Below are 113989 nucleotides of genomic sequence, written 5' to 3'. Positions count from 1 at the left end.
AGATAAATAGAGTTTACTATTAGAAAAAAGATATTTGTAACCTTTATGTTGAGGATTATATCCCAAAAATAAATATAGATGTGATTTATAATCAAACTTGTGTTTGTTATAAAGTCGTAAAAAAAGATAGCAAGTACACTCAAATACACTCATAGCATGGTATTTAGTTGTAGAAGCATTAGACAGGATCATAGCCATGGTTGTAACTTAATAACTCTGATACTATATCAAGAATATTTAAAAAGAATGAATATGATGAAGAACTAAGTAATAAAAGTTCTCAAGAGAAGCAGAAAATTAGGAACAGAAAGAAAAAAAAAAAGTTAATATTGACTCAGTATATGATTTGTATATGTTATTAAGTGTGTCACATAAAGAGAACAATGTAAAATAGCTAAAGTTTTGTGACAAAAAACTAAAATAAAAAAAATATTAGATAGTAATTAAATTTAAATAAATTAATTCTTATTTTTTGGTTACTGCGTTATTATTATTCTTTACCCAACAAATGTGGCATATATAAAACTAATATGCATATTGAAAAAATAAATATGTTTTTAAATATGTTTAAAATGTATGTTTATTTATCTATTTATATTATATTTATTGATTTGTGGATAACGGTAGGTGGTTGAGAATCAACAAAAAAAAAAATTTATTAATTTGTATAAACCATATTTATTAATATTATTATGTTTGTTATTTGTTTATAATCTATATTTACTTGTCTTTTTATAAAAAAAAGTGAGAAATAAAAAAAATAAAAAATTGTGAAGAAAGAAAGAGAGAAAAATAAATGAAGAATATAAAAGAGAAAAAAAAAAGAAGAATGAGATAAATAAAATTTAAAAGAAAGAAAAGAAGATGGTGGGACATCAAAAACACAAGTATTTATTATGTAAATATGATTTACAACCATAGTGTTTAATAAATGAATTTTGCTAGGGAGCCAATGGAGTATTTGTACAATGTGTATAATGGTTATTTATTTGGCCTAATATGAGTTAAAAAATGAATATTCAGGATAAAATACTACTAATTTCTCAAACACAATACACGCATACTATCCAGAATAACCATCCGGGTACCATCGAACATCCCTAAACCCCATTGTACACATTGTAAAGATACTCCATTGGCTCCCTATACTTTCTCTTAATAAAAATGTTGCATCCACACATCTACTATTTCACTTACAAGTAATTGTACCTCTGCTCTGAGATTCTTCACGTCTCGTTTCCAACACTGCAATCGAACACCACAAGGAGCCTTTTAAATGGTAGATTCTCGAAGTGGTCTTTCGAAAATGTGTAGTTGCCATTCTTGACAACAAAGGAATAGCTACAGTATAAATAGGTCGCTACTTGAATTGCGACCGTTCCGGTAGGAATATCCAGCTCACAGCACCCATTGTCAAAACAATGTTTGTCATTGATTTTCATAATCATGTTATGACATTTTGTTACGCACCCCATTATATAACTGCTTGTGTTACTGTAGATAATAAGATAGCCGTAAGTACTGCAACCAACACCTATAAACTGGTTGTCTTTGCTTGAAATAATGAAAGAAAGACTATTTGTGATTGTGCTGGAAGAGCTAAAACTAACGGAATTACCATAGCTACTATCATAACGAACTTTGATGGTAGAAGTCAATATATCTACTTGACTTCCGGAGACATTTATGACTATGACTGGCTTATTGTCCCATATTAAACTGAAAATAGTACTGTTGCAAGTAAGTTTAAAGGATTCTTCTAAGAAACAGGTAGCACTGGTATATTAATTTCCTATGCCAAATGGATATGAAATTTGAAGACTATAACATTCACTTTGGCATCCATCAAGGGATATTAATTTCATTTATAGCTACTATTTCTACTAGTACAAGGACTAATATAACAACAACAAATAACATGCCTATTCCTCTCATCGTAAGCGGTGAATGTGTGAGAGAAAGTGAGATCACAAGCAGAACAAGAGGAGAGAAAAAGTAAAAAAATAGTGTGAGCAAGAGAGAGAGTTTGAGAGAGTTCCAGGATGATTTGGTATAGCTCAGAGAGTTGTGAGTGTAATTTTGGTGTAGTTCAGAGTTGTAAATAAGAGAGAAAGTTTGAGTTGAAATGCTCCTAATAGGAGTATTTATATGTGTGTATGTGTGTGTGTGTATGTGTGTGTGTGTTCTCTCCACTGGAACAAAAGATTTCAATAGGCGGAGGCCACCAAAAGAACCATAAGTCTTTAGCTGAACTATGGTCATCAAGCTTATCTAAATAGTATTGACAAGAGAGAGTTGTTTGTACATTTCTAGTGCATGATCCGTGCAATGCACATAAAATGCTATATTAACCTACTTTTATAATTTAATATAATACAGGGCATATATACATTACAATAACACACACTATAAATGAGAACAACGAATTTCTTTATGGTTAACTTGAGACAAAACAATCACCTCATTTATGAATTACTCAACTTGGTCAGTATTAACTATTTTGGACTTTTTGATAGTAACAACTGTGTTATTCTCTAAAATTCCTTTGTAAACTGTGTCATAACCTCCCCTCCAATGATTAAGTTCTCGCCATAGTTGTGGTGACCTTCTTCAATTTTAAGGCAGAAAAAATTTGAATAATATGGAAGGATTCTTCTCTTGCAGAGAGTTATTGTAACAAAAGAAGACCACCGTTTTGCTTAAAAAACTTTTCTTGTAGTTTGATGAATTTTCTGTTTTAGTATGTTAAGTATAACAAAATAGCCCCCACAAAAATAGCTATAAATACTGCATTTGCACCTGCGTGTAATGTGTTGTACACAATTCTTCAATGATTTTTCTTTTCAAAATGTAATTATTAACCATCTTATATTATCATATCTTATCTTTAAGTGATTTTACATGTACACTAAAATTAGTGAATGACCTGTATAATGCACGAAAAATGCTCAACATGAGAATTAAAAAATGAATTATGAATAAATAACATAATTCTATAATCAAATTTAATATTATTTTAAATATTGTAACAAGTGATTGTGTGTACATTTTTAGTGCATGACCCGTGCAATGCAAAAAAAATACTAAATCAACTCACTTCTGAGTTAATATAATACAGATCACACATACATCACAATATCACACACTATTTTCCATATTTTTATTACAAATATAATACACATAATTGCAGACTTCATATTAAATCAACAAACTAAATAAACGGAGACCTCCACTTATAAATGAGAACAACAAATTTCTTTATAGTTAACTTGAGACAAAACCATCATTTCGTTTATGAATTGCTCAATTTGATCAGCATTAACTATTTTGGACTTCTTGATAGCAATAACTGTGTCATTTTCTAAAACTCCTTTGTAAACTGTGTCATATCCTCCCCCATCAATGATTATGTTCTCGTCATAGATGTGGTGGCCTTCTTCAATTTTTCGGCAACAAAAATTTGAGTAGTATGGAAGGATTTTTCTCTTGTAGAGAGTTGTTCTAGAAAATAAGACCACCGTTTTGCTTAAAAAAATTTTCTTGTAGTTTGATGAGTTTTCCGTTTTAGTATATTAAGTATAACAAAATAATCCCTACAAAAATAACTTTAAATCCTACATTTTCACCTGCACGTAATGTGTTGTACACAATTCTTTAATAATTTTTTTTTTAAAATACAATTATTAACCATCTTATATTATCATATCTTATCTTTAAGTGATGTTACATGTACACTAAAATTAGTGAATGACCCGTATTATGCACGAAAAATGCTCAGCACGAGAATTAAAAAATATATTATGAATAAATAACATAATACTATAATTAAACTAAATTTTATTTTAAATACTATAACAAATGATTGTGTATACATTTTTAGTGCATGACCCATGTAACGCAAGGAAAATGGTCGACTGCATAATGACCTATGGAAGTTGAATTTGCTCCACAAAATTAAGTTATTTATCTAGAAAGTTCTTCATGACCGACTTTCGGTACTTGCTCAGATTCACCACTGCATCCCATCTATATCGCCAATATGCCCTTGCTGTCATGAAACTACAGAAACAGTCACTCATTGTTTGATCGATTTCTTTAGAATTAAAGAAGTATGGTCTCAGAGTTATCTCCGTGATTGTCTTTCCCCTCAGAGTCCTAACGAATTTTGGATATGGTGGACTGCATCAACAGAGATGCTTAATCCGTTGAAGAATGCTGACCGTAATACTCAATTGCTTGCCATCATTTGCTGGAACTGTTAGAAAGCTCGCAACCAGTTAATTTTTGAAGGTTCTACATCAATGCCGTCTGCCATTCTAGCAAGCTCTGTCAAGTTGCTCCGTGAAATCCAAAGAACTCCCAGTTTAGATCGTCATTTTCATGAGACAAACTCTTAGTTTTATTCAATTTAATTTATCATTCTTTCTTCTTTAAGATTTTTTTTGTTTTTCAATCATGCACCATTGAATGAATACCTTCAATGTATTATTTTAAAAAATTCCCACCTTTTATTATACTGTCTTATTTTTGGATATTTTTTTATTTTATTTTTTAATAATTAATAAAATATATATAACCTCTATATTTAAAAAATATATATATTATAAACTAGGAATTTTCATAAAACTATGACAGGGTTGACCCTACATAGTGTATTTTCTTGTGATATATTGAAGTGAAAAATTATTTTGCTTAATATATTTTCCTGAATACTCTTTTAACTATTTAACACAGATATAATTATATTCTTCAAGGTTTTAAGACATTTCAAAATTTATGTTTTGCTCCATTTAGTATTTAGATGCTATATCATTAGTCTTCTTTTTTTTTTTGTGACTAGATGCTATATCGTTAGTCTAAAAATTGTTTTAAACACATACCACAAAATTTTAAATTTATAAATAGTTAAAATAACAAAAAATAAAATAAAAGGTAATAACAAGTGTGATACACTGCTTTATATATTAGGCCTAAACGGGTTCATCTATCGTACAGATGCATATTTGTACAGATTTATAGATTTTGATTTAAAAGCGTGTCACTAAAAGTGTTGCTTAAAGAGAAAGTGTTATCCTTAATCGTTAACTTAGCTCTGATACCAATTTTTAAAAGTAAAACGACTTTAAAAATTTTTCGAATAATTTGCCAATTCATAATCAAAAGTATTGACTATAATTCTGATTTTTATAGTTTTTCAATCTTGTTTTAGTTTATAATATTCTTTTTTGCATGGATTATTGTATATAAAATCTTTTATCTGTTTGTCTTTTTCTTTAATATTTTTTCTTAAATCCTCAAAAACTTCTTTTATTTCTACACTTTCTGTTGTTTCTAAATATCTTTTTAATTTTTCAACTTCATTCTCCATTTTTTCTTTTAATAGCTTTAATTCTTTTAAGTCATAATATGGTTTTTCACGCATTTATAAATTTTTTAGGTTTAACTCCAACTTGTTTATATTTATTCTTATTTCTATCCTTTTTATTATAAGGTCATCAATTTCGATCTGAAGATTATTTAATTTCCTTTTATACTCCTTTATTTTACTTTTTAATTTTTCCGCCCTTTTCCTTTTTATTTTATTTTCTGGTCTCTCAATCTTTGTATGCTTCATTATTTATCTTAGAATTTCTGCAAATTCTATCATCGATTCATCACTATTTTCTAGAGATTCTATTAATTTTTCTAGCTCTTCGACTTCTCTTTTTAACTTGTCATAGATTATTTTTAGAGCTTCAAATGCTCTTTGATTTATTTCAGAAAACTGTAAATAATTCAACCGATTTTCTCTTTCAAAGAGCTCTTGTTTCTTGTCTTGATAAGTTACATATATTTTTTCTTTATTTATTGTCATAATTTAATGTTTAGGGTTTCATTTAATTTTTCGACCTTTTTTGTTAATTCTTTTATTTCAGAATTTTCTTCTTTAATCTTTAACTTGGATAAACTTAAAGGGCTATTAATTTTAGATTCTCTTATTTGAAAATTCGATGAAACTAATTTTCCTGATGGTTCTTTTAATAATAGAACTGGATTTTCAATAGCTTTATATTTTGGTATTTCTGTTTTTACAATTTTCTGAAATAATTTATCAACATAAATTCTTTCTCTATTTTTAAATATTATACTATGATGGCTATTTGTTAAAGCATAATTTATTGCATATATAATTGAAAATGGTTCATCGTCTTGTTCCATTAGATTCTTTCTGTGAAATTTATAAGCCAAACTTATAGATCTTCCAAGATTTTCAGTTGATAAAGGTATAGCATATCCAAGATGGGCATTGAATTTAACATTTACGTTTGCCAAGTTTCCATGAACAATTCCAATTATTTGATCTATTGGGTCATCAGTAATTCTTTTATCACAGATTGCTAAACTTATTGGTGAATTAATTCCTTTCATATATGTAGATTTGATTAAGACTTGTATAGTACTAATATGAATCCATCCAATTTTAGATCTTTTTTGTTGATCCTTAATTTTCTCAATCTGTTTACTCAATTCTTCATCATTTATCAAAGCTATTTCAAGTTCTCCATTGGCGGATTTTATTTTTATAAGGGCTTCAAGTTGAATTTTTTCATAGTATATTATATTTTTTCTATTAAAAACTTCTTTTAAAAGATTTTGTTTATTAAAATTTTCATTTGATTTGAGATTTAATTCTGTTTTTAGAATAGCCTGTTTTTCATTATCTAATAAAGCAGATAATCTATAATAATCAGACTCTTCCGTTAATTCTAAACTTTCTAAATAATTCATAACTAAGAGATTAGGATAAAGGCGTACCTTTCTGGAGAAAAACTTCCTTTATTTAGAATATTTTACATAAGATGTTTTTATCTCCAGAAGGGAGATTGTAGATACTAACTCCAGAGGGGAGTTTAGAATTGGTTTTTCCTAAGGGAATTCTTCTTCAGACTATAGAATCGCCTCGACAGCTTCCTCCTTGCTCTCCTAGCATATGAGTACTCTTAGCCTTCTGCTTTCTATTGTCTGATGCCTTCTACAATTGCCTAAGCAATCTATTTATAATGGTTGGGTCTGATGGACAATTCCCATCCTTACCCTTCTTATGACGTCATTGCTTACGTCATTGTTTATTATCTTGCACCAGCTACATTGTTGGTGCTCTATGACCTAAGCGCTTACGTCATTATGCAATAATGTCGAGAGATGCTTCAGATGCGCTGTCCTCTTCTTTTATGTGGGTGGATGAGCTTTCCTCTTCTTTTATCATGTGGGTGGATCCCATTTCATTATTGCTTTCTTCAGATGTTTCTGAGACACTGACAAATGAATTTTTGCCGGTATAGAAATTATCAAGTGATCAATCGTAGTATAGTCTAAACCGACACAAAATCCATCATCAAACAATCTACAATCTATATCCGAGAGTATTAGTCTCCCGAGTCGTTCTCCCTTGGAATTGCCAAAGTGTGCATCTTATTGGTTTAGTAAACTTTGTTGAAATTCTTTGAAGGTTTTAGCAAAACAATGAGAAACAAACAATCAATTATCCAAAGACTTGGCTTAGGGTTGACATTAGAAATTCTATCCTTATAGTTCATTCAATGTTGACAACAATTAGGCCTTGCTTCATTTAGTTATCCCCTAAGTATAGAAGAAAGTCAAATGAAAACAATCAACTTGAGTCACAAGTCCTAGCTTCACCTTATGGGAATCTAGCTTTAGTGCACTCCAAGCCAACTAGCAATCCCTAATTCCAAATCAACCATTGATATAACTATTCAACTTCTTCCAATGACCAAACCCTATGCCAAGTGTAAAAATTCTACTCCATAGCTAGTGTTGACATTTTATCAAACATGTGATGAGCAAAAAGGAAAGCCATAGTAAAATGAAAAAAAAGTAGAATTAAAAGTATTGCAACACAAGGATCTAACAACAAATCTCAAAGAGTAACAATAGAAATCAAATTCTCAAAGTATGGATGAAATCCAAAATTACAAGTTGAATTCTAGATCTATGAGAATTGGTCAATTACAACTACTACTTGAAATTGAAGAGGAAAATCTATGACATGAACAAAGTAGAGTGAGAATTGTAATGGATCTCACCAAAGAGTCATTGAAAATCCAGAAATTGAATGAAGATGAATGATGAGCGGATAATTTATACGCTTTTTGGCATTGTTTTTAGTATGTTTTTAGTAGTTTTAGTTGAGTTCTTAGTAGATTTTTATTAGTTTTTAATTAAAATTCACTTTTCTGGACTTTACTATGAGTTTGTGTGTTTTTCTGTGATTTCAGGTATTTTCTGGCTGAAATTGAGGGATTTGAGCAAAAATCTGATTCAGAGACTGAAAAGGACTGCAGATGCTGTTGGATTCTGACCTCCCTGCACTCGAAGTGGATTTTTTGGAGCTACAGAAGCCCAATTGGCGCGCTCTCAACGGCGTTGGAAAGTAGACATCCTGGGCTTTCCAGCAATATATGATAGTCCATACTTTGCCCAAGATTTGATGGCCCAAACCGGCGTTCAAAGTCACCTCAAGAAATCCCAGCGTTAAACGCTGGAACTGGCACCAAAATGGGAGTTAAACGCCCAAACTGGCATAAAAGCTGGCGTTTAACTCCAAGAAGAGTCTCTACATGAAATTGCTTCATTGCTCAGCCCAAGCACACACCAAGTGGGCCCGGAAGTGGATTTTTATGTCATTTACTCATCTTTGTAAACCTTAGGCTACTAGTTTTCTATAAGTAGGACCTTTGACTATTGTATTTTCATCTTTTGATCATGTTTTGATGATTGAACCCTCATTGGGAGGCTGGCCTCACGGCCATGCCTAGACCTTGTTCTTATGTATTTTCAACGGTGGAGTTTCTACACACCATAGATTAAGGTGTGGAGCTCTGCTGTACCTCGAGTATTAATGCAATTACTATTGTTCTTCTATTCAATTCCGCTTGTTCTTTGTCCAAGATATCACTTGTTCTTCAACTTGATGAATGTGATGATCCGTGACACTCATCATCATTCTCACCTATGAACAAGGTGACTGACAACCACTTTTGTTCTACAAGCAACCAAGGCTCTAGTGAATATCTCTTGGATTCTTTAACCGGAATCTTCGTGGTATAGGCGAGAACTGATGGCGGCATTCAAGAGAATCCGGAAGGTCTAACCTTGTCTGTGGTATTCTGAGTAGGATTCAATGATTGAATGACTGTGACGTGCTTCAAACTCCTAGCAGGCGGGGCGTTAGTGACAGACGCAAAAGTATCAATGGATATTATTCCGGCCTGACCGAGAACCGACAGCTGAATTCCGCTATGCCGTGACAGGGCATATGCCAATCGCTTTCACTGAGAGGATGGGAGGTAGCCATTGACAACGGTGAAACCCTACACGAGCTTGCCATGGAAAGGAGTAAGAAGGATTGGATGAAGACAGTAGGGAAGCAGAGAGACGGAAGGGAAGGCATCTTCATGCGCTTATCTGAAGTTCCTACCAATGAATTACATAAGTACCTCTATCTTTATCTTTATGCTTTATTCGTATATCATTATACCCATTTGAGTCTGCCTGACTGAGATTTACAAGGTGACCATAGCTTGCTTCATACCAACAATCTCCGTGGGATCGACCCTTACTCACGTAAGGTATTACTTGGACGACCCAGTGCACTTGCTGGTTAGTTGTGCGAAGTTGTAGTGATCACAATTTCGTGCACCAATGAACCCTAGGGAAAAGCTTGGAATCTCTCTCTTCTCTTCTCCAAAAGTGTAACTAACTCCTCCCAAAATATCTAATTCTAAAAAAAAAATGAACTAAGTGTCCTTAACCCTTGCTCCCTTGGTCTTCTTAAGCCTTCTCCCGCCAAAGCATTTCCCCAAAAGTGGGATTCTTAACTACCTCCACGCCTAAGTCACGTGACTTCTAAAAAAATCATATTCGCGAATCGGCGCGCACGCGCAAGGTGCGCGCACGCGCCGTCGAGGCGTCTTGCGAAGTGCGCGGAGGCGTGATGTACGCGTGCACGTCCATGAAGGTCCTGGCTTGGCCGCTACTCAAGCCGGCTCGTGGCTTGGCTCTTAGTCTCGGCTTCACGTTGCTCTCATCCGCGCGGACGCGCCAGGTGCGCGCACGCGCCCATGCGGAAATTCCCAAGGCTCAATTCTCATGCTTCTTTCCTTTGCATCCGTCTTCCTTCTCTCTTCCGGTCCATTCCTATCTATATCCTGAAACCACTTAACACACAAGTCACGGCATCGAATGGCATCAAGAGAAGATTAGAAATGTATCTATTTTAGTACAAAATAAGCATGTTTTCATCCATGAGGCAAAACTAGGAAAGGAATGCAAAATCTTATACTTTCATATAGAAAGTGTGTGGAATCATTGATAAAACCCCTGAAATCAGCACAAGATAAACCCTCAAAATGGGGTTTGTCAGACACACAGCTGGCACTTGTGGTCTTCTCTATTTTTTATCAAATAGCAGAGATTCATTTTTATCCCTTCAGGAAGTTTTTCTAAGAGTCCAGATAGATTGTAGAATGCAGATTCAAACTCTACCAAGAGTCTCATCTCTCTCTCTTCAATTTCATTTCTTTTACTGGACACAAGCAGAGTATTTCTGCTTTTATAATTGATTCTTGTGTGAGATTTCCTTGTTATCTTTTGAGTTCTTTCGAAGACCCTTGCTAGTGTGCTGGCTAGTCTACCTTCATGACTGTAGATTGTTAAATCTTGAACTTGATTAATTGGTTGAAAATTTCCTGGGAAGACGGACATGAATATTACTTGATGTGCTGGAACCAAGCATTCTTCTTCTTCATTAAAAATAGGTTGACTCTTCGTAAATTTTAGGGATATATCCCTTGGATTTACATTGTCAATCATATTTTTAAATCTCTTTACTGCATCAACGAATCCTGCAGGAAACTCACTAATAATTTTTAGATCATTAAAAATTAAAATTGTATCAATTAATCCATACTGGAAAAACTGATATGTGTCCGATGGGGAAGCATCTGGAAATATAACCAGCTTTGTTAGCTGTTCTTTGGCAATAGGATAATATCCCAAAATTGCCCTTTTTTCTTCAGTCCAATTTAGGACTATGTTGAGGGTTTCTCTGAGATTTGATCTACAGACCCTTTTCTTTTCCTTGATTTCAGCTCTTGTAGAAATATTTCTCATTATTCCTGTTCTCTGGGCTTGAATCGGAGCTTTATCTGCTCTTTTTAGAGTTTGTTCTGGATGAAGAGCTTCATATTCCCTGAAGGATTCCTTTGCCTCTTCTAGTGTTGAAAATCCTCCTTTATGAATTATCCTTGACTGGTGTGTGAATGGTGCTGCTTTTTCCCAGGCATCATATACTCCTTTCATGGGGTCATTATAAATTACATAATATTTTTTTATCTTGGGTGGATTTTTTAATGATTTCAGCAATTGTTTTATTTTCCGAAATTTTTTCTTCACCTGATTTGTCCACCATGCTTAGCTAGCTGAACTCTGATGGTTTTGCTTGTTGTGTTGATTTCATTGCTTCAATGGCCTTCTTGAGAGATTGGATCTGTGTCCTTAGTTGCTGGCAATGCTTGCATTTTTCGAGTTCTTGCTCATATTTTTGAATTTCTTGATCTAATGCGTTGTAGACGAACTCCATTCTCTTGTTAATGTATCTGCAATAACATTTTTGTCACCCTTAATATATTCAATTTTTATTGGATATTGTAACAAAAATAATTGCCATCTTACCAATCGTCCATGATTATAATCAACTTTTAAATTATATCGTATGAAACCTGTTAGGTAACTTGAATCTGTCCTTAATGTAAACTCTCTGGGTAGTAAATCAATTTTCCATTTCTTAAGAGATTTAATTGCTGCTAGAGTTTCCTTTTCATGAGTGGTATATCTCTGTTCTGTTGGAGTAAAAGTCCCTGAAATATACCTGCAAAGTAATTCCTTTGGGGAATATTTAGAATCTAGTGATTCTTTTTCTTGTTCCAAACTTTTTATAGCTTTCTTAGCTTTTAGACATCCTGACCAGGTTATGTCTGAAGCATCTGTTTCTACTATTAAGTAGTAATTTTCTTCTGGAATATAAAGTTCTGGAAGTTTTTCACATAATTCTTTAATCCTTTGAATTTGCATACTGTCTTTTTCATCCCATTTCCATTCTTTTTTTGTACTTATTTTTGGAAATAAGATTTTAGTGTATTCTGTTATATTCTTTAAAAATCCTTGATCAGAAATATAATTTATACACCCTAAAAATCTTTGTAATTGTTTTCTATCTTCTATTTTATTAGGAAATAAATTTACCTTTTCTAGGACATTTGGCTGAAGTTTTAGCTTTCCTTAAGTGGATAGAATTAATCCAAGAAACTCTATTTCTTGTTTTGCTATTCTTGCTTTCTTTTTGCTAAGAACTAATCCTTTTTCTTTACATCTTTCTAAAACAATTAATAATTTTTTAAGATGATCTTCTTTATCCTGTTTTGTAAAAATTAGTATATCATCAATGTATACTAAAACATATTCATTTAACTCTTTTAGATTTTCTTCCATAAATCTTTGATAAATACCTGGGGCTTGTTTTAATCCGAATGGTAATACATTCCATTCATAGAGCAACACACTTGTTGATTCTTTTGCTGGGCAAGTAAAAGTAGTTAATTTCTTTGTTTCTTCGTCTAAACGAAGTTGCCAATATCCTGATTTTGCATCAAGAGATGAAAACCACGTTGCTCCTTTGATTTTTTCTAAAATAGAATCTTTTCTTGGAAGTTTATGAGCATCACCAATAGTTGCTTCATTCATTTTCTTATAGTTAATAACCATCCTTCGTTTTCCCCTTTTAATTTCATTATTGTTTTCGACGTAAAAGGCTGGAGCCGCATGAGGACTTTTACTTAATCTTATAATTCCTTTTTCCAAAAGATCTTTACATTCTAATGAAAACTCTTCTCTATCTCTTGCGGAATAAGGAATTTTATTTGGAACATTTATTTCTTTTGTAGGATCTTTTAATTTAATGCTTACTAATTCGTTATTTGTATTTTTAATATCTAAAGGATTTTCAGCACAAATTTTATCCAAAAGTTCTTCTATCTTTATTTCAAGATTATTTTTTGAAATATTTATCTGAAAGTATAAATTTAAATAACATGTCTCTAATATAGAAAATATTTTACATTTTAAGATCTTATCTATAGTAGTAGTCGGTATTTTTATACGTTTTGATTTTTGATTTATTGAAGAATCGTGTGGAGCTTTTAAAACTATATATGTTAATTCTTGAATGAATGGATGATATAGCTTTAAAAAGTTATTTCCTATAATAAAATCCATTCCAGAATCTAACATATATATAGATGGAACAATGAACCTATAATTTTGAATAAAAATTTCAGCGATCTCTGCTTTTTGGTCAATTTTATGTATTGATTTGTCAGCTATTCTAACTCTTAATGGTTTCTTTAACTTTTTCCAATCAAGTTTTATATTTGAACTAGCAAAGCATTGTGTTGCTCCAGAATCTATGAAAGCATTTATAAACTTTTCTGTTATTTATATAGTAATAAATGTAGCATTATTACTCAATCTCTGAGTCTGTTTCTGAGACATATTCAAAAATATAGTCTAAGTTATCATCAGATTCCTCTAATGGTTCCATGAAACAAGACTTAGCAATTTCTATTTGCTTAGTAAGATCTTTTTTATCCTTCTTTTTGGGACATTCATTCGCATAGTGTCCTTCTTCTTGGCAATACCAACACTTGCAATTTTCTTTTTTATTCGGGCAATAGTCATTTTTTTGTCTTTTGTTTTTATTGTTATCTCTTTTTCTAAAGTACCTCTTTTTTCTCCAATTTGGATAGTATTTTCTTTTTCTAAATTGATATTTTCTTTTTCTTTGAAAATTTTTATTAAGATCATATTTTTGGGGTATTTCTTCATTATCCTGACAGCAAATTCTAATTATATTTGTAAATCTTTTTTGAGTCGCTTCTTGTATACAACATTCTTTTATTTCCTCTCTTATTGCAGAGGTTGCTCCACCAAAATTATTTTCAATTGTCCCTCTATTTATTTCTCTTATAAATCTTCCCATTATAAATTCATTAGCAGGATATGGAAGTTTTGTTATATACATACTAAGATAATGATTTTTATCTTCTTCTTTTAATTTGTAATAATGTATTCTATATTCACATATATAAGACTCTACATTACATAGATCATATATCTGAATATTAGCTAGATGGTTTTTTGTTTCTTGGTATTCTTTATTAGAGACTTCTTGTCTATGATCTATAATATTTTTTCCAAAAAATTCTTTATATAGAATCATCATTATATATAATATTTTATCATAAGCTGTTGTTTTTGTTGCTAATTCTTCTATTATTTGATTCTCTATTGATGTCATATAATCTCTTATAGTTCCTTTAGTATGAAACCCTATGTAATTCCAAATATCTCTTTCAGACAATTCACTAAGTTTTGGATTAGTAAAGGCTTCTAATAGAAAGGAATTCAACCAATTTTCGAAAATTTTCTTTTCATTCTTTTTACAGTCTAAGTCAAGCATTCTTTCTCCTTCCATTTCCTGGATTTTAGGAACGTATTTTGATGGTATTTTTGTATATTTTGAATCTTTATTTATAAACCCTTTTTTGAAAGCATAATTATCAAAACCTGTTTCCCATTTAAATTGAGATTGATTATCCTTAGATGTTCCAGCTTCATTTTTTACTTGTATTGGAATTGTTGGTTTTTCGTCACTTGAATAATCTAGAATGTGTTCTTCATTTTCTATATTTTCAGAATTAACTAACTCTTCTTCTATTTGAAAACCATGTTCCATAATATTATTTTCTTGAGCCATTTTTAATTGTTTAAAAAGCATTGTAACTTCTTCTAATTTTTCTTCAATATTCATAATTTCAATGGTGGTTTTACTTTTAAATCTGTTATGTTGATTATATTTTGAAATTTTTCTTCTTTGGAATTCTCTTTTCCCTTATCCCTTTGAAATTTTATGGATACTAATATTTCTTCAAGCATATCTACTATAGAATTTAATTGTGGGTTGAAGGTATGATAAAGATGTGGGGAGTCATTTTCATGGTAACATTTTTTAAAAATTCCGTGTGAAAAATAAGTTTTTTCAGGTTTTTGAAGTCCTTCAATAAAACTTATAGTAAAATAAAGATTTTGAGAAAAATCATTTTGTATTGATTTTAAGAATTCGGTGTCATTACAATTAACATTAGTTAAAATCATTAATTTTTGATCTATTAATTTTAATAACTTAATTATTTCTTCTCTTAAATCTTCTTAAATCTTCTAATTTACTTTTTTCCATTAGGTGATGCTTTTCTTTGTGAAGAGTTACGGTTTTGAGTGAAAAGTGTAGCTTTAAGATGTGTGGTTTAGATTTTGCCACATCATTATATCTTTAAATCTGTACAGATTTAAATCTGTACCATATAATTTTCTTTAAACTTACGATACTCAGAAAAATCAAATATGTTTACAAAAATATTAAAAATAAATTATAAAATACTAAATATTATTTCTATACACTCTAACTATTTTTTGGTATACGTATCTCCTAAGCTATCTAAATATTAGACTTTAAAAAATAAAGACATTTTGAATAATTGATTAAAATAAAAGTAATTTCAAAGAATATGACTAGGTGTCCATTTAGATAATTTCAAAATTTTTTTTTAACTTTTAATTTATAAAAAATATTTTTTAAATTGAACTTTTAATTTATGAAAAATAATAATATTACTATCTGATATAATTTTTTTAAAAAATATTTAAGTATTTATGAAGAAGTTACAAAAAATGACTTCTCTCATAATAAATTTTTTTTATCATATTTCTTTAAAAATAAAAACTTGTAAAAATAAAAAAATCAAACACAAAATAACTTATTTATATTTAAAATAAATTTAATTAAAATATTTATCTAACCTAATTATTATACTATCATACCTTATCAAATATAAAAAATAAAATTATCAATTTCTCATTAATTTTTTTTCATTAATTGCTCAAATACTACAATATTTTATTCTCTTATATGTAATAAAAAACCAGAAATACATAACTAAAATATAAGTAAATATTAGCCACTAATTTGACAACTAAAAAAGAACAAACAACTAACAACAACAAAGATTTCTTCTGATATAGTTGTTGGATTTTGTTCTCTTCTATTTGTCAAATCCAAATACCAAGAAAATAGTGCTATGAACCATAAAGAACAACAGTTTGCTAAATAATAATTAAAAAAAAAAAGACCAAAGCACTGACATTGCACTAGACACAACACCATCCATTGCCATTAACAGTAGAAGAAGAAGAAGCATATACTAATCAAAATAAGTAAAAACAACTGACCCTTTTTAGCACTAGACACTACCCTTTTCAGCTCTAAACCATATTAAAAAAAAAAGTAAAAATAAAATGAAATGACTAAAGCGAAAAGCTAGCTCAATTTGCATCTGCACCTTCATTCTTGCCTTCATTTTCCAGTGCAGCATCATGTTTTATCCTTTTCCTGTCTTTGGTATATGTACACACTAAATTGTAGAAGATTGAAGACACCACCCTTCATTCATTCACCTAGAAAAACCTTAAAAAAGGGACTAATTAGTCTAGAAATTAAAAGGATTTTTTTTCACTAGAGGATATGATAAAGGGTGGCATCAAATGATGAAACATTGAAGACTTTCTTCAGCTCTCTACAATCATAGGGCCACTGTACATTTGTCCAACAACTTTGACATTATCAGGTTTGTCCTTCTCTTGAAGCCATTCATAGTTATTGCTTTCATCTTCTGGTATGGATAATCCATCAACTGAAATTTCAAAAATGTTCAATAAAAAGATGTTAGGTTAAAGATATGAGCTACAAAAGCATGCACATGCAAATAACACTTAAATATATGTCAACACAGAATAGGAAGACGCCTAAAAGGACAATCTGGTGCAATATTGAGGTCACACGGAGACAATTCAACCGATGATCCAAGACTCGGTGCAATAATATCTCTTCTCTTTCATGTAATATGACACTTTGTGGAAATTATTAATGTTGTGTGATGACTAATGAGTACTAAGACTTTAATGGGAACATAATCAACATATTAACATACCTGAAAAGTTGGAAAAAGGGAAATCTAGATAGTATGTGCAGTGCCTGCCTTGAGGATCATTGTATGGAGGACCAAGAACATCAAGAACCGCGCAAGCCGTCACAGCCGTGAAGCAATGCATGTTGCCGCCGTCGGCAGGATAAAGGATGGCAGGGTTACAAGGAGCAGTAAAATCAGCATCAATCTTGACTTTGGCTAATCTCATCTCAGGAGTCTGGGCTGCCATAATTGGAACATGAAAATTATTGATCAGTATTCACTAGTAGCATCAATCTCTTGGTTCATTGTTACAAACATCAAACAGGAAAACAGTATACCCTTCAAATATGGATAAATGTTTTTTTTTTTTTAAATCTGATTAAAGGGTGTCTCTGTGCCAAAAAGAAAATTGCTATAAATAAATAATTTGTGAAAAGACTAAGTAGAAGATTAAGAAAAGACATAAATAGGAAAAGACTCACTACCTGAAGGCTTGAAAATGGTTGGCATATGAGGAGGCTTGTCAACGACCCAATCATAAGATTTGATGTGCATTGTACCAAAAAGAAGCTTACTGAAAACCGTCATTCCAGGATGATTATGAAGAGGAATCACCCCAGATGCTGGCAAGCAAAATATTCCCATCTGCAATACAAATCCATTTTTCTTTTTCAATAATAATAATAATAATAATAATGATGATGATGATAAAGTTACACCAACACATCAACGTAACAGTAATAAAAGAAGTTATATGCACCATTTTTTGTGTATATTTTTTTTCTTTTTACATTTTCTACTTTTGATATTAAAAGTGATTGATAAGAAAGAGAGAGAAAAAAAGATAAAAAGGTGGTGCAAAATATTCATTACCTAGGTCTTGGTATACATCTAAATAGTGTTCTAAAAATATTCATAGCCACGCACGTAATATTTTATATAAATTTTATTATTGTAAATTAAAATAAAAGGCTATAAATATTCCTGAAAGTCTGAAACATGGGATAAATTTACTCAGAAATAAGGCTAATTTTCTAACATTCGGGTGATTTTAAGGTAAAATACAAGAATATTTGATCGTTCTGATGTTTTACACTGTTCATTGGCATTTGGTAATAAAAATATTTTAATTATAAGAAAATTGACATTTTGTATTAAAAATATTTTTAATTATAAAAAGACAAATCGTCATTGATATTTGTAAAAAAAAATTATTATGAAAAGACAAATTGTGATTGACATTTTGTAAAGGCCCAGAACAGTGTATAACACATAATTTGGATCAGTTTAGGAAAATTCAATCCTAATAATCCAGTATTAGAAGAAAAATTTTTCCAGAAATAATGCAAGTATTTTTCGTATTTCTCTTAGCATGAAAAGAGTTCAAGGCTATAGCTTACTAACCGAGAATTTTTCACATTCATAAATGTGCAGGTATGTAATTGTTGGTGTTCCTTGAACACTGTTGACAGTGAAATATGGCATGTCAGGTTTCAATCCAACATCTTCTGGTGTTATTGCATCTGCCAAAAAGAAAATAAAATTATAACCAAATTTAACTGGTTTGAATGAGAGATAATAATATAAAAGAAAAGAAAAAACATATGAAAACGTAGAACAATTCTAGCCATTGCTGTACATGTAACCAATGTGGTCCAAGTTACTGTGTCTGATTGTGTACCTGTGAATTTGATTGCAAATAACTACAGAATAGTGAAATAACCAATAGCTATATCTAGGTTCAGATAAACATAAACATAAACATATATATATAGTGGATATTACAATGAAGATTTTATAATTATTTTCATGTAAAAATATTTTTTTTGATCCTTAAAAGATGAATTGTATGGTTAAATTTTGATATTTATAAAAGTGTTATTTTTTATTTAAAAAGTGGCTAAATAAATAAGTCACACTTTTAAACAAAACATTTTTATAAAAAGATTTTTTTGCCATTTTTATTTGACTAGTTGCCTATATATATATATATATATATATATCCAACAGTTATCATATTTTTATTTTGACATCCAAAATGTGCATGATTCATATACTTAAATGAAGTGTTTTTAAGGCCTTGGACTTCAAGTCAACGACCAATTTAATCCTTCACCTATTTAACAGTCACCATAAAAAATTTGAATTATATTATTATAAAAAAACATTCAACTTGCTATCATATTCATATCATGCCTATAATAGCGATTTTCAATTGTTACAAAAACAGCTAACATGACCCATTTTTACCACTAAAGGACAACCCTAATTTAGGGATATAATACATCCAAATTACACAACAATTATTTACCAAAGATGTCCAATGAAAATGAGACACCCGGTTGGTGGGAAATAAAAAAAGCACAGATATTTTACTTGATTACCCAAAATACATGATTGAAAAGAATTTAATGGATTAGATTTATGCTATAGCCTATATGCTTATATGCTAATGCTAATGGTCCCCTTCATAAACATACATGAGACTCAAGATTTCAACATCATATAGTAAGCTGGAAACAGCAATTTGTGAGTATATTTATAATATTGGGGAACATCAAGCTTTTTTAATTTATATTTATTTGATAACTCCAAAATAAAAAACCTTAATATAATAATAATAATAATAATAATAATAATAATAATAATAATAATAATAATAATAAATACCATGTATGCATGCAAATGGCACGTAAGACAGAAACAAAGGCACCATCATTAGCATGGAAAAGATCACAAAAACCCCACCACCCAAAAACATTAATAAAGTCCCATGAGGAAAAAAACAAGAGAGATTAAAATATCAAAGTTTGAATTATATCACACACTAGAACTAGAAGCATGCCCAAGTTGGGGAAAACGACTCAGAAAACAACACACAACCCAATAAATTAAAAAAACAGAAAGAAAAAACACACACACAAATTCACAAACACCTACAAGGCAGAAATAAAAAAAATTCACACGTGCAATACGATCAATACAACAAATTCCTTTCTTTGGCAGATACCTAAAACGGAACGAAGGTTCTCAATTTGGGATGGTGGAGGAACGATGCCAGGTCCGCCATTGGCGAAAACTTGGTAGCAAGTATCGAAGAGCTTCTCCCCCGGCGACAATGACATCATCATCTTCCTCGAACGTTGTCGTCGATTCTTCCTTGATTTGCTGTTCGTGATTGTCTCTCTCTGCACCTCACTCCCTTTAGATAAGTTCTTCCCAATCCCCATTCACAATTCCAAGTTCCAACCCAACCCAAACAACGTGTTTCAGAAATGCAAAACAGAAACAGAACAGAACAAGATTAAAAAAGTGAACTTTGGAACGGAAACGGACGTAATCCGAGGCGAATTGAATTGAACAATGTGGAGAATGTTATTATCGGAAATGGGTATGGAAGAAAATTGGGAAATGAAAAATGCAAAAAACAGAGACCCCTATGAAGGAAGGTAAACAATAATAATAATAAAAAAAACAGAGTAAAACAGGGGAAGCGAGAGAGGTAAAATAAAATAAAAAATAAAAAGGGGTAGATAGATATTAGATATTAAGTAAGAATCATGTTAGGACTTAGGAGGGTTTAGTAGAAGGGTGAAAAAAAGGATTAGGAAAAGTTTAACATTGGAGAGTGAGAAGAGAAGAGAGGAATAATGGGATAAGGGTAAATTGTTTGTTTGTGAAATGATGTTGTGTTGATATAAAAGAGAAGAGAAGAGAGAGAGAAATGGTAGTTTGGTGAATGTGGGAAGTGTTAAAGAGAAGAAAACCAGGGGCCATGGGTATTGTGGTATTCAGTGGGCTATTCATATTCAAACAGCGGATTACTATTATCATTATCAATTTATCATCTTCTAAATCTTCCATTCTATATACACTTTCGTATTTGCATTTTGTACCTTTTCCTCTTTTCTCGTTTGAACTTTTTTTCCCCATACTTCTTTTGCTTTTTTTCCCCAATTTGTGCATTTTTTGTAACAAGGACATCAAATAAAAAATAATTTAATTTTGATGCGTTTTTCGATATAAAATAATTTTATATGTGTGTAATCCAATATTAATAAAAGTAATTACTTTTTATATTAACTACTTGAATAATTATCTAAAAGAATAAATATAATTATATAATTACATAAAATATTTTACATTGTCAATATATTAAAATTAAGAAAAAAATTGACAGTTGAAGATTTTATAATTTTATATACCTCATTTTTAAATATTATTTATTAAATAAAAAGTATTGTATTTTTTATTAACTAAATAAATCTTGATTTTCTAATAATTTAAATTTAAAATTTAAGTTTTATAATTTAGTATTTAAAATTTAAGATTTAGAAATTTTTTTTAACTTTAACATATGAAATTATTATATTATTAATTAATTCAAATAATACTTGAAGTTAAACAAGGAAAAATATATTTCAGAATATACAAGTATTTATTAAATTATATATTTTTATAAGGGTATAAATGATGTTATAAGTTTATAAATAAATTGTTTAGAATTCAATTTAAACACAATATTCCAAATTCAAATAAAATACATAAAAAAATCATTTCATATATTAGATGAGCATATAATTATTTCCGTCATGCAATTATATATCATAAAATGTAATTTATCTTCTAATTATCGGAAAATATCGGAATAATTACTTTTTAATTATACCACTTGAATTTTGTCATTATTAAGAAAGATAAAATCATGTACTATAATTTAGAGATAACATTTTATATATATATATATATATATATATATATATATATATATATATATATATATATATATTATTGAACAAGCACAACAAATTTTTAACTTTTCACATTAAATAATAAATTAACGGCCTACATGCAAGTCGTTTTTTTAAGATAATTAAATTCTAAAAGCTTGGTTTATATAATTTAAATACAATTTTTTTTGGGTGACCAATTTAAATACAAATGATCATTTTTGTTAATTAACTCTATATACAAGGTCCTTTATACTGCTTTTTTATATTTTCAAATTCTATTGAAAGGGAAAACTTGACTTAAATGGACTCCATTATTTTATTCAAATCCAATGCTTTATAATTTTTGTAGTTATCTCTTTCTTCGTATAACGTGATTGTAAATTGGTACATGCATGTGTTTCTTGTTCTTTTAATTTCTTTTGTGACATTATTGGTTTGAGAAATATTATTAGTAGTCAATTCAATTGTGTAAACCCAAAAAATGTGTCTATTCACCTGAGGGAAAAAATGACCATTAGCCATCTCGAGACAACACTAGATTTTTATATATAATCCCAAATTATCGTCTTCTAATTTTTAGCATATTTGTCATTTCTTTTGTATATTATTCAAATTTTTAAATTTATTAGAATATTCATTCAGATATCATCAGTTTTATCCTTGAAGTTCTTGCACCAATGTATGATAACCCTCGTTTACACAAACATAGACATGCAGGTGGATGGAAATTATTTTTTTTAATCCTAAAAAAATCATTTGATAACGACTAGGGGGATTCTTCATTGAAGATAACAAGATAACCGGAAAATTAATTAATTAAAGGATATTTTACCTAAAGTATATTTTAAAAGCACTTGTTAATAATATCAATGTATGATGATAAAAATTAAAATTTTGGATATAATCAACATTCTTTTTAAAGAAATTTCATTTTTATGGTTTAAATCAAGAACTTAAAAGAAAATCCCGTGTTTTTTTTCTCTTTTTTATTTGAAGTTAATAGAGGGAAAGTAAAAAAAAAGTCATTTTCAGTCAACTCAACATCGAAAAAAATTGAAAGTGATATTTGCTCATTAGAAAAGCCATGACCAATTAATGGCCGCTGGCTGTGTAAAAGGCAACACTAGACCTTTAAGATGTAGTAGAATTCTAACCTTTTATATATATATATATATATATATATATATATATATATATATATATATATATATATATATATATATCTTTTATTTTGGCTCTTCAAAATAAAGTTAAGGTACTAACACATTAATATTTTTTTAATAATGATATATATGACAGAAAATAACAGGCTTATTTTAAGTTTATAGAAATAACAGGCTTGTTTTAAGTTTAAACTCAGGACTACAAATATGTCATTTTTGATAGAAAATGAGTGAAAAGAAAATAGATGAAAAAAAAAATGGGTGAAAAATGATATTTTTCTTTGTTTGGTTATGAAAGAAAATAGGAAGGAAAGAAAATTTTAGTGTGGGTCCTACTAAAAAAATTTTCTTTCCATCACAAGCAAGAAAACTAGAAAAAAAGTGTTATATTTTTGTATTTCCAATACTACCCTTAGTTATATTATTATTAACAAATATTAATATAAATTTAGTTTTACTATATTATTATAATAGAAATTTATATTTAAATATTATATATATTAAATAAATAATTTAAATTAAATATATAAAATTATAATATTTTATAATATTTATAAAATATAATAAAATATGAATAAATAAAGATATTTAACTTTATTTTATAATAAGGGTATTAACGTAATTTTATACTATTATGATTTTCTTTCTTTTCACTTTTCTTTCCATCCAAACAAAAGAAAATTTTTCTTCTATTTTCTTTCCATCTATTTTTTATTCATCCAAACAACACACAAATAACTCAACTTTTCTTTCAATTTTCTTTCCTCTTATTTTCTTTCCTTCCATTTTCTTTCCAACATCCAAACAAACCCTATTAAATTTGATTACTCTAGCTAGCTTCAATTATCAAAATTTTGAATGCCATTTTGATGCAATAAATAACGTTAGCATCTCTCTCTCTCTCTGATTTTTGGATTTTTATAAATAATTGATAAGTCCTTTAATTTTATGGATGAGAAACCTTTTATTTGTCACACACTCACTCGTCACACCAGAAGCACTATGTAGATGGGGTACCCCATAGGCCATAATGAGATGTCATCTCTATGCTTTCCACTCCAAGACTTTCATAATTCACAATAACGCTTATAAGTTAGGAAACATTTCTAACCATTTCTAGAAGACTTTGGAACATAGAAGAAGTTTCATGCACAGTGAAATAAAAATTTAATTAATCTGTTAGTCATTATAATTTTATTAAATTTATAATTAAATTTATATATATATATTATTAATTATAAAATTAAAAATAATATAAAAATTTAACTGAAAAAAAATAAGAATTTAATTATAAATTTAATAAAATTATAAAGACTAATAAATTAATTAAATATTAAATAAATAATAAAATGAATAACTTAGTACCAAAATAAATAATAAACAAATGGGTCCATCACCAATATATATATAACATCAATTATTGATCTCAAGAAGATGGTTGTCCTTATGCGTGTGGAACTAAAATTTTGAAAATAAAATAGGATAACGTACTAAAAATAAGATATAAAATATTTTATATTTTATTTAATAATAAATTAAATATAAAAAATAAATTATAAATTTATTTTTATCCAAAAATGTTTAAAAAATATATAATGATAAAAATTATAATTAAAAATAATAAAAATAATAAAAAATAAATTATATTTTTTATTAATAATTTGTATTTTTTATTAAAAATAATATAAAATATATTAATTTAATATTTTAAAATATAATATTATATTTATATTTTATCTACCAAATGTAATTTTATATTTTTATTTTATATTTCACCATCAAACTTAATATTTTGCTCTCTATGGAGCACGAGTATTTTTTTAATCTCGCTACGTTTATACTCTTTATAATAAACTATTATTTTGACATATTAATTGTTTTAATAATTAAATATGTATTTTTTATTAATAAAAAATAAATATATAATTAATTAATAATAATTATATTTTTATACAGAAAAATATCTATTATATGAATAATATTTTTTGATAAATAATGTTAATTAATCTTTTAATGAATAAATATTTTATCTTAATTTTTTAAATTTTAAAACTAAAAATAAAAAAATTAACTTGAATTGACTATTATTATAATATAAATTTGTTTTTTAATAACAACTCTTAACTTGATTATTTTAATACAATACGATGACTTCATTATAAAAATCGATCAAATATTAGTGGAACTAATTTAGTAACAGTTTTTATTTATAATTTATAAAAAATTTAAGGATAAATCACATAAACAATATAAATGCCACTCAATATTATACTAAAATTCCAAAATTCAAAACATTACATGTCCCTTTTCTAAAATCAGTTCTATATAAATTGAAGTTAAAAAATTTAATTTATAAGTTAAGTATACAATATAAATTGAATTAGGTGAAATCAATTTAACTAATAAATAATTAAATCGAATGAGTTAGACTCAATTTACTAAGATTATCAATAAATCGAAATAACTTGAGTCGATTTATAAAGAGAAAAAATCAATAAGTAAATATATAAAAAAAAAACGATGCATGTTATTTTGATTTACTGTTTAAAATAATCAAAACAAATCGAATTTATTTAATTTGAATTACTATGATACCCAATAGGTGATATAAATCAAATTGATATAAAGAATTTGTTCCTATATAAAAATATCAAAATATTATGGATTCATTAGAGTGGAAGTCACAATGGCTAGTAATGATAGTTTTTTAGTTATGGTACATTATAGAGAGTCGATTAAAAAAAAAACACATTTTGAAATTAAATTTACTGATAAACCTCGTGAGATGGACGGCGAGCAATATACAAGTTTGACATAATCCTATCTTTTAAAGGCATACCATGATACCTTCTCATGTTCGTATATCGGTGGACTACATGATAATGAAATAATTCTCTTAAAATCATAACAATTTAATTTATAAGACAAAAATAACTTAAAACAGATAATTTTAATAAAAATTAATTTAACCAAAATTAAATTCAATTATATCGGAACATAATTAATTTAGTATTTACACGGAAAGCTAAACTCTTTAACTTATAACTAAAGTTGTAGTACCTTGTTAATCTAACATTTGATAATTTAGTTTCTTAAATAAATTCAATCATTCTAAATTCTTACTAATATTCTACTACCTAATTAATCCAATACTTGAAAATCCAAATTAATTTAAATTAAACTCTAACAAAATTTTTAACCTCATTAAACTTCTAACAATAAAAACTCATAAACCCTAATCGTTGTTAAATCTATTCGTCAACATACTTAAAAATTCCTTATCCAACATGTATTTGTGATTTCAATCTTCTAACATATTAATACTCTAACTACTATTTGAAGTTTAAAGATTCTAATAATTTTAACAATCTACTCCTAAGTGATTTAATATCACTAACAATTCTTTATTTTTTAAAGAAAATAAAAAAATTTAAATTTCATTTACTAACCTCTTCATGCTCGCTATGAGTAATATAGACGATTTCATTTAATCAATAGATTCGATTTGAGTTGTCTTTTATTTTCGTAGTATCACTCTTCTACTATAAATTGCCTCAGTTCTCCTGAATTTTTTGCTTTAGTGGAATATGAAGTGGTGTAATATAATTAGAAATAAATAAATTCGAATTCTATATACAAAAGTTTACATGTAAATTAAATCAAAATGTGTAGATTAATTTTTAAAAGTAAGTGTATATATATATAAATCAAATCAGTGTGCGTCAATTTATTATATGCCAAAATCATGAACTAAATCGATATAAGATTATATCAATTTACTATGAATGATCTCAAACAAAATGTATTTTTTAGTAAATCGAAACTACTTATTTCAATTTACTTTAAATCCTACTAATTCAATACATACTAATTCGATTTATTATTATAATTTATAATTTAAATTTAATTAATTTGATTTATATATAAAGACATTTACATGATATTTACTGTTTTCAATGATTCATATAATATTAAATTACCTTTAATTTATATAAGTGTTTTATCCAAAATTTAAATCACACAATATTATACTAAACGTAACAAAAAAGTTAATCACCACCCCCATTATCCCCACCTCGCTGATCCTTATTAATTATTATCATAAATTCTAACTTTGATATTTCTATTGACTGATGCGCCATATTTCGCATCACCATCACCACTACCATCTTTTTTCCATTATTTTTTCTTCTCTCATTCTTTGAAGAGAAAGTGCTACCATTCGTTTATCTCATTTTTCGTCTAACATTCTTTCTTCCTTTTTAAAAAGTCTTCGTCATGTATTTATTTCTTTTTTTTTTGTGACATTTATTTTCGGCAATTTTCCTTCTCTATCAGATTTATTTTCGAAAACAAACTGATTAATATAGTTTGTAAATATTTAAAATTTCCACAAAGTATAAAGAAAATTTGAATTAATTTTTGTTAGTCTTTAACAAACTTTTAGTAAAAGAATTATATTATCTCCAAATAATAAGGTCATAAACCGTGTTTAGTATTAAGGATCACATTGTCCTTCACATGAACAGCAGAAAACCGAATTGAATGTTTACTCATCTTTTGTGATTGGTGTTAATAACTCATTATTCATGATTTATACATCATTGTGATTTGTGAAACCAAAAGTTATCACCAAATAATTGAGTAAAATCAGTCTCTAAATAAATATATGCTAGAGTAAGCAATAAATAAATCTTTGATTTTTTATTTTAAAAATAAATAAATTTTTGACTAATTAAAAATATAAAAACATCTCTCACTTTTTAAAATGTAAAACATCTAAATTTTTTTGGGATTTGTTCTTATATATTTTAGATAGAAAAATTTAAATATTCCATATTTTAAAAGTCATGCATGGACGTTTTTATTATATTTTTAATTAGTAAAAAACTTATGTATTTTTAAATTAAAAAAAATTAGGAATTTAATTATCTTTCTCTCTTAGGATATTATTTCCACGTTTGGCTAGCTAATTAATCTTGTGGATACACATAAGAATTCTGGATCTTCATGCAACAAATAGGAGAATATTTTATGAATGTGTCAAGATTTGATATATAAACATTCTACATACAACACTTCCATCGTAATACCAAATTAAGGCTAGGAAAATAATGTTGAGGTTCGTTGTATGTTTCTAATTTATTCAATAAATATATTATAAAAGTAGAAATTAATTTCTAATGGTTAATTTTTCAATAAAACATTTTTATGTTAAACATCTTCAACAGACGCCCTAAGAACTGGAAAATATCTTCTTTCATCAATCCTCAATATAAAAATCCTCAATGCAAATAATATTTAGATCAACAATGCTAGGGAACCACTCTATATAAGCCAAGAATCAGCCAACTGGTAAACTAGAGGCATCGGTGATTTTAACCGGATGTTGCTACTAATAGGCACACGGATGTTTTTTTTTCTTGTAAATTGGATGGTTTTCGATATAATTTTTATGTTTCATGTGTTACGCATTAATAAAACATAATTAATTATATGGAACCAACTAATGAATGATCAAAGCATTTGTTCCATGATTCTCTCCTATCACTAGCGTATCTTCCCTCATGTTTTGAACGTGGTCAACAATAATTTAAAAAATAAATTAAATTATAAATTAATAAAACTAATTATAATTAATTATGTTGTTCCATTATTGGCTGATTATTAGTTGGTTCCATATACTTTTCCTATTTTATTTAGATATACTTTTCTTCAAATTATATTAGCCGGATTTAATAATTTAACCTAAAAAGTAGTTCATGAGAAACAAAAGTCGGCCAAACACTTTATGAAACTATTAATTATTTTTTTTTTGAATTAGAAGTATATAGTGATCTACTATATAAAAATATTAAAATGTTAATTTGTGTATTAATCTCATTTCTGCAAAACCAGTATTTATATTTAGCTTTTTCTTTTCGTTATCTTTTCAACAGAATAACATGCAATCTGCATGAAATTGAAGAAATAAGGGAAGCTTTTTTTCTCATCATATTTTTATTTATTCATTTTATTTTCATTGGTTTCAATAAAACTTTAAAATATCAGGTATAAACATATTATATATTTAAAAGAAATCCACAGTTTGGTTCAGAATCCATAGTTTCAAACAAAATATCTGGTGTGCTTGATTTTAATAATTGCAAGGGGCATGGATCAAACTTCTTGTACAAAATTTTCTTTTCTTATTTGTTATTTTCCCTGATGATGGTAAGTTTGAGTGGGAGGTGAGAGTGATCATGAAAGTGAATAAAATAAATAAAGGAGTGACTAACAAGTCTTGTGGAAAAAAATATATAGTTAAATTGTAATTTTGTAGGAAAAATATTTGCATGGTATAGGAATACATATATTTTTAGGATTAATTCTTAATTTTATTATTTTTTTTAAATAAGTGTTCTCTTTCTCATTTATTTAAAGTATGTTTTTATTATAAAGGTATTTTGGTCTGTAAATGTTGGATTAAGTTTTATAGTATAGTTTTACATATCAAATTCATCATAAAAGTTTTTTACTCCACATTTTCTCTTGAACCAAATATATATACCCTAAATGAATATATTAGTGTATTAATAGACTCTAACACATGTATTAATCTATTATTTTATTAATTAAACAAATTCAATATAACAAATTTAAAATTAGTTAAAATAATAAGCATGTTCACTAAAATCAAAAGATCATGGATTTAATTATTGGAGTTAACAAAATAACATTTTATAGATTATATATGATGAATGGAAATTTAAAAAAAAAATTGTACACCAACTCTCTCCCATATTATCATTATGTTATGTAGTATAGATATAGAATTTAAAAACATATAAGAATTCCTTGTATATAAGCCTAGAATCTTGTATAGCAAGTAACCTCACAATTCATGTTACCTCACTCTTAGTGATCTCTCTCAATTGAGGGGCTTGTTTCTTTTAAATCTGATACAATTTCTACAAAATCTTGTTCTAAGTTTCTATGAAAATGAACTAAAGTATATGTAGCAGCATACTTAAAGAACTATTATGCAGAAACATGAGATTAACCACCAAAAAATATTTATGAAGGTATACAAATTAATAGTGTCACCTATTTACAGCTTTATTACCCAGCAAGGCTGCAGAATGTGCAAGTTTTTGTATCTTTTCGTAATTTCTTTGAGCGATCGCCTCTTTGTCGAATATGGCGTCCGACAGAACAACGGCCGATGCTCCCCGCGAAATATATTCCTCAATAGAGTCTGCAAGAAATTAGAGATAAGTTTAAGACATTCATTTTCAATTTTTATGAGAATGATCAACAACACCAAACTTCAAGAACTACCTATATTTATCCCCTGAGAAGCAACCATAGAGAGATGAGGAAAAGGCTTCTTGATTGCTGATATGTACTGAAATCCTCCAAGTGCAGAAACCGGATAAATCTACACCGCAGGGTAAATTGTCGATTATATGAAAATTTTTTAAAATATAACAAACTTGATGCTTGTGTTTAATTGTATAATTGAAGAACAAAAATGTAAAATGAAAATGATCAGCACAGATATAGAAAAAATTAGAGCCGGGATCAGGAGATTAGTGCATCCCTCCTATGAGCCGAAAAGCAGATGAGAAAATGCAAAGCAAGAAAAACCAAAAATGCATACTCCTCCATGCAACTAGTTTGCATGCACACTCTATCTATATTTGAATGTTCTTCAACATGGTAAACTAAACAGAACATTAGAAGGCCAACCTTGACAATTTTAGCTCCTGCTTCACATGCAGACAATATCTGCATTAAGAACAATAAATCAAGATCAAACGACTGCTCGAAAAAATGAACAAGGTATGCACATTAAGGAGGCAAGAATTCATGTTAATAGGATCTCCAAAGTAAGCCTTACTTCAGTTGGAGTCATTGTGCCAGGAATGTATAAAACTTCACCATTCTGAATGTAATACATCACGTCCTGGTAACCAATCGGAGCCAAAAAAAAAAAAAAAAAAAAAGAAATAAAGAAAAATAAAAAGAAAATGAAAGAAATAACAAAACACTGTAACCAAGAACTAGTAGTTGTTATGTAACATCTTAATATAGTAATAAGGTCTGCAAATTCAAACCTTAACAATTGCTGGACTCATCAGAAATTTTGCTCCAGCATTGACTGCAGCTTTTGCATCCTCAATCCTGAGAACAGTCCCAACCTAAGAGCAGATATCTGTTTGATTCAGACAAATGTTGAGAAGAAATGTAATATCATGCAATGATTATCTTAAATCTGCAGCTTTTTTTTTTCCCATAACAATCTGAGATAAGATTGTTTTACAAGCTAGTAATATCTTTTTTGCTTCTCTTTTTGTTCTTGATGTATTCTAGAAAACATTGAATCGAAAGAAATTTAGATACTTCGGGTAAATTTTGGTGAGATTTGTTAAACAAGGTAATACCCTAACAATTACTACCCACATGCATAAAATACCCAACTATTTCAAATGTCTCAACTTTGAATTTTTTCCAAAAAAAATTGCACAAGTAGCCTAATACAGTTATTATGTTAGTAATAATCAAAAGGAAAACATTTTGGCTATGAAGAATTTCACGAACACGATGAGACGACAACAGCATAGTGACTATTTGATGCTTCAACCAGCATATTGACTCAGTGATACAGAAAACAATCTCAAATTTCAATGAAACGTGACAATGCAATGATGTTTTCTCCATATCATAAAACTTATTCTAGGTTCATGTGAAGATATACACTCAAACAGAGAATATTGATGCAGAAAGAGAAACCAGAAACTTGAAGGGTGCGAGCATACTCCGAGTGCCATAGTCGGGTGCTCCTTGACCAGCTGGTTTAGAACCTAAAAAGAACAGGATTAGAACAAATGAATTCTAAAACACAGTGCTACAAGTAAAGTAAGCAAGCAGAAAAGATTAAGTGAACAACCTCAAACACACCTGGGGTTGACACCACAATCTCCAACTACATAAAAAGAGAAAAGAAACAAAAGCGATGAGAAGCACACTATAAAGACAGAGAGCTGAGGACATTTTGCTCAAGTAAAAGTATGTCCTAGTTCTTTTTACCACAAAATGAACACCAAGAAGAACTATTTTAATCTGCTTATGAAAAATTTAGGGAGATTTAAAGTTATAGTTTGAAGTTTGAATACAAAGATACAAAGTAATTCATATCTTTTGAAATGCCATAAGGCTGATTTAAACTGATTGAGTTGAACCATTAGAAACAATGTGAAAACTTAGGTTAAATATATCCATGCAAATCTGCCCAAAGTTCTTTACTTTCATTCAAAATAAATTGATAAACAAAATAAAAAAATAATATATAGAGCAAACTCACAACTGAGATGCCACCTGCTATTGCAGCATTTGCAACTTCATAGGCCACTTCTGCACTGTATGAAAGTGAAAAAGAAAAATTAAGGTCAAAGGTAACCGTGATTGAATACATTTATCTATAGGGTTAGTGTTTCTTAGCACACTTTTGATTGAAGTCCAATCACTATATATTGGTATGGAAAGTATGAATTCACTGAATTGTAAAACTCTCACATTCAATATGCTAATCAATATTACCAAAAACAAGCTGAATTAACATCAACCACCAACTGAAGCAAACAAGAAGCATGAATGAAATCTGACAACCCACAAATATATATTTTTTTTTTAAAAAGTAGTCTTGGCAAAGTGCCCCGTCAAGAAAAATCAAAATTGACTATATGGAAAAAAAAAATCAAATAAAAAAGAAGAGCAGAAGAAAAAAGAGAAACCTTTTAGCTCTGAGGCAAGCTATGACACCAGAATTCTCAATCTGGAATATTGTTTTGTCAGGTGAAGATGCTGAAACTGAAAGATGAACCTGAGGCTGAGGTGCTCTGCATGAAACTCTACCACATACTGAAGCAGCAGCAGCAGCAGCAGCAGCAGAAGAAGAAGAAGAAGAAGATACATGGCATAGGGAAGAAGAAGATGAAGAGTGCAACTGGCAGAGTGCTGCAGCGGCCATTGTAATTGTAATTGTGCACTTCTTTACTTGTGTTTATGTGCCTAGCTAAAAAGAATTAACAGCTTATCCATTTGCAAGTTCCCAGTGTGGGACAGGATCCAAAATATCAAAATCTAACATTGGAATTTGGAATCAGTGTTTGGTTTGGTTTTATTTATATCTCTGAGACTTTATGTATTTCATTTTCGGAGGATTACATATTGACATGTGTGTTTCATTAGATAAGGTAAGCATTCTACCAACTTTGGCTTCAATGGAATCGTGCACAAGCTCGCCTTCATCTTTGTAATCTTGAGTTAAAGCTTATTGAAATTAAAAAGGAAAATTATATGTTTATTGGACTAAATAAAAATTATTATTATTATTATTAAAGATACACAGTAATTTCTTAATTTTGTTCTATTTTTTAGTTTCAATTTCTGATCACCAAACATAATATTCGGTCTCAAAAAATATTTTTCTTTAATTTTGAATTCCTTTGACTTACTAAAATCTATTTTCAAAGCTTTCTCTTGAAAAATAAAAGAAAGACCAATTTTATTGAAAATATTTAAACATTACTAACTGCATAATTTAACCTTTACATCAATATTTCTTTTTAAAATATAATTTGAATGCCATCTAAATTCTAATGGCAAGATTGAAACATGAGATGAAAGCATTGAACTAACTCAAATTCCAAACGAAGTTAGCCTCTGAACTTGGTCCTTTGTAGAATGTACTTTATTACATGATTCTAATCAAGATAAAGACTTGGAAGAATTGTTTATTAAACTTCTGTCATGTCAGCATATTCAAATAATGGTACAATTGCAATACAAAAAATATACATACGTAATAACACATTGAAAAACTCCACCAAAATCAGGTTACATAAGTTATATCAAATTTAAAAAAAAAATGCTATTCTATAATACTGGAGGTAGAAATACCAGTAGCATGTCCTCTTGATGGTGGTAAGATACTTTGCAATTTTTTAATCATTTGATCTAGATCCTTCAACTTTTCTTTGTGACCAGCCTTCAGTAAAAAATTTTCCATCATTGAAAATGAAGCAGTGCTCATATGTCTTCCTCTTTCTAACAATTGTTTGGAGCACTCAAAAGCTTCTTGCAATAAATTCCGGGAGCATAATCCAGTGACTAGAATATCCAAAGCATGAGAATGAGGACAATGCCCTCTCTCAACCATGTATTTCCATAAACTCAAACCCAAATCAACACGAGAATTTTGGCAGAAATATTTCATTAGTGTCACAACTGTTCTTGTTTTCGGAACAAAATTCCTTTTAGTCATTGTCTGGTAAAATTCACTCACACCTTCAATCCCCTTTGTCCTCTTCAACCCTAAGAACATTGTGTGGTAAGTTACCCCATCAAGCTCAATGTGTTTATCAACCATCTCGTCCATCAAGGAAAGCGCAGATTCAATATGTTTGACTCTAACCAATGTACTAATCAGCGCATTATAGGCACCAGTATCCACAACCAAGTTTCTAGACGGAATCTCGTTGAACAATTGCCATGCCTTTCCTTTGTTCCGTGCCAACCCTGCTCCATGGATTAATGTGGTTATGGTTTCGATTGTAGGGACAAAACCCCTCTGCTCCATTTCATCCAAAACCCTCAAAGCATCACCTAAACAAGCTTTTTTGCAGTAAGCATCAATCCTAATATTATAAGTCACACCATCAGGACTAAAACCCCTCTTAACCATTTCATGATAGAAGAGCTCAACAGAGGTAACATCACCTGATTCCTTGAACCCCAACAGCAAAATGTTCATGGTCTTAGTATTCGCAGGAAACCTCGGCGCCATCTTAACAAATACAGACCTAGTCTCCTTCATCCGCCTGTGAGTGCAAAATGCTTTCAGAAGCACATTGAACTCATCAGTTCCAAACACCTTCCCAACAAACACATCATGTTCCATCCTCCTAAAAGCTTCAAGAGTGTTGTCAGTGGATTGAAATTTGGCAATTTTGGTCAACATAATGCTCATGGACTTGAGTGTGAGGAGTGAAGGATGGGTTCTCCCAATTTCCTTTAACAAGCTCCAAGCTTTCTCAAAATACCTCATCCTAGTAAGAATATGAAGAGTCTTCTCCAAGGAATCGGGACTGAGAGGAGAGTGGGAATGGTGGAGGGTGAAGTTAAAGAACTCAAGAGCCTTGAGGCCGTTGCAATGTGAAGCAAAGAGGCGACCAAGGACATTTTCAATAAGCCGGGTGGTGATGGTGGAAGGAGGGAGGTGATGTAGCAGTATGGGGTGAAGGGGTTGGTCAGGGAAAGGGTGGTCATTGATGATTCTGGCGATGGTGTCCACATCAATTGGTTTTGTCTCCAAAGATGTTTTAGGTTGAGTGCACAATTTGAATGTGGAACATGGGTATGAGCTTGTCTTATTGAGGAGTATGAGGTTGTCAACTTCTGTTGTTTGTAAAGATGATTGAGATTGAGGTTGAGTGTAAAATTTGAGGGTGGAACACAGATACCAAGTTGTGTTGTGTGAAATTCGAGTGACGAATTTCTTTTGGTTCAGCCTAAGTATTGTGAGCATGATGTTGTGGTGAGACGCCCACCATGTGTTTGATGTTTGAACCACCTATGGATGATTATTGGTTTGGGTTTAGGAGGATTAACATATCTCAAACAATAAACTTTAATCGATTTTGGTTTGGTTTAGAGCTTAGGAAGATCTTTTCCGAACAAAATCCGAAAGAATCAAAATGGGGTTGGTGTAGTTTTTGGTTCCCTGCCATGACATATTTCAAACAAAAATCTCTCTTGATAACAAAGTTACATATAAAGAAGAGAACTAAATTTACATGAAGTTTGCAGAGAGTATGAAACAATTGTGTTATTTGATATAGAAAGAAGAGAGAGAGAGAAGCAAATTGAGTTACCTTGCGGTGGCTGATGGAGAGCGATTTCAGTGGCACTACGGCGAAGGGATTCTCAAACTTTCAGGTTTCAGGCTTTCAGCTGAGCTTTTTATTCAAGTTATAAAACTTTTAAAAATAATTTACAAAGTTATTGATAAATAAACTAATTACTCAATTAAATTATATTAATAATTATTTTTTTAGGTGTTAAAAATAAGAATAAGTGCCTTTTTTTTATTCTTGATCAACTCAAAAAACAAAGTGTCTCTCAAATTTTAAAATTTTTTAAATATATCAGTTAGATCAATAATAGAGATTATTTAAATCAATTACTTAAATAGTTAGCAATTATTTAAAAAAATTTTATCTGTGAATGAATGCTTTCTGCATCAAGTAAACAGTGAGACATAGAAAATGATATATAAATTTTTCTTTAATAAAAACTTTATTGTTAAACTTTTTTTTACAAATTTACAATAAATTAGAAAATGATACACACTTTTTTTTATTTCTTTATAAAAAATAAATTAACTGTATATAATATTTTTCTTTTTAATATCTTTTAATAAAAAATAAATTTTATTTTATTCCTCCTTAATCATTATACACTTCTCTCTCCCTCCACTCGCAAGAAGCCATCGCAACCTGCTTCTTGATTTCCGAAGGAGCTTCTGTTTCTCCTTCTTCTCCTTCTCTCTCTTTCTCTCGCATCGTCTTCAATTCAATTCAGATCCAGCAGATCTTCCACAAACCACAAAATGTACGGATTCGAAGCTATGACCTTCAACATCCACGGCGGTTACCTGGAGGCCATAGTTCGCGGCCACCGCGCCGGACTCCTCACTACCGCAGACTACAACAACCTCTGCCAATGCGAATCCCTTGACGACATCAAGATGCACCTCTCCGCCACCGAGTACGGCCCTTACCTCCAAAATGGTGCGTTTCGTTTCGCCCAATCAAACCTCAATTACTATTATCATCTTAGTTATTGTTATTTCCTTCGATGTTATATTTTCTAATCTAACCAAATCTTGTTCTTCGGTGTCACAAAAACATGTAATTTGCTTCCTTTCGGCTGTGATGAGAGAAATTTGGGAATATTGGTATTTTTTGTATGAATGATGGATTGATAGATTTCAAGTTGCGTTTGTATGATGCGGTCCTTCGAGGAAAATTTTAAACTTTTTTATTTATGCGACCAAGTTTTCCCTCTGATATTTTAGGTGTTGGATGTAAATCTATTTTGATAACTTTGTGCTTGTTGCTTGTTTTCTCCCTTGTCCAAGAATCAATTGTCTTCTGAATTTCTGATCTGATTTTAGTTTGTTAATGCATCTTGTAATTCATATTGTGGGTTTGGAATTATTGGCTTATGCTGACCATTGATGAATTGCTCTGTTGCAGAGCCTTCTCCATTGCATACAACTACCATCGTGGAGAAATGCACTCTTAAGCTGGTTGATGATTACAAGCACATGCTGTGCCAAGCCACCGAACCCTTGTCAACCTTTTTAGAATACATCACGTATGCGAACTTGATTTTTTCTGTTTGATACCTATTGTAGCTTTGTAGTGATGATATATGCTTTAATTATGGCTTCAAGGGATGAAAATTTTAAGAGCATCTTATTAATACTAAGTTGATTGCTACTGAATGCAATTACTATAATCAACACTAATCCCTTTCGAAAAGTTGGACTCAGATCATAACTCCAGAATAGGTTATTATGGATGAGTTTTGAGCCCTTTTATTTTGAAGGGAGCTTTGTTGTTAGTTTAGGTATACCAGAGAAATGGCTGAGCTTATGCTCTGTTTTTATCCTGCAGATATGGTCACATGATTGATAATGTTGTTTTGATTGTTACTGGCACCTTGCATGAGAGAGATGTTCAAGAACTACTAGAAAAGTGCCATCCGCTTGGCATGTTTGATAGGTAAGTAGTTTCTACTTTATGTCCAATTTCCAATATATTGAATTTCAGCAAATTGTAATTTTGATTTCTTTTTCTTCTTTTTGTTTTTATTTTTTTATATTGTTTCTCTCTGGGGGTTCTCCTCAGCATTGCTACGCTGGCAGTTGCTCAGAATATGCGGGAGCTTTACAGGCTGGTTCTTGTTGATACTCCACTTGCTCCATACTTCTCTGAGTGCATTACATCTGAGGTAAATCATATTATCTGACATTTTCTTCTACCTCGATAAATAATCTTATTTGATAAATGATTATAGAGTTGTAGTACTATTGCAATAGGTTGTGATAAGAAAAAGTTCTATGAAATTGTTATTTGAAAACATCATGGTATTAATGAGAACAAACCCCCCTCCCCCCTTTAAAAAAAAAAAAACAACAATTTACCTGTGGAAAGAAAATATATTGTTACTAATACTATTGCCATCCATGGTTATTGCTTCATATGGTTTCATTGATGCAAAGCTCTGTGGTACTTGTTAATTTCTTAAATTTGTGCTTTTGATATGTGTTTTGTTGCCCTTGTGCTGATTACTTTTGTTGCTGTTATATTCGTCCTTTTTTTCTAGGACTTGGATGATATGAACATTGAAATAATGAGGAACACTCTTTACAAGGCCTACCTTGAAGACTTTTACAGATTTTGTGAGGTGACGGATGTGACTTTCTTTTCTTCCCACTACTATGGTTCTTTTCTTGTAATCTTGTCACATTTTTCTCCTTCTTACTTTCATCAATTCCAATTTAAACAGAAATTGGGTGGTGCTACTGCTGAGATCATGTCTGACCTTCTAGCTTTTGAGGCTGATAGAAGAGCTGTGAATATTACCATAAATAGGTATGTTGAAACTGAGAAGGCTTTGTATAACTGTTTCGTTTATCTGGATACTTACATTACATAACTGGCACTGATGACTTCCACCTTGTGCAGCATTGGTACTGAGCTCACCAGAGATGATCGCAGAAAATTGTACTCTAATTTTGGTTTACTGTAAGCTCCTCACTTATTTGTATTTCTTTCCCAAATTAAAAACAATGTTTATGGTTTTATGCTAATATGGAATGCTTATTCTGGTAATGACTGATTTATCTCAAACAGTTACCCATATGGTCATGAGGAACTTGCTGTTTGTGAGGACATTGATCAGGTATTATTTGCATCCCAGTCTTGTGATGTTTTGAGTTACTTGAAATTTGATTGCTGCTTTTTGAGGTTTTGTGGTATATATAATTTTCACTTTCCTAAATGGTTTTGGCTAACCAAATTTCCCCAGGATCTTTTTGTAGTTGAGTAGTTGACTTTCCTGTTAAGTTGGTATCTTTCCTAAAATATATAGCAGTCACCTGTATTTCTGGTTGTTTTCTGGGCCATAATTCTCTTGTTTGGTTGCTCGCCTAGGTTCGAGCTGTTATGGAGAAGTATCCCCCCTATCAGTCTATTTTTGCCAAGTTATCCTATGGAGAGAGCCAGATGCTTGACAAGGCATTTTATGAGGAAGAGGTGAAGAGGCTTTGCTTAGCATTTGAGCAACAGGTATTTGACTGAACCACATATCAATTTTTGTTCATGTAGTGAATTAGTTAATATTTTGAAGTTTACTTTATCCCTGAAACTTAATTATTACATCTTCAAGACGAACCTTCCTCTTTTAATTCCTTAATGAATAACTTAGATAAACCCATACTTTAATGACCACTTCCTATAGACAGCCATGGAACAAATGATTAGAAGTCTTGACATTTTTTTAAACTCTTTGTCACTGGCATGCCATATTCTTACTAAGATGCACCATTTTGTCTGGGTTGCAGTTTCATTATGCCGTATTCTTCGCATACATGAGGTTGAGGGAACAAGAGATCAGGAACCTAATGTGGATTTCTGAGTGTGTGGCTCAGAATCAGAAGTCCAGAGTTCATGACAGTGTTGTCTTTATATTTTAGTTGAATTGCTCAGTACAAATTGTATGTTTATTTGAACAATTGTTTGTACACTTTCTGCATTTTATATCTAAGTTGCCATTGGTAGTAAGTCGCTGTTTAGAAGATTGTGATAAAAATAAAAGATTATAATCTTATGCCGATGAAATCTATTGTATTATGGAGGGAAGATTTTTGTAGTTAAATTTGTTTTAAATATGTTTAGTTTAAAATATGCTATATTCAACTTGTTTGTTGTAATTGCTACAATAAATAGTTTTATGAAATAAAAACTTGCATTGAATACATATCTTTTACTTAAGCAATTATCCAAAACATGGTTACTAACACTTGGCTGATCTAATAAGTGGGGGTATGTTCATGTTTTCTTAGGTAAATTTTATGTTTGTAAATTGACCTAAACAATTCCATGTAGGACTTAACTAAGTTGATTAGTCATCAACTAACGTCAAGTTAGTTGGGATCCAATAAACTTTGATTATTAGTGGATTAAACAAGGCAAGCCATAACCAACGCAGTCCTTAATTCACTATAAAAACCGATTGGTCAGTCTTAAACATTCTCATCTCAGATACAAGTTGGATATGTTGTGCTCTCTACTCATTACTACTACGGTATATTCTCCTTAACCCTTTCCTCATCCATTGTCACAACAAATTCTTTACCTTTCTTTCAGCCAAGTCTGGAATGTCATGAAGATGAAAGCCTTGTTGCGCTTTAAACAAATGTTCATCATCAGTAAGTATGCTTCCTATAACTCTCAGTTATCCTAAACTTAACTGCTGCTTGGAATCGAACCACATATTGCTGCTCTTCATGGCATGGCATATACAATTTAGTCACAGGTCATGTAATTGGCATTGATCTTAATAGCAGCCAGCTGACCAGCTATATGGTTCCATGGATGCTAATAGCACCTTTTTCTCACTTGTGCATCTTCTAAGTCTTTATCTTTCTGACAATACGAAAATACATTTTCTCTTGAAGTCCCACCTCAAGTTTCTCATTTGGCCAACTTGCTATCCTTGGATCTGTTCAGCAGTATGTTGTATGATGGTCCAATAATCAACAATTTGCAACTCGAGGCATCCACTCTCAAAAGCTTAACTCAAAACTCAACTAGACTCTTAACACTTTCATCTTAATTTTGCTAGGGTTTGTCATCTTGACTTGATATCTCATAAAGCTTACATCTCTGAAAGTACTCTCTCTTCACCAAGGTGAACTACTATGGTGAATTCCCAATTGGAATATCCCATCTTCCAAATTTACAGTTTTAAATTTGGGAGAAAACCAAAATCTCAGAGGTGCACTACCTGCATCGTCGATTGGAAACCTATCTTGGCTCTTGAGATAGCTTTCATGATGAAATTCCTCACTATTTTTAGATTTGAGAATCTTGCATTTTTATCTCTAGGGAACTATTTCTTCGAAGAGCAGTTTGAGCTCGACTTGTTTTCGAAATATAAGATGCTTAAAACTCTTAATTTGTCTTCCAACGAATTGTCTTTGTTCTCACAAAAAAAAAAAAGGTGCTGGCAATGTAACAACCCTTCCTCCATTCCAATTGATAGCATTGGCTTCTGGCAATTTAACCTAGAAATCCCAACTTGGATAATGAATTTGACTGCATTAATCACTTGGATCTTCATGGTAGCAACCTTCAAGGTGAAATTCCATACTTCCTCTTCACATTAGAGAATCTTACTAGTCTTGATCTATCTAGTAATTGGTTGGAGGGACAAATCGAGCTTGACATGCTTTCAAAGCTCGAAAAGCTTACTTCTCGTGGTTTAGGCAGACAATAATTGCATTTTCTTGAATCTTACCTATATGATATTCTCTCAAATAGTTTTGGAATTACATTCATGCAATTTGATTTTCCCAATTTTATTCGACACCTAGAAAAATTGATAGCTTTTTAAATACAAGGCAATGGGATAAAGACAATACTGATTTACCGAATTGGATGTGGAAAAAAACGAGTCTTCAAAAATTGGTTGTTTCTCCAGTGATGGGAGAAATATCCCCCGCGATATGCAATCTAGAATCACTTGTGCAACTTGATTTATCATACAACAATTTAGCTGACATGATTCTGCCTTGTGTGGGAAGTTTTAGCCGATCTCTCCAAATTGAGGCTAGGGCAAAATAAATTGGCTAGTCGTATTCCTCAAAATTGTGTGAAAGGAAATGTACTTTAGGTAGGGGATTGATTTTAGTTCTAACTTCTAAGAAGTTCCACGGTCAATTACCAAGAGCTTTGGCTAATTGTAGAATGCCCATCAAAATGTACGTTTCCAAAGACCACATTTATTATTTTGGGGAAAATTATAATTCAGATCTTAAATTGTTTTCCTTTGCAATGTCTGACAAAGGAGTTGTCATGGATTACATGGGGCTTCAACACATTCTTTACTTGGTAGCCATTGATCTTTCAACAATTTGTTTTTCTTTTTATTTTCAGAGCCTTTTTTATTTATCACACAAGTCACATACCCACAATATGAGGTTTTTAAACCTCATTCAACCAAATACTAACTTTCATACACATAATATTAAGGGTTTTCAGCCACAATTAGCTTTAACTAAGTCTCAAATTCGGATGTATCTATTACAAAGGCAAATAATTTCACCACTAAAGTAAACCTTGAGTGCGAGAACAATTGAATTTGCCATCGGATCTAGGCTTCAGCTGAATTTTTTAGAGCCTTATAACATTCTCTTGAAAAAAATATTATCATGTGTTTTTTTTTTTTTTATTTTGGACTTAAAATTTAAAAAGATAATTAGTTATATTATGGAAAGCTTTTCATTGGGTATGTCATCTGTGGACACTGAAGAGTTTGGAGTGGCATACTAAGTCACATATTCCAAGCCCAAAAGAAAAAGTCACATATTTAATGGGTCATGTCAACTGTAATAAATCTAACCCAGCTTCTTATCAAACTTTCATATATTATTTGGACGTGAACTTCCCTATATTGTTTTTTTTGGACGGGCTTCCCTGTATTGTTTTACCAAAGAGAATGGTTTTTATTAGGTTTACAAGTTTGGGCTTTCATTTTGTCCAACTGTTTTAAATTAGGGCCCAAATAGAGAGACTTGTAAAGAGGATACAAAGTCATGGGCTAAATGTCTCATAGAGAATAATAGAATTGATTGTGTGAGACCAAATGACAAAAAAAATAAACCGAATATATTAGAAATAAAATAAATTCATTTAAAGTACAATCTAAATAGTAAAATTAATGGGTCCATAGCTCAGTGCTAAAGCATCTGACTGCAGATCAAGAGGTCACCGGTTCGAACCCGGTTGGGCCCTTAAAAAGAGAGGTTGTTATGAATTTTTATAGTTACTCTTCCAATACTTATAACTATATTGAAAGTTGGAACCCATCCTGAAGATAATATTTAATATTGGAACGAAACCAAAAAAGTGAGGAGCATCGGAAGTAGAAGGATAAACACGTTTTTTAATCACAATCACCATTTTCCTTTTCATTCAATATCAAACTAATTTCACTTCTCCCTTCTTTCTGGATTCAAGTCCAGATTTTTCCTTAAATGATTACAATCAAGGGTATGCAAAGGGGGCGATTCTTGAATCCTATACCCCAACTTGTTACTGGATTCTCAAGCTCTGCTGCTGCAATCCCAACATGTTCCTCTTGTGATGCCATGGATACAGCTAATCAACTGCAATCTCTTCATTCTCGGTAAAACAGAAACCTTTTAGTTAATTATTCAATTTCAATTGATTTCTTATTGAGCTGGAATTTTCTATTTACATTGTGTTTGGATCGAACCTAATTAGTTGTGACTAAGAAGTTGGATTAATGGTTTATTTAGATAGATATGTCTTGGGGATGCTGAACAGTACTTGTAAAAGTTGTTGCTGCAAGCATAAAATTTAATATGAGTTTGTTGCTCGTTTATATTCTCATATAAAGAATTAAAGATGATCCATGGTAGAATCAGCATTGTTTGAGCATAATGGAAGTTGCTCTGTATTGTGAGATATTTTGGTGATTACTTAACATAATATTTGGAGTCTATCTAAAGGTAGATGAGGCAGGGTAATTGGTTTTTGGAACTTTATCAATGCATGTTCTTTGGTTGTTGAGATGATGACATTAGAGCTCTGTCCATTAAGCTCTAATGGATTTTCATTTTTAATGGTTTATTTTTTGGTACATAATTAATTTTAACATTATATCAACATTTTCAAGAAATCAATTGCCTTGATCTTAAATAATGTGTTCTGCTTTAGTTATCCTGAATACACAAGGGACAGTACAAAGGCCACAGAACATAGGAATGCATTCAACAAATACAATATAAGGGGCCTATCTCAATGCCTGAATTGGCCTAAAAGGTTTAATGATAATTCTCATGCTGCCAGCTACTTGGTAAACCATCATTTTACATCTGATCGAAATACAGATGCAAAGGATTTCTCAAGTAAGGTGCAGTGGATCTTATGTTATGATACTCCCTATCCACCTTCTATTGTTATGTATTTAACCTCCCATATAAAATATTAAGCTAGCAGCCATGTTGAATCTGTAAATTTCTTTCAATGAAAAACTCAAACTTCTCTGTTGTACATTTAATGCTGATGCGATATGATTTCTCCATAATTATGTCTAATTAAGTATTTCTTTGCTTTATTAACATTTTTCATTCTATTTGTTGCATCATATTGGATCATTTGTGACTCATAATTTATACAATGCTTCAGCTTCTTAAAGGTATTCCAGACTTTGTAAAGATAGTGGAGGTTGGTCCAAGGGATGGATTGCAGAATGAGAAGTCTATCGTTCCTACTGATGTAAAAGTTGAGTTGATAAAGCTGCTGGTTTCTTCTGGGTTGTCTGTCATCGAGGCAACAAGTTTTGTATCACCAAAATGGGTTCCACAGGTAACTGTTATTCCTAGATAAAATTGATCTATTCACAATTTTCTAGTCAACACTGATGAACTCCTGCAATGTTCTTCATCATAATTATGTGTTTTTGGTATGTTTTCTACCATGTTTACATAATTTATTTTTATTAGAACTTAAAGAAGCTGCTATTTGTCAAGTTATTGTATGCAGAGATTCTCTTCTTGATTATTGTTCCCATAATTCTTTTATATTTTGCTGGATCCCCTTCCCCCCTCCTCTCTTCAATTCTTCACATGATCTATAGCCTGGGATGGTAGAGTTAATTATGATTTCTATTGTACTTTTAAAATTGTGTTGCAGCCATAAAAATTTTTCAGACTGCATGTTTCTTCAAAACACGTTATCTGACAAACTGATTTCACATCTTTGAAACCAAATTCAGTTGGCAGATGCAAAGGATGTATTGGAAGGCATTCAAGATGTGGAAGGTGTTAGCTTTCCTGTATTAACTCCAAACCTCAAAGTAAGATATATATGTTTTAAAAATTATTATTCATTAAGTATTTGCATATGCATTTAATTATCTAAACCTGTTTCTTTCAGGGCTTTGAGGCAGCTGTTGCTGCTGGGGCTAAGGAAGTGGCTGTTTTTCCTGCAGCTTCTGAATCATTCTCTAAAGCAAATCTCAACTCTGGCATTGAGGATAATCTTGCTCGTTGCCGAGACATTGCTTCAGCTTCTCGAAGCTACTCAATCCCCGTTCGTGGGTATAGTTTTCATTTTTCAATTGTTACTTGTCAATCTCTACGGAAAAGTTACAACATTTTCTGAGGTTTTCTGTTTCTACTAGTTTATTCAAAATGAGTTTATTTACGTCTTTGAATTGTTGTTGTAATTGACACATCCTAATTCCTTTTTCATGATATATAGATGCTGATTTGTTTTTTCAATGGCAACATTTGATGGTATGCCCACTATTAAAGTACTTTCAACCATAGTCTCTTCCTATTATATTTGCATTTCGATGGTTGGAAGAGGAAATTAATGAAAAGATGATTTAGATTATAGAAATGGTTTTGTTGATCATAGGATGTATCTTAGACTCATCTTTCGTCCTAACTAGAATATAGGTACTTTTCCTTCAAATTATTTGAACAATCACAAAAGGACCATTCTGTTACTCTTCACTTTAAATTTCAAAACCATCATAGTAAATTATATAATCAGCCATGTGACTGGTTTTATACTCCAGATATATATCATGTGTTGTGGGATGTCCTTTTGAAGGACATGTTGCTCCAGCCAAAGTAGCATATGTGGCAAAGGCACTTAATGAGATGGGTTGCTCAGAGATTTCACTAGGTGATACGATTGGTGTTGGTACACCTGGTAATGTTTCTTCTGTTTGTTGTCATGTATGTTTTTTTAGCTATATTGGATTTGATTGCAGTTGTGCTGTATGTATAGATATGTTAAAAGTTTTTAGCTCTTATTTGTGTTGATCTGGTTCCCTTCTTTAGTTATATTATAATGTTGTCTCGTCAGTGATGAATTGTATTGAGTCCTTGCATATTTTACAATAATCTTACTTAAAATTCCCCTTCCATTTTCTACCCTGCTGTTTTAGTTTTAATTTTCAAATTTTTTGATTGGACTCAATCTGCTTCATCTTCGCAGGCACTGTCGTTCCAATGCTGGAAGCTGTTCTTGATGTTGTTCCAGTTGACAAGCTTGCTGTCCACTTTCATGATACTTATGGTCAGGCGCTTTCAAATACTCTAATTTCACTTCAGGTAAATGATTTCGTTTACTTTCTTTTTCGCTTATACTTGTCATTTTGTAGCCAGTTTGCGTTGGGATTTTTCTGGTGTTGAGTTGTGTCCCCATTCTCTCAAAGTAAACAATGAAAGAAACACTTGGAATTTCTGTAATCATAATGGATAACCTTGGTTCTGAACCTATCCTTTGTTATAACTATATGTGTAACGTTATGCAGATGGGGATCAGTGTAGTGGATTCATCTATTTCCGGCCTTGGGGGTTGTCCGTATGCAAAGGGTGCAACTGGAAATGTTGCCACTGAGGATGTTGTTTACATGCTGGATGGAATTGGAGTGAAAACCAACGTGGACCTCGGAAAGCTCATGCAGGCCGGAGATTTCATCTGCAAGCATTTAGGACGCGCATCGAATTCAAGAGCCGCAACTGCGTTGAGTAAAGTTAAAGCTCATGCTTCCAAACTTTGAATATGTTAAAGCTACACAATGCAATCCACATGATACATAGGTTAATGAATTTATCCACTGCATAACTTCTGTTCATGTGCTTTTATGACCATAGAGAAAGAGAAAGAGGAGAGTTGCATCGCTTTGATTATTGAAGCATCACATGTTCAGCATTTTGAATTTGTATGCTTTTCTTTTTTCTATTATTTTCAGTGCTACCCTAGTTAACATAACTCAAGACTTGTTAAGACTTGTTCATTACACCTTAGACTAGTCAAAGCTGCAAACAATGTTCAAACAAGAGCCATTATCGTATTTGCCAAGGCACCATAGTCACCATAGTCTTCTGCAACCATAATAGTCTTCTGCATAAGATAAGGCGTGAAAGTTGATACATATATGATCATGAGATGAGATAGCATATAAATTACAGATGGCCATATATTTTGGAAAAATCTTAGTTAAAATCACATGAATGGCCACATATGCCAAAAGTTTTTGGTGCTTAAGTTCTAATTGAAATTTCATAATCAAATTTTAATCCTGCTAAGGTTGCTAATCAACGGTTTGTGGTTGTAAATTAAGTGTAGAAATATAATTTTTCTTTTCTGCAATAATATCATAATATGCTGCTGATTTTTGCTATTACTTATCCACTTATGTGTACTTTATGGAGTCAAGCTTATCAGCTAAAAATAGATCTTTGCTCGTGTTGGGTACGGAATTGAAAGATTAGTTTAGATAAATTGATCAATAATTTTGCCCAAAATGCACGCCAATATTCGATCTCTTTCTCATTTACACCTGAGAACTGTTGCACTTTGTGAGCATCACTATCCAATTCCAATCCATGTTCCAAAATGTAAACGGATTAAAACTAAAACACATCAGTTAATTTAGATAATTGATCAATAATTCTTCCCCAAAATGCACGTATAAGAAAGGAGGGAGGGATTAGACTTTAGAGACCAAAAAATGGGCGAAATTTGTGGAGGTAAAAGACTCATGAAAGAGACCTATGAACAAGAATCTTGTATGCATTATATGAAAGAAAATAAAGAGAGAAAATAATTAAGCATAAGGATAGAATGCAAGTCACTGAAGTCAAATATTAGAGAAAAAGATGCAGAAACTGTCAAAAAATTGAGTGTGACAGAGAGAGTGAAAGTTACCTGGATGTCTAAGCCAGCCTGCGTGTGCTTTGAAATGTTTGGACAACACAGTCATGAGTCTTGACTATGATTCATCATCACTATTCTTGGAATTCAGCATCATCATCACTGATTGACTATAAAAACCGATTGTTGTGTCCCAAACATTTTATCCATTGAAATCTGTTGCAATATAATGACAATGATGAGGTTCTTGTGTTCTCTTACTTTGTCCCTGCAGTTTCTTCTCCTTTTCTCATCACTCTTTCCAACCACCCTGCTCACAAACTGTTCACCTTTGAATCATTCAACTCATCATCATGAGTGCCATGAGCATGAAAGCTATGCCCTGTTGCAGTTTAAGGAATCCTTTCTAACAAGTAAGTCTGCTTATTACAATCCTATCAGTTATCCTAAAACTGCTTCTTGGGTTCCTACCACAGATTGCTGCTCCTGGGATGGCATTGAATGCAATGAGCTCACAGGTCATGTGATTGGCATTGATCTCAGCAGCGGCCAGCTCTATGGTTCCATGGATCCCAATAGCACCCTTTTCTCACTTGTGCACCTTCGAAGTCTCAATCTTTCTGACAATGACTTCAATCACTCTCAAATTCCTGCTAAGATAGGTGAGCTTTCACAGCTAAGATATCTGAATCTTTCTCATGGCAATGAAAACACATTCTCTGGTGAGGTTCCATCTCAAGTTTCACAATTGTCCAACTTGTTGTCCCTTGATCTTCGCAGCTATACCTTTGGGTCACTTCCATATGATCTAATCAACCATTTGCAACTCAAGGCATCCACTCTCACAAGCTTAACTCAAAACTCAACTAGACTTGAACACCTTCGTCTTAGTTTTGTGACCATTTCATCATCTTTACCTCATACTCTCACAAACCTTACATCCTTGCAAAAACTCACTCTTCGCCAATGTGAACTATATGGTGAATTCCCAATTGGAATATTCCATCTCCCAAACTTAAGAGTCTTGAATTTGGGACAAAACCAAAACCTTAGGGGTATGCTGCCTAATTTTCACTCAAGCTCATTCATCAACATAATCCTTGATGGCACAAGTTTTTATGGCACAATTCCAACATCCATTGAAAACCTCACTTCTTTGAATTGTTTTGTGATTCCAAGATGCAGTTTTTATGGGGCCATTCCTTCTTCGCTTGGCAACCTCACCCAACTTGCTCAGTTAGATCTTGCCTATAATGGCTTTGTTGGTGAAATCCCTCACTCTCTTTTTAGACTAGAGAATCTTGAAATTTTGTCTCTGGGCTATAATTTCTTTGAAGGGCAACTAGCACTTGACATGTTTTTGAAACTAAAGATGCTTAATGTTCTAGACTTGCCTTACAACAAACTGTCTTTGTTCTCACAAAATAGGGCTGTCAATATGACAATCCTTCCTCCAATTCAGTGGTTAGGGTTGGGTTCATGCAATTTGACTGGAAAAGTTCCAACTTGGATAATGAATCTAACCTCTCTATATCACTTGAATCTTTATAAAAATAATCTTCAAGGTGAAATTCCATATTTCCTCTTCATGTTGGAGAATCTTACAGGCCTTAATCTGGCTGATAATTGGTTGGAAGGACATGTCGAACTTGACATGCTTTCAAAGCTCAAAAAGCTTACTGCACTTGGTTTAGGTGGAGGCAATAAATTGTCATTTTCTGAAGGGAAGAACACTTCGAATGTAACCATTCCTTCTCAAATTCAATATTTAGAATTAAACTCATGTAATTTAGTTCATTTTCCCAATTTTATACAATACTTACAAGAGCTGACAAATCTTCATCTACCATGTAATGGCATAAAGACTATACCAGATTGGATATGGAATAAAACAAGTCTGCAGTGTTTGATGATTTTCAACAATCCATTGATAGGAGAAATATCCCCCTTGATATGCAATCTGCAATCCCTTGTGTATCTTGATTTATCTTCCAACAACTTAGTTGGTATGATACCATCATGTTTGGGAAGCTTTAGCCGATCTCTTCAAATTTTGAGTCTTGCAGGAAACAAATTGACTGGCAATATTCCTCAAACTTATGTGAAAGGAAATGCCGTTCAGTTGATTGATTTCAGTTCTAACAAGTTGTATGGTCAATTACCAAGAGCATTGGTCAATTGTAGAATGCTAGAGCTTCTTGACTTGAGCCATAACCATTTCAATGATTCATTTCCTTTTTGGTTAGGATCTCTTCCCAAATTGAAGGTGATTTCTTTACGTGATAATGAATTTCATGGAGCTATAAAGTGCCCATCAAAATGCACATTCGTGAAACTTCACATCATTGATCTTTCTGAGAATAATTTTTCTGGAAATTTGTCATCAGAAATAATCAAGAGTTTCAAATCGATGACTCTTTCCAACACAAGTCATCAAGTACATCTCAAAAACGACATTTATCAGTTGCTACATTCTTTGGTTGATATTGATTTGTTTTCATTTCCAATGTCCAACAAAGGAGTTGTCATGAATTATCAAGGGGATCAATACTTTCATTATATGGTAGCCATTGATCTTTCATGCAACAAAATTTCTGGTGAGATTCCGGATATCATGGGAAGTTTGAATGGCCTTGTTGTGCTCAATTTGTCCAACAACATGTTTACTGGCAGCATCCCATCTTCTCTAGGAAAGCTTTCAAATCTTGAAGTGCTGGACCTTTCTCTCAATAGCTTGTCAGGGAATATTCCTCAACAACTCACAGCACTAACCTTCTTGGATTTCTTCAATGTGTCCTTCAACAATCTCTCAGGTCCAATACCAGAAAATAGACAATTTTCCACATTTGAAAATAGTTCTTTCAAGGGAAACAAAGGTTTATGTGGGATTCAACTAGTGAAGAAATGTAAAGATCACTCTAAACCCCCACTACCAACTCTTGATGGTGATCAAGACTCTGAATCAAAATCTTTCTTTGAATTTAATTGGATGGTAATTCTAATCGGATATGGGGGTGGCCTTATTGCTGGATTAGCACTGGGAAATGCTTTTGCTGGAGATGTTTTTAGGTTGTTGAAAAGGATCTTTTAAGTCACAAGTCTTGATGTTGGTCTTTTCATGTGTATAATCTTAGATTATTTTCATTTTTGTGTTGCATTTAAAGTTATTGTGTTTCTCTTATTTAAGAGTCAACTATGTGTGAACCCAAATAAAAGTAGACAAGGTAAAAAGATAATATAGTGTGTTGTATGTCTATTTCTCTTTTGCTATTTTTGAAAAAGAAAAGCCGTACATTGTGTTCTTTGCTTAAATAATTCATTTCCCTTTGCCTACTCTCTCTTGTGCTTATGCCACGACAGGATAACTTGTAAAATATTATAAGCAGGATCAATTGGGCCAACAGTAATAACAAAATTGAGATTTCCTAACAAAACTGAATTACATCCAACATCCGAATCCTGTATATCTCTGTATTCACAAGCAAAGGAACTTAATTTCTATATTTCTGTATTTGTCTTAAAAATAACTAGAATGAGACCTGCGCGATGCGCGGGACTATAAATTAATGATAGTATATAATAAATATTAAAAATTGTTATGTTTTGTAGAATTAAATTAAATATGTGTAAACTAAAGTTAAATTTGAAAGGTGTTTTATTTAAAATAACTTGTAGTACAAAAAATTTGGATGTTGGAATTGTACAAAGTGACATCTTTATTTGGTGATTTAATTTTTGCATTTACTTTTGTTGATGGACTTAGTCTTCTTATGTAGTGCTCGTCCTCCTTTTTCTTTATTGGTTGTTGTTAGAGTTGTTGCTTTCTTCTTTCTGTCGTATGTTCTTGTGAAGATATGTTCTTTATAAATTGTTGAGTTGTATGCACTTTCTATTGCGAGACTCCTCTTCGTTTGTGATTGTTAATGTTTTTCATAGACGAACCATGCAAATTTTGATAAACTAATTGTCTGTTTGTTTGGTAATATTGTTCAAAGAATAATGCTTCATTGAGTAAGTCTGAGATGTTGTGTAGTTCGAAAATAAATTTATTGTGCTAAATTTGATGTTATTTGAAGAAATAGTGATAAGAGACTTATATAAATAGGTATAATATTATGAAATTTGAATATTTATAACGTAAAATTTATTATGGTTAATATTATTAATAGATTTGTAATACGGATGTTTATTACATTTAATGAATTATTTATAGAAATTAATTATTGGGGCCTTGGGGGTTATAAACTTATTGTATTGTTTATAACGGTAAGATATAATAAATATGGGGATATGCATTCAATGTTTTTGTAGGTTAATTTCTAATTATCGGTGTTTTTTTATTTTTTTTGTATATATATATATTTTTTTTGCTGATTTAGAAATAATAGGTGATTTATCAAAAATTGAGTGGTTGATTCTGAAATTTTGCCAAGTAAACAATATTGCTGACATGGTATTAGTAGGAGAAGAAACATGTCTTGTCTTAAAAGTAATGTGGGTAAACTTATGTAGATGCTCCACTTTTTTAAGTGTTGAGACTTGAGGCTTCTGCTCATTAAAGAAAAAGAAAACAACCTGGCAATATGCTTTAAGTTGTAAATTTAATTTAATTTCTTTCTAATCACTTGCTAAAGCAAAGGCTGCTAAATTAACAAATATCATTGTAACTGAAGTGAAGAATATCATAATTTACTGCTGATTTAGTAGTTACTTTTTCAATAATGTATACTTGAAAAAAATTATTTCTAGTTAAAAAAATTGAAATTACAGCACAAGAAATATGAACTCTCTTCCTATGTCAAAGTAAGTTTAGTTGACGGAGTCAATGATGAAAAACTGATAAGCTCAAAATAAAGCTAGGCTCGTGTTGTACGGAACTGAGATAGATTCAATTAATTTATATAAATTGATCAATAATTCAACCCAAACTGCATGTACAAGAAGGGAGAGATTAGACTTTAGAAACCAAAAAGGGCGATGTTTCTGGAGGTAAAGACTCATGAAATAGACCTGTGAACAAGAATCTTCTATACATGATTTAAAAAATTAGAGGGAAAATTAATTAAGCAAAACAACAGAATGCAAGTAACCAAAGTCAAATATGAGTGTGACAAAGAGAGAGTAAATTACATGAATGTCTAAGCCATCCTGCATGTGCTTTGAACTTTGAAATGTTTGCAGTAACACATTATTAATTATTGGAATTTAGTATCACCAGTACTGCTTCACTATAAAAACCGATTGTAGTGTCCCAAACCTTTCATCCATTGAAATCTGTTGCGATATATCCACAATGATGAGGTTCTTGTGTTTTACAGCTTTGTCCATACAGTTTCTTCTCCTTGTCACAAACTGTTTGAGTTTGAATGATTCAACTACTACTCATCATCATCATGAGTGCCATCAACATGAAAGCAATGCCTTGCTGAACTTTAAACAAAGCTTCATCATAAGTAAGTATGCTTCTTACAGTCCTTTCAGTTATCCTAAAACCGTTTCCTGGATTCCAACCACAGATTGCTGCTCCTGGGATGGCATTGAATGCGACGAGCTCACAGGTCATGTCATTTCCATTGATCTTAGTAGCAGCCTGCTCTATGGTTCCATGGATGCCAATAGCACCCTTTTCTCACTTGTGCATCTTCAAAGCCTTGATCTTTCAGATAATGACTTCAATCACTCACAAATTCCAGCCAGGATAGGTCACTTGTCACAACTGAGGCATTTGAATCTTTCTCATGGCAATGAAAACACATTCTCTGGTGAAGTTCCACCTCAAGTTTCACAATTGTTCAACTTGTTGTCCCTTGATCTTCGCAGCTATACTCTTGAGTCACATCCATATGATCTAATCAACAATTTGCAACTTGCTCTGTTAGATCTTACCGATAACAGCTTTGATGGTGAAATCCCTCACTCTCTTTTTGGACTTGAGAATCTTGTAAATTTATTCTTGGATTATAATTTTTTCGAAGGCCATCTAGCACTTGACATGTTTTTGAAGCTAAAGATGCTTAATGGTCTTGGCTTGTCTCACAACAAATTGTCTTTATTCTCTCAAAATAGAGCTGTCAATGTAACAACCCTTCCTCCAATTCAGTGGCTTGCATTGACTTCATGCAATCTGGCTGGGGAAGTTCCAACTTGGATAATGAATCTAACCACTCTAAATCGCTTGAATCTTAAAGAGAATAATCTTCAAGGTGAAATTCCCTATTTCCTCTTCATGTTAGAGAATCTTACATATCTTGATCTAGTTGATAATATGTTGGAAGGACAAATCGAGCTTGACATGCTTTCAAAGCTCAAGAAGCTTACTGCACTTGGTTTAGGCGGAGGTAACAAATTGTCTTTTCATGAAGGGAACAACACTTCCAACGTAACATTTCCTGCTCAAATTCAAGTGTTGCATTTATGCTCATGTAACATTGTTCATTTTCCCAATTTTATACAACACTTGCAAGAGTTGACTGATCTTTACATATCAGACAACAGCATAAAGACAATACCGAGTTGGTTATGGAAGAAAACAACCCTTCAGAGTTTGGAGATTTCCAACAACCTATTGATGGGAGAAATATCCCCCTCCATATGCAACCTGCAGTCACTTGGGGATCTTGATTTATCTTCCAACAATTTAGTTGGCATGATTCCATCATGTTTGGGAAGCTTTAGCCAATCCCTTCAACTTTTGAATGTCTCAGGAAACAAATTGACAGGCAATATTCCTCAAATTTATGTGAAAAGAAATGTCCTTCGGTTTATCGATTTTAGTTCTAACAAGTTGTACGGTCAATTAATAAGAGCACTTGTCAATTGCAGAAGGCTAGAGTTTCTTGATGTGAAGACATAATCATTTCAATAACTCATTTCCTTTCTGGTTAGGATCTCTTCCTAAGTTAAAGGTTGTTTCTTTAAGTGATAATGAATTTCACGGAGCTATAATGTGTCCATTGAAATACACATTTCCCCAGCTTCGAATCATGGATCTTTCTCAAAATGGTTTCTCAATGAATTTAACATCAGAAATAATCATGTGCTTCAAATCGATGATCATATCCAACAAAAGACATCTGGATTTCAAGGACGAGATTTTCATTGGGAATGAGGTTGCAGATCTTGATTCGTATTTATTTTCAATGTCCAACAAAGGAGTTGTCATGGATTATCTTGGGGGGCAATACCTTCGTCACATGGTAGCCATTGATCTTTCATGTAACAAAATTTCTGGTGAGATTCCAGATATCATGGGAAGTTTGAATGGTCTTGTTGTGCTCAATTTGTCCAATAACATGTTTACTGGCAGCATCCCATCTTCCTTGGGGAAGCTTTCAAATCTTGAAGTGCTGGACCTTTCTCTTAATAGCCTGTCAGGAAATATTCCTCAACAACTCGCAGGGCTAACCTTCTTGGATTTCTTCAATGTGTCTTTCAACAATCTCTCAGGTCCAATACCAGAAAATGGACAACTTTCAACATTTGATGATAATTCATTTAAGGGAAACAAGGATTTGTGCGGGATTCGATTGGTGAAGAAATGTGAAGATTATTCTAAGCTTCCACTACCAACAACTGATGGTGATCAAGACACTGAATCGGAATCTTTCTTTGAATTGTATTGGATGGTAATTGTAATTGGATATGGGGGTGGCCTTGTTGCTGGGTTAGCACTGGGAAATGCTTTTGCCGTAGATGTTTTTAGGTTGCTGGAAAAGATATTTTAAGTCACAAGTCTATATGGTTTTGAATGTTGTATTGGATTTGGAGTATAGTTGGATGGAGAAGTAAGTGTTTGAGAGTTTAGTAGTACTTGAGTCTCAAGTTTAGGGTGTTGGGAGTATTGGTGTGAAGGCTTCAACCATGTGATGTAATTACTTAAATCAAAGTTGGTGACAGCATTAATTCCTCTGTACTCAATTGCTGCTATGCCATAGGCTCGTGCTGCTTCCTCTTGTGTGCCTACATTAGTTAACAACATGTTACTTCCATTTTTCCTCTTGTGTTTCATCCATATTATTTCCATCTTAATTATTCAAGATGTACTCTCTTTTAGTTCTCTATTTCAACGTTTAATTCCTCTCAAACAAGTTTTCAAATTGTCTAATTAGAATAATCAGCTAATTATTACTTGCTTAGTCCATTAATTCTCGTGGGAATAATATCCACTCACCGTAATATTACTTGATACGATCTGGTACACTTGCCGGTTTCCATGAGCTTTAGTTTTCGCTTATCAGTTCCAAGGTAAGGATATTTGTTTCCAAGAACTCTTCCATTCTGATGATGCCTGCAGAACATTGACAAAGCATTAGTGATTCATATTCAACCCCAAAATGCACATTAGTGCTGTGTTCATAAAGACTATATATATTCTTGGATTTCTTCAATGTGTCTTTCATTAATGTCTCGTGTCCAATATCAGAAAATAGATAATTTTCCACATTTGAAAATAATTCATTTGAGAGAAACAAAGATTTGTGTGGGATTCAACTGGTGAAGATATGTGAAGATCATTCAAAGCTTCCACTACCAACACCTGATGGTAATCAAGACTTTGAGTCGGATCATTCTTTGAATTTGATTGGAGAGTAATTCTAATTGGTTATGGAGATGGTCTTGTTGCAGAGATAGCACTGGGAAATACTTTTACCCCAGATGTTGTTAGGTTGCTAAAACAGATCATTTAAGTCACAACTCTAGATTTTGGTCTTTTCATGTGTATAATCTTGGACTTGTTGATCCCATAAATAGTGTCTCACATTGTAAAATTTGTATGGACCTATAACACCATTATTTCAATTGAAAAATTTGTTTGACCATTTTTTCTTGTCTTCACTAAAATAAACGGCAATGCAATTTAACACTCTCATGATCGGAATTAGAAAAAATTGCCTATGCTACATGTAGACTAAAATCAGCCACTAAAGTCAGCTACCAGTATAAAATACATATTGAAATATAAATACACATTAAAAATAAATTAAACCACACATATATTTATACACAAATATATTGTGGTTAATTTTAGTGGCTGATTTTAGTGTACAAATAGCATTTTTGAGAAAAAATACATATACATATCACTTTTGCAAGTGCTTTACTTAGAACACCAATAGCAAGGAAGTTTGTTGAGGTAAAGAAAGATGAAGATAAGGTTTGAAAGGTACCTTGTCCCCTGTGACTTGTGAGCGATGACTCTATATGAGTAGAGAAGTCATGAAGTTGCATGTACAGTTAAGTATGAACGACGACGTCAAATGCAAAGTTGTTAGCAAAGTGAAATAGTAGTGGAATAAAGATGGTTGTTAGAGTCTCCACCCATTATATACTCCATTTTAGAGAACGCGGACACTTTATACTTGCCTATAAAACCGATTCAAGTGTCACAAACATTTCATCCATTGAAACCTATTTCAATTCAACTGAGAATAATGGGGTTCTTGTGTTCTCTTGCTTTCTCCATACAGTTTCTTCTTCTCTTCTCATCTTCCCTGTTCACAGACTGTTTAACTTTGAATGATTCAACTACTACTCATCATCATGAATGCCATCAACATGAAAGCAATGCCTTGCTCAGCTTTAAACAAAGCTTCTTCATAAGTAAGTATGCTTCCTACAATCCTTTCAGTTATCCTAAAACTCTTTCTTGGAATCCGTCCACAGATTGCTGCTTGTGGGATGGCATTGAATGTGATGAGCTCACAGGCCATGTCATTTCCATTGATCTCAGTAGCAGCCAACTCTATGGTTCCATGGATCCCAATAGCACCCTTTTCTCACTTGTGCATCTTCAAAGCCTTGATCTCTCTGACAATGACTTCAATCACACACAAATTCCAGCCAGGATAGGTCACTTGTCACAACTGAGGCATTTGAATCTTTCTCACTTTGGTGAAACCACATTTTCGGGTGAACTCCCAACTCAAATTTCCCATTTGTCCAACTTGTTATCCCTTGATCTTCGCAGCTATATTGTGGAACCCCTTGATAATTTATTGATCAACCATTTACAACTCAAGGTATCCACTCTAAAAAGCTTAATTCAAAACTCAACAAGACTAGAACAACTTCGCCTTAATTTTGTCACCATTTCATCATCATTACCTCACACACTCACAAACCTTACATCTCTGCAAAAACTCTCTTTTCGCCAATGTGAACTATATGGTGAGTTTCCTATTGGAATATTCTCTCTTGCAAACTTAACATCTTTGAATTTTGCAAGAAACCAAAATTTGCAGGGCACATTACCTGCATCCATTGGAAACCTGACCAATTTAGCTTCCTTGGCTCTTGGAGATAATAGCTTTCATGGTGAAATCCCGCAGTCTCTTTTTAGACTCGAAAATCTTGAATTTTTGTCTCTGTCGTATAATCTCTTTGAAGGACAACTAGCACTTGACATGTTTTTGAAGCTAAAAATGCTTAACTTTCTTGACTTGTCCGGAAACAAGTTGTCTTTGTTCACACAAAATAGGACTGTCAATATGACAATACTTCCTCCAATTCAGCGGTTAGAATTGAGTTGGTGCAATTTAAATGGAGAAATTCCAACTTGGATAATGAACTTAAGCACTTTAAATATCTTGAATCTTCAACACAATAATCTTCGAGGTGAAATTCCATCTTTTCTTTTCTTGGTAGAGAATCTTACAGTTCTTGATCTAACTGATAATATGTTGGAAGGACAGATCAAACTTGACATGCTTTCAAAGCTCCAAAAGCTTACTAATCTTCGTTTAGGCGGAGGCAACAAATTGTTTTTTGTTGAAGGGAAGAACACTACCAACGTAACATTTCCTCCTCAAATTCAATCATTGGATTTAGGGTCATGCAACTTAGTTCATTTTCCCAATTTTATACAGCACTTGCAAGAGTTGACTGATCTTTTCATACCACTGAATAGCATAAAGACTATACCGAGTTGGATATGGAATAAAACAACTCTTCAGATTTTGGAAATTTCCAACAACCTGTTAATAGGAGAAATATCCCCCTTGATATGCAATCTACAATCCCTTATATATCTTGATTTATCTGCCAACTACTTAATTGGCATGATTCCATCATGTTTGGGAAGCTTTAGTCAATCTCTTCAACTTTTGTGGCTCGCAGAAAACAAACTGACTGGAAATATTCCTCAAACTTATGTGAAAGGAAATGCCCTTCAGTTGATTGATTTTAGTTCTAACAAGTTGTCTGGTCAATTGCCAAGAGCACTTGTCAATTGCAGAATGCTAGAGTTTCTTGATGTGAGACATAACCATTTCAATGACTCATTTCCTTTCTGGTTAGGATCTCTTCCTAAGTTAAAGGTTGTTTCTTTACGTGATAATCAATTTCACGGAGCTATCATGTGTCCATTGAAATACACATTTCCCCAGCTTCGAATCATTGATCTTTCTCAAAATGGTTTCTCAACAAAATTAACATCAGAAATAATCTTGTGCTTCAAATCGATGATCATATCCAACAAAAGACAACTGGATTTCAAGGACATGATTTTTAGTGAGAATATGTTGATAGATATTGATTTGACTGCATTTTCAATGTCCAACAAAGGAGTTGTCATGAATTATCTTGGGGGTCAATACCTTCATCATATGGTAGCCATTGATCTTTCAAGTAACAAAATTTATGGTGAGATTCCGGATATCATGGGAAGTTTGAATAGCCTTCTTGTGCTCAATTTGTCCAATAACATGTTTACTGGCAGCATCCCATCTTCCTTCGGAAAGCTTTCAAATCTTGAAGTGTTGGACCTTTCTCTCAATAGCCTGTCAGGAAATATTCCTCAACAACTCACAGCGCTAACCTTCTTGGATTTCTTCAACGTGTCTTTCAACAATCTCTCAGGTCCAATCCCAGAAAATGGACAACTTTCCACATTTGATAATAATTCATTTCTGGGAAACAAGGATTTGTGCGGGATTCAATTGTTGAAGAAATGTGAAGATCCTCCTAAGCTTCCATTGCAAAAACCTGATGGTGATCAAGATTCTGAGTCAGGATCTTTCTTTGAATTGTATTGGATGGTAATTCTAATTGGATATGGGGGTGGCCTTGTTGCTGGGTTAGCACTGGGAAATGCTTTCGCTGTAGATGTTTATAGGTTGCTGCAAAAGATCTTTTAAGTCACAAGTCTAGGTGTTGCTCTTTTCATGTGTGTAATTTTATATTATTTTTATTTTTGTGCTTGCATTTAAAATTATTGTGTTTCTCTTATGTAAGAGTCAGCTATATGTAAACCCAAATAAAATTAGGCAAGATAAAAAGATAAATATAATATGTTATATATCTATTTTTTTTTTTTGAAATAAGAAAAGTCATACTTTGTATTCTATGATATAAAAAAGATTATAAGTTGATCAATTGAGCCAACAATAATAACAAAAATCAGGTTTTTCAATAAAACTAAAATTACATTCGACATCAAAATCCTAAATGTGTGAGAAGGAAAAAAAAATATTAATATAGAAATATAGAAAACAAAAATCATTTTATAAAAAATGTTGCTAACAAAAACAGGAAATTCTTATGCTTTCCTTTCTTTCTTTTTTTTTTCAAGAAGAAAAGTCAACAACACCATAGAAGAAAGAAGAAACAATAATGATCAATATCTCTTTTTTATAGTAAGAGAACTAATTTTTTTCATAGGAATTGAAGGATAATAGAAAATAAAATTACAACACCCCCTGTAAATAGGGACAATAACCTTGTAGAGAACATAGAAGTTTCAGGTATTATTTAGTGTATAAATACTAAATAGAATTATAGATATGTGTATGGACCAATAAGGCATATCTTAATAATAATAGAATAACTGTGTTTACTTTTTCTGCACAATTTTTTTTTCTCTCTGTACCTTATACATTATGGTTCTGTTGTTTATCTTCTCCTCAAAAGAGCGTTGAACTCTTCTTATATGATATCAAGAGCAAGGTTCGATCATGGCCTTAGCAATTAATTCCGGGAATTCAAAGAATTCTCTCTTCTCAATTCTAGACAAGTTAGACGAATCTAACTTTGTTATTTGGAAGCAACATGCTTTGTTCATAATCAGAGGACAAAATCTTAAAGATTATATCATTAAAGGTAAAACTCCATCTCAGTTTGATTCTGAAATTTTGAAAGCTGCTGGCACTGTCTCTTCAAAATACACAAAATGGATGTTACAAGATTACAATTTTAGCTCTTGGATTCTTGCTTCGGTGGATTCATCATTCAAGAATTGAGTTGCACATTGTGCATCAGCATTAGAAATCTGGTAGACTCTTCAATTGCAATTTGCTGAAATCACAAAATCCAAGATCAAGCAATTAAAGAATCAACTTAAGCGGTGAAGAAAAAGAATCTTGAAATTACAGAATACCTTCTTCAGATAAAAAAATTGGTAGACTCTTTAATTGCTATTGGATATCAGATTACTAATGAGGATTAAATTGAAGCTATTTGCAAAGGGATTCCTGAAGATTATTCAAGCTGCATCACCTTTGTTCAAGCAAAACCTGAACTATTTAACATAGGAGAAGTAAAAAATCTGCTACTCTCTCATGAGGATACTCTTGAGAATTTTCGATCAATATCTCTCTTTTTGGTTCAAGCCAATTTTGCTCAGAATTTTTCATCCACACAAAGAAGTTATGCTAGAGGATTTGGTGGATGAAGAGGAGGCAATCATGGAGGTAGGTTCTTTAAAGGTGGAAGGAGTTCTTGGCAACTCAACGATAGGCAAATCTGTCAAGTCTGTAATAGACCAGGTCACATTGCTATAAATTGCTATTTTTGATTTGATCATAGCTATCAAGGCTCTCTTCAATCATGCCAACCACCTCTACCCTCTACATCTTTTTATCAACCACAAACCTTTCTTGCTACACCATCAATGAATTCAGGCTCAGGTGCAAGCTATCATCTCACAAATGATAGCTTTTAACCTGGTATTGAGAACTTCCTTATTGATTCACTTATTTGTATAAACTAGACTGTAACTATGACTTTACTTCTCTTCTTAATTCATTTGCAGCCATGAAACAAAACTCCTGGAAAGCATTGCTGAACACATGCATAAAAAGTTGATTCCAAAGTTACCATCTTGCACAGAGAACTGTGTTGGAATGCTAAGAAGGATTGGTTTGGGTTCCGAGTTATGTGGAAGAAATGATGATTTCTGGCATGGTACTATTAATGAAATAAAAAAGTGGTCTGCAAATCAAAATTTTCAAGGCATTGAAAATAAGTTATGACTATTTAATGCTAAAAGCAGAACATTTTTCTTGATATTGCTTTTTTTGGAAATATTAAATACACTAACTAAATAAAAGTAAAATTAAATACGAATGATGAAATTTTTTATATAAATATATCATTATAATTTAGAATTTCTGGATACATATGAAGAAGATTCTTGTCATGAGTTATTCCGTTATAGTTAAAAGAAGACATAGCAAATGGGAGACCAATATGGTCTTATCTAGATGCAACAACCCAATTCACCTTTTTAATTATTTATTAACGATTCACCTTTATTTTAATTTCCACACAAATTACCAAAGTAAACGCTTATTCAGCTATTCTGCACCCTCTCCTTTCCCTGGAGTGTGTAGGCCATATCTTTAAAGAAAATGGTTTGCACTCCTTCCTGGCTTTCTCCTATCCTGTCATGGAAGCTACCCAAGCAGCTTCTGCTCACTTTCCTCTCTATTCACACGCATTAAACCATGATATTTATTTGCTATTCAATCTATGTCAACAATACTTACTAAACACAACACTGCTAAAAAAAAAAATATACACACCACAAAACACAATCTGTTATTACACCTTCCCATATACATGGCAATGGCATCTTTAGCTGCTGAAGCCTCTTCTTTCTCCACTCCTCCTTCACCAAGATCATGGACCTATCACGTGTTCTTGAGTTTCAGGGGTGAAGACACTCGCACAGGCTTCACTGATCATTTATGTGCCTCGCTTGAAAGGAAGGGAATCACAACATTCAGGGATGACAAGGACCTTGAGAGAGGTCAAGTTATCTCTCTTGAACTCCTCAGAGCAATTCAAGAGTCTATGTTTGCCGTCGTTGTTCTCTCGCCAAACTATGCTTCCTCTGCTTGGTGCTTGGATGAGCTTCAAAAGATTGTTGAGTGCAAACACAACCTGGGACTACAGATTGTGCCAGTCTTCTATGGTGTTGAGCCCTCTGATGTGAGGCACCAAAAAGGAACATTTGCTGAAGCTTTCAGAAAACATGAACACAGATTTGGAGAAGGCAGTGAGAAGCTTAGAAGGTGGAGAGATGCTTTCACACAAATTGCTAGTTATTCTGGTTGGGATTCCAAACATCAGTAAGTAATTCTTCATTTATTTTCTACTATGTTAATCTGAATACACACTAGTACTTATCACTATAACATTGGTTAGCAAGATGTTTGTTACAATCAAAATTAAAATACAATCAACATATTATGGTAATTAAATGTTTTGGTGTAAATGATAACCATCTAATTGCTGAAGTGCTATTTCTTTTTTCGGAATGATTGTTCATCAAGTTATAATATTTATACTACGTATTTTTGTTAGAAAATTATAACTTTGCTTAATTTTGGAAACTAAAACACCGGTTACACTATTTTGCTAGTGTTTCTTGAGTGACAAGCAAGATGTATGACTTTTCTTGACTTTATGATCTTTTTAGACTTGAGGCAAGATTTGTGGAAAGCATTTCTGAACACATACATAGAAAGCTAATTCCGAAATTGCCATCTTGCACTAAGAATCGTGTTGGGATTGCTTCAAGGTTGGAGGAAGTGATTAATCTCATAGGTATTGGGTTGAATGATGTTCGCTTTGTAGGGATATGGGGAATGGGTGGCATAGGAAAGACAACTATAGCGAGAGCAGTATATGAAGCCATCCGAGGTGAATTCAAAGTTTGTTGCTTCATGCGAAATGTTAGAGAGTTGTCTGCAAAAAATGGTTTTGTTCAGTTGCAAAGAGACCTTCTTGCGTGTCTAAACATAAGTAGCTATTTTCATGACATAGAAGATGGAAAAACAACGATACAAAGTGCTTTGTGCAATAAGAAAGTTCTTCTTGTTCTTGACGATGTAAGTGAGCTAAACCAATTAGAGAATTTAGCGGAGAATCAAGATTGGTTTGGACAAGGAAGTAGAATAATAATCACAGCCAGAGATATGCACTTGCTAGATATACATGGAGTCCATGGAACTTATGAAGTTAAAGGGTTAGATCAAGAAGAAGCTTATAATCTGTTTTGTTTGAAAGCCTTTAAACAACTTGAACCTAAAGAAGGATATTCTTCTCTGTGTAAAGAAGTTGTGAAATATACTAAAGGTCTTCCTTTGGCAGTTGAGGTTTTAGGTTCCTATCTATATAGAAGAAATGCTGACTTTTGGCATAGTACCATTAGAGAAATAATGAATTTTCCACATTTTGAAGTTCTCAATGCATTGAAAATAAGCTACAATCATTTGATGACAACAGAGAAGAATATTTTTCTTGATATTGCTTGTTTCTTCAAAGGAATGAAAAAAGATGAGGCAATACATATATTAAGAATGTGTGATTTTTATGTTGGAGTTGGAAGTGATATTGGAAGCGGAATTGTTACATTGATTGATAAAGCTTTGGTAACTTTAGATCAAAATAATAAGTTAGAAATGCATGATTTGCTTCAAGAAATGGGGAGGCATATTGTATATGAAGAATCTCCAAGTAACCCAGGCAAGCGTAGCAGGCTGTGGTCTAAAGATGACATTCATCAAGTGTTGACAAATGATCTGGTAGGTGAAACTTCCTTTACAACTGATTGATCTGATATAAAAATAAACATTTATTTGTTTTATTTCCTCAAGTTTTATCAATGTCCAAGTTTCCTTCTATTTCTTAAGTTCATGTTTTAGGTATGTCAGTTGATTGTAAAATTTATTATTTGTCATGTTTATTTTATTCAGGGAACAGAAGCTATTCAAAGTATGTTTCTAAACTTTGGACATGATAAATTTTATTGGTTCCGGAGTAAGCCATTCTCAGCACATTGGAGCATTGAAGCTTTCTCAAAGACAACACAGTTAAGATATCTCAGTTTACCATACATGGAACTTCCCCTTGGCCTCAACCACTTCCCTAGTTCAGTAAGAGTTCTGCATTGGGATTTTTGTCCTTTGGAAACTCTCCCCTTGTTAAATCAACAATATCAAGCTGTTGAAATCAAAATGCAACGTAGCAATCTTGAACAAGTTTGGCATGGAAAAAAGGTTAGATAATTTCATCAAGAGATCTTTTAAATTTGATTTTACTACTATATTGACTTATGAAAGACTAATATTTTGAAATATGTGTTTTTTTTTCTTTTTAATCAGTTTTTGGAAAAGCTGAAGTACCTGGATTTGAGTAGCTCCCGCAACCTAAAGCAGACACCTGATATTTCCGGGGTTCCCATTCTTGAAACACTTGATCTCCAAGGTTGTGATAGCCTAACTGAGGTTCACATATCCCTCATACACCACAAGAACCTTGTTCACTTAAATCTAAGCTACTGCGAAATGCTTAAAACTCTTCCAGGTAAATTAGAGATGAGTTCCTTGAAGGAGTTGATCATTGAGCATTGTCAGAGTTTTGAAAATCCCCCAGAGTTTGGAGAATGCATGAGAAAATTGTCAAGACTTTCTCTAAGTGGAACTCCTATAGGGAAGTTACCCTCATCACTTGGAAATTTAGTTGGCCTTGAAGATTTGAACATAAAGGGTTGTGGAAAACTTGATTCTGTTCCTGATACCATTCATAGGTTGAAGTCCCTCAAGAACTTGGATCTTGGCTCTTGTTTTAACCTTCATGGATTGCCATCTTCAATGTCAAGCCTCCCCTTGCTGAGTACTCTAAATTTGAGTAGATGTTACCAGAGTGAAATATCTTTCTCTCATGATCTATTTTGCTACTTGCCTTCATTGATGCATTTGGATCTAAGTGGTCACTGGTTTGCTAATATCCCAATAAGCATTCATGAACTCTCCAAGCTTAGGTCCCTTAAGCTAAATGGATGTCGCCGTCTTCAGTTTCTGCCAAAAATTCCATCTAGTATTAGAGAATTAGAAGCATATGGGTGTAGATCACTGAACATATTTGAATCCAATGTTTTGTCAACCATTTTCACTGCCTTTAAATATTCTAGTGGCCAGGATCAAGAAAATCAAGGTGTGGTCTTGGAAATGCTAATCCCAAGTACCGAAATTCCATCTTTGTTTGGCCACTTTCCTCTGAAGGATTACCATTCAGCAATAGTCCCATATCCAAGTGTTTGCCGTTGGATTAAAAATATAAAGGGTATTGCAGTATGTTTCCTGTTTTATACAAAGTTTTGGGGATTTGATAAATCAGTGAAGTTGAATTTGTCTGTTAGCAATGGTAATAGGTGCATCATTCCTTGGAGAACATATAGAATGTGTGATGGCTATCACCTTTACATTCTCTGCTTGACCAATGATTACTTCGGGGAAGAATTTCAACAAGATATGGTGTTTAAACTATTGCTTCGGCCGGAGGTTGAGTATGGTGAATATGATTCTGAAGAGTTTGAACATATTCCTTGTTATCAAGCCAAAGTATTGAGCACTGGCTTGGCGTGCATCAACGAGATTGAAGATTTGAACCAAAGTGAGATTGAAAGGCAAAGAAATGAAGGACAGAGTCTGTTTGACTTGAACAAAAGCATTGAGATAATGGATATATGTGAGTGAACTGAACAACTTTGGCAGGGAAGAAAGGTATGGCCATTTCCCAAGAGCACTATTTAATTTTGTCAGAAGAATCAACTTTGAAAGCTAATAACATTTTCACATTTTTTTCCAATTTTGATTAGTTTTTGAAGAAGCTGAAGTATACAAATACGAGTTTGGGCAAAAACTAAATGGATCTCATTTTTCTGGGTCTGGAAACATGAAACATCAGTTCTTAAAAGCTGTGGAAGCCTTAGCAATGCACAACTTCAGTCCATGTTGTTAATCTGCATCTGGTGTTATGTAAATTTGAGTTTGATGTAACCATGCATGAAACGATTTGAATTTATAAAATATAAACTGTTTGTATGTTAATGTTCTAGAAAAAGATACGAAACTGAAAACCTTTTTACCTTTTTTTGTGTTCGTTATGACAGATTTTATTTTCTAAGAAGCAAAAGAGACTATAAGTATTTAGAAGCTAGGGACTAGGCTCTAACTTTTGTTACATAACCAATTTACAATATCAAAAAATAACAAAAATTCTAACTCAAAATAAGCTTGCTAAGATCAACTCTTGCTAATAGTTAAGCATTTTACATACTTTTAACAATATATGTAAAATCACCAGTTAAAGCTAAAGGACTCAAAATGCAGATTTTCAGTCAAATTAGATGAGGAAACAGCTGCTACCTCCTGCCTCATTTCCTTGTGTCCAGAAACAAGAATTCCCACATTTGAGCCTTTCAGTTCCAATAGTAATCCTTCAAAAAAGAAAAAATAAAAGAAAAAAAAAACATACAAAAAAAAAGTAAAGAGAGCAATTTCATTCCCTTGATGTCTCTAGGCTATAGTTTAAAATAAAATGCCCTTCACTTGAGATTAATGTTATATTTATAAAGGTAATTAGTGTTATAGTTTACAAAATACATATTAAATTGCCCAATTCTTAGGTCAGGTCTTGCAACATAGTGCACATCTGTAGCATGGGAAAGGATTTGACCCCTCCATATTTTGTACCGTTGCTTCTTTTGCATTTTGTTTCTTGCTCCAAAGAAGAACTACACTAGCAACCATTGCTATGGAGACACATATCACTAACATGTTGATAGAAGATTCAAAGGGTATGAAAACATTTTATTGGTGTTACGATCAGTATGGACAATGTAGTAATGGTTAATCATCACTGTCTATTCTTAATATATAAAAGTAGATATATAAGTTTACCCATATTACTTTTAAGACATCTTTCTTCTCATACTAATGCTTTGTCGCTTACTTGACAAAATTTTAGAATCAACCACTCAATTTTTGTCAAATCATATATTATTTTCAAATCAGCAAAAAAAATATAAAATAAAATAAAATATACAAAAAATAATACAATAATTACCAACCACAATAATTAGAAATTAATAGCGTCTAACAAAATTTGTAACTTACAAAGACATTAAATCCATATTTTTATATTTATTATATTTTACCGTTGTAAACAATACAATAAATTTATAATTTTAATAATTAATTTCTATAAATAACTCATTCAATGTAATAAACATTCATATTACAAATGTCATAATAATATTATTAATCATAATAAATTTTACGTTACAAATATTCAAATTTCATACTATTTGAACTATTTATCTAAGTCTCTTATTACTATTCCTTCAAGTGACATCAAATTTAGCACAAAAAATTTATTTTCGAACTACACACCATCTCAAACTTACTCAATTGAGATAATTATGTTGAATGTGAAAAGTGTAAGAAGAAAGCATATGAAAAAAGAAATAACTACATTTGTGGCACATGTAATCAAACACCACGACACTATCCAACAATAAGGTAACTCTATATATTTTTCATAATCCTATCTATCAAATTATTAGTTACTAACTCAATACTTATTTTAGATTCGAAATTCAATTAAAGGTTTCAAATCAAAGTAGTACAACAACTTTTGTACTATTTGATGGCGAAGCAAAAAAATTGTTGGGTATAACTGTTTCAAATCTAATGGCAATCTAGAAAAGTAATAACATTGAAACACCACCTCAATTGAAAAAATTTGTGCAACCTCACTTATATTTGAAGTCAATGTAAATGATTTTAATCTTAAAGAATGTTCTAAACAATACACTCTTACCAAGACATTTGTTTCAACAAAAAACACTAAACCTCAATACTCATTACAACAAATAAAACATGTAATACTAAAAAAAATCACTTATTTTAGTTATTTTAGACATCATTTTTATTTTTAATTTAAATTATTCATTGATTATAGGAACTAACTTCGCCAACACTAATATCATTAGATGAAAATCACATACCCATCAAGAGATTAAGGAGAAAGAAAACTATACAAATTCAAGACACATATTCAGAAGAAGAACATACTTACAAAGATGGAACAAACAACACAATAGAAAGTGCATATAACTCAATAATTCATAAAGAATATATCTTCACAAGAACCTACACAGAAAGAAGAAAGTAACAACTCTAACAACAACCAATAAAAAAAAAGGAGGACGAGCACCACATAAAAAGACTAAGTTTATCAACTAAAACAAATGTAAAAATTAAATCACCAAATAAAAATGTCATTTTATACATACAGTTCTAATATCTAAATTTTTTGTACTACTACAAATTATTTTAAATAAAATATCTTTTAAATTTAACTTTAGTTTATATATTTAATTTAATTTTACAAAATATAACAATTTTTAATATTTATTATATACTATCATTAATTTATCGCCTCGCGCGGGTCTCATTCTAGTTTGGATAATGAATATTATGAAAGAACATGATATTTCAGGCTCTAAGCCTCTAAGTTACTATGAAAGAACATGATATGCTTGGTATGCTTATGAACACAACACTTTGTGGGATTACATGTCAACTCTGCCAAACATATATATATATATATATATATATATATATATATATATATACTAAAAACAATATATAGAAAATCTTATTATGAAAAATTGAGCTTTTTTGAAATTTTTCAAGAAGCATATTATAAACCAAATTATCTAGTTGATTCCTCAAAAATATTTGACATCGGTTTGGTTCCTTACAAGTTTATAATATATCAACTTAGCCCCCTGAAAAATACGTCACATTACTCTAACTAGAATAAGACCTGCATATTATGCGGATGGTAAATTAATAATAGTATATAATAAATATTAAAAATAGTTATGTTTTATAAAATTAAATATGTGTAAATTAAAATTAAATTTAGAAGGTGTTTTGTTTAAAATAATTTGTAGTACAAAAGATTTAGATGTTAGAGTTGTATAAAGTGAAATTTTTATTTGATGATTTAATTTTTGCATTTGTTTTAATTAATGGACTTAGTCTTCTTATGTAGCGCTCGTCCTCCTTTTTCTTTATTGGTTATTGTTAGAATTATTGTTTTCTTCTTTCTGTCATAGGTTCTTGTGAAGGCATATTATTTATGAATTATTGAGTTGTATGCACTTTCTATTATGTTGTTTGTTCCATCTTTGCATGTATATTTTTCTTCCAAAAATGTATCTTGAATTTGTATGATTTTCTTTCTTCTTAATCTCCTGATGTAGTTTTTCAATGACATCTACAATAAAAAGAACAAAAATGTGTAGATTATTTTTTGAATAAATTATTTTTAATAAGAATAATTAAAATAGTATAAAATGAAATTACCTGTTAGTATTTTTCTTTGACCCACTCTGTCAGATAATGTTTCAAGTGATGCAAATTCAAAATAGTCTTGGAAAATATTCAAAATTGAATCTTTAATTTCTTTCACAGTCGTGAGTAAAAAGTTTGTTTTTATTGTATCTTTAATTGGTCTATACAAATCATTTGCATCTTCTATTTTTAAATTTTTTTATAGTATAGATTTTTTCTTCTTGTAACAAATGTTTGAATTTGTTCATCATATTTCTCTTCACAATTATATGAAGATGTGTTCCCTCCAACGTTAGTAAATCATAGTTAATAATTAGTTAAAAAGAAACAATGAATAGCAATTAAAAGAAGTATAATTTTAACGGTATTAAAATACAATTATATATAAAGTATTATAAAATAATATAAAAAGTATAAAAAGCAAAAATAATTAAAGTAATTTTTTCGTAAATTCAATTTAAAAATATAATAAATATGTTTGTTTTGTACCTTTTCATCTAATATAATTATTTCTAAACAAAGAGACTCTTCTTCATTGTGGGTGTTAATGTTTTCTACAGATGAACTATGCAAACTTTGATAAACCAATTGTCTTTTTGTTTGGTGATATTGTCCAAAGAATGATGCTTCATTGAGTAAGTTTGAGATGTTGTGTAGTTTGAAAATAAATTTTTTGTGCTAAATTTGATGTCATTTGAAGGAATAGTGATAAGAAACTTATATAAGTAGCTCAAATAGTATGGAATTTGAATATTTGTAACGTAAAATTTATTATGATTATTAATATTATTATTACATTTGTAATATGAATATTTATTATATTTATTGAGTTATTTATAGAAATTAACAAATTAATTATTGGAGTTATAAATTTATTGTATTGTTTATAACGGTGAGATATAATAAATATATGGATATGAATTGAATGTCTTTGTAGGTTACAAATTTGATTATAAATTTTTGTATATTTTATTTTTTTGCTTATTTAGAAATAATAGTTGATTTAGCAAAATTTGAGTGGTTGATTCTAATATTTTGCCAAGTAAGCGATGTTGCTGACATTGCATTAGTAGAAAGAAAATGATGTTTTAAAAGTAATATGGGTAAACTTATGTATCTACTTTTATATATTAAGATTTAAGAATAGATTACTATTTTTTAAATAAAATATATTTTGGATAATATGGTTCATATAGTCTCATGTGAATTATAGAAATATTGTCTAGTCACTGAGTTGCAAAATTCATTCCGTTTTTCTAAAAATATTTTTCAAGAATGAATATTCGAACATGAGACTTTCTATTCAAGAATAATGATCTGCAATGGATACCTAGTTTAAAAAAGTAAAGAGAGCAATTTCATTCCCTTGATGTCTCTAGGCTATAGTTTAAAATAAAATGCCCTTCACTTGAGATTAATGTTATATTTATAAAGGTAATTAGTGTTATAGTTTACAAAATACATATTAAATTGCCCAATTTTTAGGTCAGGTCTTGCAACATAGTGCACATCTGTAGCATGGGAAAGGATTTGACCCCTCCATATTTTGTACCGTTGCTTCTTTTGCATTTTGTTTCTTGCTCCAAAGAAGAACTACACTAGCAACCATTGCTATGGAGACACATATCACTAACATGTTGATAGAAGATTCAAAGGGTATGAAAACATTTTATTAGTGTTACGATCAGTATGGACAATGTAGTAATGGTTAATCATCACTATCTATTCTTAATATATAAAAGTAGATACATAAGTTTACGATCAGTATGGGTACCCGCGGATAGGGTCCACGCTGCCAGGCCTACATATTACTTTTAAGACATCTTTCTTCTCATACTAATGCTTTGTCGCTTACTTGACAAAATTTTAGAATCAACCACTCAATTTTTGTCAAATCATATATTATTTTCAAATCAGCAAAAAAAATATAAAATAAAATAAAATATACAAAAAATAATACAATAATTACCAACCACAATAATTAGAAATTAATAGCGTCTAACAAAATTTGTAACTTACAAAGACATTAAATCCATATTTCTATATTTATTATATTTTGCCGTTGTAAACAATACAATAAATTTATAATTCTAATAATTAGTTTTTATAAATAACTCATTCAATGTAATAAACATCTATATTACAAATGTCATAATAATATTATTAATCATAATAAATTTTACGTTACAAATATTTAAATTTCATACTATTTGAACTACTTATATAAGTTTCTTATTACTATTCCTTCAAATGACATCAAATTTAGCACAAAAAAATTATTTTCGAACTACACACCATCTCAAACTTACTCAATGGAGATAATTATGTTGAATGTGAAAAGTGTAAGAAGAAAGCATATGAAAAAGGAAATAACTACATTTGTGGCACATGTAATCAAACACCACGACACTATCTGTAACACCCTACCACACTAAGTTTTACGCTTAAGTTATAAAACAGAGATGGTGCGGTATTACGACCTCTGAATAAAATAAGTACATATAATAGCAGAAGAATTATAATATGCTAGGAGCCTTGAAGAATAGAGGAAACAAAAAATCGCGAAATAAAAGCGCAACGCTCAAGGAACGAGTTAACCTGCGTGCTAAGAAAACCATAACTATTAAACACAAGATAACAGAAGTGGGAATAGAGTGCCAAAGATACAAAATATCAAGCTCCTAACTCAGCCTGCGAAGTCAAGACTGGCCGGAGAATATTTACACATATATACATACATATCCAAAACCCAAAAGTACATATACACAATCCTGCCTCTCCATAAACCTCTAAGAGGATCAAAAAGAATAAGTCATGCGGAGAGAAAACTAAGTACATATATATATACATCATAGCATAACAAAATATCCCAATAACCACTCCGCCTCAAGAGTCCAGACGCCTAACGAGATGCCTCTCGACCTGCATCTGAAAAATAACAACATAGTATGGAATGAGAACCGGAGGTTCTCAGTATGGTAAAGGTGCCACACACATAATATATAAGGTCCTGGGAATGCCAGAGGCAATCCTAGAACACCGACACTCAGATTATAGAGCTTAAAGTATTAAACAGAAGCCATAAAAGGTGGTTTACTAAGGATATTTAAACCTAACTTAACTTAACCTTAAATCTAAATCCCATTCTGCGATTCCTCCTTACCTCCAACTCCATCATGCATTTTCACAGACAAGTAAAGAAACAAAGGCAAGCACAAGAAGGTTACAAGTACTGCAGATAACAAATATACATTTAACATGGCAAGTACATTTAGGCACACCCAGTTAATACACAAGCAAGTAATTCAAGTAATATGTATATGATGCATGCCTGTCCTATGGCTGATGAGGCTCATCTGTCGGTTATCCAGCCAACCCGACAAGTCTGAATTGTACTTAGACTGTCCCCCGACGTGCATCCCCAAGAGTCTATGCATAGTTTTTTCTCAAATAATCAATAATACTCAATGGGGGTAACATTCCCGGGAATTTATATAGTGCCCGGTCACACACTTACGTCGTAGGGTCAATAGAGTATCGAGTTTTCAACCTGGTACACGTGGTGGCAAGCCACGGCACTTAATCCAGGAAATCTCGTATCTCAGATTATTCAAATTCATAAGCCATATAAATAATTCAATTATAATTCATCAACTTCAACATCATTCTCAATCGCATTTCATTCATCATCATACATTAATCATATTCAATCCTTATCCTTCATTATCACACCTCTCATTCCGTCCATCAATAGTTCCAATTCAAAACATAACTCATTCTTTTCTAAATGAATCAAACTTAAAACATGTTCATTTTCTTAATAACTCTAAATCAAACCATATAACCTTTGAATCTAAATCTTTTTAAATAATCATATAAACAAAATCTCTAATTTTCATAAAATTTTGGCAGCATCTCCTCTAAAACTCGGACTTTGCCACCCTTTTCGGGTCCAAACCTGCTTTCTTTTCAATTCAACATACCCTTTCTCATTATCATAACAATCTCCACAAAAAATCTACCTCAGATCAATAATTAAACTCATACAATATTCAAATCCAACAACCAAAATTCAACTAAGAGTCATAGTTCACAAATCCTAGGCTTTTAACACACAATACCTCAAATCAATAATTCACCGAATCATTAATTAATCAACAAGCACCAAACCAACCATGTTCATCAACAATAACATTCAACTATAATTCTCTCCAAATTAACATAACAACATTCACCATCCAAAATTAATAACTAATTATCCAATAAACTTCAACCAATTATATTCATCGACAAATTACTAAACATTAAACATACACCTGCATTCCAACTTATCCTATGGTCATCTAGCCTAAGTTGTCACAGAACATTATATATTAAATGCAAGAAACTTAAACCATACCTTGGCCGATTTCCACGTAACGACCAAAGCAAATTATTTAAAACCAAGGCACCCCTTCAAAATTCAACTAATCAGCTTCCTCCAAGTTCCAATATTCACAATTTCAAGCTCCAATTATTTATTCACAACCTAATACACATTCATAACACATATATATCCAATTTAATACTCAAAGCTCAAATTCAATGAAATTAAAATAAAATTATCGTATCCTCACCTTACTCAAGCTTCACATAAGCATGAATGAACGTTTTTCTCAAGCTAATTAGATCCTAAAACATCAAAAATCAAAGAAATTTAACATTCCTTTTCAAAACTCGAAAATTAGGGGAAATGAAGGCTGAGTGCAAAATAACAAGTTACCTATGAAATTGTTCCGGTAGAAACGTAGAGCTCAACGCGGTGAACGCATGATCGCAAACGGTGCGGCGATTGGAGCTCGGACGGAGAAGTTACGGCGTACGGAAGTTAACGTGAGGGTTTACGGGAATCTCTCATTCTTCTTTTCCCTGGAAGCTGAAAGCTTCGTTTACGTTGAAATGAGGGGAACGAAGGCTTGGGTTCACTTAAAAGGGGCTGGTCCGGTTGAACCGATAGCCCGGTTTGGATCCGGTTCAACCCGTTCGGTCCAATTTTGGACCGTTTTCTTCGAAATTGGTGTCAAAATTCTCGTTTCAATGAGCTCTATCCTAATTTGATATAATATTCACATTTCTAATCCTCCTTATTAAAAACTAATTTATTGACTAATTATTTACTAATTTAACCGGGGTTTACATCCTACCCACCTAATAAAGAATTTTGTCCTCAAAATTCAAATCTAGTTACCTGAAAAGAGATGTGGATAGTCCTTTCGCATATCTGATTCGAGTTCCCAGGTATGTTCCTCGATACCAACTCGACTCCAAGCTACTTTTACCAATGATGCTTCCCTTCCTCGTAATCGTTTAACACTAGTGTCATCAATCCTCACCGGAATTATTGGGAGTGTTAGATCTTCTCTCACTTGGATTGGTTCTGGTTCTAGAACATGACTTGCATCAGGGGTATACTTCTTAAGCTGAGACACATGAAACACGTCGTGCAAATTCGAAAGATATGGCGGTAAGGCAATTCTATAAGCCACTGGCCCAATCCTCTTCAGAATCTCAAACGGTCCAATATAACGGGGATTCAGTTTCTTAGTTTTAATAGCTCTTCCCACGCCAGTGGTTGGTGTAACTTTCAGAAAGACATGTTCTCCTTCTTCGAATTCCAAAGGCTTTCGCCTCTGATCATCATAACTCTTCTGGCGGCTTTGGGCTATAAGCATTCGACTACGAATCTTCTTTATCTGCTCAGTCGTTTCAGCTATCATTTCAGGCCCTAATAAACTTCTTTCTTCAGTTTCATACTAACATAGTGGAGACTGAGATTTTCTGCCATACAGAGCCTCATATGGAGCCATTCCAATGCTCGCATGATAGCTATTATTATAAGCAAATTCTATTAATGGCATATACCGATCCCAGCTCGCTGGCTGGTCCAAAACACAAGCCCTTAGCATATCCTCCAAGATCTGAATAGTTCTCTCTGACTGACCATCTGTCTGAGGGTGATACGTAGTACTCAAACTTAACTGAATTCCAAATGCACGCTGAAAAGCTCCCCAGAACCTTGATGTAAAACGGGGATCTCTATCAGATATAATAGTAGAAGGCACGCCATGCAATCTGACAATCTCTTTAATATACATTTGGGCTAATTCTTCCATTGTACAACTTATTCGGATAGGAAGAAAGTGAGCCGATTTTGTCAGTCGATCCACAACCACCTAAATAGCATCACAACCAGATCGGGTTCTAGGCAAACCTATCACAAAATCCATTGCGATACTCTCCCATTTCCATTGTGGAATCTCCAAAGGCTGAAGGGTCCCTGATGGTCTCTGATGCTCAATCTTAACCTTCTGACACGTTAAACATTTAGATACATGTAATACCACATCATTCTTCATCCCTGGCCATCAGAACATCGCTTTCAGATCCTGATACATTTTGGTACTCCCTGGATGAATTGAGAATCCATTCTTATGGGCTTCCTTCAAGATACTTTGTCGCAGGTCTCCAACATTAGGCACAATAATCCGGTTCTTGAACTTCCATAAACCATCCTGACCTTCTGACACTCTCCACTGCTTCTCCTGTTCAACTGCTGGTAATACCTTACGTAATGCTTCACTATCTCGATGAGCCTTCAAAAGTTCTGATTTAAAATCACTTGAAATCTGCAACTGACTCAAACATAGAATTCCAAATTCTTCTCTAACTCCCAAATTCAAACCTTGAAATGCTTTCAGCAACTCTTCCTCCCGTAGCATCATCCAAGCTGCATATAAAGACTTCCGACTCAAAGCGTCCACCACAACGTTTGCTTTTCCTGGATGATAATTCAATTCAAAATCTTAATCTTTCAGAAGCTCTATCCATCTCCTCTGACGCTTATTCAACTCTTTCTGCTCAAAAAGATACTTCAAACTCTTATGGTCTGAGAAAATATGAAACTTAACGCCATAAAGATAATGCCTCCAAATCTTTTAAAGCAAACACAACAGCAGCAAGTTCCAAATCATGTGTCGGATAGTTCATTTCATGCGGCCTTAATTGCCGTGAGGCTTATGCTACAACATTCTGGTGCTGCATTAGAACACACCCCAAACCTTTCAGAGATGCATCACAATACACTTCAAACGATTCACTTGGTTCAGGTAATACCAATACAGGTGCAGTAGTCAACTTATGCTTCAATGCTGGGAAACTCTCTTCACACTCCGGAGTCCAGATAAAAGGCGTATCCTTCCTAGTCAATTTAGTTAAAGGTAAGGCGAGCAGTGAAAATCCTTTAATGAATCTACGATAATATCCCGCCAAACCTAGGAAACTTCTGATCTCTGTCACTGAAGTTGGTCGCTCCCAATTCATCACTGCTTCCATCTTAGCAGGATCCATAGCTATTCCCTGCTTACTCACCACGTGGCCAAGAAACTTCACCTCACTCTTCCAGAACTCGCATTTAGATAACTTAGCGTACAACTTTCTGTCTCTCAGAATTTGCAGTACAATTCGCAAGTGATCAGCATACTCCTCTTCGGTCTTAGAATAAACAAGAATATCATCAATAAAGACAATATCAAACATGTCCAGATACAGTCGAAAAATCCTGTTAATATAATCCATAAATACCGCCAGGGCATTAGTTAACCCAAAAGACATCACTGTATACTCATAATGACCATAACGCGTCCTGAAAGCAGTTTTTGGAATATCCTCGTCTCTAACTCATATCTGATGATAACCGGATCGCAGGTCAATCTTAGAAAACACACCGGCACCCTGTAACCGATCCATTAGATCATCAATTCTAGGCAACGGATATTTATTCTTCACAGTGATCTTATTCAATTGCCGATAGTCGACACACAGCCGCATACTCCCATCCTTCTTCTTTACCAGTAACACTGGCGCTCCCCACAGAGAAACACTTGGTCGGATAAAATGCTTACCCAAAAGATCTTCCAGCTGAGCCTTCAGTTCAGCCATTTCTAAAGGTGACATTCTATAAGGAGTAATTGAAATCGGATCGGCTCCAGGCACCAACTCAATTGCGAATTCCACTTCCTGGTTAGGTGGAAATTCATTAATTTCATCCAGAAACACATCTAAAAATTCACATACAACCGGAATCTGCTCTAAACTCTGATCATCACCTGATACTCCCGCAGTTAATAACATAATACCCTGACATTCAGTTCCAGAACAGTTTACTATCATAGAATTTAAATAGTAACTATTCACCACAACTGGTGCTTCTGACCCTTCCGGCATAAACTGTACTGACTTCTCAGAACAATCAAGCAAAATATGATTCTTAAATAACCAATCTCCCGACTATCACAGCGCCACCTGCCTGCAGGATACATCGTGTCCCCTATCACCAATACTGAGCCTTACCTTGTAGTTGATAAGTTCCAAATTCAACTCATTGCTCCTTAGGAACCTATTGGGCCTCCAGTGCCCATTCCATAGCTTGAATCCAATTATCTGCGTCAGTGGAATTTGAGGTTCTCCTAAAAGTCGGAGGGTAAACTTTCAGAAATATAGCAAGTGTCATAGAATTGTCCTCATCATTATTGTTCCCATGATTACTCTGATTTATCTGGTTACCCAACACCTCAGCTGTTGCCTGCATAGCTGCAGCCATATTTCCCAAGGCAGCCATAAAGTCTACTACATCATTCCCTGCCAAACCAGGAATAACGGTGCCTATCCTACCTCTACCTCACCTGCGACCGCGTCCGCGAGTCGACATCTGGTCCTTATACACACTAAACAAGTGATATTAAGTTGATCAGTCTCAATATCGCAAGTCTAATGCTTTAAGTTCCAAATACATGCTCACAAACGTTTATGCCATATATATCAGTCAGATATCCTAATAGCACATAAACACATATACAGAGAATGCACAGAAGTACAATCAGTCCGTCTTTCAGGCTCTATAGGAACGAACTGCTCTGATACCATAACGTAACACCCTACCACACTAAGTTTTACGCTTAAGTCGTAAAACAGAGGTGGTGTGGTATTACGACCTCTGAATAAAATAAGTACATATAATAGCAGAAGAATTATAATATGCTAGGAGCCTTGAAGAATAGAGGAAACAAAAAATCGTGAAATAAAAGCGCAACGCTCAAGGAACGAGTTAACCTGCGTGCTAAGAAAACCATAACTATTAAACACAAGATAACAAAAGTGGGAATAGAGTGCCAAAGATACAAAATATCAAGCTCCTAACTCAGCCTGCGAAGTCAAGACTGGCCGGAGAATATTTACACATATATACATACATATCCAAAACCCAAAAGTACATATACACAATCCTGCCTCTCCATAAACCTCTAAGAGGATCAAAAAGAATAAGTCATGCGGAGAGAAAACTAAGTACATATATATACATCATAGCATAACAAAATATCCCAGTAACCACTCCGCCTCAAGAGTCCAGACGCCTAACGAGATGCCTCTCGACCTGCATCTGAAAAACAACAACATAGTATGGAATGAGAACCGGAGGTTCTCAGTATGGTAAAGGTGCCACACACATAATATATAAGGTCCTGGGAATGCCAGAGGCAATCCTAGAACACCGACACTCAGATTATAGAGCTTAAAGTATTAAACAGAAGCCATAAAAGGTGGTTTACTAAGGATATTTAAACCTAACTTAACTTAACCTTAAATCTAAATCCCATTCTGCCATTCCTCCTTACCTCCAACTCCATCATGCATTTTCACAGACAAGTAAACAAACAAAGGCAAGCACAAGAAGGTTACAAGTACTGCAGATAACAAATATACATTTAACATGGCAAGTACATTTAGGCACACCCAGTTAATACACAAGCAAGTAATTCAAGTAATATGTATATGATGCATGCCTGTCCTATGGCTGATGAGGCTCATCTGTCGGTTATCCAGCCAACCCGACAAGTCTGAATTGTACTTAGACTGTCCCCCGACGTGCATCCCCAAGAGTCTATGCATAGTTTTTTCTCAAATAATCAATAATACTCAATGGGGGTAACATTCCCGGGAATTTATATAGTGCCCGGTCACACACTTACGTCGTAGGGTCAATAGAGTATCGAGTTTTCAACCTGGTACACGTGGTGGCAAGCCACGGCATTTAATCCAGGAAATCTCGTATCTCAGATTATTCAAATTCATAAGCCATATAAATAATTCAATTATAATTCATCAACTTCAACATCATTCTCAATCGCATTTCATTCATCATCATACATCAATCATATTCAATCCTTATCCTTCATTATCACACCTCTCATTCCGTCCATCAATAGTTCCAATTCAAAACATAACTCATTCTTTTCTAAATGAATCAAACTTAAAACATGTTCATTTTCTTAATAACTCTAAATCAAACCATATAACCTTTGAATCTAAATCTTTTTAAATAATCATATAAACAAAATCTCTAATTTTCATAAAATTTTGGCAGCATCTCCTCTAAAACTCGGACTTTGCCACCCTTTTCGGGTCCAAACCTGCTTTCTTTTCAATTCAACATACCCTTTCTCATTATCATAACAATCTCCACAAAAAATCTACCTCAGATCAACAATTAAACTCATACAATATTCAAATCCAACAACCAAAATTCAACTAAAAGTCATAGTTCACAAATCCTAGGCTTTTAACACACAATACCTCAAATCAATAATTCACCGAATCATTAATTAATCAACAAGCACCAAACCAACCATGTTCATCAACAATAACATTCAACTATAATTCTCTCCAAATTAACATAACAACATTCACCATCCAAAATTAATAACTAATTATCCAATAAACTTCAACCAATTATATTCATCGACAAATTACTAAACATTAAACATACACCTGCATTCCAACTTATCCTATGGTCATCTAGCCTAAGTTTTCACAGAACATTATATATTAAATGCAAGAAACCTAAACCATACCTTGGCCGATTTCCACGTAACGACCAAAGCAAATTATTTAAAACCAAGGCACCCCTTCAAAATTCAACTAATCAGCTTCCTCCAAGTTCCAATATTCACAATTTCAAGCTCCAATTATTTATTCACAACCTAATACACATTCATAACACATATATATCCAATTTAATACTCAAAGCTCAAATTCAATGAAATTAAAATAAAATTATCGTATCCTCACCTTACCCAAGCTTCACATAAGCATGAATGAACATTTTTCTCAAGCTAATTGGATCCTAAAACATCAAAAATCAAAGAAATTTAACATTCCTTTTCAAAACTCGAAAATTAGGGGAAATGAAGGCTGAGTGCAAAATAACGAGTTACCTATGAAATTGTTCTGGTAGAAACGTAGATCTCAACGCGGTGAACGCGTGACCGCAAACGGTGCGGCGATTGGAGCTTGGACGGAGAAGTTACGGCGTACGGAAGTTAACGTGAGGGTTTACGGGAATCTCTCATTCTTCTTTTCCCTGGAAGCTGAAAGCTTCGTTTACGTTGAAATGAGGGGAACGAAGGCTTGGGTTCACTTAAAAGGGGCTGGTCCGGTTGAACCGACAGTCCGATTCGGGTCCGGTTCAACCGGTTCGGCCCGTTCGATCTAATTTTGGACCGTTTTTTTTTTTTAAATTGGTGTCAAAATTCTCGTTTCAATGAGCTCTATCCTAATTTGATATAATATTCACATTTCTAATCCTCCTTATTAAAAACTAATTTATTGACTAATTATTTACTAATTTAACCGGGGTTTACACTATCCAACAATAAGGTAACTATATATATTTTTCATAATCCAATCTATCAAATTATTAGTTACTAACTCAATACTTATTTTAAGTTCGAAATTCAATTAAAGGTTTCAAATCAAAGTTGTACAACAACTTTTGTACTATTTGATGGCGAAGCAAAAAAATTGTTGGGTATAACTGTTTCAAATCTAATGGCAATCCAGAAAAGTAATGACATTGAAACACCACCTCAATTGAAAAAATTTGTGCAACCTCACTTATATTTGAAGTCAATGTAAATGATTTTAATCTTAAAGAATGTTCTAAACAATACACTCTTACCAAGACATTTGTTTCAACAAAAAACACTAAACCTCAACACTCATTACAACAAATAAAACAGGTAATACTAAAAAAAATTCACTTATTTTAGTTATTTTAGACATCATTTTTATTTCTAATTTAAATTATTCATTGATTATAGGAACTAACTTCGCCAACACTAATATCATTAGATGAAAATCACATACCCATCAAGAGATTAAGGAGAAAGAAAACTATACAAATTCAAGACACATATTCGGAAGAAGAACATACTTACAAAGATGGACCAAACAACACAATAGAAAGTGCATATAACTCAACAATTCATAAAGAATATATCTTCACAAGAACCTACACAGAAAGAAGAAAGTAACAACTCTAACAACAACCAATAAAAAAAAGGAGGACGAGCACCACATAAGAAGACTAAGTTCATCAACTAAAACAAATGCAAAAATCAAATCACCAAATAAAAATATCATTTTGTACATACAGTTCTAATATCTAAATCTTTTGTACTACTACAAATTATTTTAAATAAAATATCTTTTAAATTTAACTTTAGTTTATATATTTAATTTAATTTTACAAAATATAACAATTTTTAATATTTATTATATACTATCGTTAATTTACCGCCTCGCGCAATGCGGGGTCTTATTCTAGTTTGGATAATGAATATTATGAAAGAACATGATATTTCAGGCTCTAAGCCTCTAAGTTACTATGAAAGAACATGATATGCTTGGTATGCTTATGAACACAACACTTGTGGGATTACATATCAGCTCTGCCAAACATATATATATATATATATATATATATATATATATACTAAAAACAATATATAGAAAATCCTATTATGAAAAATTGAGCTTTTTTGAAAATTTTCAAGAAGCATATTATAAACCAAATTATCTAGTTGATTCCTCAAAAATATTTGACATCGGTTTGGTTCCTTACAAGTTTATAATATATCAACTTAGCCCCCCTGAAAAATACGTCACATTACTCTAACTAGAATAAGACCTGCATATTATGCGGACGGTAAATTAATAATAATATATAATAAATATTAAAAATAGTTATGTTTTATAAAATTAAATTAAATATATGTAAATTAAAGTTAAATTTGGAAGATGATTTGTTTAAAATAATTTGTAGTACAAAAGATTTAGATGTTAGAGGTGTACAAAGTGAAATTTTTATTTAATGATTTGATTTTTGTATTTGTTTTAATTGATGGACTTAGTCTTCTTATGTGGCGCTCGTACTCCTTTTTCTTTATTGGTTATTGTTAGAATTATTGCTTTCTTCTTTCTGTTATAGGTTCTTGTGAAGGCATATTATTTATGAATTGTTGAGTTGTATGCACTTTCTATTATGTTATTTATTCCATCTTTGCATGTATATTTTTCTTCTAAAGATGTATCTTGAATTTGTATGATTTTTTTTCTTCTTAATCTCCTGATGTAGTTTTTCAATGGCATCTACAATAAAAAGAACAAAAATGTGTAGATTATTTTTTGAATAAATTATTTTTAATAAGAATAATTAAAATAGTATAAAATAAAATTACCTGTTAGTATTTTTCTTTGACCCACTCTGTCAGATAATGTCTCAAGTTATGCAAATTTAAAATAGTCTTGGAAAATGTTCAAAATTGAATCTTTAATTTCTTTCACAGTCGTGAGTAAAAAGTTTGCTTTTATTGTATCTTTAATTGGCCTATACAAATCATTTGCATCTTCTATTTTTAAAATTTTTTATAGTATAGATTTTTTCTTCTGGTAACAAATGTTTGAATTTGTTCATCATATTTCTCTTCACAATTATATGAAGATGTGTTCCCTCCAACGTTAGTAAATCATAGTTAATAATTAGCTAAAAAGAAACAATGAATAGCAATTAAAAGAAGTATAATTTTAACGATATTAAAATACAATTATATATAAAGTATTATAAAATAATATAAAAAGTATAAAAAGCAAAAATAATTAAAGTAATTTTTTCGTAAATTCAATTTAAAAATATAATAAATATGTTTGTTTTGTATCTTTTCATCTAATATAATTTTTTCTAAGCAAATAGACTCTTCTTCATTTGTGGGTGTTAATGTTTCCTACAGATGAACTACGCAAATTTTGATAAACCAATTGTCTTTTTGTTTGGTGATATTATCCAAAGAATAATGCTCCATTGAGTAAGTTTGAGATGTTGTGTAGTTTGAAAATAAATTTTTTGTGCTAAATTTGATGTCATTTGAAAGAATAGTGATAAGAAACCTATATAAGTAGCTCAAATAGTATGGAATTTGAATATTTGTAACGTAAAATTTATTATGATTATTAATATTATTATTACATTTGTAATATGAATATTTATTATATTTATTGAGTTATTTATAGAAATTAACAAATTAATTATTGGAGTTATAAATTTATTGTATTGTTTATAACGGTGAGATATAATAAATATATGGATATGAATTGAATGTCTTTGTAGGTTAGAAATTTGATTATAAATTTTTGTATATTTTATATTTTTTTGCTGATTTAGAAATAATAGTTGATTTAGCAAAATTTGAGTGGTTAATTCTAATATTTTGCCAAGTAAGCGATGTTGCTGACATGGCATTAGTAGAAAGAAAATGATGTTTTAAAAGTAATATGGGTAAACTTATGTATCTACTTATATATATTAAGATTTAAGAATAGATTATTATTTTTTAAATAAAATATATTTTGGATAATATGGTTCATATGGTCTCATGTGAATTATAGAAATATTGTCTAGTCACTGAATTGCAAAATTCATTTCATTTTTCTAAAAATATTTTTCAAGAATGAATATTCGAACATGAGACTTTCTATTCAAGAATAATGATCTGCAATGGATACCTAGTTCTTGTCGAATTCCTAGATGTTATATCCAACCATATTGATCTATTTTATGCTTTTGTTAAAAGTAATATGTAACTATTCATTTTAGTAATTGTAAATTTATTAAAAGTATTTGTAACTTTTTTATTCAACTTATATTTAAATTTGTTAGGCTTGTTAGGAGACAATTTTTCTGAGTGTGGTCATGATTCATTTTGGACCGTGACACTCATTTTTAAAAGCTGTTTTATTACTCCCATTTATTAAAAAAAGTTTAATTAATAAGTTGTTTATCCAAACACAAAATAATCTATTTATGAGTTGTTTTAAATATAAGTCTTTATATTTTAAGTTCTTTTTTCAAAATAGTTTAATTAAGTTGTTTATCCAAATTGTGCCTAAATTCTTTCATGATGTTAAAAATATTAAAATTAACAAAATATTTCTTCTAAAATATATGCGACCAAAAATCTAATTAGATTTTTAACTATGAATTTCTTCAATTTGCAAAAAAAATATTCAATTAATTCTGATATTTTTATATTAAAAATTATTAAATTATAAAATTAAAAATAGTATAAAAATTCAATTAAAAAAATAAAAATATAAAAATTTAATTATAAATTTAATAAAAAAAAATAAGAACTAACATAATTTAACCTTTATTCTAAAATACTGTTCTTACGATGTATCTTGTGTCACATTTCCCATAAAGTTGGTGGTCATGGCCTATATGTTGCTGGATACGTGATTATTCACCTTTGATTTCTTCATTCTATTCTTTTGATTATTAACAAGTAGTCAAGTATCATTAATTAAACCGAGCAAATCTTTTATTTAGCTCCAATAGCATCAAGAATTCCTTGTTCATTATTACAGCCATGCTTACTTGTATAGTAGTTTATGTTATTAGTATTTATGTCATTATTACAAGTTTTACATCTATTAAAAATAAAGTCTCTATAGAATTTATAGTCTCTATAGAATTTATAATTGTGAAGCATCTCTTGCACCATGAATTTAGTTTTGGAGTTGAAAAAACTAAAAAGTAAAAGGATGAAAATCAAAACACTACTGTTAGCAAAAAGAAGGATACAAATTAAATGAATTATTTAAAAAAAAGGAATAAATAAATAGACCTCAAAGCAATCTGTCAATTATGTCTATCTAATCAAACAGAATAACATAAGTTTTTTGTTGCTTAAGTTATAATTGAAATAAATTTCATACAAAAATTTAATTTAATTTAATTTAATTTCTTTCTAATCACATGTCAACCCTGCTATTTAATGATTTATGGTTGTAAATTAAGTGTAAAAAAATTATAATTTTGTTGGCAATAATATTAAACATGCTACTACTATAACAACAAAATCTTGTCCCACTAGATGGAGTCGGCTATATGGATCAAATGACGTCATTGAGCTCTATCGTATATCATATCTACAAAAAGATTGTTTATATGTAGATCTCGTTTGACCATCTCATAGATGATCTTTCTAGGTCATCCTATGTCTTTCATCACTTATCCATCTTTCATCTCGCTCACCTTCTTAATTGGACGCTTTGTCAGTCTTCTTCTCACATGTCCAAATCACCTGAGACGTAATTCTACCATCTTTTCCACAATAGATGTTACTCCAACTCTCTCTCTTATATCTTCGTTCCTTATTCTATCCAATGCGTATGACCACTTATCCATCTCAACATCTTCATCTCTGTCACACTTAATTTATGTTCATGCTCCCCTTTGGCCACCTAATACTCTGTACTATAAAGCATAACCAGTCTGATAGCAGTGTGATAGAATTTACTTTTAAATTTTAAAGGCACTTTTTCAATTTTTTGTCACATATGAAACCAGACGCACTCCGCCTTTTGACCAACCTGCTTGGATCTTATGATTTACATCATGTTCAATCTCTTTATTATACTGTATGATGGATCTAAAATACTTAAAATTTTTAACTTTTTGTAGGATGTTTTCTCCAATCTTTACATCTGTATTAGGATTTTTCCTTCGGCGGCCAAATTTACATTCCATATATTTCGTCTTGCTACGGCTTATGCGCAGACCATACACTTCTAGAGCCGCTCTCTATAAATCCAACTTCTTATTTAGATCTTCCATTGACTCTCTCATTTGAACAATATCATCGGCAAAAAGCATGCACCATGGTACAGGCTCTTCGTACTTCTAAGACTAATGTAAAAAAGTATGGACTTAAAAATGATCCCTGGTGTAATCCTATATTGATAGAAAATTCCTCTATCACATACACCACATTGAGTCTTCACACTAGTTGTAACCCCATCATACATGTTTTTAATTGCACGAATATATGCGATCCTTACTCTTTTCCTTTCCAAAACCTTCCATAAGACTTTCCTTGGCACCCTATCGTACACTTTTTTCAAATTAATAAACACCATATATAGATCCTTTTTATTACTAGGATACTACTCCATCATGTGCATCTTAACATTATGTAGCTTCAGTGGTGGATCTGCATGGTATAAAGTTAAATTGATTCTGTGTTACTTGTGTTTCTTGTCTCAATCTCCGTTCTATCACTTTTTTCCATAACTTCATAGTTTGACTCATGAGTTTGATCCCTCTATAATTTTTGCATCTTTAATTTATATATCCCTTTTATTCTTGTAGATAGATACTAATGTGCTCTTTTTTTACTCATATGACATCTTCATTAAACATGCTAATGATTTTAGATATTACTAGATTGGAGAATTTGAATTATAAATTTTACATAATGTTTTTTTTATTAGATTTTATAAATTTGTGTAAATAAAATAGTATATATTTATATGAAAAATTTAATCGAATAATTGTAATAAATAATATAGTTGTGTATTTTTTATGTAATCATACATTAATACATTTGAAATTGTCAAAGATTAAAATGTATTAAGTAATAAATTTAAAAAAGTTGCTCAATATAATATTCTACTTCATTTTTTTTTTGCTTTTGGTATCTTCCTTTTTGTTGCGTTGCTACTTGTTGGTGAGGCTTGTTTTGTTTTCTTCCGGTTGAATGTTTGGACTAAAATATTTGTTTGATAATATTAGAAGTTATTTAATATGTTAAGTGTTTATTGTGTTATTATTCAATTTTTTTATACATTATAAATAAATTGATAGATAGGTAGATAGATTAGATAAATAAAAAAAAATTATCATAAAATAAAATGTTTCTTCAAATAAAATATGCAATATTAGAATTAAATCATTAATATAAATATTTTTTATACTATAATTTTTTTTGTAGAATTAGATCATTTAGTGTGTGAAATTATAAGATCAATGCTAGATTGATTATATAGATGTTATTCTATATGATAGTATAAACATTCTATGTTGTTGCAATGGATGACATAGAATAACGAATTTTTTTACTGCATAATAAATATAAGAATAGTAACAGATTTTTTTATTTTTATTTTAAAAATATTTTAAATAGAAAATAGAAGGACTATAAGATAATTTAATTAGATAATATGTATTAATTAGTCACTTAAACTGACGTAGTATAACAGTAGAAAGTTAGAAGACTAATAATGTATGTAGAGACTATTTTAGACTCTAATTTAATATATTACTAATAGATAGATAAATTTATATTTCACTATTTTATTCTTGAGTTGGTATTCATGAAAGTTAAGAACCAAATTATGAGTGATTTTATTTTAAAATTTTTATTTTTTTATAAGACAGCTTTCTTACCGCTTCAGTTCTATTGATTTTTTTTTTTTAACCAAAGATAGGAGACTCAAACTCGCAATCTTTTAATTGAGTATGGGAAGACTATGCCATTTGAGTTATTACTCATTGACTTCAGTTCTATTGATTGAATACTATTAAAATGCTATTAATAATATTATTAATAATATTATTAAATACTATAATACAACGATAAAACTATTAGATAAAATACGAGTATGAATATTATTAATATTTTGATAATTAAAAAGATATTCAATTTTTTAATTTTAATTTTTATGAATCATAACATGTATTTTCAATAACTAAAAGATATTTAAAGAAAATATAAATTGTTGAAAAAAAGAAAAGTGATATATAGACGATAAATACACTATATAACTTTTTATAAATGCAATTACACAAAGAAGTAGAAAAATTAATGAATACAATCACACAATGACCTAATACACATGTTTAGCAAATTTAAAAAATAAAAATAAAAACTATGCTCATCAACCAAATTTTAATTGTGCAAAAAATTAGTAAGAATGGAGAGAGAGGAGGAGGAAGAGAAAGAGGTATGAGTTTATGTGAGGAGATAAAGAAAATGTGTGAAGTGAATATTGATTTATATAATAAATATAAGAATGAGAGATAAATATGAAAGGAGAAGAGAAGAAATTAGATTTTAATCAAATTTATACCTATTAAAAAGAATTAATATTAATATTAAAAATAATATATAACCTACATAAAAATAAAGTAAAAAAACATATAAAAAGTTAAGGTTAAAAAGAATCCTAGTTATAATAAGAATCTTATGATATAATATAATAAAGATAAAAGATAAAAATAAAAACTTAGTAAGATAAGAATAAATCTGGAGCCACTTAAACTGATATGACATCATGTTAGAAGCCTAAATTTCTAACTTTTGTGAAATCTTAAAAGCATTTGTACATTTAATTTTGGTTTCGTGTAACATTTGATAATTTTAGTAGCATCTTAAAAATTTTTTTTTCTTATAATGTGACCTTAGGATCAATGTAAGATATGGTAATTAACTAATTATACATTGAATTTTTAAAGTAGTGTAACATTTCAAAAATTTAATTAAAGTGAAATTATTACATTGATTTACATTAAATTTTATTTCTCGTTACGTTTCATAATTTTAATGAGAGGTTCCATAATGATTTTTATAATTTCTTTTTATTTTTTATTGTAATTGAAGAAAAAAGAGTAAAAGTCTAAGAATAAATTTAGAGCCACCAAATCCTATGTGATCATGATAGAAATTAAAAAGGTTAAGAATGAATGTGTAGAGTATCTTGTATTCTGTTTTAATATATTATTAATAGATGTTTTTACTCATATGTTCATAAAAAACAAAAAAAATAAGTAGGTTTTGAAAAGTTTTACGATAACCTTATAGATTCTAAAAAATAAAAGGAACTAAATAAGCTCTTAAGAAAAAATTGAATAATATTTCAAATCAGTCCAAAAAAGTTTTAGTCGAACAATTTAATTCTTAAAAAATTTTAAGCACTAAATTAGTCCGTAACTTTTTTTTTAGACATATTAATTTCTACGCCAAATTTAAGTAAAAAGTTAGACAAATCAATTTCGGATATTATTTATTAAAAGACATAATAATTCTTAAAACTTTTTTATAAGTTTCAGATGAGTCCCTTCAAATAGATAGACAATCTCACATGGGATTGATTTGCCGGCAAAATAAAAGTTAAGAGACTAATTTGATGATTAAAATTTATTAATGATTAAAATATTCGACTAAAAAATTCTTAAGAACTAATTTAAAATATTATTAAAAAAAATTGTGATGAAACTTGTACCATGTTGCTAAAGAATTAGGGTTTAGGGGTTTTAAGTTTAAAAGGTGGTAGACTTATTGGTCCATAAATCATGTCTCATATTGTAAAATTTTTATCAGGCCTGCTATATATACAAATTTTTTTGGCATACAAGTTCATATAAGTTGGATTAGCGCAAATGGTTCTTTTCCCTCTTAGTCTAGATTACGTGTAAATACGCGCTTCTCCCCGACTCTTGAATAGCGCAAATGATTCTTTTCCCTCAATCAAAACCGCAATGCTTAAAATTCAAACAACGATCAAAATATCTCAAAATCGTCACGAAAAGTGAAGGAAGTTTCAAAACTGAATTTAAAAATAATTATGAGAAAATAAAATAAGAAGATGAAGAAGAAGAAGAAGAAGCAGCAGAAGATGAGGAGGAGGAAGATGAAGAGTTTTGAATTATGCAGAATTTATTAGTGCAAATTCACCAAAAAATCTTAAACAATACACATAGATGTCTTAATTTTACACCGAAATTTACTACAACTACACGGAAATGTTTCATTTAATGCTGCATTTTTTTCTTCTTTTTTTTTCTTATTTTTTTTTTCTTTTAGTTGAATGAATGTAAGTTCATCATCTTTCAAGTAATTTTACAGCATTATGTGTTTCTTCTTCTTCTTTGTTTGATTTTTTTATTTTTATTCTTGTTAAGAGAGTAAAACAAGAAGAAACTTGAGAAGGTAAAATAAGAAAGAAAAGATGAATAAGAAAAAGAAGATGGTGATGATGATAATGAAAAAAAAAGAAGAAGAAACAGCAGAAGATGAGGAAGGAGGAAGAGGAAGAATTTTGAATCATACAGAACTTATCAGTACAATTCCACCAAAAATTCTTAAACAATACACATAAATATCTTAGTTTTATACCAAAATTTGCTGTAAATACCATTGTTCTGAAAACCGAACCGGACCGGCCGGTTCAACTGGATTAACCGGGAACCGGTCATCTAACTGGTTCGGTTGAAGTGTAAAATCGTCTAGCAAAAAACCGATTGAACCGGCAGTTAATCGGTAAACCGTTTGAACCGAACGGTTTTTTCCGGTTTTTAATTTAAAAAAAAAAAAGAAAAAAATAAAAATATATATAAATCCTTTACCCTTCCCCGTTTTCTCTCTCTCACTCACGCACAAGACCCACCCCCTCCTCACTCTCTCCACTCCACGGAACCCTAGTCCCCTTTTCTTTCGCCCTCCCAGCCAACAGCAGCAGAAGCCACCGTCCAATGCCCAACGTCGTCATCGCCGATGATCTTGTATCCTCAGCCAGCGTCCAGCCTCGTCGTCACCGATCCTCTTCTCCTGGATCCCATGCATCTCCTCGCGTCGCTAGGTCTCATCGCGGAACGGATAGAGGGTGCTGTCGCCGCCGAGTGGAACTGACCGTGGTGGCATCAAGAATCGTCGCCTGTGGAAGGTGAAGGTATACTCGTCGCTGTCATCGTTTCTCTTCCCCTCGCCATCGTCTCTCTGTCGCTGTCGAGCCCTCTCTCTGTCTTCGTCGTCATTGGCCACCCTGAAATCGTGTCTCCGTCGATCCGCTTCTCTCGCGCGTCAAGCTTGTCTTCAATCCCTCTGTGCCTGAGCTCATTTCCCCTCTTCCATCGCCATCACTTGGATTCCTCCTTCGCTGCCGGTCTTCAATTTAATTTTGCTTGTTTTTGTAATTACATTTGGGTTCTGATTTCTGATTCTAAGTTTACTGATTTCTTCTTAGCTTGAGTTTATGAATTTCTGAGTTTGTAAGCAGATTCCTGCCCTGCTTCAATTTTCAATTTTGGGAGTTAATTGCTATTTTTTTGGATTTGATCATGTTGATTGTTGCTTGTTTGTCTGGGTTAATTGTTGTGCTTCATTGCTGTCTTCTGCATTTAATTTCTGTTGATTGTTGCTGTCTTTTGCTTTTTAGCTTTTAATTTTGTTAATTAAATGAATTAATCAAGTTTTTTTATTCTGTTTTTGTTCTGTTTTTAATTTGTTATTGCAATTGGATTTCATAATTTGATTGTTTGATTTAATAATATTTTTATAATTTTGTCTGTTTGTTCAAATTATGATTATGTATGTTCAAAATTTAAATTATGATTATGTTTGCAAAGTCAATGGTTAGTGGTTATTACTGTGTTTCAAATTCAATTGTTTGTTATTTTTTATTATTAGGTTATAGATTGAAATTTTAAATTTTAAATTTTATTAGGTTAAATTTTATTGAAATTTAAATATTTAAAATTATATATTAAAATTTTAATAATTTTATTTAATATTTAATTAAACCGGTTGAACCCCGGTTGAACTCCGGTCGAACCATTAAACCAGTAAACCAGTCACCTCACCGGTTTATTAACCGGTCTGGTTCTCGCAACCTTGGTAAATACACAAAAATATTTTCTCTAATGCTGTATTTTTTTTCTTTTTTTTCTTATTTGTTTCTTTCTTTAGTTGAATGAATGTAAGTTCATCATCTTCCAAGTAATTTTGCAATATTATGTGTTTCTTCTTCTTTTATGTTTGATTTTTTTTGTTTTTATTCTTGTTAAGAGAGTAAAACAAGAAGAGAGTTGAGAAGGTAAAATAAGAAAGGAAAGATGAATAAGAAAAAAAGAAGAAGAAGATGGTGATGATGATGATGATGAAAAAGAAGAAGAAGAAGAAGCAGCAAAAGATAGGAGGAGGAAGATGAAGAGTTTTGAATTATGTAGAATTTATCAGTACAAATTCATCAAAAACTCTTAAACAATACACATAAATGTCTTAGTTTTATGCCGAAATTTGCTGCAACTACACAAAAATATTTTCTCTAATGCTGTATTTTTTTTCTTTTTCTTTTTTTCTTATTTGTTTCTTTTTTTTAGTTGAATGAATGTAAGTTCATCATCTTCTAAGTAATTTTGCAGTATTATGTGTTTCTTCTTCTTTGTTTGATTTTTTTTGTTTTTATTCTTGTTAAAAGAGTAAAACAAAAAGAAGTTTGAGAAGGTAAAACAAGAAAGAAAAGATGAATAAAAAAAGAAGAAGATGGTGATAATGATGGAAAAAAAGAAGCAGCAGCAGAAGAAGATGAGGGAGGAGGAAGAGAAAAAGTTTTGAATTATGTAGAACTTTTCAGTACAAATCCACTAAAAATTTTTAAACAATACACATCATGTCTTAGTTTTACACTGAAATTTGCTGCAAATACACAAAAATATTTTCTTTGATGCAAAACTCCTACATTACATTCAATTCAAATTATTAATGATGAACAACAATTTTCACAAACAAAAACATTATTCACCTACCGAATCATAAACTATTAATAAAAATATTAACTAGAATCGAACCACACCTCAGTCACTTAATTGGATTCATAATAATAATCCACTTCACTCTGATTCAATTGACAATTTGAACTTGAATCATTCATTATCTTCAACAATGAGATAACTATTCAAATCTGATTTCAAAACTTGATTTCAAAAATATAGAAAAAGAAAGAAATTGCGAAAAACGAAGGAAGAGACTTGTAATGTCCTGAATTTTTTTTTAAACATTTTACATTTGATTTCTTTTATTATTATCAAACCCTCCAATTTATCAAAATTCATACACTACCCTTATTTCTTTTATCAAATCCTAACGCTAATTCCCAAATTAAACCCACTAACACCTACTCTATCACATACACCCCCACCCTATGGACAGAAGACAACCAAAAGAGAGAAAGAGGAAGGAGAGGGGGAGTGATGGAGGAAGGAAGAAGAGAAGAGGGGAAGAGAGAGGTGGCACCGGTGGGTCACTGCCACCGCCGTCACCATGCTTGAGAGGGGCCATAGGAGTGGGAGAGAGAGGACGTGATGGCCAGAGAGAAAGAGAGAGCAGTGTCGTTGCCGTCGCTGTTGGGGCTGTGGCAGTGGTTGCCGTCGTCATTGAAGGAGCTAGTTGCTGAGCTGCTGTGTTGTTGCCGGAGGAGAGCTCGTCGGAAAGCTGTTGTCCTGTCCGGCCGTGCTCTATCCTCCATTCTTCCTCCATTGGGGCCTTCCGCCACTATCCTTGCCCTTCGAAAATTTCGTAGGAAGCGTTTCACACCTTTGTCAATTCTGTTTCACCACCGTTCGAACCTGGTTAGTGGTTGCTTGTTCTGTTTTGTTTTTGATACTGTTTTACCACAGTTGTTGATGTTGTCGTCGTTGCTCTACCTTTAGCCATCGTCACTTCTGTTCTGTTGTGCCTCTGTTCGCTGTTCTGCTTCCCTATCAGAGCTGCCACTTTCAAATTTTGCGTTCTTTCATACCCTTTAGTTTGGTACTCCGGGTTTGGTCTCTTCGGTCCCTTGGGATCAAATTGTGAGTAGACTTTACATTTATAATTGTAATGTTTTGGCTTTATGTCTGATGAGTTTGGAAAACTCTATTTTTAAATTAAGTGATGATAAAATATTACTAATATAATTAATTGCAAAATTATTAAATTGATTTTGGGATTAAATGTTGATTAAAATAATTTTGCAATGCAGGTTTATATTGGGCCGAAAATTAAATGATATGATGCAAGCCCAAGTGTGAATTTTAACTCAGCATTGATTCAAATATTATAATCAACAAAGTGAAGCTGAATTATCATTATTGGGCCATAATTGATGTTAATTAGCCCAAACTAAGTTTGATGGAAAGATCCATTAACTTGGTCCAAATTGAGAAATAGAGAGAAAGAGCTCCATGCATGTTTCCACGGAAATCAAATTCACTTTTGAATGGATTTCAAATTTTGTTCTATTATATTTAATGCAGACTTTGGAAAATGGAAAAAGAAAGTGGAGAAATGATGTGATAGCCTTAAGTGCACTACACGCTTCTAGGCTTGGGTTTCGAATCAAATTAATTTATCTCACTCTCTTTCCTATCTTCACTAAAGAGCAATCTTCTCTCTCTAATCTCTCTTTCTTCCCTTCGGTCATATCTCAGGAAATTATGGAAGCTAAGTTAAGCTACCAAAAGGAAGAAGAAGCTACTTGCATCAAGACCATCACAATGATGATAAGAAAATATAAAAAATGTAGTGGCTGAGATTCTTATCACTTGTAGTAGGATTTTGTGATGAGATCTTGGCTTCTTCATACCAAAAATGGTAGAAGAAGATTCGGCCAGCAAGGAGAAGATTCTTGGAGGGATGGCTTGTCTCTGATTCTGCTCAACCACCACAAAAGGTAGTTAGGGTGGCTACGTGATGGAAGAGGCAGAGATTGGAGCAGATGAAGCCATCATCATCATGAAGCATCAATGGCCAGAAATCCATCTTGGAGAGCAAGTCAAGGATGGAATCTTCACTAAAGAGCAATCTTCTCTCTCTAATCTCTCTTTCTTCCCTTCGGTCATATCTCAGAAAATTATGGAAGCTAAGTTAAGCTACCAAAAGGAAGAAGAAGCTACTTGCATCAAGACCATCACAATGATGACAAGAAAATTTAAAAAATGTAGTGGCTGAGATTCTTATATTATCACTTGTAGTAAGATTTTGTGATGAGATCTTGGCTTCTTCATACCAAAAATGGTAGAAGAAGATTCGGCCAGCAAGGAGAAGATTCTTGGAGGGATGGCTTGTCTCTGATTCTGCTCAACCACCACAAAAGGTAGTTAAGGTGGCTACGTGATGGAAGAGGCAGAGATTGGAGCAGATGAAGCCATCATCATCATGAAGCATCAATGGCCAGAAATCCATCTTGGAGAGCAAGCCAAGGATGGAGCGCTTGGATTGATGAAGTCTGATGACCAAGGATGAACTAGAGGTATTTGCATGTTGGGTTTTGCATGAGTTACCTCTTCTCTCTCTCTGGCCGAACCGGTTATGTGTGAAGGAAAAGAAGTTAAGCTTGGGTTTTGGTTTCAACTGTGGAGGCTTCCCTTTTCTATTAAAAAGGGTGAACAGCCACGGTTTGATTCAAGGAATTAGAAATAAGCAGTGAGAGTGCAAGGCACAGGATTCTCATAGCTACCTAAGCTTATAAATTTTCTTCTCCTTCAATGTATTCTATTTTGTGTTTTTTTGTTTAGTTTTGTCATGTCTTGATTCTCATAGAAAAAAGCAAACAGTGAAGTTTGTATAAAAAAGTCATAGAGCGGAAAAAGGCAGAGAGTGAAAAATTAAAAGAAAAAGCCATAGATGTCCTTAGAGTTCCTTTGTTCATCTATGTCGTGTTTCATAATTCTGTGGGAATCCCCTTGTAAGTTGGGTTAGCACTTTACAGTTTGTAATCAGGTTGATTATAGTGAAATTCCATCATTGTTGTGATGGAGACTGGATGTAGGCTGCATTGCACTCAGCAGCTGAACCAGGATATATCTGGGTGTAATTTTCTTTCTCTTCTACTTCATTTCTGTTTCTACTGCACAGGTGCTAAAACAAAAAATATCTCGTGCCAAGTGACGAGACAAAAATAAAAGTCTCATGGCTAGGGACGAGACAAAAATAAAAAAATCTCCTCAAAGACCAGAAAGTGTAATCAAGCGAAAAGGGGGCTAAGATTCAACCCCCCTTCTCTTAGCCACTGAAACCATCAATGTCTATAATTATTTTAACATACATGCTTTGAACTTAGTTATACTTACAAAGATCTAAATTAAAGGATTTTAAATTGGTTTTAAAATCCTTTGAACTTGTTAAGCTGATTTTAATATGCACATGAGACTATATGTATGTTTGAGAAGTTTTATATTATTCTAAAGCATTTGATTTTACTCGAATATGTATTTTTGAAACATTGAAGTATTTGTTAGTACTCACTTATTTTAAAATTGAGAAATATGTTTGAAATGCCTTAAAATTGAGGAAATATGATTGAATATGATTTGGATGAGAAAGCATTATTTGATTTGAATTGATACCTCATGTTTGAAAGACCGAAGAATTTGTTATATTCGAAATTATATGTTTGAATTGGTTTGGGAGGCCCGTATTAGAAAATCGTAGTTAACGGCAGTTATAACGTTAATTTAGATGCATCTAGCTGAGACCTCAGCTAGCAGAACCATTGCTAGCCTAACGTGTAGGCCACACATTTGATCTGTTATTTTGTACGGATACACGAGAGGAAAAGGCTACCGTTAGAGGTGGAGCCGCTCAAGTGTGGACTTTTGATTTGATTTTTGTACGAGAACTCCCTTATTGATTCACTTATTACTATCAACTACTATTTTCTAATTAAAAATTACTTTGATAATAATGTTTATATGATCTCATATGGATTATAGATGTATTGTCTAGTCACTGAGTTGTAAAATTCACCATATTTTTCAGAAACAAATACTTGACTATGTGAGATTTTCTATTCAAGAGAAACGATCTGCAATGGATACCTATTCTTTGTCGAGTTCCTAGAAGTATATGCTCTATATGACACAGGCAGAATCTATCCATATTTATTTATTTTACCTTTTGTTAAAAATAGGTAATTATACATTTTAGACACTGTAAATTTATTAAAAATATTTGTAACTTTCTTATTCAACTTATATTTGAGTCGGTTAGGCTTGCTTGGAGATTATTTTCCTTAGCGCTGGTCATGGCTCATTTTCGGCCATGACAAGAATGCAGAGAACAAACGAAAAGAAACGTAGAGATGGAAGAGAACGTAAATAAAAAATGCTAAAGAAATTCGAAAAAGAAAACGAATTCTTTTCGAAAAAGACAATTATATATTTGCGCATTGATTGAAAAGTTGGTTAGATAGTGACGCGTTAGATGAATTAGGTTAAAGAGACTTGTATAGACTTATAGGTTTAAATGATATGGAAAATATTTGAATTTTTATGGACCTATAACTCCATTTTTTCAATTCAAAAATTTGTATGACCATTTTTTCTTGTTTTCACCAAAACAAACAGAAATGCAATTTCACACTCTATTGAGTATGAATGTATGATCTATCGTCACTACAGCGGAATTAAGAAAAATACATATACATATCTGATGAGTTTGGAAAACTCTAAATTAATATTTGTGATGACTAAACATTATTAATTATATTAATTACAATATTATTAATTTGATTTTCATGAAACATATGTTAATTAATAATTTTGTTACTTGCAGATTTTATTATTGGGTCGAAAGAAAGAAAAATTAGAAAGCCCAATTATGCTAACAAATACATTCAGCTTGTACAAAAATGTTATATTAAGAGGCTGAATTATGGTTATGGTTATTGGGCCAGGAAAATATACTTGAAGCCCAACAAGGAGGTTGGTCCGAAAATTAAAAAAGGAAATAGAGCCCAATGGTTAAGCAAATTCTTAACATGGTGAAATCCAATTTGTTATAAGTGCATGCTTCCACGGATGCCAATCTTTATAGGTGATGGAATTCAAATTAGAATTAATTGCCTTGGTAACATGAAAGAGAAATTGCAAAGTGATTTGATGGCATTTATTGAGATATGCACGTTACAAGGCAAAAGCATGGAAAGTGGGATTAATTGATTTTAATTGATTATAATTTATATCACACATTACTTCCATTGCTTTTCTTCTTTCTACTCTCTCTTCTCTCTCTTTGCATTCAGTCACTTCACTGTCAGAGAAGAAGATGGTAGAAGCAAGAAATTTGAAGAAGGAAGCAGAGGCTAGGCATGGGTAATGTAAACCTAACTCATTTTCATTTTCTTCTTTAATTACATTGCAAGTTTTTCTCTGTTCTCTCTCCTCTCTCTCTTTCGGTCTTGTCTAGCAGGAAAGGAGGGATGAAGCAAGCTATCAGTAAAAATCACAGAGAAGCTAGTTGCAAAGAAGAGGCCATTGTGATGATGGCACGAAAAAGAAAAAGAAAAGTATGTTGTGGCTGAGATTATCACCTAATGTGGTAAGATTTGGTGAGGTAATCTCGGATCCTTCATACTCAAAAAGGAAGATGAAGATTCGGCCAGTAAGGAAGATCCTTGAAGGCATGGCTTGTCTTTGGTTCTGCTTAACCACCACAGGGAGTAGCTAGAGTGGCGAAGTGATGGTTGAGGCAGAGATTGAAGCAGATGAAGTCATCATCATCATGAAGCATCAAGGGCCAGAAATCCATCTTGGAGAGGAAGCCAAGGATGGAGCGCTCGGATTGATGAAGAGTGATGATCAAGGAAGGACTAGAGGTAATTGCATGTTGGGTTTTACATGGTTATCTCTTCTCTCTCTATGTGGCCGAACCGGTTGTGTTTGTTGAAGGAGGAAGAAGTTGGTTTGGGTGTTGGCTTCAAGTGTGGAGGCTTCCCTCTTCTTTAAAAAGAGAGAACAACCACTGTTTGGAGTAAGGAGTAAGATTTGAGAGTGCAAGGCACAGAGTTCTCAGAGCTACCTAAGCTAGCAGTTCTTCTTCTCCTTCAATATTTTCTGTTTTGTATTTTTCTGTTTAATTTTGTCATGTCTTGAGTCTCATGGAAAAAGGCAAACAGTGAGGTTTGTATGAAAAAGCCATAGAGCGGAAAAAGGCAGAGAGAGCAAAATTAAAAGAAAAAGCCATAGATGTCTTAGAGTTCCTTTGTACATCTGTGTTGTGTTTCATGATTCTGTGGGAATCCCCTTGTAAGTTGGGTTAGCACTTTACAATTTGTAATCTGGTTGATTATAGTGAAATTCCATCATTGTTGTGATGGAGACTGGATGTAGGCTGCACTGCACTTAGCAGCTGAACCAGGATATATCTGGGTGTTCTCTTCTCTCTTCTCCTACTTCAATTCTGTTTTTACTGTTCAAGATGCAACATCAAAAATGTCTCGTGTCATATGACGAGACAAAATGAAAATGTCTCGTGCCTAGGGACGAGCTAAAAACAGAAAAGCTTTCTCTAAGTCCAGCAAGTGTCAGCAAGCAAAAAGGGGCTAAGATTCAACCCCCCCTTCTCTTAGCCACTGAAACCATCAATTGGTATCAGAGCTTGGTCTCAAAGAGATCAAGCTTTGCAGCTTGGAGTAAAGATCCTCATGGCAGAAAACAGTGGCGCAAATGTGGTGTCTTACAATCTGGTTGAAGGTCAATCAAGCAATAGACCTCCTCTTTTCAATGGAAAAAACTATACCTATTGGAAGGAGAGGATGAAGATATTTGTACAAGCCGTGGACTACAGACTTTGGAAGATCATCTTGGAAGGTCCTAAATTTCCAACTACCACAAATGCTCAAGGAGTAACCTCTCTTAAACCAGAAGCAAGCTGGACCGAGGAAGATAGGAAGAAGGTGGAGTTAAATGCCAAGGCAACCAATCTGCTCAATTGTGCTATCAGCTTTGAGGAGTACCGACGAGTATCACGATGCACAACGGCAAAGGAAATCTGGGACAAGTTGCAAATCACTCATGAAGGAACTACCCTTGTAAAGAAAACTCGGACTGACATGTTAAACAGGGAATATGAGATGTTTGCAATGAAGGAAGGAGAGTCCATTGATGAACTGTTTGAACGGTTCAATATCATCACCGTTGGCTTAGATGTTCTTGGAATCACAAATTCAGAATCTGTGCTAGTGAGAAGAGTGTTGAGATGTCTCACAAAAGAGTGGAAAACAAAAGCTTTAATCATTTCTGAGAGTAGCAACTTAGATTCCATGACACTTGATGATTTGAGAGGAAATTTACTTGCTTTTGAAAACTCCTATTTGAAAAAAGATTCAAAAAAGAAAGGAATTGCATTTTCTTCTGTAACTAACCCTCTGGATGATGAATCCAGTGATAACTCTTCTGAAAATGAGTTTGTGTTGTTTGCAAAAAAATTCAGGAAAATGGCAAAGCTCAAAGGCAAAGGCGGCAGCTCAAGGAGGATAAAGAAAGATCTTAGCAAAGTAACCTGTTTCAATTGCAAGGAAATGGGGCATTTCAAATCTGATTGTCCCAAGTTGAAGAAGGAAGAAAAGCCGAGAAAAGGAAAGAAGAAAGGACTAATGGCTTCATGGGAAGAATTGGAAAATGACTCAGATGATGATGATGAAAAATCAGAAACAAAGTCCCAACAGTGTCTTATGGCAGATCATGTAAATCAGGTGTGCCTAGCATCCAAAAGAAAAGAAAACACGTGGTACATGGATAGCGGATGCTCTAGGCATATGACCGGAAAGACCGCCTTCTTCATAAAGCTTGATGAATATGATGGAGGATTTGTCACATTCGGTGATGATGCAAAAGGAAAAATAGTTGCTGTTGGGAAAGTGGGTAAAAATCTCTCATCTTGTATAAATGATGTCCTTCTTGTACATGGATTAAAACATAACTTGCTTAGTGTTAGTCAATTGTGTGATTTAGGTTTTGATGTTATCTTTAAGAAGTTTGTTTGCTTGGTTGTTTGTGAGAAAACTGGGGATATTTTATTTGAAGCTAAAAGATGCAACAATGTGTATGGATTAACTCTTGAGGATTTAAAAGAACAAAATGTAACATGCTTTACATCTTTTGAATCTGAAAAATGGCTTTGGCATAGAAAGTTGGGTCATGCTAGCATGTACCAAATTTCTAAGCTAGTCAAAAAGAATTTGGTTAGAGGAATTCCGAACATCAAGTTTGATAAGGATCTTACTTGTGATGCTTGCCAATTGGGCAAACAAGTAAAATCCTCTTTTAAATCAAAAGATGGAATCTCAACCAAAAGGCCATTGGAAATGTTACATATTGATCTTTTTGGTCCTACTAGAACTCAAAGTTTGGGAGGTAAACACTATGGTCTTGTGGTGGTTGATGATTACTCTAGATTTGGTTGGGTACTTTTTCTTGCTCATAAGAATGATGCATTTTATGCCTTTTCCACCCTTTGTAAGAAAATTCAAAATGAAAAGGATTTGAAAATTGCCCATTTGAGAAGTGATCACGGAAGAGAGTTTGAAAATCAAGATTTTGGAAAATTCTGTGATGACTTAGGGATTTCTCATAATTTTTCATGTCCTAGAACCCCTCAACAAAATGGGGTGGTTGAAAGAAGGAATCGAAGCCTTCAAGAAATGACTAGGGCCATGCTATGTGAGAATGAAATTCCCAAATTTTTATGGGCTGAAGCTGTGAACACAGCATGTTATATTTTGAATAGAACAATCATTAGAAAAGGGTTAAAGAAAACTCCTTATGAGCTATGGAAAGGAACCCCTCCAAATCTTAAGTACTTTCATGTTTTTGGATGTAAATGCTTTGTACTTAACAATAAAGAAAATCTTGGAAAATTTGATCCAAAATCCTATGAAGGAATGTTTGTTGGATATTCCACCACAAGCAAGGCCTATAGAGTTTATCTCAAAGAGCATAGGACCATAGAGGAATCCATACATGTTACCTTTTGTGATTCTAACTTAATTCCCAGTATTGTAAAGGAAAATGATTCAGATTGTGAAGAGGATGGAACAAGTAAAGAAAATTCCAAAACTGTGGAAAATGAAAAATCTGTCAGCCCTGTTTTATCTCGTCAGATTGAAGGAGAAACTTCCATTTTGTCTCCTGAGCAGACACGAGAAACTGAAACAGTGAGACCATCAGAAGTTCATCAAAGCTCAACACCTGTCCGAAAGCCTAGAGAATGGAAGTCCATGAGGGGCTATCCTCATGATTTCATCATTGGTGATCCCTCTCAAGGTGTAACCACAAGATCCTCCACCAAGAGGCAAACCGAACCTAGCAACCTTGCTCTCTTGTCACAAATGGAGCCCAACAATGTCAAACAAGCTCTTGAAGACCCATCATGGGTCAAGGCCATGCAAGAGGAGCTTGCTCAATTTGACAAGAATAAGGTTTGGACTTTAGTACCTCATCCGGATAGTAAGAAGGTAACGGGTACTAAGTGGGTATTCAAAAATAAACTTGGTGAGGATGGACAAGTTGTTCGTAACAAGGCTAGATTAGTGGCCCAAGGTTACGATCAAGAAGAGGGAATAGATTTTGATGAGTCTTTTGCTCCGGTAGCTAGAATGGAAGCAATTAGGTTGCTTCTTGCCTATGCTGCCCATAAAGGTTTTAAAATGTTTCAAATGGATGTTAAATGTACTTTCCTTAATGGCTTTATTGATAGAGAAGTGTATGTGGCTCAACCCCCCGGTTTTGAACATAAAGATTTTTCTAATCATGTGTTTAAACGATCAAAGGCTCTTTATGGCCTTAGACAAGCTCCAAGAGCTTGGTATGAAAGGCTTAGTGCCTTCTTGTTAGAAAATCATTTTCAAAGGGGAACCACCGACACTACTTTGTTCATTAAAGTCTCTAATGATGACATTCTTCTTGTTCAAGTTTATGTGGATGATATTGTGTTTGGATCAGCCAATGAATCCTTGTGTGAAGAGTTTGGAAAACTCATGACTAGTGAGTTTGAGATGAGTTTAATGGGAGAGCTTACTTTCTTTCTTGGCCTCCAAATTAAACAAACTCCTAGTGGTACTTTTATTCACCAAGGCAAGTATGCAAAAGAATTAATAAAGAAATTTGGCTTAGAAAATTCCAAACCAATGGGAACTCCAATGCATCCAAACAATAAACTTGAAAAAGATGATGATGGCCTAGATGTGGATGAGACACGGTATAGAGGAATGATTGGTTCACTAATGTATCTTACATCCTCTAGACCAGATATTGTTCAAAGTGTGGGTGTATGTTCAAGATTTCAATCTCACCCAAAAGAATCCCATTTAACGGCTGTTAAACGCATCATTAGGTACATTAAGGGAACATGTGATTATGGTTTATGGTATCCAAAATCTGATGATTTTTGTGCAGTAGGGTTTTGTGATGCAGATTATGCGGGAGATCGAGTGGATAGAAGGAGCACTTCGGGCATATGTTGCTTCCTTGGAAGCTCACTCAACATGTGGTCAAGCAAGAAACAAGCCACAGTGGCTCTATCCACAGCTGAAGCTGAATATATATACGCATCTGCTTGTTGTTCGCAATTAATTTGGTTAAAAACTCAATTGGAAGATTACAAATTAAAGATCAATAGCATACCCTTATTTTGTGATAACATGAGTGCAATAAATATTTCAAAAAATCCTGTTTTGCACTCAAGAACAAAGCACATTGAAATTAAATATCATTTCATTAGAGAACATGTGCAAAAGGGAACTATTGATATTCAATTTGTAAAATCCGAAGATCAACTTGCGGATATTTTCACTAAGCCCTTATGTGAAGACAGATTCTGCACCTTAAGAAACAATTTGGGAATGATAGAATTAAGTTCTGTTGAAAATTTGTGAACTTTTTGATTCTGTTTGGTTTTGTCTCGTAGGAAAGCAGGAGACAAATTTCAGGATGTGTTGAACGAGCCATGATACAGGGGGAGACTGAACTGAAGTTAATTATTTTGGGCCCCACCAAATCTCTTTGACATCACTCTGACCCGTTCCTCATTTTTTTTTTTGGAAGTTGTCAAATCAAATCTTTATCCTTTCCTCATCCCTTGATTCTAGGAACTATTTTCACATGTCTTGAATTAGTATGGATTGCATTGCTTTTTCCTCATTTTTTTGCAGGGTCCCTCCTTGATGACAAAAGGGGGAGAAAAAAAAAAGGCTGAATTGAAACTGTTATGTTTCATTGATTTGTTGTACTATTTGTTGCACTATTATGCCTTTTGTATGCTGTTTTCATTTATTTTGGAAGTGCCCCTTGATGACAAAAGGGGGAGAAAAATTAGTCTCCAAAATTAAAATTGAAACTAATGAAACAGGCAGGGGAGGATACTAATGAAACAGGGAGGATCTGATGAAACAGGGGATGAAATTTTCAATTGAAAATTTATGATCGCCTTTGTTTAGAAAATGCATGTTGATAGTGCATCTGTTCTGTTACTGTTGTTGATCATGTATATGGCATTGATGATGTTTGAAAATATGAATGCCTGACGGTTGATTTATCTTGATAAACATGTTGGTTTGAAAACTTATTTTTGGCAGTTCCTTTAAACTGCGATATCTAACAGCTGCCATGTTTTGATCATGTGTGATTCAAAAAAAAAAAAATATTTTCCTCACTTGAATGATATGGCTCTGATATTTTGACTGAAAAATAATTTTTGAACAACATTGTTTTGGTGCTCAGTTGATGTGTGTAAAAGATTGAGCAGAAAATCAGATTACTGATAACAAATGAGTTTTGCATATCATTCAATTCTGCTCATAAATCAAGCATTCAACATTTCAAAATTAATATGTTGAATAACATTGTTACTTCAAGCTTGATTTCAAAATTGTTACAGGTTAATGCTTTCCTTGGTAAAATAAGCATACATTAAGGGGGAGCCATGTGACATTTAGAAAGGGGGAGAAATTCAAATTCAAAGGGAGTATTCTTTACTCTAATTCCTTAAATTTCTTTCCATTTCAATTTTAATAATGTTTGTCATCAAGGGGGAGATTGATGAGTTTGGAAAACTCTAAATTAATATTTGTGATGACTAAACATTATTAATTATATTAATTACAATATTATTAATTTGATTTTCATGAAACATATGTTAATTAATAATTTTGTTACTTGCAGATTTTATTATTGGGTCGAAAGAAAGAAAAATTAGAAAGCCCAATTATGCTAACAAATACATTCAGCTTGTACAAAAATGTTATATTAAGAGGCTGAATTATGGTTATGGTTATTGGGCCAGGAAAATATACTTGAAGCCCAACAAGGAGGTTGGTCCGAAAATTAAAAAAGGAAATAGAGCCCAATGGTTAAGCAAATTCTTAACATGGTGAAATCCAATTTGTTATAAGTGCATGCTTCCACGGATGCCAATCTTTATAGGTGATGGAATTCAAATTAGAATTAATTGCCTTGGTAACATGAAAGAGAAATTGCAAAGTGATTTGATGGCATTTATTGAGATATGCACGTTACAAGGCAAAAGCATTGAAAGTGGGATTAATTGATTTTAATTGATTATAATTTATATCACACATTACTTCCATTGCTTTTCTTCTTTCTACTCTCTCTTCTCTCTTTGCATTCAGTCACTTCACTGTCAGAGAAGAAGATGGTAGAAGCAAGAAATTTGAAGAAGGAAGCAGAGGCTAGGCATGGGTAATGTAAACCTAACTCATTTTCATTTTCTTCTTTAATTACATTGCAAGTTTTTCTCTGTTCTCTCTCCTCTCTCTCTTTCGGTCTTGTCTAGCAGGAAAGGAGGGATGAAGCAAGCTATCAGTAAAAATCACAGAGAAGCTAGTTGCAAAGAAGAGGCCATTGTGATGATGGCACGAAAAGAAAAAGAAAAGTATGTTGTGGCTGAGATTATCACCTAATGTGGTAAGATTTGGTGAGGTAATCTCGGATCCTTCATACTCAAAAAGGAAGATGAAGATTCGGCCAGTAAGGAAGATCCTTGAAGGCATGGCTTGTCTTTGGTTCTGCTTAACCACCACAGGGAGTAGCTAGAGTGGCGAAGTGATGGTTGAGGCAGAGATTGAAGCAGATGAAGTCATCATCATCATGAAGCATCAAGGGCCAGAAATCCATCTTGGAGAGGAAGCCAAGGATGGAGCGCTCGGATTGATGAAGAGTGATGATCAAGGAAGGACTAGAGGTAATTGCATGTTGGGTTTTACATGGTTATCTCTTCTCTCTCTATGTGGCCGAACCGGTTGTGTTTGTTGAAGGAGGAAGAAGTTGGTTTGGATGTTGGCTTCAAGTGTGGAGGCTTCCCTCTTCTTTAAAAAGAGAGAACAGCCACTGTTTGGAGTAAGGAGTAAGATTTGAGAGTGCAAGGCACAGAGTTCTCAGAGCTACCTAAGCTAGCAGTTCTTCTTCTCCTTCAATGTTTTCTGTTTTGTATTTTTCTGTTTAATTTTGTCATGTCTTGAGTCTCATGGAAAAAGGCAAACAGTGAGGTTTGTATGAAAAAGCCATAGAGCGGAAAAAGGCAGAGAGAGCAAAATTAAAAGAAAAAGCCATAGATGTCTTAGAGTTCCTTTGTACATCTGTGTTGTGTTTCATGATTCTGTGGGAATCCCCTTGTAAGTTGGGTTAGCACTTTACAATTTGTAATCTGGTTGATTATAGTGAAATTCCATCATTGTTGTGATGGAGACTGGATGTAGGCTGCACTGCACTTAGCAGCTGAACCAGGATATATCTGGGTGTTCTCTTCTCTCTTCTCCTACTTCAATTCTGTTTTTACTGTTCAAGATGCAACATAAAAAATGTCTCGTGTCATATGACGAGACAAAATGAAAATGTCTCGTGCCTAGAGACGAGCTAAAAACAGAAAAGCTTTCTCTAAGTCCAGCAAGTGTCAGCAAGCAAAAAGGGGCTAAGATTCAACCCCCCTTCTCTTAGCCAGTGAAACCATCAATATCACTTTTTGCAAGTGCATAACTTAGAACGCCAAAAGCAAGGAAGTTTGTGGCGGTAAGAAAGATATAGATAAGGTTTGAAAGAAGTCATGAAGTTGCATGTTCAATTAAGCATGAACGACGCCAAATGTAAAGTTGTTAGCAAAGTGAAATAGTAGAGGAAAAAAAGATGGTTGTTAGAGTCTCCACCCAGCGTAAACTCCATTTTAGAGAACGCGGAGACTTTATACTTGCCTATAAAAACCGATTCAAGTGTCCCAAACATTTCATCCATTGAAACCTATTGCAATTCAACCGAGAATAATGGGGTTCTTGTGTTCTCTTGCTTTCTCCATACAGTTTCTTCTTCTCTTCTAATCCTCCCTGTTCACAAACTGTTTTACTTTGAATGATTCAACTACTACTCATCATCATGAATGCCATCAACATGAAAGCAATGCCTTGCTCAGCTTTAAACAAAGCTTCTTCATAAGTAAGTATGCTTCCTACAATCCTTTCAGTTATCCTAAAACTCTTTCTTGGAATCCGTCCACAGATTGCTGCTTGTGGGATGGCATTGAATGCGATGAGCTCACAGGTCATGTCATTTCCATTGATCTCAGTAGCAGCCAACTCTATGGTTCCATGGATCCCAATAGCCCCCTTTTCTCACTTGTGCATCTTCAAAGCCTTGATCTTTCAGACAATCACTTCAATCACTCGCAAATTCCAGCCAGGATAGGTGACTTGTCACAACTGAGGCATTTGAATGTTTCTCACTTTGGTGAAACCACATTTTCCGGTGAAGTCCCAACTCAAATTTCCCATTTGTCCAACTTGTTATCCCTTGATCTTCGCAGCTATATTGTGGAACCCCTTGATAATTTAGTGATCAACCATTTACAACTCAAGGTATCCACTCTAAAAAGCTTAATTCAAAACTCAACAAGACTAGAACAACTTCGCCTTAATTTTGTCACCATTTCATCATCTTTACCTCACACACTCACAAACCTCACATCTCTGCAAAAACTCTCTTTTCGCCAATGTGAACTATATGGTGAGTTTCCTATTGGAATATTCTCTCTTGCAAACTTAACATCTTTGAATTTTGCAAGAAACCAAAATTTGCAGGGTACATTACCTGCATCCATTGGAAACCTGACCAATTTAGCTTCCTTGCTTCTTGGAGATAATAGCTTTCATGGTGAAATCCCGCAGTCTCTTTTTAGACTCGAAAATCTTGTAGCTTTAGATCTAACTTCTAATTTTTTCGAAGGCCGCCTAGCAGTTGACATGTTTTTGAAGCTAAGGATGCTTAAGGATCTTGACTTGTCACTCAACAAATTGTCTTTGTTCTCACAAAATAGGACTGTAAATGTGACAAACCTTCCTCCAATTCAGTGGTTAGAATTGAGTAGGTGCAATTTAAATGGAGAAATTCCAACTTGGATAATGAACTTGACCACTTTAAATCTCTTGAATCTTCATAACAATAATCTTCAAGGTGAAATTCCATATTTCCTCTTCAAGTTAGAGAATCTTACAGGTCTTGATCTAGGTGATAATATGTTGGAAGGACAGATTGAGCTTGGCATGCTTTCACAGCTCCAAAAGCTTACTTATCTTGGTTTAGGCGGAGGCAACAAATTGTCTTTTGTTGAAGAGAAGAACACTACCAACATAACATTTCCTCCTCAAATTCAATCATTGGATTTAGGGTCATGCAACTTAGTTCATTTTCCCAATTTTATACAGCACTTGCAAGAGTTGACTGATCTTTTCATACCACTGAATAGCATAAAGACTATACCGAGTTGGATATGGAATAAAACAACTCTTCAGAGTTTGGAAATTTCCAACAACCTGTTAATAGGAGAAATATCCCCCTTGATATGCAATCTACAATCCCTTATATATCTTGATTTATCTTCCAACAACTTAGTTGGCATGATTCCATCATGTTTGGGAAGCTTTAGCCAATCTCTTCAATATTTGTCGCTCGCAGGAAACAAACTGACTGGCAATATTCCTCAAACTTATGTGAAAGGAAATGCCCTTCAGTGGATTGATTTTAGTTCTAACAAGTTGTATGGTCAATTACCAAGAGCACTTGTCAACTGCAGAATGCTAGAGTTTCTTGATGTGAGACATAACCATTTCAATAACTCATTTCCTTTCTGGTTAGGATCTCTTCCTCAGTTAAAGGTTGTTTCTTTACGTGATAATCAATTTCACGGAGCTATAATGTGTCCATTGGAATACACATTTCCCCAACTTCGAATCATTGATCTCTCTCAAAATGGTTTCTCAACAAAATTAACATCGGAAATAATCATGTGCTTCAAATCGATGATCATATCCAACAAAAGACAACTGGATTTCAAGAACGTGATTTTTAGTAAGAATATGTTTATAGATATTGATTTGTCTTCATTTTCATTGTCCAACAAAGGAGTTGTCATGGATTATCTTGGGGGTCAATACCTTCATCATATGGTAGCCATTGATCTTTCATGTAACAAATTTTATGGTGAGATTCCGGATATCATGGGAAGTTTGAATAGCCTTGTTGTGCTCAATTTGTCCAATAACTTGTTTACTGGCAGCATCCCATCTTCCTTCGGAAATCTTTCAAATCTTGAAGTGTTGGACCTTTCTCTCAATAGCCTGTCAGGAAATATTCCTCAACAACTCACAGCGCTAACCTTCTTGGATTTCTTCGATGTGTCTTTCAACAATCTCTCAGGTCCAATCCCAGAAAATGGACAACTTTCCACATTTGATAGTAATTCATTTGAAGGAAACAAGGATTTGTGCGGGATTCAATTGTTGAAGAAATGTGAAGATCATCCTAAGCATCCATTGCAAAAACCTGATGGTGATCAAGATTCTGAGTCAGGATCTTTCTTTGAATTGTATTGGATGGTAATTGTAATTGGATATGGGGGTGGCCTTGTTGCTGGGTTAGCACTGGGAAATGCTTTTGCTGTAGATGTTTATAGGTTGCTGAAAAAGATCTTTTAAGTCACAAGTGTAGGTGTTGGTCTTTTCATGTGTAATCTTAGATTATTTTTATTTTTGTGTTTGCATTTAAAACTATTGTGTTTTTCTTATATAAGAGTCAGCTATATGTAAACCCAAATAAAATTAGGCAAGATAAAAAGATAAATATAGTATGTTATATATCTATTTTATTTTTTCTATTTTTGAAATAAAAAAAATTCATACTTTGTGTTATTTGATATGAAGAAGATTATAAGTTGATCAATTGGCCCAATAGTAATAACAAAAATCAAATTTTGTAACAAAGCTAAAATTACATCCGACATCCAAATCCTAAATATGTGAGAAGAAAAAAAAATATTAATATAGAAATATAGAAAAAAAATCTTTTTATAAAAAATGTTACTAACAAAAATATGAAATTTTTTATGTTTTTTTTTTTAAATAAAAAGTCAACAACACCCTAGAAGGAAGAAGAAGAAATATTGATCAATTTCTCTCTTTTTCACAGTAAGAGCACTAATTTTTCTCATAGAAATTGAAGGAGAGTAGAAAATAAAATTACAACAACCCTTGTAGAGAACGTAAAAATTTTGGGTGTTACTTAATGTATAAATAAATATGTGTATGGCCCAATAAGATATATCTCAATAGAATTTGAATCCTTTAAATTTTAAATTTATATTTTAGAGGATAAAGTGTGATCTTCTACTTTTGAATAATTTCTCTCTTATATTTATTTTTAGTCCCACCTATAAAATAAATGGTAAAAGATCACACTCTACTCTTTAAAGTGAAATTTAAACTTTAGAGAATCCAAATCCGTCTCGATAATAATAGAATAACAACTAAGTGTTTACTTTTTTTTTGTTGGCACCATCTCTTTTTCTCTTTGTTCCTTATAAATTTGGGTTTTGTTGTTCATCTTCTCCTCAGAAAAGCGTTGAACTCTTCTTACATGATATCAAGAGCAAGGTTCGATCATGGCTTTCTCTCTTCCCAATTTTGGACAAGTTAGATGAATCCAACTTTATTACTTGGCAGCAACATGCTTTGCTCATAATCAGATGACAAAATCTTGAAGATCATATCATTGAAGGTAAAACTCCATCTCAATTTGATTCTGAAGTTTTGAAAGTTGCTGGCACTGGCTCTTTAAAATACACATAATGAATGTTGCAAGATTACAATTTTAGCTCTTGAATTCTTGCTTCGGTGGATTCATCATTCAAGAATCGAATTGCACATTATGCATCAGCATTAGAAATCTGGTAGACTCTTCAATTACAATTTGCCGAAATCACAAAATCCAAGATCAAGCAATTAAAGAATCAGCTTAAAGCGGCGAAGAAAAAAAATTTTGAAATTACAGAATATCTTTCTCAGATAAAAAAATTGGTAAACTCTTTAATTGCTATTGGCTATCAAATTACTAATGAGGATTATATTGAAGCTGTTTGCAAAGAGATTCCTGAAGATTATTCAAGCTGCATCACCCTTGTTCAAAACCTGAACTATTTAGTATAGGAATTAGGAAAAGTCCAAAATCTGCTACTCTCTCATGAGAATTTTCGATCAGCATCTCACTCTTTGGTTCAAGCCAATCTTGCTCAGAATTTTCCACCCACACAAAGAAGTTATGCTAGAGGATTTAGTGGAAGAAGAGGAGGCAATCATGAAGGTAGGTTCTTTAGAGGTGGAAGGAGTTCTTGACACTAACAATAGACAAATCTATCAACTTTGTAATAGACCAGGTCACATTGCCATAAATTGCTGTTTTTGATTTGATTATAGCTATCAAGCTCTCTTCAATCATGCGAACCACCTCCACCCTCCGCATCTTTTCATCAACCACAAATCTTTCTTGTTACACCATCAGTGAATTCAGACTCATTCAGGTATCCAGACTCAGGTGCAAGCTATCATCTCACAAATGACAGCTCTAGCCTGTTATTGAGAAATTTTTTATTGATTTACTTATTTGTATAAATGACTATTTTTTTAATAAAATATATTTTGGATAATATGGTTCATATGATTTTATTTGGATTATAGAAATATTGTTTAGTCACTGAGTTGTAAAAATTATTTCGTTTTTCTAAAAATATTTTTTAAGAATGAATATTCCAACATGAGACTTTCTATTCAAGAATAATGATCTGTAATGGATAACTCGTTTTTGTCGAGTTCTTAGACATTATATCCAACCATATTGATCTATTTTATGTTTTTATTAAAAATAGTGTGTAACACTATTCATTTTAGTACTTGTAAATTTATTAAAAATATTTGTAACTTTTTTATTTATCTTATATTCGAACTTGTTAAGCTTGCTAGAGGACAATTTTTCTGTGTCAGTCATGAGTCATGACTACTCATTTTGGGCCGTGACACTCTTTCTCAAAAACTGTTTTATCATTTTCATTTAAAAAGAGTTTAATTAATTTGTTTACCCAAATACAAAATAACTTATGTTACACACTTAACTTATGTTCGTGCTTCCGTTTAGCCGTCCAACACTCTGTACCATAAAGCATAGTCGATTTGATAACAGTGCGATAGAATTTACCTTTTAAGTTTTAAAGGCATTTTTTTGTCATATATGAAACCAGACACACTCCGCCATTTTGACCAACCTGTTTGGATCCTATGATTTACATCCTGTTCAATCTCTCCATTATCCTGTATGATGTATCCGAGACACTTAAAACTTTTAACTTTTCG

At 32.2% G+C, this 113989-nt stretch overlaps 9 protein-coding genes, 2 long non-coding RNA genes, 1 other non-coding gene and 1 pseudogene across 13 annotated transcripts; 8 read left to right on the top strand and 5 right to left on the bottom strand.

The window, feature by feature from the left end:
* Positions 1-16203: 16203 nt before the first annotated feature.
* LOC130973322 (plant cysteine oxidase 2) lies at positions 16204-20716 on the bottom strand. The gene is made up of 5 exons (XM_057897800.1): positions 20152-20716; positions 18546-18664; positions 17627-17786; positions 17163-17381; positions 16204-16865 (listed from the first exon to the last, which is right to left on the bottom strand). The coding sequence occupies exons 1-5, from the start codon at positions 20369-20371 to the stop codon at positions 16741-16743; spliced, it is 843 nt and encodes a 280-aa protein (XP_057753783.1). The 5' UTR covers positions 20372-20716; the 3' UTR covers positions 16204-16740.
* A 9105-nt stretch (positions 20717-29821) lies between these two features.
* On the bottom strand, positions 29822-33286 carry LOC130976462 (uncharacterized). The gene is made up of 9 exons (XM_057901338.1): positions 32814-33286; positions 32384-32438; positions 31970-32005; positions 31839-31883; positions 31137-31220; positions 30920-30985; positions 30769-30807; positions 30358-30457; positions 29822-30274 (listed from the first exon to the last, which is right to left on the bottom strand). Exons 1-9 carry the CDS (start codon positions 33047-33049, stop codon positions 30120-30122), a joined length of 816 nt encoding a protein of 271 aa, XP_057757321.1. The 5' UTR covers positions 33050-33286; the 3' UTR covers positions 29822-30119.
* Positions 33287-33748: 462 nt separating this feature from the next.
* Positions 33749-36051, bottom strand: LOC130973407 (pentatricopeptide repeat-containing protein At3g61360). The gene is made up of 2 exons (XM_057897902.1): positions 35955-36051; positions 33749-35803 (listed from the first exon to the last, which is right to left on the bottom strand). Exon 2 carries the CDS (start codon positions 35606-35608, stop codon positions 33953-33955), a length of 1656 nt encoding a protein of 551 aa, XP_057753885.1. The 5' UTR covers positions 35609-35803; positions 35955-36051; the 3' UTR covers positions 33749-33952.
* Positions 36052-36528: 477 nt separating this feature from the next.
* On the top strand, positions 36529-40040 carry LOC130972927 (V-type proton ATPase subunit d2). The gene is made up of 10 exons (XM_057897272.1): positions 36529-36872; positions 37341-37461; positions 37764-37871; positions 37998-38100; positions 38476-38556; positions 38659-38744; positions 38838-38897; positions 39006-39054; positions 39306-39440; positions 39716-40040. The coding sequence occupies exons 1-10, from the start codon at positions 36692-36694 to the stop codon at positions 39845-39847; spliced, it is 1056 nt and encodes a 351-aa protein (XP_057753255.1). The 5' UTR covers positions 36529-36691; the 3' UTR covers positions 39848-40040.
* A 3057-nt stretch (positions 40041-43097) lies between these two features.
* Positions 43098-43169, top strand: TRNAC-GCA (transfer RNA cysteine (anticodon GCA)). The gene has a single exon. It is a non-coding gene; the product is annotated as a tRNA-Cys (tRNA).
* A 68-nt stretch (positions 43170-43237) lies between these two features.
* Positions 43238-47475, top strand: LOC130973874 (hydroxymethylglutaryl-CoA lyase, mitochondrial-like). 2 transcript variants are annotated; one of them, XM_057898560.1, is made up of 8 exons: positions 43238-43563; positions 44118-44313; positions 44589-44768; positions 45178-45258; positions 45339-45502; positions 45988-46124; positions 46413-46528; positions 46732-47475. In XM_057898560.1, exons 1-8 carry the CDS (start codon positions 43412-43414, stop codon positions 46978-46980), a joined length of 1275 nt encoding a protein of 424 aa, XP_057754543.1. In that variant the 5' UTR covers positions 43238-43411; the 3' UTR covers positions 46981-47475. The 2 variants fall into 2 exon arrangements, with proteins under 2 accessions (XP_057754543.1, XP_057754544.1); XM_057898561.1 differs by having other exon boundaries at positions 43253-43563; positions 44118-44308.
* A 236-nt stretch (positions 47476-47711) lies between these two features.
* Positions 47712-51361, top strand: LOC130973872 (receptor-like protein Cf-9). The gene is made up of 2 exons (XM_057898558.1): positions 47712-49818; positions 49942-51361. The coding sequence occupies exons 1-2, from the start codon at positions 48307-48309 to the stop codon at positions 51166-51168; spliced, it is 2739 nt and encodes a 912-aa protein (XP_057754541.1). The 5' UTR covers positions 47712-48306; the 3' UTR covers positions 51169-51361.
* Positions 51362-53170: 1809 nt separating this feature from the next.
* On the top strand, positions 53171-56078 carry LOC130973873 (receptor-like protein 9DC3; annotated as a pseudogene).
* Positions 56079-57490: 1412 nt separating this feature from the next.
* Positions 57491-60239, top strand: LOC130973771 (receptor-like protein 6). Its single transcript, XM_057898427.1, has one exon. It carries the CDS (start codon positions 57509-57511, stop codon positions 60209-60211), a length of 2703 nt encoding a protein of 900 aa, XP_057754410.1. The 5' UTR covers positions 57491-57508; the 3' UTR covers positions 60212-60239.
* A 2617-nt stretch (positions 60240-62856) lies between these two features.
* On the top strand, positions 62857-67173 carry LOC130973585 (disease resistance protein RPV1-like). Its single transcript, XM_057898194.1, has 5 exons — positions 62857-63424; positions 63775-64882; positions 65054-65356; positions 65462-66862; positions 66958-67173. Exons 1-4 carry the CDS (start codon positions 62913-62915, stop codon positions 66833-66835), a joined length of 3297 nt encoding a protein of 1098 aa, XP_057754177.1. The 5' UTR covers positions 62857-62912; the 3' UTR covers positions 66836-66862; positions 66958-67173.
* Positions 67174-73156: 5983 nt separating this feature from the next.
* Positions 73157-75155, bottom strand: LOC130976905 (uncharacterized). Its single transcript, XR_009084789.1, has 3 exons — positions 75124-75155; positions 74907-75035; positions 73157-73435 (listed from the first exon to the last, which is right to left on the bottom strand). It is a non-coding gene; the product is annotated as an uncharacterized LOC130976905 (long non-coding RNA).
* A 4007-nt stretch (positions 75156-79162) lies between these two features.
* Positions 79163-81983, bottom strand: LOC130973789 (uncharacterized). Its single transcript, XR_009084297.1, has 4 exons — positions 81817-81983; positions 81671-81725; positions 81454-81582; positions 79163-79982 (listed from the first exon to the last, which is right to left on the bottom strand). It is a non-coding gene; the product is annotated as an uncharacterized LOC130973789 (long non-coding RNA).
* Positions 81984-108565: 26582 nt separating this feature from the next.
* LOC130973555 (receptor-like protein 7) lies at positions 108566-112421 on the top strand. The gene is made up of 2 exons (XM_057898141.1): positions 108566-111187; positions 112202-112421. Exons 1-2 carry the CDS (start codon positions 108905-108907, stop codon positions 112334-112336), a joined length of 2418 nt encoding a protein of 805 aa, XP_057754124.1. The 5' UTR covers positions 108566-108904; the 3' UTR covers positions 112337-112421.
* Positions 112422-113989: the final 1568 nt, after the last annotated feature.

The sequence above is a fragment of the Arachis stenosperma genome, chromosome 4, assembly GCF_014773155.1.
Source record: "Arachis stenosperma cultivar V10309 chromosome 4, arast.V10309.gnm1.PFL2, whole genome shotgun sequence".
Classification (NCBI taxonomy): Eukaryota; Viridiplantae; Streptophyta; class Magnoliopsida; order Fabales; family Fabaceae; genus Arachis; species Arachis stenosperma.
The sequence above is the reverse complement of the archived record's forward strand: the minus strand, read 5'-3'. Positions and strand labels throughout refer to the sequence as shown.

Excerpts from the sequence above, each read along its gene's own strand:
- LOC130973322 (XM_057897800.1), bottom strand. The coding sequence starts at position 20,371 with ATGGGGATTGGGAAGAACTTATCTAAAGGGAGTGAGGTGCAGAGAGAG. Across the intron at positions 18,665-20,151 it reads GAACCTTCGTTCCGTTTTAG|ATGCAATAACACCAGAAGAT; the intron begins GTATCTGCCAAA and ends TCTTTTTGGCAG. Across the intron at positions 16,866-17,162 it reads CCCTTTTTCCAACTTTTCAG|TTGATGGATTATCCATACCA; the intron begins GTATGTTAATAT and ends TTGAAATTTCAG.
- LOC130976462 (XM_057901338.1), bottom strand. The coding sequence starts at position 33,049 with ATGGCCGCTGCAGCACTCTGCCAGTTGCACTCTTCATCTTCTTCTTCC. Across the intron at positions 32,439-32,813 it reads GCTTGCCTCAGAGCTAAAAG|TGCAGAAGTGGCCTATGAAG; the intron begins GTTTCTCTTTTT and ends ACTTTCATACAG. Across the intron at positions 32,006-32,383 it reads TAGCAGGTGGCATCTCAGTT|TTGGAGATTGTGGTGTCAAC; the intron begins GTGAGTTTGCTC and ends CTTTTTATGTAG.
- LOC130973407 (XM_057897902.1), bottom strand. The coding sequence starts at position 35,608 with ATGCTCACAATACTTAGGCTGAACCAAAAGAAATTCGTCACTCGAATT.
- LOC130972927 (XM_057897272.1), top strand. The coding sequence starts at position 36,692 with ATGTACGGATTCGAAGCTATGACCTTCAACATCCACGGCGGTTACCTG. Across the intron at positions 37,462-37,763 it reads ACCTTTTTAGAATACATCAC|ATATGGTCACATGATTGATA; the intron begins GTATGCGAACTT and ends TTTATCCTGCAG. Across the intron at positions 39,441-39,715 it reads GCTTAGCATTTGAGCAACAG|TTTCATTATGCCGTATTCTT; the intron begins GTATTTGACTGA and ends TCTGGGTTGCAG.
- LOC130973874 (XM_057898560.1), top strand. The coding sequence starts at position 43,412 with ATGATTACAATCAAGGGTATGCAAAGGGGGCGATTCTTGAATCCTATA. Across the intron at positions 44,314-44,588 it reads CAAAGGATTTCTCAAGTAAG|CTTCTTAAAGGTATTCCAGA; the intron begins GTGCAGTGGATC and ends ACAATGCTTCAG. Across the intron at positions 46,125-46,412 it reads GATTGGTGTTGGTACACCTG|GCACTGTCGTTCCAATGCTG; the intron begins GTAATGTTTCTT and ends TCATCTTCGCAG.
- LOC130973872 (XM_057898558.1), top strand. The coding sequence starts at position 48,307 with ATGACAATGATGAGGTTCTTGTGTTCTCTTACTTTGTCCCTGCAGTTT. Across the intron at positions 49,819-49,941 it reads AAGGGAAGAACACTTCGAAT|ACTATACCAGATTGGATATG; the intron begins GTAACCATTCCT and ends AATGGCATAAAG.
- LOC130973771 (XM_057898427.1), top strand. The coding sequence starts at position 57,509 with ATGGGGTTCTTGTGTTCTCTTGCTTTCTCCATACAGTTTCTTCTTCTC.
- LOC130973585 (XM_057898194.1), top strand. The coding sequence starts at position 62,913 with ATGGCAATGGCATCTTTAGCTGCTGAAGCCTCTTCTTTCTCCACTCCT. Across the intron at positions 63,425-63,774 it reads GGTTGGGATTCCAAACATCA|ACTTGAGGCAAGATTTGTGG; the intron begins GTAAGTAATTCT and ends TGATCTTTTTAG. Across the intron at positions 64,883-65,053 it reads AAGTGTTGACAAATGATCTG|GGAACAGAAGCTATTCAAAG; the intron begins GTAGGTGAAACT and ends TATTTTATTCAG.
- LOC130973555 (XM_057898141.1), top strand. The coding sequence starts at position 108,905 with ATGGATCCCAATAGCCCCCTTTTCTCACTTGTGCATCTTCAAAGCCTT. Across the intron at positions 111,188-112,201 it reads TCTTTGAATTGTATTGGATG|AAAAGCGTTGAACTCTTCTT; the intron begins GTAATTGTAATT and ends TCTTCTCCTCAG.